A 144,179-nucleotide genomic window follows, 5' to 3' on the forward strand; every position below is an offset into this window, starting at 1 on the left:
GTCATTAGAAAGAAAATCTGAGATAATTCATGCATTTTCTATGTTTGTTTCATGTTTAAAATAATTTCTTCACATTTACATTAGAAAATCACTCTGTATTAGGAAAATGCATTCAAAGATAACAGCAAGAATACAAGTTTAAGTAACTCTAATACTCTTCTGAAATAATATGCAGTAGTCAGGTTTTATCCACTGCCAAAGATGTCATAATGTTGTAGATATCTGTCTTCATGAGGTAAGTAAAAAGTGAACCCTTCATTTTCTTCTTGAAGGAGATTTTATTCTCAAAACTCCCAGATTTAAGGTAGAAAACTAATTTGTTTTTTTTATACTGCATAGATAAAATCCTGATGTCATTGAAATCAGTAGCTGAATTTCCCTTTTCTGATTTTACCCTAAAGATGCAATTCTGTATCAAAATATTTTTCTTTGAAGTTAGTTAATTTTTATTTTATTTATGTTTCAGAAGAATTCCACAACTCCAACAGGCAAAAGCAATACTGGAGAACTGCCAAGGTTATAGGTAAGATGAAATCATGTCTTCTCCTCTCCTCTTCTCTCCTCTCCGAACCTCTCTGAACCTCTCCTCTCCCTTTCTTATTTATTTAATCTGTCTACCCACTTTACTGCATGTGCAGTCAATGAGAATACACTGTATATGAAACAAATGTAATCTAAATAATGCCATCTCAACCAAAGCTTTTTCAGTCTCTAAATGTTTACATTTCACATTACAGTCTATTTAAAGCAGCTAAATTTGACCTCTTTTAGGATTTAATTGCCTAATCTGATATTTTACTGTCTCTCCTAGAAACCTGTAAGTTCGAAGTACTCATATTGCATCTTAGAATGATTGTTATGATATTACCAAAGATACAGGAGATCCTTAGTGTACCATGTAATATTACCATAACACCTTGACCAAAAAATGGAACAACTTCTATGGAGAGCTGAAAGAAAGTCAAACCTCATGAGAAAGATGATACCTATGTGTGAAACTTTCTTTCACTGAAAATCTGAAAATCCTCAATTCTTTTTTCAGGATAGCATAAGGAGAACTTATGTAATGTAACATACCAGTTATTTTCAGTATGAATTTTATGGATTGATAAGATTTTTTTTCTTCAAAGGATTACTTTTATTCAGAAATATTTAATTTAAGTGCTTTACTAGGACAGTGCTTCAGAACACTAAAACTGCAAGAAATTTCTACTGACAGTACCATCTAATCAGAAGAGTATTGTCTCCCGATCAGTATGGGGAAGGCAGTACAGCCCTTTTGTACTCTCCGAAGTGACTGAATGCTTCTGTGCTCTTCCTTGGTAATGGAAATTGACATCAGCTCAGTGATGTTCCAGCAATTCATGTGAATTGGGAAAAATTGCTTGCTTTACAAATGGAGGGAAAAAAAGTTTTCCCCCAAAAAGTTTGAATATCAAAGTAATTTAACTCAGTAACTCAGATTTGTAAGATTTTTGTCTTTATGTGAAAGCTGAAGATGATAACGGTAACTCTATTGGGCACCAGATTCTATCTTGTACGGCTGCTATCATTGCATAATGATTTTTTTATATACTTTGTCACCTTAAAATTTAGTACTTGGACAGTTTTCAATAGCTTAATAATTTTTTCAATGTTTCTTTTTGCACTGGGACTACTTTGCATCATTTTAAATTAAAATGTTTCTTACTGATGCATGTTCCCTATCTGAAAGCATTGATAGATAATACTTATAACTAATGGGAATACACAGACTACATTTATTATTAAACATAACTTCAAGGGTCTTGTCTCTTTAATATGTGCCAAAGCAGTAAATTAATTTTTTTCATAGGATAGAGTTCTTTAGTGTCTTATTTTATCTTCTGTTGCACTGAAACTTGTGCATACTTAGTCTAGCATACTTTCCCCTGGAGAATTATAACTGAGGTAAATAATTATTTACTTTCCTTTTTGTTTCATTGCAAATATAAACCCACACTCTCAGCATGAATATTTAAATTTATCCTATCAGCATAGTAATTTAAAAGTAATTAAACATTGCACGTAATTGACTGGCAAGTTATCTCTGATAACACTTTGAAGATGTATTTTTCTACTTACATAAAAACAGTCCTGATTGTAAAAGACAAGGAAAGTTTTAGCAATTATCTTAATGGAGTCAGAGGTCCTTTGATTTGGTGAAGGTTCTTTCACTCAAGGCTTGATTAAGAACTGTAAAACTTAATGATACTGCAGATCTTCAGTTAGACCTGGAAATTATAAACACGCGTACATGCACCTAGTAAGACTGAGATGTTTCACACAGATAATTTCGGCTCCTGTTTCTGGATACTTTGTTTTCTGCAGGAATAAAGAGTTTCTTCTGAGGTTTTGGTCCCAAAACTAGATTGAGTGTTTCACACATCAGAAAAGAATCTGCAAAAGTCATACATGATATAGGAAAGCAATGAAAGAAAAAGGATTTAAAAAGACTTAAATTTAAACAGTGTCTTTTTAAGATGAGAGATTCCTTTCCCATCTGGGTTGTATGTATGAAAGGGACGTGGTTCCCATATCAGTGGCATGAACCTTACATCCTTTTGTTGTCAAATCATATAAGTGTAGCACTTCCATCAGAAAAAAAAAATTATATGCTCCTTCTATATTGTTTACCACTACAGTTTCACTCCATTTCCCCCCATATGAGTTAGGAAAAATAGAGAAGCCACTGTCCTGTGTTTTCTGGGAATGACTGAATTCCCAGTGCCACAGCTATGCTACTAGACGATGGAAGCCAAAGCCAAACAAAATCAGCTCCTATGTTAAATTTGCACATATGCAGGTTTTAAGTACCCTTTTCTGGCACTTGTTTTCACTCCAAAGATCACAGCCATGTACATATACTTCTGGTTGTAGGCAGCTCACCCCATACAGCACCTCAACAATGCAATTTTCCTTGGATCTTTAACAGAGGCTCAATCCTACAGCAGAAGAGAGAGGAACCTTCAGTTAGTATGCAGCTATTTCTAATCACATGATAATATGTTAAATTTAGATAAGACAACTGTGGATGCCACAGTTGATTTATTTGGTTTTCTTTTCTTTATTTTAACAAAATAACTGATTTTCTACTTTTCGGGGCCAGGGGGGAGAAAAAATCTATCTGTAGATATGTTTGTAAGGTTTATAGTCAATGGATATAATCTCTTTTCTGTACAGCATTCTCCTTCTCTTTCTTTCTCTCAAGTTTCCATGGTAACCCATCAAAACTAATAGAGGCTCACAGAACGTCATGTTCAGGTACAGAACAGCAGTACAACAGATTCAATTTGTAGTTCTAAATGAAAGGCAAATTACAGTATGTTAAAATCATTCTTAAAAGTACGTATTTAAAATCTAAAAGTTTGGGTAGAAAATTTTAATGCTTTATAGATTATATGTACTGACCCAGCCCTTATAGAATCCCCAAATATTTAATATAGAGTGTTTAGGACTGAAACTAGAAATTTGTAGAGTAGAGTAAAGACTTCAGGAGCGCATAAATTGCTGTATATTAAATTACATGTCAAAGTCAACTCTGTTTTCCAAGTGTCAGTTAGGTCAAATGCTTGTGATGTCACAATAAAATAGGGGAAAATCAAAGTAAAAAAATCCCAGAATAAGTGGAAAAAACCTTTAACTTGTAGGTCTTTCTTAGATAGACTACAAATAATAGCACAGGTTATTAATGATGAACATCAATAAAGATAGAGCATCTTTGTAATAACCAAAGTTTTTTGTAATGTGGCAGAGATATATTTTATCACATTATCCCTGTGTCTTACATCATCTAACATTAAACATTTCATATTTTCACTGCAATTTTGAGGAGTCAGTATTCTACAAGGATTTATGAGCACCATTTTTCTTAAAAGTAAACTCAAATAAAAACAGTTTATCTACTTGAAGTTTTGTTAAGACTATTTCTAGCTCGGAATATCAAGCAGGGAAGAATACCATTTTCTTGTTTATTATCACCTCTTGTAAGTAAGAAGGTTTTTGGTGACAGAAAAAAGGGTTCTACTAACATGAGTATTTAAATGAATGACTTTCTGCAATTCCAACTGTAAGGTCTCTGCAGCGTGCTGAAGACTTACTTTATTTGCTATTTTTTAGAAGCCTTTTCATAGAATCATAAAAGTCTAAAAAAGGTAGGCTTGGAAGGGACCTTAAAGACCATCCAGTTCAAATGCCCCTGCCATGAGCAGGAACACCTTCCACTAGAATAGATTGTCCAGGGCACCATCCAACCTAGCCTTGAGCACATCCAGGGATGTGGCATCCACAACTTCCCTGGGCAATGTAGTAGTGCCTCTACACCCTCACAGTAAAGAATGTCTTTCCAATATCTAATTTAAACTCTTCCAGTTTAAAGTCTTTACCCCCGTCCTATATTTTTCATATCTTTCATATCTTCTATATTTCATATCTTCATTTTCTTTTAATCTCTTTAGCTGTAACAGCTGTGTACCAGAACATGAAGAAGGTCCATATGAGTTTGAACCAGGTTATAGATTTAAGGTATGTAAAAAAACAAAAAATAAGGGGACTTTTTTTTTTAATTAATGAGAATCTATTTAACGCAGACTTCTTGAGGGCTGTTTGATCATCAATCTTTCAGAATTAGTCTGCTGTGCTGTAACCTTTGTAAACCAAAAATAAAAATATCTGTTCTGTCTGTTCATTTTCAACAATTATGTGCACAGGAGATAGTGCATGGGTACAGATTTAATAACCTGACTCATCTGATGTCTTCTCAGTTTAGCATACTGGACAGCAAAGTATGAAGTACAAATACTGTCTTGCAAACAATATTATAGTACGGGAAAAAAAGAAATATGTTATTATAAAATCTAACACAGGTTTGGCAAGATACGGGTTTAGTTAATGTGGATTTTGGAAACCATGGATGAAATAGAATGTTTTTTTCTTTTAGGTAATAAAATTAAATCTAGAATTTAGTTCTAACTTTCACAGATTAGAAATTTTAACTGTCCTGAAATACTTTTGCAGAGCCCAGTAATGCTCTTATCCTTCTGACATCAGTTTTAACTTAATTCATAAACATAAGTCATACTTGCCACTCAAAAAAAGGAAAAAAAGAATCCTAGAGTGAAGCTTTTTGTCTAATTTATACTGATTTTAGTTGTTCACTGGAGGAAAGCTCTACCACTAAATGCTGTCCGAACATATCTTACACATCTCATATGGTGTTCTAGGACACTGTCTGGCTATTATACTGTGTATAATGATGCCTTAAAGTCCATCTGGTTTTTTCTTATTTTCCTAATTTTATAAGCTTTATAAGTGATTATAGTAGAAGTAGATTTTAGAAGCAGCAGCCCTTATTCCTCACCCTTTAGCACAGTAGTTTACACATTCCTTAACCCTCTTACCTCATTCTATGTTCCCCATATCAATTCTACCGCTGACTTCCAGTAGAAAATGTTTAGTCTTTTGTCAAGGCAAGGCCTATGCTGTTTAGAGAACACTCATATCTTGGCCTGAACCACAGGACATGGTCAGAAACTAGGTGACCGTGTACCCTTTGTGCTCTGAAGAAGATGGAGACGATGAAGAAAAGCCCCCAGACCCAATTCCCAGGGGGTGGGCCAGGGGGTGGATCAGGGCAAAAGCTACGGGATGGACAAACCTTGGATTGGTCGGGCAGTATTATAAATTGTAACATCTCAAGCACAGAAGGTGTGTGCGTCTTGTAATCTTTATGCCGAGGTATAAATTAAACCCTTTTCTTATCTCATCCTCAGTTAACTGCTCTGGAGTTTTTTTCCTCAGCTCCTATTAGGCATCAATAATAACTGGTATCCATGAACATATTTTTCTTTTTTGGTGAATTTATGGAGTTAATAACCAGTCCTGCTTCAGACAGAAAATAATTGGACTTTTTTTACACAGTGTAGTTGGTATTCACTCAGAGACAGTTGGTTCGGTTTTTTTGTTTTGTTTTGGGTTTTTGTCTTCCCTTATAATGAATCCGCTCTTCAACATGTTTAATTTTCTGATTTCAATTGGAAAATTATTAGTGAAGATATGACTACTGCGTAACAGACCCACAAGTGATAGGTGTGGCAAATAAATAAATGAATATAGTGGTGACACAACTTTCAGCATCGCCCTCTAATGAGAGTGTGAAAATTGGAGTGAAAAATGGAAGTATCTCAAATACTCTTTGCAGACGCTTGTCATTGTTATCTTAGAAATCTACAAAGAAAATGTTACTAACCCAGGGAAGAAATCATTATATAGTGAAATAAAGGGACATTATTTCAAGAGTGATAATAAAAAGGAGACATAAGAATTTTCAGGACAATGAGCAGAATAAGTAATGGAAAGAAATGTATACCATACTGAAAACTTTGAGCAATGAATATTATTATACTGGATATTTAAAAAGGGAGTATATATATGTCTTCTGGAAGATTTGAGGAACCGAACCCACCTGTGAAAATACCTTCTTCATTACGCTAAGTAAGACTGCATGGAAATGCCTTTCACTTTCTCCCATGCAAAACATACGTCATCTGGCAAGGAAAAATCATAGATGATAGGATATCACCCTCAGTTTTGGAGAGTTCACAAGGAATGAGTGAACGTCCTTATTCCTGTATATATCTCTCTAGACTGTTCCTATTTTATATGGTTCTCCCATGAAGATATAGAAAGCCTCCAGAAAATCCATGATTCTCTCAAGAGAAGAAATAATTTATGGAGTCATATTTCATATCTGTTTTCTACTTGACTTATATACTGGGTGCATAGTAATTTTCCAACCCTGTTTTATCCATATAAACTGTACAAACCTGATTTTCTTACCTGGTTATTGTTGCCATTGACCCTGAGATTAGCTCAGTTGGTTAGAGCATAGTGCTAATAACATCAAGGTTGTGGGTTTGATCCCCGATGTGGGTTTGATCCCCTAACTTATGACTTTGACTCGATGGTCCTTGTGGGTCTCTTCCAACTCAGGCTATTCTGTAAAGATAACAGATTTAAAACTACTAATAAATATTCAGTAATTCAAGTTGATATAAAGTTCCAAAGCAACTTCATAACTTCCTCTCCTCTCCTTCACAATGCTTACTAAGAGTCAGTAATATCTAATTATGTGAAACATGTTCTCATTTTTAAGGCAAACACATGAAGAATGGAAAAATCATCAAACATGATAACCTTTAGGAATCATACTGTAAAGAGATCTGTAGTTATCCGGAGGGCATTCTTTGGATTTGTTTGGGTTTGGGTTTTTTTTGTATGGGACAAGGATTTGTGGCTAGGAAGGTTTTCTCTCTGTGTATGCTAACTATTAAGACCTACTCTATAATTTGGTTTTGCATGGTTAAGGTCTTAAATAGCAGTGTGCTACCCCATCACTCTTTCTTTGCAACTAAATGGAGCTATGTTTTCTAAAATGAAAAATATGCTATTTAATTTATATAAATGTGCATGTGCATGTAAAAATATAACTTTTCTGTTCTTTACATCTGTTATGACTGATATTTAGAAGGAAGAAAGTTCTTTGTTTGTCAAGGGTTCCTCAACTTATGCCTCACCGGAAATCGTAATCCTTTTTTTTGTTTGTTTGATGCGATTATCATTTCTATGGCAACTAATTGTAATATCGAAATGGAGCATTTTGCCTTCAATTAGGGAATAAGCAACAGGACATGACTAATTTTAAAAGCACAAGGCTATTCTTAAAACACTCTACAAAAATAGTATTGTCACATTCAATAGTTATTTTTACCCCCATAATTTCTCAATCAAACTAATTCAGTTTACAAGTGAAATGTTTTTCTGACTGCCAGACCTTAAATTAGGCTTGGGATTTGGGAGCTTATTTGTCTTCTATCTGACTCATGGATCACCAATAATAAAGATTTTTACAGGTCAAGTATTGCCTTTGGATTCACTTGTGAAACTCCATTACTTTCAGTCAGGTTGCATAAATGTAACTGAAGGGAAAACAGCAAAAATAGTGGAACTGAAGAATAGTTCTGCAAGTGGAACTTTAATTTAACAAATATACTGATTTAAGTTCAGACCATGAAATTATGCAGTACACTCTCCAAAATCCACATTGTTTCTGTCTGCTTAAAATTAATTTCTGCTTTTAAGACCTCCCTGTTGACAAATTTGACTATGCACTAAGAAAAGGCCCAAAAAACAGATTGTTTTCACGAAGTCAATTTTGAGACTGAACATGAAGTTCTGTTTATGAAGTATACTTTAGTTTTTTTTAAAAAAATGTTTTCCTCCCTGTTTTTTTCTCTCTTTTTAAACAAAAGATTCCTGTTGTCATCTCTGTACTGTCTGTCCAGCTGCATCCTGTTTGAATGGTGTTGCTAGAAACATCAGTGATTTCTTAATTCTCTTTCAGATCTCCATGAAGTTTATGCACTGAGCTTTTTCCTTAGTTTTCAGTTAAAGATGTCCATTATGACTGATATAATTGTAATTAAATTGTTGTGTTGATTTTATTTGGCTTGCCTAAAGCAACCATTGAATTTTTAAGTTCTTCTGATAAAGGTAATGCTAAAATATTTAAGACAGCAGGATAGGAATAAGCCCTATTACAACTGAAAAGCAAGCCTGCACAGCTAAGAACAGTGTTCATTTAAGTGAAAACAGTACTGAGATTGCACTTGGATGGTTAGAAAGTTTATACTTCACTTTTTACTTACAGGCAGGTCTAGTAATCAATGGCATAAGTTTTGCTCTATTTGGATAAAATATTGAAGAACCTGTTTTATGTGTTAGGCCTTCTCAGATGATCTATCAAATGATTTCACATTCTTTAATATTGATAAAAGTTTTCCTGCTATTTTTACTGAGATTAAACCAAGAGAAAATATCTACTTTTCTATGTAGTTTTCAAAAGTACATCTTTAGGATAAGTATTGATCATTTCTTTTAAAGATATAGAGTTCTGCACATTTTTTAAATTTGTTTTTTAAGAAGAAAAATATTTAGAGTAATCTGACCAAGAAAGGATTGAAATAATACTCAGATCTGGATTCAGTGTTCATCCTGACCCCCTGTTAAAGCATGATTATTAGTAAACTACTTGCTTTTCAGAGCTGTCAGGTGTGTAAAATATGTATTAATACAGTGAATTCTAGAATTCTTTGACATATCTATGACCCAATATTACATGTCTAAAGTTAGTTATCCAAGTCAAAGCAAATCATTTTGGTTTTCATATATGTTTAGTAGAAGGAAACAAAAACTTTTAGAGAATGCTTTGTCTTTCCCTTGGACATCTGTTTTAGGATAGCATGAATTATTTGAAGGTGTCTATTGTTCTCCATTAACTATAAAGAAAGCTTAGAATTACTTGTATTTGCCTTAGACAATGAACTATTAAGCCCTTAACATTAAGGCCCATAAATAACAAGGGCTGTCCATTCTCATGAGACCCCACCTGAAGTGCTGCATCCAGCTCTGGCATCCCGAGCACAGGAAGGACATTGACCTGCAAGAGTGAGTCCAGAGGAGGGCCAACAAGATGACTAGAGGGATAGAGAACCTCTCATATGAGGAAAGGCTGACAGAATTAGGATTTTTCAGACTGGACAAGAGAAGGTCTCGGGGTAACCTAAATGTGGCTTTCCAGTACCTGAAGAGAGCCTATGATGAAGACAAAGAGAGACTTTTTACAGGGACATTCAGTGATAGAACAAGGTAGAACGGCTTTAAACTGAAAGAGAGTAGGTTTAGATTGGATATTAGGAAGAAATTCTTTACTGTGAGGGTGGTGAGGCACTGGAACAGGTTGTCCAAAGAAGCTGGGGATGTCCCACCCCTGACAGTGTTTGAGGCTAGATTGGACGAAGCTCTGAATAACTTGGTGTAGTGGAAGGTTCCCCGACCATGGCAGAAGGGTTGAAAGTAGATGATATTGAAGGTCCCTTCCAACCTAAGTTATTCTATGATTCCATGACAATTCCATCTTTCTAATCCAAATTTAGGTGAGATTAATTTGTTTGGAGCTCTCTTGGAAAGTTCACACATTTGCTTAAACACTGCATATTGCTTAAATCTCTTATGACACTACTCATTCTATGCAAATTTTTTTATCTGCTCTGGACTGGAGAAAAAAAGTAGGTTTAAAAGTGAAATCTAAAAATTTTCATCATTAAGTTTACTTCAAGTATTTGAAATATATTATTTATATCATGAATAATCTAAACACTTTAGAACTAAACAGAGAAAGAGCAGGATCTGATAAAAATAGTAAAATTGTCTGATATGTCTGGTATTAGAATTGCTTGCAGAGGCTACTTGCAACTTTCCTTTTGAGTAAAAGACTGTGGCTTGTTGTTTAACAACCTAACAATAAAGTAATCTATGGTTTAGACAAATGATGCCCTGCCACCAGTTGGATAATTTGGTACGTTTTATCCAGTGTGATATCCATAGGTGGTGAATGTTCTTCAGAGCCTTCCTGAACTTAAGACAAAGAGTGAGAGAAAGAAACAATGCTAATAACGAAGTCCTTTCAACGTATCATACTACTCTTTCATCATCAGAGCTGAATTTTTTAAAAATTATTTTATTAAACTCTTCTTCTGATACCATATCCATTTGTCCCCCTAAACTGAACACCAGAGAACTGGCAGTCTTAAAATGACAGAGACTCATCACTTGTGTTAAACGATTTTTATAATAACCAGTATAGGAGATAGAAAACTGCTATATGTTTTAATGTGTGATGAAGGATGTCATAAGCTGCTGGATAAGCTCAATGAATACTGAATTGTCAAGACTCATTTTTTTTCACATTTCTTCTCATGTCAGACAGTCTGAGAAGGCTATATCTCTCATCATACATCACTGCATCTTCTCTTCCTACCTACTGCAATACTTCTCTGGTTAGGTGGCCTGATCCATAAGCCTAAATTAATGAGTTAAGTAGGTCTGGTGCTCAAGTGAAATTCTGTTGTACAATCCTCTAGCATGTTTCAGTGTGAGTATGGTCCTCAGCATGCTTTTGCCCAATGCTAAGCAAGAGTCTCTTAGGCAACGGTCGAGTATGATCAGAGTTTGAGTCAAGAACTTGCCCTCATGGACATTTGTGAGGGGAAGAAAGTTTGACAAACAGCTGCAAGTTGCTATAACTTGGGTTCAGAGAGCAGATTTTAGTCTATTTACCTGTACAAACACAACCATGGGAAAAAAGGCAATGAACTGTGATCATTGATAGGTACTGTGGTATTGAGAAAGACATTTTATTTGTCAAGCCAAAACATTATGTTTTTATTTAAAAAACACTGAGGATATTTTATTTCTGATCATTGTTCATTTTAATCAAAAGAACATCCTTTTGTTTCTGAATTTGTGGACCTGATCTTGGGAATGAGCAGAAGTCTGATCCCTATTTTTAATTGGTGTGTACCTATGAACATTTTACTCTTATGTTTTCAATAGAGAACAGTGAATGAGAACAAAAGAGAGATAAAGATTAAGAATAGGTGGAAATTCTCTGGATTTGAAACAGTTTTATGAGTTCATGTTAAATTCACCTTTCTCCTGTTCTTGAAGGCAGATAAGGAACCAATATCTAAACACTTCTGTACTTTTTCGCTCATCTGTTATTTCTTAAGCATTCAGATTTAGAGTTTACCTGAAATGAAGACCCTTTTCCAAACACTAACATGTAAAATTAAGCATATGAAGAATGTCTTCTTGATACAACCAAATCTATATTTTTCAAAATTAATGAAAACATAAAATTTTTATTTTACTTCTTACTAGGCTGTTCCTTTTTCAAAAATACCTGCCTACAAGTTGTCCCCAAATACTCGTATTCAAACACCACCGTAGCAAAACCAAAAGATATACCAATATAAATTCTTTACTAAAGACATGTATAACATGAGGATTCAAAGTAAAAATGAATGCAAATGAATTATGTTTCTAAAAAAAATTTTATACAGTGCATCAGACACAGCAATAACTAAACCAGCATATTTGAATTTCATATGACATATATACCCTTAAAACAACAGAAACAGAATAAGTTTATGGGACTGTTTAAATCCTAGTGCAAAGTACTTAGCGGTAAAAATTCAAAGAATAACAGAAACTTCATCTGTCCATCACTCTGTTCTCTTACTAAATCTCCAATGTTTTTAGAGTTGGAGACAATTTAGTTAATGTCAATGGAGGAAACTCTAAGACTATATAAATGCATAAATATTAGAATCTCTTATGAGATTCTAATTACTCAATGTTATTCACATTGAAAAGATTTACCAGGTGTTAAAGAAGAATATTGTCTTGAAACCAGTTTGAATGTCAAACTCATGTACTTCAGTAACCTATTATTTCTTCAACTGTTCCACTGTAAAGTAACAGACAAGTCCAGAAAACAGAAAATAACATTATATTTTTTTTGTTAAAATATTGAATTTATTTAAGAAAAAAATTTCCTTTAAACCAAATAAAACCAAAAATTAACTTCATAAAAAATTTTGAGTAGTCCTTCTTGCAGACGTTACAAACAGTTGTCTTTTGGCAGAGCTTTTATCTTCCACTATTTTCTTTCAGTATATATTACTATAAATTATAATTATATACAAATATGTATGGGTCACTACTACTATGGACAGAAATTAGTTTGTGTTTGCACAATTCTAGTACAAGTATTCTTATCCATTCTGTTCTGGAAATAATTAGTAATAATACAAGGGAATAAATAATAAATCAGAAAGAATACTGCATTTTCGAATAGAAAGTGTCTGACTGTAAGTGTAGTTATCAGAGAGGTGGGGGAATTCTTGGAACATGACACATATGCAGACTGAGAACTTAATGCACTGTATGTCAATACTGTGAGGGAGGCAGAGTTTAGACATTGTGAAGAGAAATAAAGAGCTTATATTAACAAAGTATTAAATTTTAACAGCTCAGCCACCCCTAGCATTGCTACAAGCACCAATATTTTGCAGTAAAAAAAATGCCAATTGTGCAAATATGAAATACAATCTTATAAGTAATTTGGCTAAAATTCTCAAAACTCATCAACACTGGATTAACTTTCAGGAGGAGTAGGTAACCATGCTTTAACAGAGCTCTTTTAATGAGAGTAGCACTGTTTACTACCCTTGAATTATTCATGTATCTGCAGGATATTCAAGTAAGAAAACTTGTAATGAATTGTGATTTGTTAAACTTACCTGCTTATGAGCTATGCCAATGTGGTGTTTAGAAATCATCTTCCACAGGAATAACATGAAAGTGTGAAAACTTAATTTAGACTTTCAAAAAAAATTTGAAACCTGCTTCATGTCCCTTGACCTGCAAGTTTATTTAACTGTATAATTTATAAACCTTTGAATCGAGGGTAAATTTTGGCACATGTACCTTTTTGTAGTCAAGTTGTTGCATTAAGACATTTATTAATCTTGTAAAAGTTATCGTATCAATCTGATTAACTGAACTGATTTGTAAACAAAGACTTTGTGCTATCAACAATAACTAATAGTGTATAACTCTGTTAGATACATTCAAGATACAGACACATAAATCTTAAGAAGAAGTTTATAAACAGGGTTGTCACTGTAAATACATTAATGAGACACTTCTCTATGAATATTTAAAGACCAAAATGAGAAGAATGTAGTAGTGCCAGAAATGGTTTCCTTTGTCTCCATCCTCTCATTTCTCAGGCTAAACATATGTATACTCTTAACAAACCTCTTCATTCATATGAGAGACAGTCACACTAGCTTCTAAGATAGCTCTTTAGAGGATCTTGCCACTAAAAAATGACACTTATTGCAGCATCTTTAAGACATGTCACTTACTGAAATAGCAGTTGAAATGGCTCTGTGAGGCTTCTATTTGCTCTTACATTGATAGTGAGGAATAAGAAGGTCCAGATAGCTAAGGCAATAAAGTTTGCTTGTCACATTGAACAGTGAAATGCTGTGGTAGCTTGAGGGACCCGAGTAAGTACACATTGACCAATTTAGTTTCATTCTTTCTGCCCGTGCGTTTTCCTTCTATCATTACTAAAAGGTTTAAAATGGAAAAAAACCACCTTCTCTCATTACTTTCTACAATTGTTTATTGCTGCATCAATTGGATTGTATTGCTTTGCTTCTTGCTCCTCTTGTCTGCTAGATGCAGTGATAACGTGGTTCCTTGAATTTGTCAATATCTGATTTAATTTCATATGAGTTTGGTTTTCTGTCTTTCATTTTTGTTAACCTTATGACACATTTAATCCATCAAGCTGATCTGAATTGTTGTGCTATGCACAAGTCAGACAGACTAACAGTTGTTAATGGAAGCATTGTTTTTATTTTCTCTTTTTTTCTCTTTCATTTTATCACAAGGAAGAAGAATTAGTATAGAGAAAGTGATTGTATATTTTCAAGTTGCTAACACGTGAAAAATATTCTGTTTCTTCTATCAGTGTTACATATTGTGGAAATAATGAAATGAGAAAAAAATAATCACTGGGTGCCTGTAACATGTTACAATGACCTACTATTCGTGCACAGAACTAGTAAATTCCACTCAGGTAAGTTACACCTTGTCTTTGGCTAGCTGCTCTTTCTATTTTCTTTTCTAATTAATTGTCCTGCACTATAAATTCTCCAAATATGTTATTGTCTTCTCCTCCTTTTTACTTTTTCATACAGTGATTACAAAGTGATACAATTCCCCAATATAATGTACCTTGTTAATCAGATACGGGGTGGCAAGCCAATATAGGGGATGGGCAGACTTATCAAAGACTTATTGAAAAAAAAATTGGGTAACTTTCTGTTGATTGCAACGTCCACAGTCACAACTTTTTTTCAGAGAGGTTGTAGAAGAAAATATTTTTAGGAAGATAAGTGAATCGAAATACCCATACAACTAAAGCCTTTCAAACAGTATGACAATGCTAACTTGAGAGGACTTAACATTTTGGTTAGACTGTTTCCAACCTGCCTTACTATTTTCCATTTCTCTGTGCAACAACAGTCCCATTCAGAGTTAGTGATTGCCATCCCATTTATTCGTGCATACATCATTAAACAGAAAGGCTGCCATTTTCCAAGTTCCCCCAGCTGCAGGCAGACAACTAATTCCTTATGGAAGGTAAACAATTCTGGCAATCCACACTCTAATACATATATTAGTGTGACGCAATCGTAATAGCACATAAAACAGTATGTGTCCACAGGCTCTTGCAAATGAAGTCACAGAAGTCCTACAAGCCATAGGAACTAATTTTTAATATTTTTTTCTAGTGAGGAAATGTTTCCTATGAGGAATGAGTACATTTTTATTCTTTTGATTTTATAGCTTATCCTGAAAGCCAAAACTCTAATGATAAAGAAAGGAACGCACTGCAGAAGCTGTGGAATATATGGGTGGTAACTTTTCTTAGCTGTTTTCATTTCATTAGTTGCTCAAGGCTCATTATATGAACATAAACTGTCTTCAGTCTGGAGAGTGTCATGCTAACAGGTTTACCTAACGGATTCTTTTTCTTCGTTTAAATGTTTTGAGTGCTAGACCTGTGGGAGACTGGGGAGATTCAAGAGAAATGCCTGAGTTGTAAAAAAAAAATAGAAAAATGTTATTCAAAAGAAAATTACATGAAAAATATCTAATAGCCATAACCTATATCTGCCAGATTTCTCTACATCTTTTAGAAAGAGGGAGAGGATCATTCGGGGTATATTTAGACCTTTTCCTTACGTGGAAGAAAAGTTACAGAATTTGTTTTGGGCTATGTCCAGAGTTTTCCAAAGTAAAGGTGGAGTAAATGAGTTCAGGAAGGCATCAGGAACAGATGAGGGAAATTGTCAGGACAGAAAAATCTAAAATGAGGTCAGAGAGATCAAGCAAACTGATTTGCTTGTTTCTAAAACAGTACTATTACAAACCACTTCAAACATCCTCCACTTCACCATCACCATTCATGATAGTAGTCATCCAGCACAACTGGAACCATTTTTGTACTTGAGATTGAAGAGTTTAGTCCATATACTAATAATACTGTTTACGACATCTTCACAGAAAGCTTTAGTTCTCTCAACCATAAGACTGCAGTGTGGACTGGATGAAGTGCCAGAACCTGGGTCAGCAGAGGAGAACTTGTCAGGTATTTCCAATACACATGCATCACCATTATTTATAGTCTGCATTTCATTTAATATACTGTTGCCCAGAGTATTATATTCTACTATCAGATTTTGAGCTGCATTTTTTTTTTGTATTTTTTTCTTCTGTAAAATGCAGTGAAAGACAGTAATATTTTGGAATGACAGAAAAAAAAAGTGAGGAAAAATACAGATTATTTGTGTAAGAGAGGATTTCTGCAACCAACAGAAAGCTTTGGTTTCCACTGGTTTTTTATATTCTATTTCACTCTTACTGTGAAATGCATAAGATATCTTTTTCTAGTGTCCTCTAGGTTTTATTGTTTGGAGTTTTTTTCCATTTCCCATTTTCTCATCTCATGCCTTCTGTTAAAAAGAGGGGCAAAGTAATATGTCCAATGGAAGATTTTTGTAGAAGATCTAACAATGTAGAAGTTTCTGGGAAAACACAGTTTATATGAAGTGTCAAAGACAATGGCAAAATGCTTTCAGCATAGTCTGAATGAAAAACAATCTCATGAGAGGTACTTTAACACGATGAATATAATTCTTTCTATCTTGTACTTTATCTACAATAAGAATAAGCTTTTTGATTTTTATCTAGACATCAAGCTGGTAGAGGCTTCTATGTATGTCTAACTATCTGCTTTGACATGACCTAATGACTTTGTATCCTGTAATGTATAATTCTTGTTATTGGGAGTGAAACATTATCATTTTTTCAAGAGTAGAAATGGCTTTGCCATGTTCACCATTCCAGAAGAGAAGTGGATATTACAATCTCTAATCTTAATGGTCGATAAATCAAAATAAATCAAATAAATGTTAAAAGATCACATTAATAAAAACTCTTCCATAAAAAAATGGGTTCAAATACAAGCATATAAGTTAGAAAAGATGCAAGTTTTATAAACTATTCTTAAGTAAAGATATACATTCTTTTCATAGAAAAAGAAATATTTTTAACACATCCGTATTTGTAACACAGTCCAGTCAGACAGTGGCATACAAATAACCACAGGCTCACTAAGAGTCAAAAAAGTCACTGCAATCAACAGACACCTATTCAATACAGTCAATGAAGGAAGGAGAGTCATTTAAATAGGAATCTAGTGGTAAGACTTACGACTAAATGTTGTGATTAGCATTTAGACACCTAGTTCAGATGTGGACAGTAACAGGTAGACAACTGCATGTATGCATAATCTTAATTCTGCAATGGAATATATGTATATAGAGATCATTGTGATGGGAAGCTTCAGAAGACTGAAAAATCAGTGTGGTTTATAAATGTGAAAGAAAACATTTCTAACCTAATTATTGTTAGTTCTTATCTATTATTACTCATCACTGCACCATGTGAAAAACTTACTATTTTTTACAGTTACATTCAGTCAGCTATCAGTATACCATACCCCAGAGCTGATGCCTTTGCACTGATGCAGTCAACACATAGTTAGCTGTGATGGCCTATGGCTCTTAGCCATCGAGTTGATCAGACCTGAGAGCTGTTTAACAAGTGAAACTTGAACAGAGATCAGTTTGTTCTCTTGTTTTTCTAATTTTCCTCTTTTGTGACTGATGATTTTATGCTATAGTCTCCCTCCCACCGGGGGTTATGCTCTTGGTTTTGCTTTTGCCAGTCATCCATTTCATGTGTTCTGTACAATGTCCTGCCTACTTGTGGTGCTTTTTACTTTTGTTTGTCTGTATTTTTTTTTCTTTAAGGTCTCCTACATGCAACCACACATCTTTTCCCCTTTGGAGTTCATGTGGCTTACAAACTCACATAAAATTATAAGAACTTAGAGTAATAGAATCATTTAGGTTGGAAAAGGCCTTTCAGATCATTGAGTCCAACTATAAACATAACATTGCCAAGTCCACCACTAAACCATGTCCTTAAGTGCCACATCTACATGATACTAAATACTTCCAGGGATGGTGACTCCACCACTTCCCTGGGCAGCCTTTTCTAATGTTTTCCAGCCCTTTCAGAGAAGAATTTTTTCCTAATATCCATCCTAAACCTTTCCTGGAGCAACTTGAGCATTTTCTCTTGTTCTTGTTATTTGGGAGAAGAGACTGACATCCACCTTGCTACAACTCTAAGCTTCTTTTTCTCCAGGCTAAATAACCACAGCTCCCTTGTAAGGCTTGCTGTCTAGACATTAGTTCTGTTGCCCTTCTTTGGAGACACTCCAGTGTTATTATCCTCTATTGTGGCACATATGCTTATCCATTTCATATAGTTTGTAATAAATATTTAATTTTAAATCTCTCTATTATTCTTATTTCTCTGTCTAGACCTGGAAAGTTGAAAAGATTATAGTTTGATGAGAAGTTCTGTGTGACAAAAATCCCCACTTATTTTATCAAATAATATAAATTTCTAGCAAATGTGATTATCCAAGAACACAATAACAGTTTGAGTTATCGAGTGAGTTAGGTATGTGAAATTAATAGATACCCTTACCATTCAGGCAGGTTTCTAGTCTGGCAGCAGTACCAATATCACATCCTGAATTCCCAATAATGATAAGCTGAATCAATCAGAAAATTGTTTTATTTCTTATGGTAACTATAATGTGATCACTTCAGAGCACTTCATAGTTTAACTAACTGAGAGAGATATGAAACAAATAGGAGAGTCGAGACATGGTTGTACCTCTGTAGCTGCTGTTTTCCAAATATTACTGAATATCTCAGGCTGTCTAAGGTGTTATATTACCCCATTGTCACAGTGCTGGGAAGCTAATGTTGCCTAATACGTAACTAACATTCTTTATTTCATATGCACCTCAATAAATAGGTGCACTGCAATGTACAATTTTTTTATCAGTATGTTCAGGAGAAAACACCTTATTTTGATTAACTTTTGAAGACATTGACACAGTTCAGGAAGATAAACTCTTTTTTAAATTTGGATGTCTAAATAATGTTTTCTGATGTTGATCTTGTCATTGAAATGGAATTGTGGTTATAATCTGTCATCTGTAAAAAGGAAAGAAACCAGAGGTTTCTTGATTAATAGGAGGAAAAAACACCCACTGACCTGCAAAACGTCTAACAATATTTCAGTAGAAAAGATACTGACCAGAATGAGCACAGTGAATAGATATAAAGTCCACAATTCTATGTATAAGTGTCTTTCAAGGAAACTCAAAGTCTCTGTAAACAGATTCTCCACAGGAAACATGGCAAAATATTATAGGCTAGACCACTTTTATAATGCCCTAATGAAACAAGTGACACTATCTTCTTGTGTAATATACAAATGCTCATACAGGAAGATAGAGAGCAAGGCCCTTGGCCGGTACTTTCCTAAACAAATCTTCCTCAAGATGACTGAGGGCAGGAGAAGGGGGTGTATGTGTGTGTTTATAATGCTCGTATTTGACAGCAATTAGGCAGGCTCCATTCAGAGCTGAAATTAAAGTTAATGGGAATAATGGAAGTACTTTTTTCTGTAATTAATTTGAATCTGAATACAACAAATGGCTTGTAATAAGATAAAAGAAAAAATTAAATATTTTTCAGTGTTGCTGCTAATTAGAATATGATTCCAGATGGAAGCTAAATGCTTGAAAATTTCATTGAGTTTAGTAGAACACAAAAAATTCAACAGTTAAAAATAATGAATTTTAACCATCTTAATGGTATGTACCTGCCACTAGGAGAAAAGGAGAAGGAGAAGGAGAAGGAGAAGGAGAAGGAGAAGGAGAAGGAGAAGGAGAAGGAGAAGGAGAAGGAGAAGGAGAAGGAGAAGGAGAAGGAGAAGGAGAAGGAGAAGGAGAAGGAGAAGGAGAAGGAGAAGGAGAAGGAGAAGGAGAAGGAGAAGGAGAAGGAGAAGGAGAAGGAGAAGGAGAAGGAGAAGGAGAAGGAGAAGGAGAAGGAGAAGGAGAAGGAGAAGGAGAAGGGAAGGAGAAAAAAAAATTGTGATCTATTTCAGTGGGAAAACTTGGTTCCCATACATATGAAACAGTTTTGAAGAGGGTGGTATAACTATAACTCTGAATGATAATTTAAAAAAACCCTAACTGTGATATCATCTCGTGTCTAGAACACACATTATTGAGAAGACATATTGAGTATTGAAGTATTGAGATAACCAAACTAGTTTCAGTTATTCACCAAGGCACTCATAGCAGTAGCTGAACAGAGCTGAGGAGCTCAGTGAACAAATATTCATTACTAGGAAGCATATAAAAGCTGAGGATTTTTCATATTAATGGCTCTTTGTTGTCTTTAATGATTGCCTTGATACATGTCTTGATACTGATTCCCTACATGTAACTTGAACAGTGTATATTACGCATTGATGATTATCTTGAATATTTTGTATAATATTTTTACATTGCATGTATTTATTTGATAGATACTGTTGGTTTTTTCCCTCAGTATATAATCTCATTTCTGGGCCTGAGTTAAGGGCTAGTTATTGAGTAGCTATGATTGTACTGCCTATAAAGTTTCAGATCATATTGTCTTTCCAGTGCAAAATAATAAATTAACAGTTTAAAAAAATCATTGATTGTTAGAGTAAATTTTTTTGTTATCATATGAAAATGAGTTTTATTCAAATTCTATAAATTTTTTAGATGCCAATCAGCACTAGCTGGGACATGGGGATGAAAGGTGGTTCTGTAACTGTTATCCTGATATTGATGTTCTAGATTTTCCATATAGAATACACTAGACTAGACTAGACTAAAATAGTCTAATTGCCTGACCACTTCGGGACTGAAGAAAAATTAAAGCATATTTTTGAGGTACATTTTTATACCTTTTCTTCTAGTGGCATTTTGTTCAATTGCCTCTTCAACATTAGACATGGACCACCTTTCAGAAAGCCTGTTCAAGTGTTTGGCAACCCTTTCTGTTGAAATATTAAGAAAAAATGTTTCTTAATATCCTGATATCTGTTTCCCTTATGCAATTTTGAACCTTTGACATGTCCTGTCATTTTACTTAGACCTACTCTTGCTGTTAACATAATTAAGAAATCCTGTTTCGTTACTGACAAAACTCCAGCTGAACTTTGGCCTTTCATGGCTTCTCTGTACACACGCAAAGAGCAGCTCTTGAAATCTTTCTGTAAAGCTCGACCTTGCTTCCAGAGATCACGGAATTTACTTAGCTGACTTTGATAGAACAGTAAACACTCAAAAGTAGATTCCCAGGAGACACCACTAAGTAGCTTCCTGAATAGCTTAAAGTTTGCTCTCTTGAAACCCAAGCTAGAAACTCTGATGATCCTTTTTGTCATTAAAGCAAAAATTTTAGTCATTTTTTGATAATAGTGGCCAAGACAGCCACCTACCATCACACTTCCCATAAGTCCCTCTCTATTCACAAAGAACAAGTATAGGAGTGCATGTTCCTAATTGTCTCTCTGAGAACCTGTGATGAGAAATTTTCTTCAACTTACTTCAGGAATTTTCTGGACTTGCTTGTCATGGCAATCTGGTATTCCCAACAGATGTTTGGAAAATTTAAATCTCCCATAAGGACAAGGGCTACCAATATAGAGTTTTCTCCTAATTGCCTATAGAATAACTCATCAGTGTCTGGGTGATTGATGGTAGACACAACAATATCTGCTTTGTTTTTCATCCCCCTAGTCCTCATTCAGAGGCTTTCAACCACATTATCCTTAACTGTTAGGTCTATAAAGTCTCCCTTATATAAAGTGCAACTCTTCCACATCACCTGCCCTGCTTACCCCTCCAGAACAGCCATTAGTAGCCTTTTATCTCAGCACTCCAGTGGTGGAACACATTTCATCAAGTGTCACTAGTACCAACATTGCCATAGCTCTGGGAATGGACTAAAAGACTGATGTTCAGATTACAAGAGATAAATCAGAATTATGCTATTTCTCTTACATAAATTTGGGCACTTTTTGTTAAAGCATAACTACCTTCAATCTTGTCCTTCCTTGATCACACAGGAACTGTGGACAGAGAAATTAAGGCTAGAGTAACAGAGCTAGCAACTTTGTGATAAGAAGGGATTCCTGTAACTAGCTCTGCTTTGATGGTGTTTGTCTCCAAGGAAACAGATCAAACTCTATGTGTTTTCATTTCTTCTAGCATTTAGAATAAGTGTCATGATAAAACCTCGGAATGAGGTTTTAAATCTTTTAAATCATTTAATAATATGAATAGAAGAGCTTGATCATGAGGTGTTTGTTGATGACATGTTTTAAATTCAAAATGTTAATGACTTCTTATTAACTTGGAAAGAATGTTTTTTTCTCATCTGAAACAGGTCTTTTTGCAGTTGAAATGGGGTGGTGAGCCACTAGAGATCAAGAGTTCACTTACAACTGCATTTACTCCTGCTGTTTTTCAATGGAGAGTGACTAGTAGAAAGGACTGAGTCATATGGAAAGACATTTGTCACCAGCACATCAGATAATAGATGCCAGCTTGTTTAAGTTGTTACAATTTAATTATGTTAATTTAAATAGTACCATTTCATGATGAAAAAGTAACTGGTCTACATGGCAAATTTATTTAAATGGCTTTCTATTATCACTTAGTCTTGAGCACTAACATCTATATTAAAATTCCATTAATGAGACAGTGAAAATAAGAATTAAGTAAATAACTTGTAATAAGTTTACAATTAGGAGAAGTATGATTCTTTATTTAAATAAATTTCTTCATCAAGAATATCTCTTTTATCTCATCTTTTTTCGTATTATGAGTCATTTCTATCTGAACATCAGACAATCAGAATTTCATCAACATGTACCAAATATTTTTTTTACAAATGTCATAAATATCACTTCTGCTGCTGAAGCCCTTTTTGTTTGCAAGTCAAAAGACAACATATTTTATGTTATATACTTAAGTATTAAAGAACCTCTTTGTTAGACAGACATAATTAATCACAATTTTAGAAACATATGGCAGCTTTGACTCAATAAAACTACCTAAATTATTTCAATCGTGTATGTCTTACCAATGGTGTATACGATTGTATAAATGTATAATGTAGTCAACACCTTTTCCCAATCTTTAGTTCAAAACCGAAGAAATAGATCTTGTACCGTTTTTTATTCACCTAGAATTATGTTTGTCCATAAAATCTTCTGCACTTGCTCATATGAGAAATATCCCTAACAGAAATCCTTATGCTATAACAAGCATTATTTGAAGTTTACAGTGTATGAACTGGTAGTGCAGGACATATTCAACGACAAAAAAAAAAAAGGCAAACAGGGGGTTGGGGAGACTTTTGTTAGAACTTTCAACAATTTTGTCAGCATCACGTGCCTAAATCAAATTGCTCAGATTATACATTGCACACAAGCAATTTATTTGCCTTATCAGAGCTACGACAGATCTTGTAGTAGCTAAGTTTATAACTTAGCTTTACTAAGCAAGAAATAAGTAAACAAAGAATCTACTTTTCATATGGTAATACAATTGGCATGTGTACACTTCGTGGCCAATTTTGCTATTTTCTGGGATTACATGTTTGGCAGAAAACCCAGAAGTCTAAAGCCAAAAGTTGACAGGGTCTATAATTGCTTTTCTGTGGTGTCAATGAAGTTAAAATTCACACTCATTGTTGCTGTCAATTTCTTGATCGACACAAACAAGCAGAAGTATAAGCTGGGTAGTTAGACTCTGGTTGAATATCTGGCCCAAAGTTTAGACAAAAATAAAGAAATTTTTAAAAGTTCTAATTCTCCATTGCAGCTGCAAGTGGTTCTTGTTTAAATACATATATAGAAATACTGAACAAATATTTTAATATTTCAATATTTTTAAATTTAATTATGAAGAAATTAAAAAAATAAGGGAATACTTAATGAAAGTAAATGGTAGAAAATTTTTACCTAATTAAACATTTCTTTTACACAATATGTAACTACACTGTGGATCTCCTCATAACTGAAATTATATTCCTCTGCAGCTCCTGAGCCAAATCAAGAAGGCCCTAACAAAGTTTCTCACACCGTTTTCTAACAACTGTTTGTCTCCAAAGCATCTGGATTCAAGGTTCCACAGCTGCTCTACCTTTGAGCTGACCTTGACTGCAGACAGCCAATTGCTAATGCACCAGTTCATTACAATAAATGGTCATCAGGTATTGGTGTGACTATTTTCTGAGCCTACATCTCACATTTTCAGGATGCAGAATTCAGTTACTAAGCTTTGGATCCATGCCCTTTGTCACATCCATCTGTTGTTTGGTGCTAATCTATAATTGCCCTAAACATTTTGTGTTGGAGAGATCAGTTATTTACAATAACTAGATTTAAGGCTTGAGAATTTTTGTCTTCCTGTCATTTTATTGTCATTTGCTGATGCTTTAATGAATAAGAAAGTACAGTCTGTTAGAAATGTTTTATCTTAACCTCCTTTAGAACTGCTGTGTTTTACTTTTTAGGGTAATCACTTTTTTTGAATGAAATGCCAGGTAGGCTATCTGAAGCATTTGGTGCGTCTGTTCCAATCTATTGTAGAGTTCTGGCCTGTATTAAAGAACTGAGCCTACTACATTTTGTAATTATCTCCTCTTTCAAGTCTGAAGTAGGATATTCATAGACCTAAAGAGAGCTTAAAGACAACATGGTGCTTGTAACAGTAAGTAATTGAATGGTGATGCTGAGCTATAGGATGGAGTGTTGGTGTCCCTTCAGTTCACAATTTTAGACAGGTGGGCTTGTAAAGTGAATCCTGCAGGTAACTGACTAGTGAAAGGAGTAGAGAGCTTTGCCAAGCTGATGGCACCAGACAAGTAGAGTATAAAAAGAATAATCTTTGAAGAAAATGATGTCTTATGTACACCATTGATATGTAAGGAATGATATATAGAAGAAGTAAGGCTCATATAAACTAGAGGTATTAGAAACCATTAGATCATTTATGTTCTTGGGTGCCCAGAATGACTTGTTCACTCCCAAGCACATGAAGCACTTCTATGCTTATTTATTTAATTGCATTTCTTGTTTGGATTTTTTTCCCAGTTGTTTTCGGAATTCTGTTTTCTCATTAACAGTTCATAATGCACCTTAATGTGTACCATGTTCTTTCTCACACTGTTTTTCTGACAATATTTGTGTTTCTATTATGTCTGACTATGCTAAGTCAGTGATTTTTAATTGTCAGCTTGAAGATCCAGCTGGCAACTGTGTCAAAATGGCTTGGTTGGATTTCAGGGTTTCCATTTTCAGCTCTTGTTTACCTTGCCACATATTCACAGCTTACTCCCACTTCAGCTGCAAAAATTTCAGTACATATCCTGGAAATACTGCAGCCTGCTAGATCAAAACATATCTCTCTGTGTCTTCCTGACACCTACCTAATCTCCAAAATAATCTTCTTTCTTGTGGTTTCAATCAGTTCAGTTAGTGCATAATATATTTTCTACTAGTCTTGGCTACTTCTATATTTTTCCTCTTTAATTTCCCCCACCACCTTGGAGCAGTAATATGGCAGGGGAAATGAATCTTTACCATGGAATGTCTCAAAATTGACTGCAGACTTTGGAAATATAACAGTTATAAGCTTCAGCAAATGGTCATATATGTAGATTTCTGTTCTCTTTAAACAAATGCAGAATAAAAACCTTTCAGGTATTCAAATTTCTTTTCAAAAATTCTTTGTTCATGTTATTGACCCCAGTCCTCGTTTTATATAATGGGAAATTGCCTTTTGCTCACTTGTTGTCACTTTCCTTAAATTTTGTGTGGTTTTTGCACAATCCTTATAGCCTGAAGCCTTAACTGTGAAGGACGCAGAACCACTTTCATCCATAAACTCCATGTCTGTCTAGAAAAGACTCCATATAATGTTCTAGTGTAGTTTTAGTGATTGATCTATCATATTTCTTTCAATTATTTTTTTCTAAGTTGATATTAAAATCTTTGGTCTTAAATCATCAAGTAGTGCTTCTTCCTCCTTCTGAAATTCCACTAAAGCAATATGTTATCTAATTGTTTAGAATTATCTTGTTGCTTTAGATATGAAGTGATTTCAAACATTTATGTTTACACTATAAAAATCTAAATATTGTATCAAGGAGGGAGGAAAGGAAAAATAATTGGGACTAGGAATGTTAGACATGAATCACCAGATATTTACCAAATAGTTATTAAAAAAACCACTACATAAAACCAAAGGCTTTATATTTTTCATGTAATTGATACTGAAGAAAAAAGAAACTAACTATGTTTAGTTTTTTCAGGAGAAATACTGATTGAACCAGCTGAATGCTAGCATAAAGAGTTCCCAAGCTCAAGTATATTCCCTACTCAAATTCACTGCATTGAATCAACATGCTGATAGTTCCAACTGCTGAAGAAGTTTCAAGTGACCCTTAGCTATGCAATAGAAGAATGAAATATCTGGTAGATGAAGCTTGAGATGGCTTGAAATGCAATTTTAAATTTTAGATATTGATGTTAAATCTTAGTTAAGGGAAATGAAGGATCCTAATAAATTTAAGTGATTGTTTGAATGGTTTGAATTAATTCTGGTAATCTGACTTTTTGATCCATATACCGTGGTGTTGGATTTAATGGGGCTACGATTAGACAGATGCAGAAGAAACAGGTGAGAAGGAAGAGAAGAAAGAACTGAAGAAGCAGATGAGAGAAGTTACAGTAAGAAAAAAAAATATATTAAGCCATATTTGCATGCATAAATTAAATAGTACAAAGGAACATCCCTGAACACTAGAAGTCACTTTGGTATGATTAAATAGTTGATACTCTCCCTAGCACTGTTTTTGCTTGTGTTGTCCTGCTTTGCTTGGGCTCTGCAAAACAACTTCCAAGTGTAGTTAGCAAATTAAAATAGATCAGGAACGCTTACTTCCCAAGTAGTGGACATATGAATCAATCCATGCCAGATGGATTTGGTGTCACAGATCTCTCCTGAGCAAGTGTTAATTTTCTAGTAACAGGCATAACTGTACTAGGAAGAAATAGCGGAGAGGAAGTACAAGACAATATCCTCTGTCCAAATGTAAATTTGAGTGTAGCAAGATTTCAAAAGACAAGTGAGTGATCTTTAAACAGAAAGACTTTAGGGTTTTGATATCTGCAAAGCAGTTTAAGATGAAGCAGTCTAGGAAGTGCCCCATAAGATACATGCAATTTGTAAAGATCGCAAAGCTGTGCAAAATATCCTTATTCAAATTAAATAAAAGGCTTTCTTTTTGGTTTCTTTTTGGCTACCATTAAACACCTTTAAGTTCAGTTTATGGTGTGGTAATATGTATTTAAAACATAATTTATTTTTTATGTTATCTTAGAACCAAAAATATTAGGATTTTTCAGATGAAGCTAATTTCACTGTGAAGAGCTTGACCAAAATACTGTGCCGATGCGTGGATAAATTAGAATAGGAAATGATGTGTAAAAATCTAATGCACAATAGAAAATATAGAGGGTCTGCTTGGAGAGAAACGATTTACTCATGATAAGGACAGAATGAGTCCTCCATTCTTAACTAGAGATCAGACCACTATGGTTAATAGAGAGTTAATCATACTAGTGCAGTTACAAAATGTTACTTTATGTGCATGTAAACTAATTTGCTTATGGCATGTGAATTTTTATTGGGGATGATAAACTACAGTTATTTATGGAAATCTAGAGTCTCTTGTTTTCTGTTAATGCTTAATTTAAGCACATCAATAAAATGGATACTTGTGTTTATGATTTTGCACATTAGTTTTTGAAAGAAGCATATGTGATCAGCATATCTATACCAAGTAAAACTAATACAGGAAAAAAATGCACTTCATATTTGCTAGCATTCAAAGCCAGAAAATTACTTCATCTTGTAATACTTTAGACATTAAGGTAGACTGGTTGACATGATGAATAGTATGCATGCTGTACTTTGTAACTGTTGTAAACAGTCTATTAATTTTTTTTATTATATATGGGGTGGAGGTATCAGAAATTTTAAACTGGGCTACCACAGGATTATCAGTTATCTGGTGTCTGAGGTTATTTCTAGTACCATTGTGGGTTGACCTTGGCCAAGCTCCAAGTAGCTCCAAGTAGCTAAGCTCCAACACGTCTGCTTGTTCACCCCTACCCAATGTGATGGGGAAGAAAAGGGGAATGGCAAAAGCAAGAAAACTCGTGGGTCAGGGTGAAGAAAACTTAATAAGTGAACCAAAGCAATTTGTGCAAGCAAAGCAAAATAAGGAATTAATTTAATGTTTTCCATCTGCAAACAGATATTTAACCATTTCTAGGAAAGTGGGGGTTTATCATGCATATTAGCTACTTGGAAAAACACACACCATAACCATGAATTTTCCCCTTTCCTCATCCTCTCCCTGAAGTTTAATTCCTGATTGTGATGTCATATAGTATGAAATATCCTTTTGTCCTGTTTGTGTCTCCTTTCAACTTCTTGTCCACCTCCAACCCACTTGCTGGGTAGGCATGTTCCTGGCTTTGCACTTAGATGATTGTGACCTTGCCTTGTTGACTTCTTAATTTGGCCTTGAATCTGCTCTGCTCTTCCTGCTTGGATGCTGTGGAACTTCACCTTTTTCTAGTGATGCAACCTGATTGCCCTCTACAATAAATTAACTATCTGGATGGATGAGGGGAGAGCAATGGATATGGTCTACCTCAACTTCAGCAGGGCTTTTAACACTGTCTCTCACAATATCCTCGTAGACAAACTCGGAGAATGCAAGCTGAATGACTAGACAGGGAGGTGGATTGAGAACTGGCTGAACAGCAGACTCCAGAGGGTCATAATCAATGGCACAGCATCTAGTTAGAGGCCTGTCAGTTGTGTGGAAACACAATGTGAGGAAACATCCTTAGATGAAGGAGCAGAGTACCTCCTCAGCAAGACAACTGATGACACAAAGCTGGGAGCATACTCCAGAGTGCTGTGCAGCTCTTTAGAAAGACCTTGATAGTTTGGAGAGATGGACATGTCTTAATTTCCACACAGGTAGTACCTTCACTGCACCTGGGGAAGAGTAACCCCATGCACCAATACAGGCTGGGGGCCAACCTGCTGGTTGGTTCTTCTATGCAGAGAAGGACTTCAGAGTCTTGCTGGACAACAAGTTGTCCATGAACCAGCAGCGTGCCCCTGTGGCTAAGGGTGAGGTGATCTCAGCCCTAGTGAGGCTACGTCTGCAGTGCTGTGTCCAGTTTTGGGCTCTCTAGTACAAGAGAAACCTGGAGCTCCTGGAGTGGGTCCAGTGGATGGCAACATAGATGATTAAGGGACTGGAGCATTGCTCTTACGAGGAGAGGCTGAGCGAGTTGAGTCTGTTCAATCTTGAGACAAGATGACTGAGAGGGGACCTCATCAGTGTGTAAAAGTATCTGAAGGAAGGGTGTCAAAAGTATGGATCAAGGTTCTTTTCAGTCATGCCAAGCAATGGGAGCAATGGGCAGTAACTGATGCACAGGTAGTTCCATGTGAATATGAAAAAGAACTTCTTTACTGTGCAGGCGACTGTGTGCTGGATTAGATTGCCCGGAAAGGTTGTCAAGATCTGTCTGGATGTAATTCCGGGAAATGTGCTCTAGGATGACCCTGCTTAAGCAGTGAGGTTGGACCAGATGACCCACTGTGATCCCTTGCAAACTTATTCAGTCTGTGATTCTGATCCTGCAATGTCTTTTTTTTATCTTGCTGTCACATGCTTATCTTGGTTCCTAACTGGTCTTTCCTACAGGAGCAAACTATTCTTGCCACTTCCTGAAAATAAGGACCACAAATCATATTTCCAGGTTACATTACAGCAACAAAGACACATGGAATGTCACCTCACACTTCCTCAAACAAAAATTTAGTTGGTCTTTTCTGATATATAGATAGGGTATATATTTTTTTCCAAATTAGTAGCATAGTTTCACACCAAAATGATTCAGTTTTTAAGAAGTTGAAAATCCAGACCTGTGACAGGTCAAGCAACCTATTTTAAAATCAGCTTTCATCCTAAGACACTTATCAAGTTTTAGTATGACCACCTGATGCTCTTATCTCATTCTGACATCCTCAATCTCCTTTTTATTTTTCTTTGCATGATAAATTATTTAAGAAGCCTGTATCTTCCCATAAATGTGTACAGCTCTTACCAGGTTCAGGCCTCTGATAATAAAACAAGTTGTTACTGTGAAGGACAACAAAACTCACCAAATTCTGTGCTTTGTAAATCAAAAGTGAAAAGTTAATAGGATTCTTCTTCCTAATCATAGTTAGCTGAGTTTATGCTCTGAAGTGTAGGAATTCACTGTCCTCATCCTATATTAAGTACAACTTTATTCATAGAAAATGAAAATCTCACAAAAATAAATACAATTTTTTCCCTCCATCTTCTGATAAGGCAGTCTTAGGTAGTCTGTCACTACAAAAGAGGAACAACAAAAAGCCAGTGGCAAATGTAGAAATTTTCTTAGGGAATTGAGTAGCCAATAAAACAGAAACTGACACTGTGTTGTGGATGAACTTCTTATATATGATAAAAGGCATTGAAGTGTTATTCAACTACAATGAAATTCTAATAGTGAATTTGTTTGAAACAATGAGAGGACAGAGATATAGTTTATAATGTCCTGTGAAATCAAAGATGGGTTTAATATCATAAGCTCAGCTCACAGTCCATTTAACAAACTTTGTTAACCTCTTCTCTGGAACAATTACTTTGATGTGAGCTGATACAATTTATGTCTATGTTAGTTTGGTTCTTTCATCCTAAGACATTACCAGATTCCTAATCCTATAAATTAGAAAACAAGACTCAGATAATCTTTGGAAGACTCTGTAAGATCCCAGGCTCACCCCACAAGCTCATCAAAGGGGTTTTATGCCAAAAAGATGTAAGGCCTCAAAATCCACCTGATGGATTTATGAAGGGGCCTTAGGTTCTTTTATAACCTAAGGCAGTGCATGGGAAAAATGCGACAATGCTTCTCAGGAGGTCAAAATAAAACACTTTTACTGGCAAACTTTGGGAAATAAGGGAACTTGGCAAAAGTTTAAAGCATGCATTCAATCAACACAAAGCATTGACCCGGCAAATTCTAACCCATCCAGGTTTAAGTTACCCAAAAATCATGGAAAGGAAACTAGGAGAAAAAATAGAAAGAGAGAGAGGGAGAGAGCGAGAGAGAGAATTATAGCTTCCACCTTTGATCCAGCACAGATCCAGCTAGCACAAGTCCAAGGACAATAGGACCATGAAACTGTGGAGGACTTGTGGTGTTGGTTTTATTTTCTCTGGACTCCTGTGGCCACCCCCCACACCTGGGGCTTCCGATCTGCCAGCCATTCGGGATCTGAGTTAGGGGTTCCAGGAAGTGTGGTGTGAGGTTTCAGATATGCCAATGGCTGATAGCCATTCTGGGCCTGGGTTAGGGGCTGTGGGGAGTGTGGTGTGGGGCAGTGCTCCCAGGGTGCCAGTGACTGACAGCTGCTCTAGAGGCTCCCAAGGAGGCGGGGTATGGGTGCAGAGCACCATTCAACCTTGGCAGAACCTGATCTGCCCCCTCCAGGCCAAACAGGGTTGTTTCAAGCCAGTAACAACTTTTTTCCAGTCTCTCATAGGTCCCTGGAGGATTCCTAATAATAAATGCTAGATTTGTATCTAAAACAAAACCTATTACCCCATGGTTGTGCAATAAATTCACACCAGTTTCCAGTTACTATAATTCTTTTTCTTCTAGCTGCAGAACTTGATCTTTTATTATAGGGATTAGTGATCTCGTTCCAATTCTACTAGAACTGCTGGTCAAAATGTTCATTTCTGGAAGAGGGTCAATAGGATACTCCCATGTTGGGTTTTGAATTCCTGAGCACATATTTATCCTGAATATATGAACCCTCACCTGAGGGCAATATTTTATGATGCATTACTGATAGTTTCTGTAAGTTTCTAAGAAAATACCTGACACCTCATGGAAGAACTCCTTATTAGAAGCTGTAAATGCAGCAGTCTGGATTATCTACCTGCATTGTCTTCTGATTATATGTTCAAATACTTGAAATTTTTTGTTTCTTTGCTCGTTTGCTTTGAGATTGTTGTTGTTTATTTTGTTGTTCACTTCTGAGCTAGGCAACCTTAGACAACTTACATGGTAGAGGGCTTTACACAAGATTTGTAACTGTCATGCCCATAAAACCTATTATCATTACAGGTAAAAGTAATGGTAGACCATAAAAGAGACTCAGAAGAGGAACTTTGGCAACTCTGCAACATTTTAAAACCTCCACTTAAGACTGCCTTCAATTATTTGAGAGTTTCTCCAGCTAAAGGAAATCCGTCCTTTAAACTGTGTTTCTTATTTGTTCACCACATTGTCCCCAAATAAGCCTTAAATAGCTTGGGCTCATTCCAGCTTACTTTAGGCATCTAACCAAAGTGGATTATTTGAGAACATATTTAATTAAAACTCTTTTTACTCTCAGTAGAGACAGGTACCTGAATCATCCTCTGTTTACCAATTGTAAAGGAAAATTCAGAGCAACTTCTGAATCAGTGAATGCCGTTTACTGGCTGAGATAACGGGTTAGTTTGGGCCCTAGAGTGTTAATGGTTTAGCTGAAGATTTGAGAAAGTAGAATTATATTTGTCTTAACAAACACAAAAGTACGATAGGAGCAGATATGTAGATTGAAACATCTGAGTATGCCTGAACTCACCAAGAAAATTTTATTTTGGAGTGTTGCCTGGTCCCCTACTCAGACACTCTGTTGGAGTACTTCTGGAGACCATCTTCCATGCTACCACCTAATGAGGGAAATTCAATGTTCAGACTGAATTTCTACATTACTGGCTGTTACAGTGCAAATATTGATAGACTGGATCCGAATCACAATAAATGTGATTATTACTGTTCTAGGACTGTGCTTCATATAGTGCCTGTTGAAATCAAGTTTACAGCAGTTTCCTGTCTTATGCACATGCACAGAAAGAACTAACTGCAGGACAGAGCTAATGCATCCACATTACATTAATTTATATGATTCTTTTTTATGACTTAAATTTTACCTCCAGCAGGAAGAAAACTGCTTTTAAGAAATTAGAGGTGCACGCACTTTAAGGTACTAAAATTAGAGGTGCACGCACTTTAGGGTGCACACTGTAAGGCACTAAAATGCAAGGCAATTTCCAGTGAAAAATCAACCTAGGCCTTCCCCAAAAGAACATAACTCCCTCTCCCACCCTCAGCCAAACAATGAAGGGGGGAAAACCAATATCTTGTGCACTAAATTTTTACATAGATGTATCCAGAGAAGAGTCTATGATGCAAACCTAAGTGTAGCAGGGATCATCAAGACATCCACTTCAAAAGTTTAGCAGTGATTCAAGTTTAAAGAGTAAGGTACACAGCTTTAAATGAGCAAAAACATCTGCCAGAAGGGTTCCAGGGCAGCTCTTTAGAAACATACAGCAAACAGAAGAAGTGTCAGAAAAAGAAGCTGAAAGAGTAACTTGAGATGGAAATGAAACAGGCCTTTTGTACTTGAAGCATGCTGTAGCACGAAACATCAGCATATTTTGAATTTAGAATTGGGCTAATACTACTCCAGAACCATAATATTTTTCTCACATGAAGGCATACTTACGAGCCTATACAATAGATACTCTATGAAGCTTGGCTCAGATATACAAAGCAGAATAAATATCCTCCTTCAAATCATCTGTAGTGTATCAAGTTGAGCTTATTGGGACTTAAGTTTATTGTACAAATACAAGTCCATGTTGTCACTACATTTTTGGAATTGTAAAACAGGAATTGTAAAAATTGTAAAAATACAATTCAGATTAAGCCAACAAACTGAAAGGAAAATATTCTGAGTTGGAGCTGGTAGCTTGTTGTAGCTGCTAGTAATCAGACTTTGTTGCCTGGGCCACCTTTGTATTTGACTTTGCATATTTTCATTTGAATACCCACTGTTACAAAGCATATAGACTGCCGCAGTAATCTCATATGCCAGATGATATCTTGGAATTATCTGTGCAGGATTCAGACAATGATATAGAGAATATAGGGTATTTTGAACTGCATATCTAGTTTAATAGGCATTTCTGAAGTTTTAAAGTCCAACAATAGTAGAGTTACTACCTTTAATGTTTCCAATGCTTCTTAGGTTAAAAAACTAAACTCAACAAAAAAACTCCAAACACAAACAAACCAAACTAAAAGCCTCAATGAAAGTAAACCAAAAATCAAAAGTAACTAGTAAAAATGAATTTGCCAATGAGGTTTTGAAATCATAGAGTAAACTGTTAACTAAATGTTCTTCCATTTTCATCTTTTTTTGGGAAAGCATCCAAAACATTTCATTAAAATTTGAAAATAAGGGATTTCTGTAAAGATAGGATTTCTGTAAAGAAATCCTTGCTCAAATTCTTTCACCAGAATTCTGGAGAATGGTTAAAAATTTATGTTACAGAAAACATTTCTGATAACTACAGGATTTTTGTTTTCTTTTCATATGATAAGTCTTATTGTTCAGAAATATGGACAACGATAATGTTGTTTTAAGACATGCCTTCTTAAATATTGTATTTAAATGGAAAGTCTGCACTGTACAGCTTTAGTGATATCCAAATGCTAACATCAACTGCTCACAGGATTCACTAATCATCAGCTGAAGTAATTTGATTATCTATATTGCTATTGATGATAATTTAAGACAGGATGCAATACCAGCGTGGGAAATAGGCATTTGGTCTTTCCAACTGAAGATCAACATGGTAGATATATAATTTAAAACTCTACAAGAAAGAAACACTAAAACCATATTGGTCACTAGATAGTCATATCTAATTCTTTTTTTTTTTTAATAAGAAATTTTATTCTTTTTTAATTTTTCCCCTTCCTCTTGCTATCTTTTATATCTTGGTAACACTTTAGGTATGGGAAGGGAATAGCACACCATAAAGTTATAAAAAGGTGTCCCTGCACTGGTTTAAGAAAATATGCATTGTCTTAACATGCATTGTATTTCAACTGTGTTTTCAATAACGGTGCTCAGTGCATTACTAATTAAGCATCTTTTTAACAGAGAATTGCACCTCCAGAGTCCAAAACTAAAGCAGAAGACACAGAAAAAACCAAACGAACAGCTGATCCATTTCATAAGACCTTTTCCCTTTCCTTTCCTAGTCTCATTCCCTTTGATTGATTACTCTTTTTAGGCCTCATTTCTTGGTAAGCTATGAGGCAATCATAATCTTCATATGTCTTTAACACCATCTAAACTAGGAAAGCAGTGAAGAATTTTTTCTGTTCCTTGCTGTCCAATAAAAACAAGTTCAGACAATTCTAATATCTAAAACTACATCAATGTAACAAGCAATAAGCAGGTTTTTAGAAGTAAAAGGCACTTGAAATCAGTTACTGCATAAACAGTACCTTAGCCATACACAACAGTTTTAATTTTAACCCTGATTTTAAAGTTAATAAGACACTTAAATCAAGAATTCAAAGGAGAATTGCATTCATGTATTCCCTTAATGATGCAAAGAGAATATTTCTGGTTTGTGGACAGATGTTTACAACTTGCCAGTTATGTTTTGATATTGATCAATCTAGCATTGACTGCATTTTGGAAAGTTTAACTCAGAATAAAATTTATCCTCTCATTATAATCACATTAGGCATAATTTTTTTTTTTAATATATAGATCTGTCTCTCTCCTATAGAACAACAAAACAATATAAATAATTTAATAGATTATATACTAAAAGGACAATGTGAATGGAAAACAACAGGGGACGTAGCAGAGATAGGTGGTATTTTAAAACACAAACAATGATCAAAAATAATGGTCATCTAAGCCTAACTTGTGACTTCCCATAATTTCACTACTAACCATTTTAGGCTTGCAAATTCTAAAATTCTAACGTTATTATTTAGAGCATATTCTTTAGTCTTGTAACTTTACAGACATCTCTGAATAAGGTCTGTTTTTAACAGAGATTTACGTGCTGAAACAGAGTTGTGAAAAATCAGGAAAGTAAAGAAGGTGGAATGCATTCCCAGAGACCCGATCAGGAACACAGTTCCCTTCCTCCTTTCAAGCTGCGCAATGACAAAATCCACAGCAGGATGAAGGAACTCTGCCAGCAATGAGAGGAGGGAGAGCAACCCCTGGCTTGAGACATCTGAGGAGTACAGATAGGAGTAATCGAATAATGTGTAACACTCCATTTTAATATCTTCAGTTTCTATGGAGCTGAAAAACAACAGCATACTCTAAAGGATCTTGGCTGTAAAAGATCCTGTATTTTAGTAAAATTAATATCAAGTCACAGGCAAGGATACTGGAATTTAAATATTGTTTATATTTTAAATGTTAGAACAATCCTCAGCACATCTTTGGGTCAGGACAAATAGAGTTCTTCCGAGCACATAGAGCAGGTATCCTTCCATACCAATAGTTTTCATGTGGAAACTGTCATGGATGCCAAAGCACTTTTAAATGTAACCCATGGAATATAGTCAGCCTGTGCAGCTATGTTTAGGGCTAGAGGACAGGCTCTGGAATAACTTAGGTATGTCTAGAGCTTTCCTGTGAGAACAGCAATGGAGCAGGAGGTGAGACAGTGAAAGAGCAAGGTACTGCAAGCTCCTCTCTCCCCTCATATCCATTGTTGCCTCTGCATCAAATTTGCTCTGTTCCGTGTTGATGACAAATGCTCCGTGTTAATTTTATACCAATGCTTAGGCACTTGAGACCAGAAACTTTAAAATAAAATAGTACAAACAGAGTACAATAAATCTTATATTGTTTAATGTGTAGTGGTTACGATCCAGATTATTTTTTCTTAAAATATGATAATGGTGTGTGTAGCATCAAGTATTACCAATGTTATACTTGATGATAACCATCACAGGGTTATCTTTAGTAAATCTTTAGTTCGTGCAATTTATTTTCTAGACTATTAAAAAAATATTGATTGATTTGTATCAGGATAAGGCATATGTTTCAAGTTTGATAGATTCTAGCAAAATCAATTTTTATTAAATGTCACATGAGGAGTTATTGTTCTGTATCTAATGAGTCTGCTTGTGTTATGCCTCACAGGAGTGTATCAGATCACTGAGAAACACTGGATAAGAGTTATTGCCATAAGTGGCACATTTTCTATGAAACAAAACCAATTCTTAGTTGAAGACTTCCTAAGTTTAAATAAGCATTCCTTATATACAGGAGTTTTTACTGGTTTGTGCTGGGAAAGTTAATTTTCTTCATAGTAGCTCATATGGGGCTATGTTTTTGACTGGGGATCAAAACAGTGTTCACAATACAGAGATATCTTTGTTATTGCAGAGATGTGTTTACAGAGACTCAAGGCCTTCCAACTGACCAAAGGGGTGTTCTATGCCATATGGTGTCATGCTTGGCATATAAAGTTGGGGGAGGAAGAAGGAGGGACATTCAAATTTATGTCTGTCTTCTCAAGTCACCACTACACCTGATGGAGCTCTGCTTTCATGGGGATGCCTGAACACCTGTCTTCCCATGGGAAGTGGTGAATGAATTCCTTGGTTTGCTTTGGTTTTTTGTACTGCTTTTTCTTTACCTATTAAGTGGTCCTGATCTCAACTCATGAGTTTTCTCACTTGTACACTTTTGATTCTCTCCCCTCTCCTGCTCTGGTGGCAATGAGTGAGCAGTTGTGTGGGACTTAGGGAATTAGCTGCTGTCTGGGGCTAAACCGCAAGAGAGCTGATATATAATCTAAGCATTTAAAAATATAGAAGACATTAAAAGAATAAAATTTTATTTCCAGTGAAAAAAAATATTTTCTCCTTAATCATCTAGCTGTTTAATTATGGAGAAAGAAAAAGGAAGAGAGAAAAAAAATCCTGATAGAATCATACAATATTGGAAATATTTAGACAAGTTTTATTTCAAGGTTTGACATATAATGGTAATATGTCTGTGATATTTTTCCAAGGAGCAGCTGAAGTGAAAGAATTCAATAGCAGCCCTTTCAACAGACTGTTATACTTCTCAATGTTCCTATAATAATTTTGATAATTACTTTCTCTTTATGGTAGTTCCCTTTTATGGGTTGCAACTCTGTCTAATTAGAAAATAGACATCAGGCAACCTCATCAGAATTTAATTTTTTTTTCTTCATTTAGAAAAAGCTATTAGATTATATTCAATTAGCTGTCATAGATGTGTGGACTACATGTATGATACATCATTTTCTAAAGACACATTTTTTTATATTGTATGTAATTATAAACTCCTGGTGTACTATCATTTAATTTTGCTAAAACGAAGACGAAGCGGGAACTTTTGTTTTAACTACATTCAGCTGCATGTGTGCATGAGTTTTTGAAAGAGGGATGTTATAAACACACAACTATTTATCTGCAGTTTTATTAGTTACAGAATAATTTATTAGAGCATAATTAAAATAGTTTTGAGGAACCTGTAGCTGAAGACTTTCATGGTTTAACAGTATTATCACCAATAGTCAAATACTCTTGTGCTCTCCCACTGCCATTGAAGGACCAAGGACAGCATTCATGTTGTTGGAGTAGCTTGTGTTAGAATTCACAACTGGTGTCAAACTTCCTGATCCTGGAATTCATCCACAAGGGATGGGATTCATCTTGCCTCACATTAGATGCCTGTCATTTAGACTTCTAATCCTCTACTCCTAATCTTTTCTTCTAGTGTTCTTTGTCAGTTAAGGGAGAAGGTTTCTGCAGGCATTAAATAATACAAATATTTTTCAGGTGTGCTTTATAATGAGTTGATTTATCCTTTGAGAAGTCTTTTTTCTCCTTGTTGTTAGTTTAAAACACTGACTTTTGTGACTGAGATGAATTGTTGTTTTCCACACAGAGTTCTAGGGGATTTGTGGGACATACGAGGTACATGAGAACAGTGCATGTGAGAGTATGGAAACTGATTCCTGTTTCAATGACCCTGAGATAGACTTATGTAATACAAAACAATTTTTCAGTGAATATTGAAGGCAGAGATAATCAGCTTTTGGTGATGATGAAAAGCCTTATAATGTTTTTTCTGCATACAACTCATAAGCCCACAAATATTTATTACTTAACAGATATGGTAAATAATTGGGACCTGCCAGACTAACAGTTTAAGAATCAATATACTCACTCAACATGATAATGTGTGCTGTCCCATGGTTGTCTGTTATTTGGTAAAGAAGTGTTAACCTCAGTTGCTCCTCTGCAATCATGCAATCATTCTTCATAAAACTGGGACTTTGGTCACAGACAGATGAGCATTATAAAACTGAGCCATAGGTTACAGCTTCACAGACAGTCAGGTTTGCATCTGTGAAAGGCCACTAGCTGACATTGTAGAGCTTTTACTACAGAGCAACAGAAGTGACTCTCCTCATTCCCACCACGGAATTTTTACCTGTTGTTTCCAGAGGATATAATCTACTCTGGTATCTGTCTGCCTGAATTGGTACTGCTGGAGAATGCCATGACTAGCAACACTTCTGTACCTCCACTAGTCAATGGGAGTCACTGGAAGACAAGCTCAGGCTTAATGTGTCTGAGGTCCACATGCTGGTGTAGATACTTGGCTTTCTTCTACTGGTTGTTCTTCTCAGGCATTTCTTCAGCTACAATGGGTAGCACCACTATTCAAGGTCAGTCTACATCTTAGAGATTAAGTAGAAATTGGAACCACAGTTAGTTACAACAGTCTACAGGTAGAGAAGATTTTGTGGGGAACCTTACATATTCACTGACCATTTACATATCAAAGATTAAGATGTTGGAAAAATGGAGGACACCTCCCCATGTTTCCGTATCTACAGTTAAAGAGAAACAATTAAAAACATTCCTGAAATATTTAATAGTGTGGTAGTTTGAACCACATTAAAAATCTAAAATCCATTTTTTTAGACTTCCCCCCACCCCTTCCCACAATTTATTTTAACACCGGAGAGAAACTTTCAGGCCAGAGGCTTCTATAGGGGAAGGGGGAAGTATATACATTTATTTACACAAATAAATAGTATACAAACTAAAAGCAACTATATATATATATATATATATATATTACACTACTATCAGTCAGTCCTTTCAAGTCCCTCCTTTAACTTTAGTCCAGGAGCAGCCTTTAAGGCTGATATGTAACACAGTCTGCTGTGGGAGTGTTCTGGGCTCCTGAACACTCCCTCCTCACCAAGTTCCAGCAGTTGTTTGTCGCAGTCTCTCCTCACGAAGTCCAAGAAGATAGCTTTGAGTCCTTGCTCTTCTGCTGCTGGTGATTTCTCCCTCTCGGTGTCTCACCTCGGTTCGTAAGCTGCTGCAGTGTAGTTTATCAAGCGTCCACATCCTGGAATCTTCGTTCCTCCACATCAGTTCTCGGCTGCCCCTGGTCAGCTTCGGCAGGCAACTCTCGAACTCTTGGCTCGTCTCCAATTTCACCTGGGACTCTTCTCCCGAGCACCAGGCCTACTTCCACGGCCCGTCTCTTGGCTCAGCTTCAATGCTGAGCCTCAAAATCCACCCCCCACCAGCCTAAATGCAGCGTGTGGGGGGAAAAAGCCCCCTAGCCTTGGCCACAGGTAGCTCGGTTCAGCTCTGCACTGTCCCAAGCGTCCTGCAGCTGCAGGGGGGGAAAGCAGGCCTAGTCTCCTCCCTCTTACCTCAGGTGCTGTGAAATTCTTCTTTCACAGCACACACTCCAAATGCTGACTCTGACTCTAGCCAAAGGCTGAGTTGGGGGGTCGCAGGGCTCCCCTCTTCCACCCCGGAGAGAAAGAGAGGGAGCCCAGCCACCCCCTGGCCTTCTCCACCTACACGCAGCAGACACCAACAGCAAAACAACCAAGACTGAACTTACCAACAGGTTCCTGTGCTGTGATATATGATTTTGAGCAGAAGCGAACAACATGAGTGGTGACTGGCTCTCCAGGGAACACTGCCCTGGCACCCAACCACCCCTGAACCCCCCCCAGCCTCTCAGGGGGGCCAATTTCAAACTATGACAAATAGTGACTGAGAATTTTCAATTTACAATTTTACAGAGTGCAGTCTCTCTTGAAATATTTCACTCTTCCTAAAATAACTGAAGATTCTACATGAAGAATATTTGCAAGCTAAAGTTAGTGTAAATATATCTTTTATTCATAAGCAGCTTTGTATTCATGTGCATTCGGTGCTGGTGCAGTCTCATCTTCAACACTGTGTGCAGTTCAGGAGCCCTCAATTTAAGACTGTTCCAGTCTTTGAATGCAACCAGAAGAGGGCAGCAAAGCTGGTGAAAGGCTGAACGGTGTGTCCGAAGTGGAGTGACTGAGGACTTCGGGTTTATCTATTAGGAGAAAAGAGGCCTGGGAGGAGTGACCTCACTGTTCTCTACAGCTTCCTGAGGAGGGGAAGCAGAGAGGGGTGCTGAGTTTTCTTCCTGGTATCCAGTGATAGGAGACGTGGGAACAGTTCAAAACTGTTTCAGAGGAGGTTTAGGCTGCACATTAGAGAGCATTTCTTTACCAAGAGGGTGGTCAAACACCCTGAAAAAGGCGCCCCAAGCCTGTCAGTGTTTCAGACACATTTGGACAACGCCCTTAACAACACAGTCTAACTTTGTTGGCCTCGAATTGGTCAGACAGTTGGATAATTGTTGTAGGTCCCTTTTGACAGAAATATTCTATTCTATTCTATTCCATTCCATTCTATGTAATATGTCTGTATATTCCTATATCTATCTACCCAGAATTAGTAAATGCTAAGCTTTTGCTTAAGAGGTAGACTTAAAAAAAATAATTATCCTGATTATGTGTTGAATCAGTAAGGTGTAAAAGAAGATGTAAATTAATGTAATTTTGCAAAATTAGTGTAGTGAGAATGTCTACCGGTAATCCTTCCCCTAGTAAAGGACATTAGTAGCACTTGTTATATAGTGAGTACAATTGGAAAGGCTGCTGGCATAAATAAGTTTTAAAGGCTGAGAATAGAAGCAAAATTTCAATCTAGTCTGCAAATTGAAATAGTTCTGAGAGACAATTTAAAAATTGATATTCATAAAAACATTTTGTTCTGCTTCTTCTCTGATCCTTGTAGGTTTTGTAAGCATGCTCTGCTGCCTTTACATAGTTACCATGGTATATACTCACATAAATGAGAAGACAGTCAAACCCTTCCCTTGAATTTAAAGTCTTTACACTTCTAGCTATTTGAGTTTCATTTTTCTACACCTACTTCTTCCCTCAGGCTTTTTTCTTGTACCTTGAGTTCTCTTTCTTTCCAAACTTACCATCTACTTTCAAGTTAAATTTATTATTATCTTATCAATCAGAATATGACTGATCACAAGAAAATCACAATAAATATAGAGACTGTGTATTTCAGGGTAATTCAGGAAGTTCTACATTTTAACATATTTACAATATGATGGACTCATATATAAAATAAATGAATAATTGAATAAAGCTGTTTATTACAGCAGAAATTCACAGGTGAACCAATCTTTTATAAAGACAACACCTCAAACTAACTTTGTATTCTCTATATTTGTCAATAGTAAAAAAAGGGGGAAAACGTGACTCTTCAGTGACAGGTTACAGCAATAGTGCATGGTAATCAGAGATGGAGTTAAATGGTGTAGTTTGAACTTCAGTACTGAAATTGCAGCTGTGCAACGTTCAGTGCAGTCAAATTACAGAAGGCAGAGTAAATCATATACATAGTCATCCCTGCATTAAGAAAATTCTGACACTGGTCAAACCACGGCAGTGACAAGGAGGTCTACTCTTTACTGATGAATAATAAAGCTTTTGGAATAATCAATGTGTAATATTGATTCAATTTCCTTCTTAATATATTTAAAAACAATATCTAGGCTCTAAAATAATTGAAAATCCCAGAGTAAAAAAAAGGCAAGTTTGTCACTAGTAGTTTTTCATCCACTGGGAATAAACAATATTTAGATTCCTTGAAAAAACCTCTTATTTAACTTTTCTCCCATTGCCAGATTGAATCCCCATGAGTAAAAAATAAACAAAAACTTCATTGAAAAATGACTACAATTCAAACTCTTTCCTACAATTACTGCTTTTCTAGCCTTTTCTATTCGTGACAAATATGAATCTACAATAGGTACCAAAATGGAAATATAAGATTTCTGAAATGGAAAGTCCGTCTTCTAAATGTGAATTCATCATTTACCACTTGATAAGCATTACAGAAAAAGTAAAGATGTGTCTACATAAAAAATCTTTTATATTTTTCATATACTTCCATGAATTCCCTCTTGCTATATCTGAAAAGAAACATGTCTCATACCCTCCAAAGAATGGTCAGAAAAGAAAATATCAATTATTTTTACTCTTTTATGACATTTTTACATTATTTTACACTTTCACTGCACGCCTTTAGCTAGACAAATGCAAACTATGTCTGCATAAGTATACTGGAAGCCAAATGTTAAAAAGGTCCTTCATATTTGATGAGTTACAGTCTAAACTGAAAAGCCAAAAAAGAAGAGAAATATTTAAAAAATACATAGTCGTGTCCAAATATATAGCTTTTGTGTATTTAATTTGCTCAATTCCACCCCATTTCATAGCTTTGGTCTTCCTAATATTCTGACTTCAACTTAATCTGTAATTACTGTCCAATTACTTTCTACAGCACAACATTATCCTCTCCCTACCTCCAATAATCTACCAAATCTTGTCAAATCTAGGTTTATTATTTCAAATCTAGGTTTATTATTTCAAATAGACAGAGATCCCTAGATTTTGCTGGGTTTCAGCAGCCGGACAGAAAGAAGCCTGGACCCGGGGATTCAGTTCATGGGATTCAGTACCTCTTGTTACACCTTTCACAGAAGTTACCTAAGCAATAGACAAGGAGGTTTAGGAAATGTAAATTCATAACATCAGTAAATAGCTCATTGATAAGAAATATAAAACAATTAGAAAATTTTCTAATATCATATCTTCTTCTGAGAATTGATCACTTTATTCCTGGTAGTAATTTCTTTTCCCTTTTATCTGTGACATAGCATCTTTTGACGCCTTCTGTGAAAATTCTTAACATTTCCTGAAACTGTTTGTGTTTCATGGATACATGAAAATGGTTGCTTACAGTAGAGAAGAAGTGGAGGATGTTTAGGGGTGTCTGCATGTTTGTTTTTTTTAATTTAATCCTCCAGGACATGGTTCTGTGGTAATACAGGAATTTACATATAGTTTCAGCTGCATAAGTAGTTAATATATTTACATTATAGAGTTACAAAAAACTAGCTCAGTATTCCAGATGATTATCCTAGTTTCAGTATATCCCTCCTCTTAGCCTTGACAGATAATGATTCCTTGCACAATATAAAACCAACATTAATCGTAGTTTAACTCTGAAACTATAAACAAGAATTGCATCAAAAGGAGGAGGACAAGTGAACTAATGAAACAAATTGCTTTGCTCTTCTTCTATCAGAGACAGATACATTCTGAACAGAAGTTATTATTTTTTTATTTTCCAACAGAAAATTCTGTGCTGAATATCTCTCTATACATTTGTTCAAAAGAAAACTGCCCTGGATAATTAACGACTCCAGGAATCAAGCAGAAAAAATTTTTGTGCTACACACTACATATCACTTATTGTCTGCAGAATAACATCATTTCCTGAACAGCATAATTTCAGTTGTGATAAATGTGATAAAACTAGTGATAAAACTTGGAAATATAGATTCCTCTAAAGAAAGAGAATCAAAACAAGTGAGTGTAAGGCTGACTACCAAAGCTGAGTTCTTATAACTTCAAAAGACTCCTTTTTATTCCCAAGAGTCAACACTGGATTTGAAAAGTCATGATCTTTTTTCTTCCCATAGCAAGAATATGTCACTGAACAGTTAGGATACAGGTATGCTTACATGACTTTATTGAGTTCAATGGTGTGGGATGGATTGGTTTCTATTTCCTAATTTTCAAAGAAAATAGTGTAACACCCCAGTCCCAAAGCCTCAAGCTTTATTGGGAGTATTACTTATATTTAAGACTCCAAGAGTGCCTACCGAACTTTTCCAGAGCCTTTGGTTCTTAATACCCTGAGGTCACATAAAGGGAATACACTACCTGTGTTTCTCAAGAGATTTCTTTTAATTTAGTGAGAAAATAAGCATTTTGGTAAAAGGTTCACAGTGGTAACATACAACCAAGGAGAAGATTCCACTTCTATTTAATGAGTACTCAGCATTTATGAAAATTATATTACTTCCTTAAGTATCTGAATAAGGATATAAGAGCCTAATTCTGACACTTTCTAAAAAGAATATTGCTGTTTTGTTTAGTCAAATATTTTAATGTAGAGAAGTACCTTTCACAGGAAAATTTTAGAAAGGCACTTCTAGAAAGTTTATTGATTCTTATGAAGTTCAACACTTTGGTCTTTATTCAATCAATATGTTTAACACTCAGAGAAATAGAATGAGAGGCACAGACACAATCAAGGTAAAATTTGGACAGAAGAGTTGCACATCGGGTAGATCTTTTAGGTTTGAGGTTGTAAAGGTCAACCAGAGTTTCAATATTAGAGAAAGCCTTACTCATTAAATATTTATTGTCAAAAATGCAGATCATAGTTTTGCTGCATTATGGGAATAAATATAAGTAAATTGGAATAAGCCCACCTGTATTTCACTTTTATGTACAGTAATATGAAAAAACCACTTGCAACAAACTAGAAGCAATAATACTTTAAAATGTTTCTTTTAGAGTGAACAAAGAGAAAGTACACAAAGTTTACTCCCTTTGATTTTATTGTCCATTAGGACTTAAAAGAATTTCTTATGATAACCCTAAACAACTCCTTCCTGACAGCTGATGAACTGACTTTAAATTGGACTTAGGCAATTAACATAGTTTCCATCATGTAATGCATCATGTATTTCATATCCCTACAGAGACAAACTGTGCCACCAGAAGGTAAGAATGACTTTACTTAATCAAAATGCAACAATAGTCAATTCTCTTTTAAAGTGATAACCACAACTGTGGGAGGTAAGACTGACAGTATTTCAGGATGTTGTTGACTTACTAAAAATGAATGAAAACAAGAACTGTCAGCAATGTGATAATTAGAATCAGGCACAGAGAAATGTTTTGGAGAGGTTTGAAGGATTATACATATACAGAGAGAAAGAAAGATTTGGCAACTTTTAACATTTTTAGTTCCATTACGTACACTCTAGCCTTGCTTCCTTTCTCTGTTCTTATTCTGTTCCCTACACTGACTTTTCTTCTGTCTTGAACCCTTTCAGTATTTTTTTAATTCTTTCTTAAATTTTCTTCTCCTACATCTGCTGTCAGACTTTCATCCTTGAAGTTTTTTCCTCTCACCCAGTGTTGACACACACTTGATTACATCACAGTGATGGATTTTAACTACCTCCTCCGTTCTCCTGCAAACCATGGTCCAAAGATGACTGTTACTTATATTGGAGGTCTTACTTGAGGAGGGCTACCTTGCAAAACAGAGACATTTTCCTTTGTTAGAAACTTACTGTTCATTCCATGATTCCCTGGGCTCATTCGGCTTCCAGAAATGAACTCTAGCTCAACTCAATGGAGAAATTTCTGTTACCTAAACTTGGTTGAATTTCACACCATGAGCTCCAAAAATAAAATTTGTTCTTATGTGTTGGAAACTAAGTAAAAAATAAACCCTGGAAACTGAAATACAACAAAAGTTAATATAACAATTTTTCAGTAGGCTAGGTATCCAAACCTCTCACAGGTTTCATCTCTTGAGAATTCATTTGAGACTCCTGAGAAAAGTTTCTTTCCAAAATACTATCTTTGTGCTTTGCTGTAAGTCAAACAATTGGAAAGAAAAATAACAGAAATTTGTAGTTATAAATGAAGAACAATTAGCAAGTTAAATATGTGGGATTTTTACTTCCTGTGTAGGATGGGATGGGGACCCCCATATTTCACCAGATGAAAGTGGCTGATGGAGACTTAATTTAGGATTAGATTAGTTACATATCTAACTCAGTTAATAGTTTAACAAAATCACACAATCACAGACTATGCTGAGCTGGAAGGGATGCACAAGGATCATCGAGTCAAACTCTTATCCCTGGACAGGACTGTCCCCAAGAATCACACCATGTGCCTGAGAGGATTGTCCAAATGTTTCTTGAACTCTGTCAGTCTTGGTGCTGTGACCAATGCCCTGGGGAGCCTGTGCCAGTACCCAACCACCCTCTGGGTGAAGTACCTTTTTCTAATGTCTAACCTAAACCTCTTCTGACACAACTTCAGGCCTTTCCCTTGGGTCCTGTCACTGATCACCACAGAGAAGAGATCAGTGTCTGATCCTCTTCTTTCCCTCATGAGGAGGTTGTAGACTGCAATGACGTCCCCCCTCACTCTCCTCTTCTCCAGGCTGAACAGACCAAGTGACCTCAGCCGCTCCTCATACGACTTGGAAGAAAAAAGTCTCCAAACAATATTAGTATAGGTAAGGTAGAGAGCAGTTCTTTAATGAAAGCTTTCCTGTGCACGCAGTACATAGGTGCACACCCACACACAGAATTCCCACACCTTTATATCTTTAACTACTTACCATGTCTAATGGCTACATCCAACCCAAAAACCACTTTTGCCCTTGGTACCACCCTCAGAACTGCCCCCATTGCCCCCATGTCCTTGCTAAAATCTCTCTCCTTGAAAATGCTGTTAAACCAAAACTCAGGAATGTGACGCAACTATGAGAAAGCAACTGTCTAAAGTGAAAAAAAATTATACAGCCACACTAAAAATCCATATTTGCTACAAATCTTAAGAATTCTAAGGCATCACCCTCAAGGCCTTTCACCACCTCCATTGCCATCCTTTGGACACTGTCTAAGAGCTTAATGTCTTTCTTATATTGTGGTGCCCCAAACTGCGCTTAATATTGAAGGTGAGGCCACACCAGTGCAGAGCAGAGCAGGAAAACAACCTCCTTTGACCGGTTGTTGATGCTTTGCCTGGTGCCCCTCAGGACACGGTTGGCCCTCCTGGCTGCCAGGGCACTGCTGACTCATATTCAACTTGCCCTAGACCGGGATCCCCAGGTCCCTTTCCATGGCACTGCTTTGCAGCATCTCATTCCCCAATCTGTACGAACATCCAAGGTTACTCCATCCCAGGTGAAAAATACAGCACTTTCCCTTGCTGAACTTCATCTGATTGGTTGCCCAGTCCTCTAATTTGCTGATGTCTTTGTGCAGGGCCTCCCTGCCTTGAAGGGACTCAACAGTTCCTCACAGTTTGTTATCATCTGCAAACTTGCTCAGTATCCTTTCCAGTCCTGGGTCCAAGTCATTTATGAAGATGTTGAAGAGCACAGTGCCTCAGATGGAGCCCTGTGGAACCCCACTAGTGACAGGTCACCAGTCTGATGTTAATCCATTCACTATTACCATGTAAGAGGCCCAAATGACTGAGAAAAAAAAATATTTATTAGAAAAAGATGACATTATGAAGGCACACACTTACAAGGAAAGCTTCCTGATTATGTTAGTTAAAGGTTAGTTCATACTTCAAAGCTTTAAGAATTCATATCTATTAAAAAGAAGGGTGGGGTTTTTGTGGTCTTCACTTTTAAACATCTCAAATCAAAATATCGTATAGGTTTAATTTTCTCCTCCCTGTTATGAATGACTCTGATGTTCTGAATGAATTATATTTTAGAGGGCTTTACATAATTTCTTTACAGAATCATAGAATTATTTAGGTTAGAATAGATGTTTAAGACCATCGAGTCCAACCACTAACCTAGCACTATCACATGTACCACACTTGTCCTATCATTTGTCACTTGGGAGAAGAGACTGCCACCCACCTTTTTACATTATTTAAGGTAGTTATGAGGAGAAACTTCAGCTAGAGTTAGAGTATTTGGCATGGAGAAGTTTCATTCTACTAAATCTCCCTGCAGTTACTGGAACATTAAAAAAAGTAAGCAAAATAATTCTGCTACAGTATTATTTGTTCTTTTATTTGTAATAACTACTATGCAGTGACAGCGATAAGAACATTTGAACAAAAGGGTTTTCTGTCTTTTTATGGTTTTTTTTTGTTTGTTAGTGTTTTCTGAAGATTGCTACCTCTTACTAATTAAAATTCTAACTTTCACTTACTGCATACACATTTATAGAAATGCATAGTTTAAGAAGTCAGATCAGTTCTGAGTTTTTCTGTAAAACAAAAAAGTTCTTCAAAAGCCTTTTAGAAATTAAACAGAAAAATCCATTAATAAGTTAAAGAACAAAAACATATACAGAATTATGCACAAAGCTGGGATAATTATGAATGTAATTACTGCTTCCCAACTACCAGAATTTGTCTTACGCACTGAGGAAAAACAGTTGAAACCATTTGGTATGGTCCTATTGTTTCTCAAAAGAAAGTTGTACTCTCTGAGGTATTCTAAAGCAGAAAAAAAAAGCTTATGTTCTTATTTATACTATATAAGTAGAGGATCAGACCATTTTTGCAAGAGAGCTCCAAAAGAGCCTTACCCTTTCTTGAGAACAGTACTTCAATGTACTCCTTACTTTCTTGCTAGGAAATCAAATTCTCTGCTAGAATGGTATCATTTTGTAAAAGATCACTCTTTGTGGGATCTCAAGGGATGGAACAACTTGTGTGTCTGTCCTGATACTGAAACAAGAGATACATTTGTAGCTGGGTCACTTCCATCCTCATGGTACAACTGTATAATGATATAATCAGCCCTTTAAATATGGACAATTTTATGCTTCAGAAGTCTTTTTATATAATCTTGATTTTCTGACAGATGACTTAGGTAGTTTGAGCCACTGCTCTTCTTACTTTCAAACTGACACTTCACTAAATCCGGTCATCCTGTCCCACACAGCAGGTTAACAATCTACCTTTACTAGATTAGCCGTGATCAAAGAGGAGAAATTTCTGTAAATATGACATATTCAGAACATGGGTTTCTTTCCCCTAAGGTAAACATATGCCTGATTTCTGCAATGAAATCCCAAGGACCGCTTTGTGTGTCAGCTCAATAATCCATTTCAGAGGATTGTTTTGTTTTTAAGTTGCATATGGTTTGATTTATGGTCATTGGAAGGAACATCAAGATATTTTAAGCCATTTCCTCATCATCAGGAAAACACCTTTTTGGAAAGGTCTTTTTTGGATAGTGCATCTTTCTGCGGCACTTTTTGTCATGTTGAGAGAAGAATGTAATTTTTTTTCCCCTCAATTTAGTGTTGATTTTTTCAAAACTAGAAATTCCTGCCATTCATAATTCCACTTTGTTACATCCAAAAAGTGAGTCAAAGTACCCTTGTTAAAGAGCTTCTTCAAAGACTAATGATTTATGTCAAGGATTTGCTGATGTTCAAGAATGATCTGTATGGCTAAAAGATGTAAAGTTTAATGAAGGAGTGGGTATTGCAAGTAAGAGCATCAAACATGAGGGATTAGAGGACAGTGTTTCTTGATTAGTGTATTTTCATCTCTCAAGGTAAAAGGGAAAAAAGGTTAATGCCTTTCATCTTGCTAATAGGTTTTCATTATTAAGTCTATGACCTAAGTTAGTTGTATGGGAAAATCTAGGCAAATTTATTTGGGATATATTAACATGCTAATTTTATTTAGTTTTATTTTTTTCATCCTTTTATACTTTGAATGTATTCTTATACTTTGAATAAGGACAATCCAGACCTCAACTTGTGTTTGTTTATGGCCAATAGGGAAAATAATTCATTCTGAGGTGGCAAAATGCATGTCTTTTCAATTACTGCCAGTATAACATAGTTTTAAAATGCAGGAGAAGATAACTCCACAATCCTTGTATTTTACTTTGATGATCACAGATTTTTTGAGCATTCTTGAACTTCTTTACAGGGTTGACAAGTAGCTTACATCTATAACACAGCTAAGGCATTGCACTTTTTTGTTAGGAAAGCTTTGTATTTCTCTTCAGCTTGAAGGAGTCTCCTTCTTGCTCATTTTGATACACAAGGCAGACACCAAGCAGAGCTTTATTCCTATCAGTAATTGCCTAACACCTGACTTGGCCTATTACTCTTACATCTTCCATTATATCCTGTTATGAGAGAGAATCTCTAACAGCTTTATTGCATGTAAAGTTACTGCCATATTATGTTGGAAATCAAACATGATAAATTCCTGAAATTTGACTCAGTCTATCTTAAATATGTAAGAACCATCTGTTTTTCCGTGCAAAGAAAATTGAATATAGTACAAGAATGCTAGGTATGCCTAAGAGCTGCTGTGAGACACTAGATTATATTAATTATTGGGTCGGAACTAACTCAAGTGTGTGGGGGGAGCATGGTGGAGGAGGGTCAGGTCGAATTTCAGGGAGGGGAAGTAATGGCCTATCCCACATGGCAGCCCCTGCAGCCTCACCCGGTGACCAAGGAGCAGCTGGCAGTCAAAATGAAGTTGGGGAACATGGCCCACATCACACCCCCTGGAACCTCTAACCCAGCCGCTAATTACCTGGTGTAGTGGGAATACTACCCCTCACCCTGCTCCGGAGCCCTGGAATAGCTAGTGGGCTGGAAGTCCTGCCTGGGAGAGGTGGCCACAGAGGGCCAGAGCACATAAAAACAGTACACGTGGCCTCCATCTTTCTCTTGAGCCCTGCCAGGTGGCCATGTGAAAGCTGGACTTCCACAGCAACCTCCAGTGGTAGCTATTATCTTCTTTTAATCTCTTTTCTCGCTCTTTACTCCTTTTTCTTCTCTTAATTTCTTTTCTTAGTATTTTGGGTAATTTAAAACTGGTGGGTTGGATTTTGCTAAGTTGTATGGGTTAGCATGTGCTAAGTCATAGCTTTGTGGAATTCTTTGGTTGTATGTCACCCCTTTAAATTTTTTCCACAATCTCTTATTTTCTCCCTTATTTTTCAGTAAAAGTGTCTCCTGAGAAAACACGTGTGTTGTCTTCTCTTTACACTGTCTCAAGGTATTAAAGAACCGAGGGCTTTTCAAAATATTTAGTGGGTGAATTTTTGGAGCCTTGTTTATTTTTTAAAAGTAAAACTCTTTTTGAGCTCATAGCTCCAGGGCTGGGATGTTACAGCTGCTAGGCATCAAAAAAATCTTTTGATCAATATTCATAGTCACTGACACTGAAAAGTTGTTTCAGAAAACTGTCTCATCACACAATACATTTTAGAATTAACAAGTTCAGCTATTAGTATTGTACTTTTGGAGGAGAATTTCAAGGGCCTGTTAGGCCCTTTAGATTCTGTGTCAAAAATATTAGAAGTATGGACCTTTGAAGAGTATTGTTGTTCATATGTACAATTCAGCCATTTTTACATGGTGTTTTGTAGAGAAAAAGTCACATTCTGTTTGCAGAAAAAATGAAACAAAAATAAAAAAAAAATTACAGTCGAGGAAAACAGACAGAAGAGATAATGAGAAGAAGGGAAATATCACTTGCAGTTTTTTTCCCCAGATATCATGAAGAAAACTGGGGAATATACTTAGATTAGGCTGGACAAACTAATTTAGAGCCTGTAATTGTTAATCATGTTTTATTGTCATGTTTTAAATGTTCATCCTTTTGACTGAACTATGTCTGAAATTTTACCTTAAGTCTTTCTAAATCTTTAAAAATTAGGTTGTTTTAGTGCTTCCATTGAGGGTTTTTTGGATTTTTTTTTTTTGCTATCTATTCTTTTTCTCTTGTAATTTTCATCCCATATGCTTTCCTGACATTGCCTGTTTCTAAGGGAACTAGAGACTAAAAAACGGAACTTTGTCCCCATTGATTATATTAACCTAGAAGTCAAATAATTCAAACTTAAGTTTCAATTATTTTATAAAATTAAAACTCACTTGTTTTCTGTATCTTTAATAATGTATCAGCAGAAACTGTGTACCAAATTTCACAAAATCACAGAATGGGTAATTTTGGAAGGGACTGCTGGAGGTCATCTAGTCCAACCTCCCTGCTCAAGTAGGGTCCCCTAGAGCACATTACTCACGATACATGATAGCAAAAATATTTTTGCGTTATGACAACTTCCTGAAAAAAATTTAATTGCCTGAAGCAGCATTTTTTGGTGAGCTTTAAAAAAAGTAATTCGTTGCAACACAGAACAAAATTAGACATTTGATGTACCCAAGTTAATGTGAATTTCCAAGAGACAGAATGCTGAGCTGTTAAACAAAAATGTTTTGCAAACCTGATTGGCATCTGTCAACTGTTTCTCAAGGGATATTGTCAGCACAATTTAGCAATAGGATGCATCATTTCAGGATTATATTTTTTGTCTTTTGAAAGCCTTAATTATTGAATCAACTAACATCTTTTTTTCTCATGGAGACCTAATTAGTTTCCTTATTTTAAAACTCAAGTATTAAGTTAAAATAAGACACCATTGAAAACCAGAATAGTTTTGATGAAGTCCATCGACGGACGTTGACATAAACATCAAGAGTCATTTAATTAAATAGAAAGCTGAAATCAATAGATTCAAGTTTACAAGAAGCTAAATAAATTATATGAGAAATGCCTCTACTAAAAATTAATCTTTAAAAATAACAAAATATATTTTGAGGTAGAAATAAAGATCACTTGCTCACTGTGAATAAATTTACAATTTTCATACAAGTAGTTAATATTGTGATGACACTCATAAGATTTTTATTGCTCAGAAAATCGTGCATAAGATTTAAATGAATTTGTAATGACTAAATACCAAAGTGTATACAGGATGAAGTTAAGAACAGAACTTGATCCTATCCTTTTATTAATAATCATATACAACTGGAAGCAAGAATCTGTCAAGCTAAAGTAGCTATAACTATAGCCATAATCTTCATAGGTCATTGTCTTTAAAATCCATGGAATGCATGGTCACTGACCTCTGTGCCAGTCCATCAACATTCTAAATTCACCGCTACGATAGATTCTTTGTGGGTTATATGCTTATGTGAGCATATGCATATGCTTTAAATTAAGAAGACAACACTAAGTAAACTGCTGGCACAATTTCAAAATTCAAATTAAAAATAAGTGTGCCCCACCAAAAAAAATAAAGAAAAATAAGGAAAAAAAGGTATGTCTTCTTGGCTCTTAGATATCTAAAACATCTAGCTTCACATGCAGCATTTTGATTACAAAATTTAGTTTAAAAATGGGAATAATAAGTAAAATCCAATTCCCAAATCCAAGCCCCCCTCCCACATCTCAGCCCAGTGTGAGATGGGTTTTCCAGACAACACACAAGACTCAAGGGGGAAGGGATTATATTACAATGGCTGTACAAATAAATGTTATAATACATCATATACAATCTTCACTATCTCTTCTATAATAAAGCAGTATTTACAATGGATCAAATCTCTTCTCCCTCCAAATAAAAGTCCAGGAGGGAAGAAGGAAGAGATCCTTTCCACTCTCAGAGCAGAAGTCTCTCTAGGGCAGCAGGCTCTCTCTCTCTCTCTCCCATGCAGCAGCTGTGGCTGGATCTTTTATCATTACACATGAGGGAGGCCTCCAAGCCCCTCTCGGTACTTTGACTCCAGGCAAGGGTCTTTCTCTTCCGTGGGCTGCGTTCACCAGGACAAAGGTCACTTCACCACGTCATATCAACGAAGTGCAGAAGCCTTCGTGACAGTCCTTATCCTCAGGGGATTCAAACTCCCTTGCAGAGCTCCTGTGTTCTGCTTAACAGCTCTGCTAGTTTAGCAGCAGTGGGGGGGCGAAGTCCTCCTCCGCATTCCATTTGGCCGTCCTGGTCCAGTTCTGGGAAGCCTGAGCTTCTCAGCTCCTCTCTTTTCAGTGCTGTAGCACTCCAAGACTCCTCTCAAGTAAGAGTCCATCTCCTCCTCCTCTCTAGGAGGTCTCAGAGGGGTTCGGGGAATTTGTTTCAGTTCTTACCCAAACTCTCTCTCTCTGTAGAGCTTAGTCCTACTCTGTCTCCATCAGACATTTCTCTGTGTCTCTCCTCCTTGACTGCAATGCCAGCTTTGCTGCTTCTTCAGTTCTTATCTGTTCTGGCTCTCTGCCACAGCTCTCTGGTCAGTGCTGTTTCTGCTGCTGCCCACTCACAATGGAGAAAACTCCTTTAGCTTTCTAGCTACAGATACTTAGCCCAGTCTAACACTGTTCCAAGTCCCTGTAGCCCCCCAGCTGGGGGCTGGGGGGGCCATAGCCCCCCAGCGGGGCTCCTGCCCCTTCTCCTTGTGGCTTTACAACACGACCACTTTCTCCCACTACAACCACAACATCACCTCCTTTTCCAGTCTGCTTGTGATATGTTTATATTTTGCAGAAGCGTTCATTGGCTCAACCCTAAGGGACACCACCCCCTGAGGGGGTTACCATTTTATAACTCTAGGGGGAAAACTGTTTTTTTCCCTCACCACAATGACAGAAAGGGAGACTCCAGTCTTCAGAGTAAGGACTGAATTTAAAAAACAAAAATTGTGGTGTTGTTGAGGTGCTGTTCTGCATAAATGCAACATAAGGACATTAAAAGTGAGTTTTTGGCCAAAGGAAGGATGCCAATCTACAAAAGCTGTGGCCCTTTCAGAGGTTCTTGTTTGGTAGAGTAACGAAAGTACAAAAAGTATTGGTTTTCAACAGCTTCCTCTGTCTGCAAATAGTAGCTGTAAAACCTGTAGCTAAATACTGGTAGAACTCTCTTGAATATGAAGTATTAGCTCCACAGTAATTACTGAACATTTTGAATATACTGATTATTTTGGAATAATATTGCTTCATATCTGAAATAAAATGTCTTTATTGGAAATGGAAAAGTTATTCCAGAAAAATTCCAAACAGTGTATCATAGATAATTTCCCTGGATAGGAGAAAATTATTTCAGAAATATCTATGAGAAGAAATCGTTAAGTAAATATGTGTGATGTCTGTTAGTGGGTCTTTGAGGAGCTCTTTCACTTCCAAGCTGAGACCATAAAATTATGGTAGCTAGAACCTAGGTAATTTGAAAACTCAATTGTTACAATACTTTTACATTTGCATATTTATGTTATGGAGACAGCTTCTGTTTCAATAGATGTCTTCCATTTTCTACACCTCACACAACAGGTTGTCGTAGTTTTGAGTTGGCTTCCCGCCAAGTCCACCAGACTACAGCGAAAACCTCCCTCTTCCCTTCAGGCAGAGAAAAAAAAAAACTATAGAAACTGAAAGACCCGAAATCAACCAAGCTATAACAAAATATATATATTTACACATATCACAGTTATATACAGTTACAATACTATGTACATATAAAAAGAGAACCCCAAACAACCCCCCAAAGGGAGGGAAAGGGAAAAAGGGACAAAAAAAACCCAAAAGAAACATGAAGCAGGTGTGCACAATAACAATCAATAAAGAACTAGAAAAAGAATATCTTACTACTCTCCTTGAGGTAGCAGAATCACACCAACCAACCTCCAGCACCCTCCGCCTCCCAAGGCCTACAAGGCCTCACTAGGCCTCACTCCCCCACATGAGCAACACCGACAGCAGAGAACCTTTGCCTTCAGATCCACCGGAAGGGAAGAGGGCAGAACCTTCTCTTTCCTTCTAATTTATACCTCTGCTTATGCAAAGAATAGCATGGAATACTGGGAACATGGGGTACTTCCCTGGTTACAAGCTGGTCTCCAGGAAGGCCTAGACTAAAACTATCACACAGGTACATGAATAAAATTTAAAGGTTTCAAATACCATTGGGAATACAGTTTTAACATTGTCATTATATGTCTTTGGAACATAGAGAATATAGTATGGTTTATAACACAGTATGAGGAACTGTAAGAGGTCTTTAAGGCAGCTATAATTGAATTTGTTCAGCAACAATACATGCACTGTAACTTTTCAGAAGGCTCAAAACTGTATCAGAGGCAGGAAGTACTTTCTATGGTACAGGCACCTGAGTGTCTGACAGCCTTTTCTCCTATTTTACTTCAGTGTTTTGGATTGGTAATATTATTTTCACTATCTCTAGTATTTAGACAAATAAAAGGAAATATAAAGACCATAATCCCTCTATATTTTCTCTAAATAAAAATATGGAACTATTAATTCCCTTCTTTAACTATTTGTCTTGGTTACTCATTAGATATTTTAAGAATTCTCTGAATGAAAGCCATTCTAGAGAACAGCTTTCCTTGTAAAAGTAAATTCCTGTATGTTTTAACAATTATGTGTATCCTCTGCTGTGAATGTGGAGGAGCTTTTTAACTTTAAATACTTCTTGTGTATTTGCCACTATCAAGTTTTTTGTATATAACAATCTATCTGCCTGAGTTTAAAGTAAAAAAGAAGAGGAGACTCTTTCCAACCCCTACTAGTTTCTTCTGTCTCTCCCAGGAAATAAACAGGTTCAGTTGTTGAGATGTAGACCACTGAAGCTGACAAACTATTAAGGAGAAAAAGGAGAGAGGTGCAGAAGTGCTAATTATGAACATCTATAAACACCTGGGGAAAAAAAAAAAGAAGAAACAAAAACTCACAACATTGGCACAAGATCTAGCGAAGTATCTGAACAAGTTCAATTAACTATTACACTGCATCTACCTTTAGGAAGACTATCTCAGTTTGAAGGGACTGGAATGTTTGTTAAAGAGGATGAGTTATGAGACAGACCAAACTCCTCTCTCGCAGCAATTGTAAATTCAAAAAATTAAGGGGCTTTAATCGAGGAAGTGTGGAAGAAAAGAAGAAATAACAACCTTTATTAAAAGATATATGTGTATTGGCAAGAACAGTAACAGAACATAAAAACAATAGTCCTGTACCCAGAAGTTCCCTTCAAACAAAAGAAAAAGTCTGAATGCTTCTCTGTCTTCTAGTATAGTTCTAATCACGGTTGGCAGGGGCGCTGTTGGATCACTGGAGGTGCAGAGCCTGCAGTTCTCTGTGTTGACCTGCAGGGGGCCCTGTCAGGCTCTGGCGGTCACCGTGCGGGAAGGGGGTCTGGGGGGGGGTCTCGGACCGCAGGAGAAGCCGAAAAGAAAATTGGAACCCTTCCCCCAACGGAAGTAAAAGGGGAAAGGAAAGCAGTTCACCCCCAACGGAACTCACTGTTGTTCCCAGGTGACGGTGTCTCAAGGCTCCTCTTCTCTCTCCTTCAGTGGGCACAGAGCTCTCCGATGAAAACACAGTAGGCTCTGGCTGGAGTCATGAGACAGTGTGCAAAGCCAACCGAGACCAGTGATCTGGCTTCACCAGGGCAAGAAGCCAGAAAACAGGTCTCTAGGCCTTTTCTCCAAATGCACCCACGCAGACCCCCCCCCGTCTCCGTCCCAGAGAGAGAGAGCTCAGCAGTCTGACCTGTCCTGTGTGAAGGTGGTCAGCAACTTCCCCCGTGAGCCGGGTCAGCTACCGAAATCCCAAACTCCTTCCCCCCCACACTCATGCCTTTCAATGGGCCATTACCTAGGAATGTGGCCTTGCTGGTTAGACTTTTTGTAAAGCTAATCAACTCCCTTCCCCCTTCCCTATTCGAACTCCGTTCTTCCCACAGCGGACCAGGGGAAGAAAAATTCCACTTCTGGGATTTATAACCTATAACAAAGACGCACAAGCAATCAGGCTGGCAGTCATTTTAAAATATTTTTATTTTTATTATTTATTATTTATTATTTTATTATGTAAAATATTTCATATTTTATTATTTCTAGCTGTTAAAAGCAAACATATATTTATCATATTTAATCATGAGTCTTCAGTTTCAGCTGAAGGAAATGTTCATTAGCCATTTGCTCCATGTAGAATGATAAAGATTTTTTAATATCTGAATGTTAGGAAAGAAGTTTTTTTTAGAAGTGAAAATAGTAAATTTACCCTCAGACAAAAAGATTTGGAAGTGATCCCAGGGTCAGGACCATTACAGCCTGCTAGAACACTCAGAGCGCTGACATCACCTCAGTTACTGTTCTCATTGTCAAAAGAATGGTCCGATTTGTGTAGCTATGCTTTGTGATGGTTGTATAATGTTCCTTTCTCATTAATTTCTAGTGCAATAGAAAAGTTTATTGTGCATAATCATAATCACAAATAAGAGCTGATCTCCCTTGTCTATTTGGCACATTCCTGTCACACTTATTCCCTGTGTGTTTTAATAGTTTGGCAGTAGAAATATTTCTTCGGGAACGAATAAGCTCGGAATCATCTGGAAATGAAATGTTGAGTATATGCTTATCTCTGCACCCTAAGAACAGAACAAGTATATACCCACTAACCCTTAACTGATTTCATGACTTCAAGTATATCTAAAAGATATGTGTGTCGGAATGTTTTGTTCTGACAAAATGAGGACCAGGACAAGTGAGATGATCTAAACAGGTTAACTGCAGAAACTGTAGGTAAATACAATATTTTTGTTTTGTTGAAAAAGTTTCTTGAGATTTGACCATGTGTATCTCTGACATTGAGAGAATAATAAATAGGTGGATATATACCTGCAGATGGTATAATCCATTGCTTAAAATTAACAGCAAAATCTTTCTTGCAAGATGAGACAATTGATCTACTTCCTGGAATTTAGTGCAAAATGTCAGATGTTTTTATTTTTCCATCAGCATCTGAAGAAATTTGAAACTGATAAAATTTAGCAAGGCAGATTCCTGACACACTAAGTGAGATATTCTCATCCATTTACTGTGCAAAGTATTTTGGGATAAAAAACCCCTGGTGACTGTCATCCTTTACTTTCTCAGTTAGGGCATTTTAAAAACACTAACACATTGTAATTGAAATCTTGAGACTTGCCTGATTCTCAGGTATACCTTAGCATGTTTTAGTTTGTTTTGTTTTTTGTTGGTTTTTTTTATACAGATACATAAAACCATGAGGCCTAATTCTTGTAGAAAGAAATAGATGTTTCTCAAAACATGAAAAGTTACCTAAAGGAGTCTCCTGAATTATAGAACATTTGTACATCCATGGAAACTATCAAGTTGCTGATGACTTTTCATCCCCCTGCTGAGATCAAAGTGATTTTTTCTTTATGAAACACCTCAGCTACTGAGATAGTGAACCCATTCTCTCAGGAATCTTTTCTTGGAAACAGTTTCAATATAGGAATTTCTAAACTTAGCTCTATTACCATATGAACAGCAGTGGTGTCTGGTTCCTTGGTCACACACACAGGGTGTGTGTACAGCTAAATTTTAATGGCCACATTCTGTTCTTTACCACCTAAAACATTTATAGGGCTTGTGCTTTGTTACCCAGGCACCTGGCATCATGATCTGAACCATCACATAGTTATAACAAATTGCCCTGTACTTAGAAATGGTGGCTGTTTTTGAAGCAAATGTGAAAATTGTATTGAATGTTCAGAGCAAGTAAGCCTAATGCTCTCTAGAAGCTTTTTTTTTTTCTTCTGTCTAGAAAATCCATAGACAAACAATGGACTTTCTCATACTTGCATCAGAAACTTCAGAAAATTGAGGTGTAGACCCCAGACACATGATCTACTTTTTACTTTGGTACCACATTGTGGGGGCTTGACTCCAAAAATCCAATCTCCAAGCTCCCCCCACATTTTATTTCAACATCGAAGAGAAGTTTTCAGACAGGCACACCTCAGCATGAGGGCATTATATCAAAATTTATTACTATCACACTAGACACTATAGAAACTAAAGAGCAAATAAATACACAGTATTAATAATAATCTCTACTGATACACAGTCAGACAGGTATGCAGGTTCCAGATTAATGTGATAGGTTTCACAATGCTGATGTGACTAGGATAGGGACTCTTTCTTAGTACAGCAATTACTTCATGGCCAAGTAACTTGACTGTGAAAACATTTTTACCAGAAAGCTATTAAGTAAAAACTTTCTCTGAAATCATTTTATGCTTCACTGGCTATGGTTCAGTCTAGACATAATCAAACCAACTTCAAATGAATTCTCTCAGGCATAAGTAGCAGTCTAATTTCATGAGTAGAGCAAGTTGCACAACCCACTAGAGAAATACAAATGCCTTTGCTGAAATATATGTTACCATCACTAGACTAAACCTACTAACTGAACTAAGCAGTTAAACACACTCATTTAGCCAGAAATGGAGAAGAGCTGATATCCTTGTCAGTGTTCCATATCAGAAAAATAAAATTAATTGCTCATGGGCTGTCATCCCAAATGTGAATGTTGATTAGGTTCTCTAAACTGCTTGAGAATTACTGTAGTTTAAACTCCTACTGAGGAAGCCTAGAAATTACCTGATGAGACACAGAATTTGCTTGAAAAAAAGATGAGAATTAGTGGTCAAGTATCACTCTGACTGATCAGTGTAATGAAGTACAGATTGTGTGGCTGAGGTTCCAAATCTTTACTGCTCAAAAATGCATTTTTTTCTTGAAAGTATAATGTTTAAGGTTCTTGCTGCTAAGCAATTATCTATTCTTGTTTAGTGGTGAATGGGGAAAAGAATTCTGATCCTTTTACTTTCCTGGAAACATTAAAGGTTCAGAAGAAAGGAACTCTTCTATCCACCTTTTGATTAGTAAGAGAAAATATAACTGTATAGACAGTTTCATTTGCATAACTTGAATTGCAAAAGTGGCAGCCTAGGAGTTCCCATGATGATGTGTTCTCAGCTTTAACTGGGTTGTGAAAAAGAAGTTAAAAAGTAGGAAACACTTCCACAGTGTAAATGATGGTACATGAAATCTTTCCTTCAGTGTCTCATGTATTCCTAATTTCCCTTCAGTAGTGAGAGGTCTCTTTGATGAAGCTCCAGAAATGAGCAATATATGTTCTTTGAAGGGATACAGCAAAAGGAATGACCTCAGCTTTTAAATAAATCTTGTAGTGTTATAACACCATTCAGTGGTGAAACTTCTCATCATGACTAGAACTTCCTAGGACATAAACATCATCATGGTGAAATATATATTTCAATAGTTTCCTGCTCAATATTACTGACATTTTCAGAAAATAAAGGCAGAAATTACTGTTTTTCAAATTAATATTGGACTCTTTCTAACTATGACATCAATATATATATTGTCACTATATTCAGACTGTATTTCCATCTGCATTATAACTATATCAAATATACTGGTAATAAATGATAGTACCAGTATCAACTGATGTTTGAAGTTTGATAATATAACGCCAAAATTCTCTAAGGAATGGATTCCCAATTCTTATTTTACTAAATAAAAAGTTTTTTCTTTTGGACGAAGTCTTTGCACTTGTATGAAAGGTGACCATGAATCCATTGAATGGAATGTATGTTACTTTCAGTTTCACAGGATAGTGTACCTTTCATCTCCTTTGCTCTTGGAAGAAAAGAGAAAAAAAGAAAACAAAAAGCGAGCAAAGAAGAGAATGCATGTGAGCGAGATGAATTTGGAATTGAAAATGGCTGTTTTCTGTACTACCTTTAGGAAAAAAAACCCTAATCAGAAATTTTGATATACTGACTTTTATTGCAAAATATTTATTTATATAACTTTTTCTTGTATTAATAAAAAGTATAGTGAGGAAAAATGTTAATTCAAATTATATCTAAACCTGCATAATATAACTGGTGATCAGAAAACTGCACATTGAATTATACATACCAAGACAATCATCTTTCCCTACTGAACAGGACACGAACTTATTAACAAGAAGTACTACCCAAAGGGCCAAAATTCATCCTCTAAGTCTTTTTTTAGATCCATTACCAAGAAACAGTGCTGTTGTCAGTAAGGTGTGGCCTACTCCACTGTCTCCTACTTACAGTACCACCAGCAACAGCTTAACCCTTATAGGGCACATCAGAGACAGTTACAGCTCCTGTGAGCAGAGGGTTTAGAGCAGATCTAATTCAAACCTCTCCTATAATCAGGACCATGCCAAGTGAACATTTTGGCTGGAACCAAATCACCTCTCTTTTCAAAGGGAGAGAAGAGAGTGGAAATGAATTATCTCTGCCTAAACTGTTTCAATTTTTCCTAGGGGGTATAAGTTCATACTGTCATTTTCTTCTATCACATAGATTTCATGCACAATTTTCCCTATCATAATTTTATTTTTTTCTGTTGAAAGACATTATGGCAGGAAATTTCCAACCAGTTCCACCTGCAGTACACTACTTAGTGTAGTAGTGATTGATTTTTACTCTGTTCTGCTTGGGAAGTCTGACTAGCTTAAGACTAAAAAATCCTGAGCAGAATATTTGAGTGATAATGGCAGCACAACATTTACTGACTGCTGCTGCTGCTGTTGCTGCTGGCACCTGTACTAGCGGAGGTTACTCCTGTATAGAAACAGAATTCTGCAAAGGAACATGTAGCTGAAGCATGCCCTTCTCCTTCAAAGAGGAAGGTACTGACTAGGATGAAATTATACAACAACAGGTTTAGTACTTGCTATTCAAAGCATGTTACTGCATCAATAGTCTTGTTCCTATCACTGTTGGCATGCATATACACATATAAATATACAGCTATGATATGGCAGCTGTGTGCCATTACTAAAAGGTAAGTAGAATCTTCTTTTTTGTTTGATTTTTTTTTTTTTAAATACAATAGCTATTTTATATCTAATTTTTCATTGATTTGTTTCATCCATCTACTTCTGTTTGACCTGAGAAAACATTATACTACCAAATTTTTTGAAGAACCTTTTCCTGTTTTGTATCACTCACGTCAATCCCATACAAGACACACTGGCTTTGACTGTCAGGATGATTTTTTTCTTCATAATTTGATCATTCTCTGTACATCTATTTTGATAGAAAATTGATCATGAACTATAGCCCCAAGTACCAAAATTAGATTTATACAATCAACATATTGAAACATATTATTTTAGATGTCTCCTCTGAAATCTCAAGAGTTGCTCAGGTCTTTCACTGCTCAGCTGACAATATCTACACAAAGCACTGATTCCCCTAGTGATGTATTTTTCCACTTTTTTGAACACTGAAGCTATTTTGTTTTACTTAAGCTATTCTGCTGTCTCCCATCAATATCAACCATCAAAATTCCAATCAAATAAAATGATCCAGTTTATTCACACCTCTGACCTAAAATACTGTTGTCTCTGGTCACATTAGCTTAAGCAATACATAAGTAGCTTTTAGCACCATCTAGCTAACTCCTAATGTAACATACTTCACCAAAGTTTTGTAATTTCTTTAGGAAATATTTTGAGTCCATTTCCACAAACCTCACACATTGTTGATTTTAGCCCTCTGTATGAAATTAATCTCATGCATACAGGCAGAAAACTCTCTGATGTAGGCATAGGCTCATTTTACATCTGATAAATAAATAAATAGCAGAAGCTGTCTGAAAGGGCATTAATAAGAAGATCACACAGATTTTGTTCTGTGGTGGGTGCTGCAATGCAGCCCATCAAGCACTGGCTGTGTAGACTGACACTTCTCTTTTCAGTTGATACCAATGAGACAGTCACTTTAATGAAATGGATTTTCAGTTTCATCCTGATAGTTATGTAGCATGATAAATTTTTCAATGAAAGTCATGGGAACTTAAAAAGATGTGGAAACAAAGCTGAAAATATTTTATTATTAATTTTGCATGTTGTTTCCACCTCTGATATGTCAATGAAATTATATTAAAAGTGTTTTCTACACCCCATAGCAAAAGAGCACAAGTAATAATAAAGCAGTTCTTCTTTTTTTAAGCAGTGAGTAGACAAGCGTGTTTTCTTCAAGTATAGCTTAATTTTCCCTTCCCTTCTCTTCCTTTGCCTTCTCTTCAACTCAAATGTTATCTTTACTGAGCCTTAAATTTCCTAAAAGATTCTACTTTGACCCTCTATATCAGAGATTTGCAACAGTTTCCTGCTTCTAAGGTAATAAACCACTGTGTTTGCTGAAACTGCCTCTTTTGGTCTCCTCGTCATGCTTTCATTTTGTGCACCTGTACCATCAAGCAATATCCTACTGGAGCTCCTGAATAGCAGCTTAAAAAGCTAGAGAAAAATGCTTGTGGTAAAATGAATGCTGTTAGCTAGCAGTAACGATTAGATTTAATACTTACTGTGAGTTGATGTAATATTTGTAATTTTTCCAGTAATCCTGTTAGTACTGCCTTAGTAAAGGAATGCTGTGAACTTACCTTTCTGTTGCAGTAAATGAATAAATACATTAAGTAGTAGAAGAAAATAAACAGACAATACTATACTAACATAACCAGATATTTTTCTTCTGTTCACCAGAGTTACACAGCAAAGTGCAATTCTGAAAAAGGACAAAACTTAAAATATAAGGCAGTTCCAAAAGTTAACAAATTTTTCCCCAAAAAATTATTTATATACTCAAGAAGGTAGGATTTTTTCAGTTAATTAAAGTAGGTTTTAATGTATTTAGTAGTGCCTAAAACATTTCAAATTGCTTCTCTTGGAAAAAGCAAAAAATCAAAATTAAGTTAGTTTTAAGTCATACAGTTGCTCACTTTGATGAGGATCTCAATTTTCAATAGTGTGGATAAACAGCTAGGTTTAATGGAACTAATATGTGTACTTTTATTCCATTATTGTGATATATAAATTGGCTTGGCTTTTTTATAGTGTTAAGTTACCCTAAATGGAGTTGGATAAGGTTTGTTTGTTTGTGTGTTTGTTTTTAATATATATTTCTTTCTCTATTTCACTTAGGTTCTGAAACCCACGTGTCCACAATTACTGATTAATATACCTGAAAAGCTGAATTAAGCCTGACAATAATTTCCACAAATCAAGAATTTGTCCCCATTTAATAATTTTAGGGTTCTGACTTCCCCTAGAATTTTCAGGCTTCACCTGCTAGACATTGGATGCCATCACAGAGTACATGATGCATTTGTAGTATTCTAGTTGCTTTGGATTGGTCAACCTAATATGGAGAAAAAGCAATCTGCTGTTTAATTTTTTTTCCATATCCACTTTTCCCATTACAGGGATCATTTTCTCCCACTGGGGGAGATGCATTTCATAATTCAATTCATTAAGATGCATTAACTAATTGTCTCCATTCTCTTGCAGTTAATTAAACTAAATTAAGTCAATTACTTTTCTATCTTTGTCTTTTCTTTTGCCTAATCTGAGTTGGAGAAAGTGAATTTATCTGGAAAATAAAAAGGAGAAAGCATTCTTATAGGAAAAGTTGAAACCCAAATATCACAGTGAGAAGACAGTTTAAAGATAAAGTAATATAAAAGAATTTTAGCTTTATTCACCTATTATAAAGAATGATTAGCTATCGTTTGTTGTGAGGATCCTTTTTGTTTAGTTGGTTGTATGGTTTTTTTCTTCAGAACACAGTGACGTTGTTCCAAGAAATGGACATTGATATACACTCCATTTAAGAATTTTAATATAAGACAGCCATGGTATAAAGATGTGGTGACATAGCACTCATTTTAGCAGATAAAATTTATAAATAAAATAATCATTGGATTCCTGTTGAAATGGGAAACAAACAAACAAGTTTTTCATAAACTTCTCTTCTTGAAGAATGTTCTATCTAAAATTTTCAGATTTGATTATCTACTGGGAAATAATAAAATTAATCCTCTGAGGTAATCATATTCTCCCACTACCACCTTTTTTTTTATTATTTACACCTTATTCTTCTTTTGCTTGAGTTATTCCTCTGCAACTACACTGCGGTCAGAAAAATAAATTTGGGAAGATGTTCATGACAATAAAATGGAATATTTCCAGAAGTAACACCCACCTCTTCCCATCTCCAGTCTCTCCAGCTAAAAACAAAGGAATGTTTCTGACTTGTTGATGCTGTTGAGGTTGACACTGGTAAGTAAAAAACTTTAACTTAGTTCCTTTCCTCTTTGTTAACTATAGTTATTGACACAAACATTTAAAATAAGCAACACTAGGTTTACTTCAGGTTAATCTAATTGGTGATCACAGATGACCTGTGAATTCTCTCTGTATTTATTCTCTCTTGGAACCAATTCAGCAAAAGAAGACCAAAGGTCTAGGAGTATGATGATAAGAAACACTTTCCGTTAATCATTTGACTAAAATGCTCTCGTTTCCAGCCCAGAGCAATTTGCAGTCTGTAGCATTTAATCTGGTCATGACACAGTTTCAGGATTTCACAGAGATTTGAAATTTTCTGCTTTATAATCACTCTGCCACTTCTTCATTCCCTGCAAAATGGAAACTCAGCCATCTCTCTCTGTCTTGAAGCTGTATGTTTTGGGTGAGGTATAATAGCCACCAAATGAGGCATTTCTCATCCGTTTCACCCTCTGCAATTGGAATCAGCTGTAAGAATATACTTGTAAAAAAGGTCACTTTTTTACAAGTGAAGAGGTGATATGGGTAAGGGAATCTGGGATGCTGATTTAGACAGGTGTCTCTCCTTTTTCACATTTTTATGTTGCTTCAGTTTTAATTTTTGTCCTAACATACAACTCTTTTCCTTATAAGGCCGATACTTGATTTTGGTTCTTCTAAAGGTGACTTGTCACAAAAGCTATGACTTTATCAAATATATATATATCCTCAACCTCTGAGGATCTGTAGCTCCCTGTCATTCTTCATTGATTGTTTTCTGTACATCAATTCTGTTTTGATCCTTATCCTGTTTCTTTCAACTAACACTTCAAACCGTACATCAATATCCAAAACTTGTGGGGTAACTGAGAAAGAATGAACTTGTCTTCATAGTAGGACAAATAATGTACTTCACTTCTGTCAGTCAGATTTTACTACATTAAACAGTAATAAAAGATTTCTACTTCTTAATTTAAGAAACTGAGATTTGTCTACTACTGTATATAATCAGAAAAGGTCTACCTACCAACATTTTCAAGTTTCCTTTGGGCTTATAAGAACATGGGCCATGAATTAGAATATATCTCCAAGAGGGAATAAAGGTCTTTTTGGTTTATTCCCGTATCTTCTCTCTTCACACACTCCATTAGTCTTCTGTTAACAAGCTACCCTGCCATGAAACACTCCAGAATTTGTCCTGCACTTCTCAGGTATTCCTGACTGGCCACTCTCATTATTGATTGTAACACAGATGTCCTTATGCTGGAAAGAGTGAACTAAAATCAAAGGATGATGAGATCAACTTACAGATATCAAAGTACACAGTATCTTACAGTAGCTAGTAGCAGGGTTACTAGCAGATGTGTCAAGATAAGGTTATTCATTGGCATAATTCATTGGCTGCTCTGATCTTAAAAGATTGGTTTGAATAAGAAATGTAGCATTTTTCATTCAGTGATAGCATGCATTGAAACCTTCTGAAAGGCAGTAACAGTGTGTGAAAAAACGAAAGCTCAAAGCTGTGTTTGCTTCTGCATCTGGAACGCTTTCTGACTGTAATTTTAATTTTACTTTACATCAGAGGGCTGGAACAACCTCACATTCAGGCAGAACGTCCCTCTGGAGGTGCAGTTTCTTCTACAGTACTCCAAAAGATATGTTCTGTTTATAAAATACATCTTTTCTTAAAGAGCACACAAGCTTACCAGGGGTGTTGTTTTTAAAAGCAAGCAGCAAACAATTTACAGTTCCCAAAGATACCCAATTCCTTATAGATCTCAATATTTTTCCTCCTCCTTAAACAAGTACAGATGCAAAAGTTCATATTGTCTTTAAATGGTGCTTTCAAACCTCAAGTGTCTTATTTTCTGTAAGATGGTTCTACTCTCTCCTCAGAGAAAAGAAATGTGACTTAAAAGATGGGGAAAATCTGAAATTTAATCTTGATTCTAGCCAGTACTAAATTACAATTTCATAGATATTATGGTGTTTGAGGTAAACAAAAATTGGAGAGCATATAGATGAATGAACAGTAGTAATTGTTTGTTGACCTTGCTATACTAATAATATAGACTACCAGAAACCTCATAAATAACAGTTTTAGCAATGACATGGATATAAAATTCTCTTTAACAATTAACAATCTTGAATACTATACAAAAGAAAAACAAAGATCTAGCTTTTGTGCTGTATTTTCTGAGTATTTCACCTCTCATTATCTATCTATTTTTTAATACAAACCCAACAAATCGCTTTCCTTGAGTAATATTTGAGGTAGAATGTAGCATCTTACAAAAAAGTATCTTTGGGGTATGACTGCTCAGTAGAAGCCATTCTTGAATTTTTCATTCTGTGGCAAAATTCTTGAGGCTCATTCTTCTTCCGTGAATCTGTAATCCTCTTTCCAAAACTCATATAATTAAAACTATATGTGTGCAGTGAACCTAAGACAAGAAAATTGTATGACTAACGTCCTTCTCTTCCTAATTTATATAATCAAGGCCCTTTTATAGTCAGCTGAAGGACTGCTTGCAGAGTGAGGGCACATCTATGAATTTACTGAATGAAATTAATGTATTTTTTTCTATTTTCCTTTTTTCCTGTTCCTTTTCCTGGTTTGTGTGTAGGGGGGCTATTTTCTTTTTTCTTTCTTTTTTCTTTTCCCTTTTATCTTTTTTTTTTCTCCTTCTTTCTATTTTCTTTCATTTTTAACTAAAAGAACAATAGAAAACAAATCCAGATGTCTTTCTGGTAATCAGGCAGAGAAATAAGTGATAGATTGAAATTTTAGTGGACTGCCTTCTTTAGTCAAACTTATTTCTCAGACATCATGATCTAAGATGTAATCATTCCACTGATTTCACACTTTGAGGGTTTCCATGTAATCCAGAATGGGTGCGGGGGAATAGCAGCTTCATATTTAGCTAAAATAAATAAATAAAAATAATGAGAAGATAGACTAAAAAAAGAAAAAAAGGTCTCTGCTAGACACAAAATTATATAAATAAAGTAAATAAAAAAGGCAGTGGTTTCAATGATGTAAAGATATAAATGTAAGTTGAAGTAGCCCGGTTTCAGAAGGAAATTTCATTTAATCATCCTGATTTTCAGTGTTGTTCTCTTGGAGTTTTTTGCAATTTTTTTTTTCCCTGGAGAAGGGGACAGTTCACTTGTGACTGAAGGGTAGACTTGACTGAAAAATGAGACTACAAGTATTAAGAAAAAAACTAAAATAACAACAAACCACAAATTTTACTTGCATATCTACAAAATATGGAACATTTTTATGTCATTAGTACAACAAAAAAACCCTGAAATTACTGAAACATGAATTATTTTTCTAAATGCCATGTACCTGGAAAGAAAATTAGCAGTGAAATCAGGTAGTACTGTGTCATCCATCATTCTTGATTTCATGGCTGAAAGGTCCTCAGAAAGGAATACACAGACTTTTTGATCATTATGATGTTTTCATACTGCTCTATGACCAAATCATATAATGAACTGCACTCACTTCTGCAATAATATTTGGTGAGAGATCTTGGATGAAGACACTGTCAGAGGAACCATGTGTGGGAAGGAAAGTACTGTGCTCTGGTTCCTGGTTTTGTTACTATAGGAAGACCAGAAGGAGCTTTCTGAATTTTGTAAGTACCTTGAAATCTGCACTGCTTACTGAAGCCAATGACTATCTAAACATAGAACCAGCTAGCTCATGGGAACCCCAGTGACAGACTATTTCTTTCAAACATTAGGTTTCTGAGAACTGAAATCTCCTGGATCAAGTCAGCCTATATCTAATTAATGTGCCGCACGATAGGCTTGCTATCATAAGAAGACTGCAAAAAAATACCATTAGAATTAATTTACATTAATTTCGCAAGTTAATGACTTTGAAATAGCCCCAAATCAGAAACAAAGAACACTTAGAAACATTGCTAAATTAGGGTTTTTTTTGGTAACTGTTAAAAAAAAAAAAAGAAATTGAGGGTGTTGGTGCAGAACATACAGAAAACAGAAGAGTAGATTAATCAGTAGCACTACAGGCTTTTTAATCATCTTTCTTGTTAAGGACATTTAAAAAAAGGGAACTCTGCTACTGTAAAAGTAGAAATATGAATAATTACAGAAATTAAAGTAACTGTAATTGTCTGTCGCTGCTTGGCACCTCCATTGTGGGTGACAGTGGTTATTTCAGAGTTTTGACCACTGCCTGAGTAAAGTTAGCAGTCACACAAGTTAGAAAAAATATAATACTTATGCTAAATCTAAAAAGACATATGGTAATGATATTAGTAATATAGGGATAAATATTAGTGCCCTTACCAATAGGGCACAGGTAAAATACTGTGAACCTGAAAATCTGAGGTGTTTAGAACATTTAATTATGTTGATGGGAAAAGAGTGTGTTTTATTTTTGAGAAAATTTATGCAAATTTAACTTATGTAATTATCCTGCTGGTGCAAATTCCCTTCCATTTCAGGGAAATTAACTTTCTGTGCCAGTATCCTTAAATGTCAGAAAGGAATGTATGCTTTCTTAAAGGACATAAGGGAAACAGACAGAGAGAAACTTTACTTGGGTGTACGTGCTCAGATTTATTAACGCTTCTGAACTGAAAAGTAACTAAGATCAGCAAATTATTCCCCAGGAAAGTCACCGACATTAGGAAATCTCAAGCAAACACAGAAAAAACTTGCTTTGGCAGGGGGTGGTCTAAACCTTTAATTCTCAATAGTATTAATTAATAGCCTCCATACTTTAATAGACTGTAAAGAGTCATAGAGTGGCTTGGGTTGGAAGGGACCTCAAGTATTATCTAGTTGCAACCCTACTGCCATGGGCAGGGACACCTTTCACTGGACCTGGTTGTTCAGCACCTCAACACTTCAAGAGATGAAAATAAATTCTCACATAAATTCTGTGAGCAGCCCCTGTTCACTGCCTCACCACCCTCATAGTAAAGAATTTCTTCCTAATATCTCATCTAAATCTTTCAGTTTAAAGCCACTACCCTGGTTCCATCACAACACTCCCTGATAAATGGTCCCTTCCCACCTTTCCTGTTGTCCCCTTTTAAGTTCTGGAACTTCACAATGATGTCTCCTCAGTGCCTTCTGTTCTCCAGGCTGAACAACACAACTATCTCAGCCTATCTTCATTGTAGAGGTGCTCCAGCTCTCCAATCTTCTTCATAGCCCTCTTCCAAGGTCCCTCAAGGAGATCCACATCTTTCTTATGCTGAGGCCTCCAGATCTTAAAACAGTGCTCCAGGTAGGGTCCTCAGAGGAAAGGATACAGGAGGAGAAGCATGTCCTTCAACCTGCTGGTGACACTTCTAACGCTAATCTAACACCAGAAGATATAATTAATTTTGTATCATACTACGTGTTAGTTTTGGATGGAGTAGAGTTAATTTTCTTCACAGTAGCTGTTATGGGGCTGATAACATTAGGATGTTTTCACTATTGCTGAGCAGTTCTTACAAAGTCAAGGCCTTTACTGCTTCTCATCCCATCCCACCAATTGAGGGGGATGGGGATGCACAAGGAGTTTGGAGGGGACACAGCTGGGACAGGTGACCCCAACTGACCCAACAGATATCCCACACCATATGACATCACGTTCAGCATATAAAGCTGGGGAAGAAGAAGGAAAGGGGGAGACCTTCAGAGTGATGATATTTTTTCACCCCAAGTGACCGTTACATGAGATGGCTGAACACCTACCTGTGAATGGCAAAGGGAGAATGAATTCTTTGTTTTGCTTTGCTTCCATGTGTGGCTTTTGCTTTACCTGTTAAACTGTCTCTATCAGGTCTCTATCTCAACCTGCAAGATTTCTCACTTCTACATTCCCCATTCTCACTCCCATCCCACCAGGTGGGCAGTGAGCAAGTGGCTGTGTGGGGCTGAGCCCTATTTTATTCCAGCCTACTTCTTCTGTATGCAAGCTGTAGATGTTCAAAACAAGTATCAAGCACTCAAATAATGCTTTAAAGAGTGATGTTTTCATTCTTACATAGCTGCAAATTTATGAACAGGTAAATGGAATTTCTCTAAATTTGAGCATGTAAATTTGCCTTTAGGCAATGAGTATAAGAAATTTAGTCTCATACAGTTAGTTTTTCCACAATATCACATGTCGGAACATAGGAGCTTGTCACAGAAGTGCCTTCTCAGTCATATGTACAGATTTAACAATGTGATTCTACAATAAATAGAAATTACTGGATTGTATTTGAATTAAGATGGTGATATGGAGTTGTATAGCATTTGAATTAGACCTGGGAATATTTAGAAAAGCCTTCTTGGAAAAAGGGTTATCCTCCTAATGTCAGTAGTAATTTAATCCCTAAAGTACCTCTAAAATTGGGCAATGGCCTAAAGTATCAGGAGAAAAGGTTGGAGCAATGCAACTAAAACACAACTCCACAATTTCCACTTGCTGTTCTTTGAGATTCTGTGCTATCACTCAGCTTGTTCTGTGGCTAGGTGAAAAGCAAATGGGGTTACAGTAAAAACATTGTGTATGCACCTCTGTACTGTAGACTATATTGTGCATAATATCATGTAACTTGTACAAGTATGATTATGTGTGTCATAATACCTATAGTATAGATTTTTGTCCTTCCTGCAACAGGTATGTTCCCAAGTTTACCTTTTTCATTGCTGTATAAAGACACCCCCATTCAGCCTCTGCTAGGGTACAGTCATGACAGCCTAGAACTCAAAATGTGCTGTTTCATCCTACTTCCCAGGTAATTTACTGAGACAACCAGCCTTGTTTAAATTGCTCAGGCTTCCATACCAGTGAACAGATGGTGTAAATCCACTGTAAGACACAGAATCTGCACCACCCCACTTTCTGAGACAGCTTATCACATATTAGTTTGTATTGAAGGAGAACATATAGCTAAGGACACACTGTGCTAGGCACTGTGCAAGCATAACAAATTGAGAGGTTTTGTCCAGGGAGCTTAAATTTAAGTTTGAAATGAGAGACAGCAGGTGGATAAGACAGATGGAGAGGAAACAGAAAAGTAGCAGTAAGACAGCTGTAACCAGCGCAATAAGCAGTGGTCACACCAGCTGTCTAATCATTGACAAGTGGTTTCTATCATTGCCACAAAGACAAGCTTGAAGGAAGGATTTAAAGTGGAAGTGAGGATTTTTTAGAGTTATTTCGACACAGAGGTGGGAACATGAAAAAATTACATTGTTTGTGTGAAAAATGCAACAAACAGGCAATCAGAAGCCAGGATTTCAACCAGCACGGCAGTGGGAATCTTCATCCTCGATGTATATGTGCAACTGCAGATGAGGTGGGAATAAATGTTGAAGGTTTTAAACATGAAGTTGCTTAAAATGAGAGCTCCACTAAGGAGGTTTTGTGTTAGCTTTTTGAGGCAATGAACACCGTGATGACTTGCACCAATCCACCTAGAAATATTGTATATTGGTTTAAAAGAGACAAGTTTAAATATGAATAAGAAAGAGGAGGTAAGTTTCCTTGCTTAAAGGGATACATAAAGAACTCACCAGCACTGGTTTCAATAGCAGAGGTTAGGAGGTTGAGTGGGACTTAGAAATGGATGTTTTTGGCGATTGGCATCTCTACATTTTCACCTCAAAAAATAAAAGTCAAAAGGTTTTTTACTGTTACAGAACATGGACCTCTGTGGTCTTATGATGTTCACCATACACAGGGTGTGTCCTGATATCTGATGTGATGCAGAGATGGATGGCTATGTCACTAGGGAAACTTCACTCTCTATCAGCATCCAAAAAGTGTCTACAGTTAAGAACTCGTTTGGAGCAGGTCTGCTATTTAAGAACATAGCTTTTCAGTTTGGGTACTTTATGCTGGTCTCCAAAGCTTGTCTCTCTATCTCTCTGTATCTCTCTTCTCTTCACAGATGGTTTCAACAGCTTGAGCTCGCCTCTTTGCAGATGATGCCAGATGCTCCCGCTCTAACAGACAGTTTTAGTTCTCTTTCACCCACATACACAGAAACAGGTGATACTAGATGCCCCCTCAACTCCAGGTCTCACCAAACTGAGTGCAAACACACACCAAAGCAGTACAGTAGATCTTCATATACTAAACAAATTAAGCCAGGTATGTTTTCATGAGTTACGATTTGCTGGTAGAACTTCATCTTTCAGAGGCTCCTCCAATGTCTAATCAATATTTGCTCTTATCTTTGCAACTATTTCTTCCTCTTCCTAAATCAACTGTAAATCGATTACAATTTAACACTTGAGACTTAAAAGGGTAGTATAAGGTAGTTTGGTTTCTACATAGGTCACAGATTTACAATAAGATCATTTATAGGGTGAACATATATCCCATTTGTTTCGGCATCTCTTAAATATGCTTATTCAACAGTTATTGGAAAACTGATAAAACCATCTTTTTTTCTGATGAAACAAATTACATATATACAGCATTTCCCATAGGAATATATATATATTACCCCCAAAAGCTGTCAAAAAATTATATTCTACATCAGGAATACTACGAATTAAAAAAATTATTTCTAACTGACATTTAGTGACCACTAAAGAGTATCTACATCATCTATCTACTATTATTGTGAAAAAATGTATAACTGTAAGTGAAGAGTGTTAAGGAAAGACAATTTTGTCTTGCTGCTAAATTGTTTATTTTATATCCTTTCAACATTTTGCAGACATCAGTCAAACCCTTGATACCAGTTCTCAAACTTGTAGGCAGAGACAAAAAATACTCTGAAACATATTAAATGACAGTATTGGTTATCTTGTCATCTTGTTCCATTTTGTTCTGCAGGTGGTCCTACTTCTCCTCAGGTTTTTCTATACAAAAAAATCCAAAGAGCTAGATGTAGTGACTAGGAGAAGCCTATTAGGTTCTGCACAGCTGTAAGGGTCCAAGCATGAACTTAAGATTGCAGGACTGAGGGATTTATATTCTGGTACTAAAAGCTTCTGTCATTACCAAATGTACCATTATGGTGCTTACCACAGGACTGGGATTGCTGCTTAAATGACTCAGCTGACACTCACTAAATACACAGAATTCTAGGGGTCTGTAGGAGAATATCTTGAAGTTTTTGAGTTTCTGCACTGTTTTAAGACAACCCCTGAAAATAAGTCTTGAGATGGTCTATAACGAGTAATTAACTCTGTATTAGTATTCTAGAAAATATAAATCGGTCAAATAAAAACAGATAGATGTTTTACCAGGTACTTGTGGTGGTTTGAAAAAAAAATTCTCAAAAGCTAACTTCAAAAGTTTTTTTACAATTTTTTTTAATGCGTGTAGAGAAGTTTTCAGACAGGCACAACTCAGTATGGGGGAAGGGAATTATATTACAATTTATTACTTACACAATAAATACTATAATACATATATACACATATATATAACAATTTTAACTATCTCTTCTATGGTGAAACAATATATATACATGGACCATCTCTCCTTTCCTTCAAAAAAAGTCCAGAAAGAAAGAAGAAAAATTCTTCTTTTCACTTTCAGGCCACAGCTCTTCCAAATTAATTTCTGCAGCACTTGGAAGTGTCTCTTATCTTTAAGGAAGCAGTTTTGATTTGTCATAGCTAGAATTCTTCTTTCTTCTAAGGGGTGTTGGGGGTCTGCACCCACTTCTCGCTCCTTGGCCACCTCGTCCGAGGGTGTTACCAGGGGGTTCAGGTGAACACCCGTGTCACCACGTCTGTAGCACAAAGTGCAAGGGGTTAAAGTTTAAAGTCATTATCCCCTGTTCTTGCTCCGTGAAGGTTCCGGCCCCCAGGGAAAGGCTCTCGGGAGACTTCTTTGGGGATTTTCACCCCTCCTTCCCAGGGTCAAAGACTTCTAAGGGCTTTTAGTTTAGTCCATACCCTAGAGCTGATTCCAACTGACTCTCTCCCTCTTTCCGTCGGACATCCGTGCATCTCTCGGTCTGGTCCCTGCCGTATTTGCTGCTCGTCTGCTATTTTCTCTTGCTCCTGGAATTCCTTTGCACAGTCTTTTGATCAAAAGCCCATCTTGGCTCACAGCCACAGCTCTCTGTTGTGCTGCTTTTGCCGCTGCTTTTCTCTCCTCCCCCACTGCGAGTGCGGGAAGAAGATGCAACCCAGGGTGTCTTCCCAATCTTTTGGGGTCCCCCTCTGTCACCAGCTTCAGGGGAGGGGCTTTACTCAGTGGCTGTGCTGCTCCTGGCCCCCCCAGCCAGGAGCAAAGGCCCCCAGCCCCCCTCTAAATGTGGCATTTCAAGGCATGGCTGCTTCTGCTTTTAGCTACACAATTAAAATTAACCTGTTCTCTTCCAATTCTCTATGTAATTTCCTCAGGGCGCACCAAATTTTTAATTGGCCCAGTATCAAAACGCTATCCGTGGGGCAGACTATCACCAGCCCCAGGGGGAAAAGGTTTTTTTTCAAATCACCACAGTACTACCAAAAATTAGGTAATGTTCTATGAAACTTCTTGCAGATAATACTATAATTCAATATAGAGAGATACGAACAAGATGTTTTATAATCTCTGGCTTTGTCCAGAAAATATTGTTTTTAGTCTTTCCAACATTCTGGACAAACTATAACATAATGGGAGGGTTAGTCTTAGAACAGCATTATGTATTTCTAATAGTCAGTCTGAGTAAACTGTTCAGCACCACTGTGGTAGGTTGACCTCGTTTGGACACCAGATGCCCACTCAAGCTTCCTCAGATGGACAGGGGAGATAAAATAGAATGAAAGGCTTGTGAGTCAAGATAAGGGTAGGAAGACATAGTTCAGCAATTACCATCATGGGCAAAACAGCCTCAACTTGGGGAAATAATTTAATTTCTTACCAATCAAATAAGAGTAGGGTGATGAGAAATAAAAACAAATCTAAAAAACACTTCCCCCCACCCCACTTTTTCTTTCCATCTCAACTTTACTACTAAATTCTCTACCTCTTCCATCCCAGTGGCACAGGGGGACAGGAAATGGGGGCTGCAGTCTGTTTATCACCTGTTGTCTCTGCTGCTCCTTCCTCCTCAGGAGGGACACTCCTCACAATATTCCCATGCTCCAACATGGGGTCCCTCCAACAGGAGACAATCCTTCATGAACTTCTGCAGCATGAATCATTACCATAGGCTGTAGTTCTTTACAAATTGCTCCAGTGTGGGTCCCTTCTATGGGGTGTAGTCCTTCAGGAACTGACTGCTCCAGCATGGGTCACCCATGAAGTCACAAGTCTTGCCAGGAGCCTGTTCCACTTCTGGGCTCCTTCTTCCATTGGTCCAGGAGAGTGCTCCAGCATAGGCTTCCCACAGGGGTACAGTCCTCTTTGGGCATCCAATTGCTCTGGTTTGGGGTCCTCCACAGACTGTAGATGGGTATCTGCTCCACCATGGACCTCCATAGGCTGCCGGGGAACAACCAGCCTTACCATGGTCTTCACCACAGGCTGCAGGGCACCTGGATCACCTCCTCCACCTCCTTCTTCCTTGTTTTTGGTGTCTGCAGAGCTGTTTCTCTCACATATTCTCACTTCTCTCTTTTCTGGTTGCAACTGCTGTTTTCCCCTTCTTAAATCTGTTATCACAGAGGTGCTACCACTTGTTGGTGGGCTCAGCCTTGGCCAGCGATGAATCTGTCTTGGAGCTGGCTGGCATTGGCTTGATCAGATATGGGGGAAGCTTTAGCAACTTCTCACAGAAGCCGCCCTTGTAGATCTTACACTACCAAAACCTTTCCGTGTAAACTCAATACAATCAGTAGAAGTTTCTAGTAAGAAGTGCCTTCGAAATACAAAAAGTAATACTGAAGGAGAAGAAATAAAATGAGAGAGAAAGAAAGAGTATTATAGTGCCAAGGAATAGATATAAACTTAGGGGTGATTCAAATCAAAATAGTACATTCTTAATATGACTGCCCAAATGATTGGTGGTTTTCAATCTGTTCCTTCTTGCTCTATGATGACAGTCATTCTGACTTATTTTTCATTATTTTATACCTGTGCATATGGAGTGGAAGCAAAATATCCAATGCAAGAAAGCAGTATTCTCAGATGTCTTTGCTTTGACTTACTGCATACGGGTATATTCTAGGCATACTTTTACCATACCATGAAAAGAGCCATCTGGAACACATCTAATTGGTACTCGTGAACCTAGATAAAAAGATATCTAAAAGTTATACACTATTTGAATTAGTTCTTCCACTTTCAGAGAAACATATTAACTTAAGAAAGTGTCCTACAGCCTTCTTGAAAGCATTGGAGGGTTCAAGCACCCAGCTGATTAGGCATATCATCAGACACTTTATACTATATGTAATATACATATATTTTAAACAAATAGAGAATGTTTATTTTTATGTTTGATGTGCTTTTGCAGACCACCTGAAGATATGCAACAGTTACATCGTATCAGACCTTAAACATACAGTTTATGAGACACCTTTCAAAGCAGAGCTTATTGATCTAGTTATTTTGGTCTATACAGTAAGGTTGCAATGAGGACAGAAACACTGCAAGTGACTACCTTAGCACTGGGATATTCCAAACAGAATATCTTCCTGATGGAGATTATAGACTCAACTGAGACTTTTTTCCACAAAAAATCATTCTCAATTGGAAACTCTTACTTGTCTCTAAATACTTCTCATTAGGTTCCAGGACCAAAGAATTAAGATTACAGTTTAAATGTCTGAATTCTTCTTTAATCTGTTCCATACACATCAAATTCAAAACCGTTATACAGAATTATCTTTTCTTGGATGAGTCAAACCTGTCAGTGTTGTTGCCATTAAATTTTGAAAATAGCAATTTCGCTGCCCAATAACATGAAAGTGTCCACAAATGATCCAAAAGGTAATCATCAACTTCCCATCAAAAATAAAGACCCTCAATCACTGGGGATATTTTAGAGCAGGCTGGATAGCTGACTTACATTCTTGTTCCAAAAAAGCTTAGATCTCGGTTTAGTAAATTCATCTCTCCAACAAGTGAATATGCTTCTCAAAATGCTAACACAGTATTGTGGGACTCAGTAAAGTTTTGTTACTGTTGATGAAGCTTTTATTTGTAAATCATCAACGTGAGGGTATTGTAGCTCAATAAAGATAGAAACTTTTTTTTCCCAGTTTGATGTATTTTCAATGACATGGTAGTGGTTTATCATAACTAGTCTCTATACTCACTGTTGAGGAATACATTCAGTGCAGGTACTCATTTTGCAAGCTGCAGGTTGAGCTCTGGCAAGAGGCCGGGAACTGCACAGTCTTTGCACAACAAAGGGCCCGGGGATCTACGTCACCAGCCAGTCAATGGGGCACTCAAAGACACAGCAGGAGCTGACCACCCCTAGACTTTCCCACTGAGACTGTGAGAGTATAAAAGTCCAGGGTTTCCTTTGTTCAGGGCCCCTCCTCGGAAGCACCCAGCTCGAGCTGTTATTTTGTTATTTAGAAATTGCACCAAGATTAAATTATTTTAAGGATCTGCATGTCTGGGACTCTGCTATGGGAAAGCTGGGGTTGAAGTAAGGAAACCTGGTCTGACTGTGTGAGTGGGAGGGGTGTAGCTGGGAAGGGGCCTCGGTCCGAGTGTAGGTGGTGTAAGAGTAACTGGCAGAGTGGATCCTGGATGATCAGACAGTGAAGTTTCCTTAATCCTCACCAGATGTGACACATTTTGGATTTTTTTAAAAAAATATGCAAGACGTGAATCTTCTTGGAAACAATAAGTATATAAAAACTTGCTTTTTGTTACTCATGTGAGATAAATATCTTTAACTAGCAGTAAATCCAAGCAATGTTAATAGCACAGATGTTGGTCATTGCATAAAAACTGTAGGCAAGTGTTCAAAAAAGACTCATAATCACCATCCTGTAATGACTATATAAAACCTGGAAGCAAGAATATGTGGAAGAAAAAGGAGACAATGGGAAGTAATGACAATAATCTATGAGAAAACAGCAAATGGAGAAAGGCTACAAATGTGGGCTGCTGTTCACAGAAAGGATATAGATAAATTTAAGTGGATAAATAATGATGTTGTGAAAGGGACATGGGGTGAGAAAGAGAGAACTGTATCTAAATCCCCTGGAGCTAATGATTCAGTGTAAATTTTCACAGTCTGAAATATTTGAACAGAGATGGCTTTGCTGTCCTTACTGAGATACAGTGTATACAAATATAGAAAAAGTGTGATGTTTCTCAGTGACTTTTATACTGATCTCCAGCGTTTTCTTTGTTTGATACTCAGTCTATTTTGAAGTAGTTTGCCTCAGCTTTTAGTCCTTTGTAGACCTGTAGGAAAGAGTCAGATCCTGTCTAGAGAGGGAAATCAATAAAGTACTTAAAACAATGACAGCGTCTAGAATCTCTTTGTAATGAGTATGACCATGCAACTTCCTTTAGCTTATGCTCTTCTTGATCAACATGTGACTAAAAGGTTCTAAATTGCACTATTTGCTTCTTGAAAATGAAGAGACTGACTCTAAGGTTTGTGTCAAAAGGTAACACTGCAAAAGAAAGCTCAGTCCTTTGTACAACTTTTTCAAGCCTATTTTCTTAGGAACTCTAGCTGAAAACTTGATGAAATGTCAAGTCTTTGCAGGTTTGCCCTTAATGAGCAAAGCTTCAATTACTCTTCAAAGCATTCTACTTCTTTGAGGCTTTTTTTTTTTTACCTTGAAACTCTCAGTCTCCAGCCGTTAAAATGTTTCTGAGACCTGGGAGGTATTATGGATTTTCCTTTGCCCAAAAAAACCAAAAATCACTAACTTTAGGCAGGTGTGAATCCTAGATGGCTGCATTTTTTGCTTTCAACTTTTAATTCTTTTATATCTTAAATCTAGGTGACTTTTGCTAATGTGTTTTCACTACAAATATTGAAAAATTATAGATCCTACCTTTGTTCCAGTGTCATAGTTACATATCACAAATAGCAGTAATGCAGTTGAGGGAAAGAAAAAGAGAGCAATTCACTGATTGTATAGATTTAAATGTCTGTTTTATATTTTCTCTCAAACAAACTAATTTCCTGAGGACAATAATTAGGTAAATAAAAATTATTATTTTATGCAACATAATACAGCATTATTTTTACCTCCTCACTACGTCACAGCATAACCTTTAGCTCCAGAAGTTCATACAGCATTTTAAAAGGTTGGGATTATTTTCAATTTCAAATTTTAAAGTATCTGTATTATATATACACAGGGAAAAATCAAGCAGATATTCAATAGGGTTTAGAATTTAGAAAAAATTGCAATAACTTTTCTTTCCACATTAACTATATCTGTTCCTAATTAAGGAGCTTTAACTGGCTTGTCAAAGTATTTCAAACTATTATCCAGCATCTGGAGAAATGCACAGAAACACTGACATTTGATCTTGCAGCATTACAATGACTGCAAATTTCAAGTGTTAGAAGGGATCTGAATTAAAGTCAAATCAGTTTTCTATACTAGAAGGTTGGAAAATATAATCTGGTAAACATGTTTCTCACAAAAGCTATGTCGTGAAGAAATGCAAAGGAAGTCACAACACAGCACTAAATCTGTAAAGATTGGTCAAGATTTAGTTGCATAACACAGAGTATGTAACGCCCACCAGTAAAAGGAGTAAAGGATTCAAAACAGATATAATTCCAAACATCTTTTCCGTCCGTGTTAACTGGTGCCATATTTCATTATTAGTCAAGTATCTCAATATCACTGTATTTACTGTATCAAATGTACCATTTATTTACTGGTATCTGTGATTATATAAGCTATATTTCTAATATACCAGATAAATTGAGTGAAAGACTATGCTTGTCCTCCAGATAAGGAATATATAAATAGTCCATCCTCTTAGTGGTTGCAGTGTGACATGAAGTTTACAAAGTCTTTTTGCTCTAACTGGATTTATAGACTTAGAGAAAAGCAAAACAATTAGAAAATTGCACTCAAGATTATTGCAACTTTAGAAGATGATAGGTGTAAAGAAATGGGATTTTTTATGGGCTTTATAGGGACAGTATGGTGATTTATATAATTCTTCCCTTTCTGCAGACATTCTATAGAAATATTAATTTATGCATTCCAGAAAGATGTTGAAAGAACAAAACAAGGGGACAGTAATTGTCCACAGCATGGACAATTCTAAGTTCAGCTCTAAATGTAACAAGCCATTGTCCAGTACAACAGCTGTACTTGCACAGGTAACAACCTCATCTAGAGACCACTTCCACCACTAAGTAAATTTAAACCTCTCAACTGAAGGAATTTAAATGACAACACATCCCACTTATGATGTTGACTTTGATTTAAAAACTCATTAAGAATTTTTAAAATGGTTGACCTTTCTTAAAAAAGAAGAAAAAAGAAAACCATCCAGCCGTTTCTTGATAGATAGAATATTGATTTGCTCTTTGTAAATATTTGTTATAAACATATGAAAGGCACTTTTAATCATTCTTATCTAGATTTATATGTCTGAAATTTACAGTAGTTCTATCAATGTTACATTGCTCAAGTTGTTTTCAGATTAGCATTTATGTCCCTTACCAAACTTTACATATAAAGAATTTTTCAATTTTTAAACTTGCGAATCTCTTGTCCGACTGTTATGTCCTCTCATCAAACTGTTACTATGAAGAAGACAAGTCTCACTATTAAAGTACAGTAGACTAGACATGAAATTCAGGCACAGGTTAGTCATTTATCATTTCAATAATAAGCTTACCCTGTCAATCAGTCTAATGCAAACAAGGTAGTTGTAAATTTATTGTCAATGTTATGTATGTAAGGCTTTTTAAGTTAAGAGGCATTAACTGCAGACATTAAAAAAACCCAAAAAAATTTCCAGTGCTCTAGAAAACTAGAGGAACTTCTTTAAGGTCTCAATAAGCTTTTATTTTCTTACAGTGGTATACAGGCAATGGTACACAAGGTATGATTTTCTAGGATTTTCTTTCTTCCAGGTGTCATGGAAATATTCCTGTACTCTGGTAGAAACTGTTACATGTTTTTCTCTTTAGAATATTATCTCATTTATTCAGGTATTGCTCTATGTATTTTAACATTTATCTTTCCATATATTATAAGAAAAAAAGAATATGTAAAATAGAATAAAATACAAAGAGAAATAGGATTCCACAGAGTGGATGAGTTGTTATGATGAGAACTGAAGAAGCTTCTACTCCAAAACATTACAAACCTTTGGTTATCAGGGTTCGCAAATGAGACATTCCCAAAAAGTGAAACCAAAAATCTCATTAGAAGAAAAAGGAACCAAAAGTTGCGAGACCATAGGAAGATGCAAGATTGTTTAACTTGAGTGCAAATTTTTTAGGTAGAATACCTCTAAAAGCCTACCCTTCTACAAGGTTTGGTTGAAGTAGATCAAAGGTAATAATTTTTTGGGGAAGTGTGGAGGCAAGAAGATCTGTCTTCTTTTGTGTCTTCCAAAACTCCTGTCAGGCAAAATCCTTGACTTCAGTTGCAACTGTGAAAACTTTGCTGTAAACAAATATTTGCTGGCACAAAGGTTCTTTGTTTGTTTGTTTTTTTCTGATAAAACAATCAGAAATAATAAGTAGACACAAATGATTATATTCGAAGACATTTTTCCCATGAAAATATCAGTCATACAGTGGGATCATCTGCCCAGAGATGTTGTGCATTTCCCTTTATTAGGAAAATCCCTTTATTTGCTTTATTATCTGACTAGATAAAGCCATGGGTAACCATGAAGCTGAGTCAGGGAAGGTGTAGGCTAGGTATGAAGTAAAGGTTTTTCATCCAAACGGTGATTCAGCTCTGGAAGAGGCTCCCCGGGAAGTGGTCATAGCACAAAGCCTGACTAAGTGCAAGAAGTTTATGGACAACGCTTTCAGGCACTTGGTGTGATTCTTGGGGTGTCCTGTGCATGGCCAGGAGTTGGACTCTATGATCCTGATGGGTCCCTTCCAACCCAGCATATTCAATGATTCTATAATAACTGACTTTGCTTTGTGCAGAGGCATGGAACAGGGACCTCCTGAGGTCACTTCCAGCTTGAATTATCCTTGTTCTTTGGTTCTTTAAAATTCATCTACAACCTCCAGTGTGTCTGCATCTTTTTCATATCAGAGAACACAGCTATGCCTGATTCTTGCATACTCAACCCAATACGTCAATATCTGTCCTTTTTTTTCCTTCAAATATCTTAAAGATAACATTGTGGATTACTTCCTGAGTATTACATTAAATTCTCTCTCTTGTTCCTGAGTGTAAAGCCACTATATTTTATTGCAAGGCATTACATTGCCTTGTAAAATATTGAAAGTGAATAAAGTTTGCAAAATTGCCACATTTTGAACTCATCACATTAATAACGATCAACAGGTGACATTGTCTAAACAGTCTATTGAAACACCAAAAAAGAGGAGAGAAACAGGGGATTTGGAAGGTTTGGAGTCTGGGGTTTTGTTTTTTGGGGGGTTTTGTTTGTTTGTTTTGATTGGGGTTTTTTTTGTAGTTTTTGTTGAGTTTTTTTGGGGGGGTTATTTATTTTATTTTATTTGAGCTTAATAAACACATATACAACATTCAACTTCTGTAATTAAAGCAGTTGGGAGGTAATTGCAAAGACAAAGCCCTAGGAATAATTCATCATATTTATGTCTGATTTGTTTATTAAATTCCCAGAAAATCATCTGTAAAAATGAAACCTCACTGATTGCAGGTTTTAATTTTTTGGTGACTGTTCAAATAATTAAAACCAGCTGTAAATGTAAATTAAGCATTAGGTTAGCATTAATATAAATTTCTCAGTCATATTTTAAGTTAATTGATATTCAGCTAATAATGAGTTATAGCAACTTTGGTGCCAATTATTGTAAGGAATTAGCACAGTGGATTACTCCTACAAAAGAGGTAATTTTTTATGACTTCTGTTGAGTAGAAGCAAAGATGTGTTTTAATATCTTCATTAATTATCCAGGAAAAAACCCAGAAAGAGCATATTAATTAAACTTATGTACATGCTTAAGCCTATTGATAACATTTAGAAGAAAATGAAGGAAATAAAAAGAGAGACAAAATTAAAAAGTACTTTTTTGTATAAAATGATTTCTAATGCTAAAATTCTTTTAAAATAATATAGAGTATTAGTCAAAATTCAACAGTTAATGTAGAAGTGCAAACAGACCGGGACATAAAAAAGACCTGTCTTTATAAGATAATTTGGGGAGAAAGGGACTTCAGAACATACCTAGTCCATCTCCCTGCGCAAATTAGGGCTAATTCTCAAACCAGACTGGTCAGAGTTGCATCCAGTCAAACTTGCTAACCAACAAGGGTAGAGACTGTACAGCCTCTCTAGGAAAGCCGTTCCCGTGTTTGTCTCTCCTCATGATAAAAATATTTTTCCTTAATTCCAGATTGAAACCCTTATTTTCATAGTTACTCGCAGAGTCTTTTGTGGTTAACCTCTCTACTGTTGAGTTTCAAGTCTCTTGTTAAATAAGCTTTGGTAGTGTTCGTCAATTGTAAAGTGAGGAAATGGGAAAGTTTTCCTTGTATTAATTAACATATACATAAATATTTGAAGTACACTTTCTAATAGGGATTAAAGTGAAGTGAGAATAGAAAGATAGAAGAGGAAGCCAAAATCTTTTAAGCTTTCTTAAAATAATTGTTTTCAACTTAGTTCCTAAAATAAAAGATTTTTGGGGGTGCAAGTGGACCATTTTGAAAAAGTTAAGGAAGACCTAAGAAGTTAAGAAAGGACCTCCCTTGCCCAGATGTGAACAATAGCATTTCTTTTGCTTCTGACAGTTCTTAGGGCTCTGTGAAGCCCTGATCCTCCTAGAGAGGTGCCTTCTTACAACAGAGGTAAGAAGAATGAGACATTTCAAGATCCCTCCTACACACAGCTCCCAATACACTTTCTTATGCAAGGACCTACAAAGGAAACTTGGGCTTACTATTTTGTTTTTATGGGATCTGGAAGGGCAGCTTCAAACACATCTGTGCCCTGCCCACACAGATATACTAGAAACCTGCAGCATGTACAAAAAATCTGGGATTCATGTTCCAGTCAAGCTAAAATGTGCTTAATTTTTTTAAAGGAGAAAGTACGCCTGAGTCAAGAAGGGAAAAGCTCTCTGAAGAGCTAATATCTGTCCGAAAGCTCACAGTAAAATTATGTAATATCCTGGAGCTAGTTTAAAAACTTACTTTCATGTTGCCCAGTATAGAATTAAATATGCTTTTCTTAAAATTGAATAGAAAGTTAATATGTGATAGTCAAGTTAAGGAAATATATGTACAAGGAGACAGAATAAAGAAAAACTGTTTTCATAAGAAATAATTTGCTCTCTTTAGAATTCTGCTTTTGCCAAATAAGGAATGATCTCTTCATTCAGTACTATCAGTCATTTGTTCCAATATGAAATGACTTTCCTGAAAACATGTTTATAGTTAGGAGTCTTTTACTGGCACATGATTATTGCAATATCTGATTTTTCAGCTCACTGAAGAAAAGTACGTGTTCAGAGAGATTTTTGGATAGACATCTTCTAGATCACTTTGGATAAAGAAAATTCATTTCACTTTAAATAAAACCAAAGTTCTGTATTTAGAAGAGAATTCAAATCCATCTTGTTGTCATCCACAACAAGAGAATGAATGGTCTTTCCTAATTCCCCTCACTTGCTTGAAATCATAGACAACTCAGTTGAAATTCCTTTATTTTTTTGCCTTCTTCTCTTTTTAGCAGATTTATTCAAAACAAGTTTATTAGTCATTCAATATCATAAATGCACAGGTAGCTTGCAAGGCTTGTAAAGCTTGAATTAAAAGACAATTCAGTGAGGCTGTTTCAAATAATTTACTGTGCCTGAGTCACAGGGACCTCTGTACTCACTGGAAAGGAAGAGTAACAAAGTTAGAAGTGTCACCTACTGTCTTTGTTTCTACCTCTTCTTTTTTTTTGTAGTCACAGGAGGTGGATGATGGCTCTGAGAGACACCATCTTGTGATAGGAGGTAGACTTAGGTCAAGAGTGAAAGTTTTTCAGCCCGTGCTCTTGCCAGCAATGGTAGTGGCTGAACTTCTACATCTCTCTCTGAGAATTTGTTCCATTTGCAGGGCACTGCTGCTTCACTTCTGCCTTCTGTGGTGTCAGAGCAGAGAGCAGTGAATCTAATTTGCTTCAAGCATGTAGTATCTCGTTATGCAGGCGAGTATAACATTTCTTAGAACTCTGGTATACTTGTGAGCACTAGATTGTGGACCACAAGTTAGTCAAAGTCTTCATGCTCCTTAAACTGCTCATTTAGCTGACCAAGCACTCATTTAGCTCAATGAAGGTAGGCTGCTTGGCAGCCACATCTACCAGCTTCTGCAATGAAGCAGAAAAGAGAACACTTTGAACTGTTTCTCATCATTGGCATACACTAAGCTGAAAGTTCAGGGTTCATGCATAAAAGAGTAGCTCCAGTGAAAGAAATCACTTGTGTGCAGTCAACAGTGCACCCTAACTCCCTCCAAAACAGAACAGCAAGACAAGAAGTGACCATTCAATCAGGATTATTTATGTACAAATATTACATGTTTTATTCTCTTTTGGCAGAAATTTTTCACTAATTCAGCCCAAGTTAAATAAGCTTCAAAGCACCTTCAGAACCCTCTTTTTTCAGTAAGTACTGTATTCATTTTCCCCCCTTTAATACTTTTAATTTATATTTAAAAAAATAATAATTCCAGAACCATACAGTTGAACCATACTGATAGGTGTGTCAACTGTGAGTGTTGCTCATGCTCTCCTACTTATTAGATGTCATTCTTTCTCTACATGTGAAAAAAGTAATTCTGGTACAATGTTACTAACAGAAGTATATCTACTTTCAGTGGTTCTGTTGGAGTATGTACATACCTGGGTAGACTGCAAAATGCCAGTAGAAGTTTTGTGGAATTTAAGTGGAAGTCAGTGAAAGTGATGCAAACTTTAGCCTAGAAGGTAGTGCAAGCCGTTTCACACACAAGATAAATGAACAATAAATAAAACAAGTGACTTACTCGTCTGCTTTACTAGTGGATTACAAATAACACAAGACATTCAAATTTGACCACTGTAAGGTGAGCACTGGTAAAATGGAAGGAAATGATTACAAGCTTAAGGAAAGGTGTTCACTTTAAGAGATACACCAAATGTGTGAACAGTCAGGTATAAAGATTACAGAGGGCAGAAACAAGTATCTAATATGTATTATTATTTTAAAAGAGATGATCTGTAAAGTATTTTTGAGAAGTAATACTGCTATAAAACTGAATATGAGGAAGGTCAATACAATATGAATAGTTTTCTGCAACTTAAACCAGTTAAAGCTGCTTTGGCATAGGGATGGATTGGATATGGTTTGTCCAGCTTTCTGTCTCAAATGTCTAATGTATGTGCCAATCAGTTTTGCCTAAATAAGGGTGTCATGACAGTAACCATAGATATCATATATTGACCAAACTATTCAAACTACCTTGTTTTCTGAAATTTCCTTGAGAAAATTAAATAACCATCAAAAGAATAGCATCACTTCCATCAATGCCTTTCTGATCCTTCAGAGTACTGAAATTGGGTTATTCCAATGTCATTTCAATTCTTCTTTCTTTGTAAGACAACTATCCCAAACAATTTGCCTAGAAAGTGGAATCTTCTTATTGCATTAAATTGTCTTTCCACATTATGTTGCTGTCAAAAACTGATGATACATATAAGTCATCAAACATGGCAAATTTGTTTTCATTAGGAAGCTTTTCAATTGTGTCTGTGTGTTGTTTCGTAATCTTCTTATATGTAACCTCTAGGAATTGCAGGGACATGAGAGGCACACAGATTGCCTGCTTGCTTTTTATTTCTTCTCCTGAGATTTCACTACTGCTTCCAGCAAGCTTAACATAATCTTTGCACAAACAAATCTTCTGTTTTGTCTTACTAAGCCTTATCTATCAAGCCCATTTCAAGAGTTAGGATACGAACAATATAACGATGTGCATTTTAAGATGTTATAAGCTATATGCAGGACAAGAATACTAATGAGTCTTATAGAGCAGAAGCATATAGAAAACCAGTGCCATATTGATAGCTCATATTCCAATTACAAGATTGTTTATTGATTTTTGCTAAACTCATGCACAGAATGTATTTTAACCATTACATTATAACCACAAATATGAATAAGCTAGTTTTTAGGTTCAGAATTAGAAAACAGTATAAGAAGGAAATAAGCAAGTAGAAAGTTAAAATGACTTAATGTTAAAAAAATGCATCATGGATATTTTAACATTTTCAGTGTTATTGTTTTAATAATATACTAATGCTTATCTGTGATCAGATAAATACTTTAATTTATACAGTGATCAGAATAATAGCTGTATTTTATGAATAAAAAAAGGGTTGAAACATTTAAGAAAAAATCTAAATTGTTAAATATGAAAATAATAAAGATAGCTTTTCTTTAAAATAGTGAGGGGTTTTTGTGAAAAATTGGAGCAAAAAAAATGATATGAATATGAAAGTTCTTAATCTATCCAGTTCTGAAATCTCACTGAATTTGTATTCATTTAAAACAAGATATTTTTCTTCTCTTATATACTTTTTAATATTATTTTTTATTAGCAGATAATCTTAAAAAACATACCCCTGGGGGTGGTAAAGTAAATTTACCCTTTACTTTATGATGAAGATCCTCAAGAGTACTTCAAATATTTTCAGAACCAGCAGACTGTATTTCAGAAACCTTAGAAAATCGTTTACGTTCATATTTATGTCTGTCTTTTTTTTTTTCCCCCCAAAGGACCTTGTATGTATTCTAGCTACCTTCTACTCAACTCTTGGTGGGTTCTGCTTTAAAAGTATGCTACAAAGAAGCACATGTATATTCATAAGGAATAAACTGAATTTGGGATAGGGAAAATATTTTTATTGCATTTATATTTCCTTGTAGGTTTGGGGGATTTTATTGTTAATGAAAATGAGAGATTTACAGCACAAGCTGGTTCAAGGCACAGTGCTGACAGGTGCTGTGCATTAACATCTCTATACATCTCCGCAAAAGGCACTCTACTCCTGACTTACAACACTTCTGCTGCTCTAATACAGGTTGTGTACATTTTCCCTGTGCCAAGGCTGTCAGATTTGTGTTGAGTTGTGTGGTGGGTTTTGAACTAGCGAGCCTTCCGCTGAGGACTACAATAAGATCACCAAAATAAATTCACGCTTCCTGTAACCTGGAAGCAAAAGTAACCCAAACCAAATATATTAGTCCTTTTTCTATTTCAGTGACCCTAACACTTACACCCTTTTAGAAAATAAAGATGAATACTGTATTTTCACACCTTCCTGAGTGTCAGTCAAACCTCTTCTGAACAAATCCCCTAAAGTTGCAGTAAATGATGGAGGACTTTGGAGCTTTTCTACTTTCTGTAATAAAATGGGTGAGTACATGGGAAAGCTGGGATTCCATGGAGACCTCATTCTCTATTTTATTATGCCTAGAAAAAGCTTGACTGTTGAACTACAGTGAGATATCCTCACTGCTTAAGGGTGGTATAAATGCTGTGAAAAGCCTTTGACAATAAAGTTATCTGGAGTTGAAGGTGTGGGTATCATGGTTTGACTCAGGCCCAATTTTTCAAACCTCCACAAATCTGCTAAAAGAGTGAGAGAAGTTTCACACAGGCAGAACAGACTCAGCATGGGGAAAAAATTTATTACTAACAGAATAGAAACTAAAAAGTAATATATACAGCAATCCTAACTAATTATCCTATGATGACAAATCTGTGTATTTACAAAAAATCACCCCTTCTCCCCATATCAGTCTAGGAGGAGAAAGAAATCTCTCCTTCACTCTCAGGATTACAGCTTCGATTTGCCATACCTGGAAAAATTTCTATCAATAACGCAGAGGCGTTATTGTAGCTTTTGATTGGCACAGCTCCAGGAAATGCCACCCCTGGAATTAACCATTTTCAGCCCCAGGGGAAGGGCTGGTCAAACCACGACAGTGGGGCAAGAGGAACTGAGAGAGTTTGGCACTTACAGGCTCATGAAAGCCTTTGACACTGAAACTTAATTATAATCATTGTTTCTCTATATCTCCATGTGTCAAAGACAAGTTTCACAACAGGTTAATAGACAATCAGTTTCCATGTCCTATTGTCTCACTTCAGCTTATGCTGAAAACATTTGAGGAAAATTTAACTCTTCTTTTCTTTTGTAGTTATCGTTTGAGAATCTGAGTTCTGATCCTACTTGATCCTACTTGAACCACATAAACTAAAATGGCAGCCAGCATTTGACTACTCCAGATGGGAGGCTTTGTTAATTAGAGCAGTACAACTTTTTCAGAATTTATAAACCATTCATATGCAGATTAGAAAATTCCTTCTCCTCAAAACTTCCTAGAGTTTACCTAATGTCCTCACTGTATACATAATTCCAGTGATACACACTGAGAAGACCCTGGGATAGGTGGGAAAAAAACCTAAATGTGAATGTTTTTTCCAGATCTGCAACCTTTTGATTTCTAAAGGAAAAAACTGGAAAAGAGGCATGTATCCATACAGTACACTCAGCATAATGGAATTCTAGCCTCCCTTTCCAGTGTTAAATATGCAGGTTAAAACTTTGTGTATGAGTTGATGTTCTCACAATGTTTCTTTATATTCTTTGTATTTATCTGCTCACCAAGACACTATTTGATAACCTGTTTTGAGAATGAGGTTACATTTCCTGATTCCTCTTATTTTGGAAGAGTCTAAAGTAGCCAATTGCAGAGCTCTGACTCAAACTCTGTTCAAGTTATGTAGAACAGTTTCTTTCTAGACATAAATATAAAGATTTTTCTGACACCTTTAATTGCACCCAGTATCATTCTCTCAAAAAACCTTAATTTTTCAATTGGTTCATCAGAAAAGTTTTGTTCATTTTACTCTGCTGTATCATAACTCTTTTGTTCCTCTAAGATTCAGCTTTACAGTAGGGGAGAGGGGAGGGAGAAATCCATTCCAGATTGTTGGGAGAGAATATCTCTTCACTCACATTTGTTGGATAGCCAAGGTTCAAAGCTAAAAAATTCTTCTCTTCAGGGCTCTGTTCAGAGAGTTTCCTGACACCAACTTGAGATCTGACATTTTGCTGGCACTCTGAGCTGCACACCAAGGCTGTCTGTTTGAGAGTTCCTGGCACTTCACTGTATGGATCAGTTCCTGTGCAATCTAACAGCATGGTGCAATCTTTTTGGAAACATTTCTGGTAGAGAAAAGGATTAATTTACATCAGTAAATGCATTTTCCCCACTTTTTCTCTCCTGTAGGGTCTGAATGTCAAAGGAACTAAGAACAGTGTCATGGATATTAAGAATATCTTAATATGGATGAACTAGAGTGTCCTTAATGCCTTCTTTTTTCATCTGTGTAGTAATGACTGCACATTTTAATGTAAATTGCCTTTTGAAATCATAATACATACTTTAGAATCATAAAATAAGATTGTTAAAAATAAATATATAACTTTTCACTAGTAAGTAGTGAAAAATAAAATATATAATGGCATAAGAAATTTTAGATGCACAAGTTTATTGAAAAGTATTTGTTCAAGCACATGGATTTCTAAAACACAGAAGATATCCTCCTGCATTTAAGAAAATGGGTGAACTATACATTCTCAGTTGTTGTTCTATTTGAGAGTTCCAGAATTAGGTGGATCCAATTAAGTGCCAGAAAACAGATTTCTTTGATTGCAAGGCAACTCTTGACACCATGTAAACTATGAAAAGCTTTTCAGGATAAAATATGTAACAGACAGATAACATAGAAATGCCAAAAAATTATGTTTCGCCATTGTTTCTCCCTGTCAAAAACTTTCTACCAAAAATTCTGTGTCAGTTTTCTGCCAGAAGTTCTCACCAAAGTTTCCTGCTGAAGTTTTCCTGCCAAAAGATCCTGTGATTGTTAGGAGTTATCATATCTCTTCAAACATCTGAATAGGGCTATGTGCCAAGAAACTATGTGCAACCTCCTTTGAACACTATAAAAGTTGAGAACAAATTTGGGAAAAGTAGGGAGAGAGGAGTGGGAAAGAGAATTGGCTACTACAGTTGAGAGTCTCTTCCCCCACCTCGCCCTCACCTTTCTTCTGCCGCCGTATGCTGCCTGCCTGCCATTGCAGGACTGGAACTCTGCTGACCCGTAGAGGACTGAGGCTCATCGTGCCACCTGTGTGAGTTGTATCTTATCCTTCTACCCTGACCATATTTCTGAGGGCTGAAAGGTACAGCTGGACCCGGACCTCTGCATAGCCTGGGACATCAGTTTCAAATGTTATAATAGCTCAGAAGGAGGTAGATCTGCAAGAACAGAAGCACAAGCGTAATGCACTGTGTTGATGCCATTGCTACTTGAAAGGACAACCTCCTATTAGGAAAAAATAGGAGGTCATTCAGTTCTTTTAAAAATATTTAAATAGGATTGTCTTGCATAGCTGTTTTTCAGTAAACATACTGACTGCATAATTTTTAAATTAACTGAAAAATAGAAAAAATGGCATAAACCACTCTCATAAATATATGCTTTTTTTCCTATGGATTATAGAAATTAATTAATTAAAATTTATATTTTCCTTTTTTATTATGTGTAAGATAATTCTCTGTTTTATTAATTATATAGTTTAGTTTCTGTAAAGAGTCTGAAGGACTCTGTGCATACTTTAGAAATACTCCAAATAGCAATCATATTAGCATTAATTTATCCATTCAATATCCAGATATTTCTCATCTTAACCTCTTCCCAACACACTAAGACAGACAACTTATTTTAATGATCCAAGCAGCACATTATTGGATATCTAACCTGAGACACAGTGGCTATATATGTAAGATCATATTAAACAGTTCTTATTTGCTGGTATATGACCGTAAACACTGTAAAAACAGAATTTAATTTACTAGCACAGACCTAAACAAATTCTTCAAAAAAATCAAGATGCTGTGCAAATCTATTCTTGCATTATTCTGTTTCTAAGATATTTTGTGTTTGAGAAAAGCCCTCAGATTGATGACCCTGTGAGTCTTTTCATTTTACAAGGATCTGTGCTGGAGGTGGGAGAAGATGATCTGCAGAAGTCCCTTCCAACCCTAACTATTCTGTGATTCTGATTCTGTAGTTCTGTGGAAATCATGTAGTCCTCAGAGCTGCCAAGAGCCTCTTTAAACATTTAAATGGTGATCCCTTCTAAAAGACTTCTGGTAAGATTCAGCTATGTGTTCAGCTAACCAACTAGCTATCTATAACATAAATGTCTAAAATAAGATAGATGTCTAAGCTTCTACTACACTCAATAAAGATTTAGCAGATATCATTGGTGGAGCCTACAAAACAGTTTTGCTTTCCTTAAATTAGATAATTAGTGTAAGTATCGGTTTTGAATACACAGGACTGAAGTGCCATTTGAACTACCCTAAGCTGTCCGTCGGCTACTATGACAAAAGATAAACAGGAGATCATTGCTTTGTGAATTGACAGTTAGAGGCCAAACTTAGAGGCACTCAGTGCTCAGGACGCTGAATCCCTCTACTGAGAAATTCAGATTTGTGAAAATAGGCGTTTGGTGTTATTTGTATTGACATAATCGCTTCAATCTCCTACTGGAGCAAGTTTCAAATGTCTCTCGTGTTTGATATCTGTAATCCCTTTATATATGACCTTGGTTTCTTAGGCAGGCTAGATTTCCATGTGTAGGCAAGTAATTGCATTAGCTGAGTCAATCTCTAGATTTTTTTAAATGCATACTTAAAGTCTACTGCCTATAAAGGGAGTGTAAGTATTTAGAAAATATTCAGACACACTGATATCAAAATATAGGTGTCTGTCTCAGTTTAAACCCTCAACCCTACACCATACACATCTAGATGTGATAAATAAATCTCAATGTACCTGCGTCTGGAGCAGAGTGCTCCTATCTTCCACCCGTCTCTCACACAAGTACCCTCCTATGGATAGCTTTGGAAAGATGTTTATCTGACGATGTTAAAATGACTCCACTAAGCCGTGTGTGCTGTAGAACACACATTTGCTACGTAGAAGTCTTAAGAGAAAAATAAGATTCATTCATACATTTTTAAGAATGCAAAAGAAATTACATGCCTTTCATTGAATCATCATTTTCATTTGTAGCAATCCAAGAAACCTTGAAGGTTCACAAACAATAAAAATTCAAGGCTTAATCTTGTAGGGATAGAATTTGAACTCTTTGACATAGGGTTTTCCATTTAAACAAAAAATAATATTTTCTCAGTAAGTTCTTTCTGTGACTCATACTACAGCTCTGCAACTTTTGTGGTAATATATGTACGAATCAAGAAATAAAAGTAATCCAAAACATCAACATCAACAAAAAAAAATCTTAACTTTAGAGTTATTTAATTTTCGTGAAGAAGCTTTCTAATTTAAAAATGTAAATGAGTATTATCTTCATTATTCATTATTCCTAAAGCAACAATAGTTAACAATCATTAAAGATACAGGCCTAGACGTGAAATGCTCTTGGTGTTTTAACTAATATGTGTTATATGAAGAATATACATTGCTGAATCCACAGTGTTTTCCGCCAACACTCTGGGAAAATAAATAAACAAGTAAAAATGAAACACAGTAAAAGAAAAAAAGAAGAATCCCCTGTCATCTGCATTAGTTTTTTTCTTGTCTACTAGTTATTACTTTACAGGAATATGATTATCAAATGAAACAACATTCACTAGTGAAATAAACAAGAGCATTCACAACTTGAAGGAAATTGCATATTACATTCATACATAGTTTAAACTTTTTCATCCTGCTGTAATGACTTCAAATAGAGTCCTAATCTGTAGTTCCTGGGAATTATGAATATTTTATGCAGGTGGAAAGCAAGATAACAAATATTCAGACAAGTACCAAATTTTTTTATTTTTTATTTGTTTTATTTTTTTCTTTATTTCAACAGCAACATAGAATTATGACTTTTTTTATGCTTCCCATTCTTCTTTTATAGTTGCCGCTTTGGTCCATTTGTGGTTTTGGAAGAATTTTTTTTCCCAGGGGAATGTTCAAAATGCTGCCCTAAATTCACTGATTATCACAACTACTCTGAAACAAAACAAACCCAAAAACAAAACCAACCAACCAAACAAAAAACCCCATCAAAACCATAATGATCATAGAATCATAGAATCATAGAATCATAGAATCATAGAATCATAGAATCAGCTGGGTTGGAATGGACCTCCAAGACCATCAAGTCCAACCCTTGATCCACTACTGCTGCAGTTACTGGACCATGGCACTAAGTGCCACATCCAGTCTCTTTTTAAAAATCTCCAGGGACGGAGAATCCACTGCTTCCCTGGGCAGCCCATTCCAATGTCTGACCACCCTCTCTGTAAAGAAATTCTTTCTAATATCTAACCTAAACCTCCCCTGGCACAACTTGAGACCATGCCTTCTTGTCAGACCATGCCCTCTTGGTACTTTACTTCATAACCATCCAAAATGACTTGGTTCCAAAATGACCTTTTGCTTGCTTTTCATATAATGAGGCATGTAGCAATTTCCATCTGAATTTCAGGCTGTTGCAAACACATCACAGACACATCTAGCTTCATTCAGAGGTTCTAAGCCGATTTCTGTATGAGAGCAGAGACAGGCAAGACTCTCTCTATGTTCAGGTGAGAACAGGATTATCCACTAGGGGTTAGGAATCCTCTACCCTCATGAAGTAAAGATCTTACAATCATGTTTGCTTACTGTAATTAATTAAATAAATAAACGTGGATAGGGGTGTGTTTATGCTTCTTGTGAGGTGATTTTGTAAAGTTTATTGCATCGACTTGAAAAGATGGCACCCAGTAGTGCCTCAATAGTGAATAAAGTAAACAGAAACTCAGCTGTGCAGGAGACTTCCAAATAAACATATTTCCCTTAATTTATGCAGCATACAAGATGAATTTTTAAGAGTTTTGTCAATTTAACTAACTGTTGTGTATTACTTTCTTCTTTAAATTACTTATTTTCATTTTAGGTTGGTTGGGGGTTTTGGTTGGGGGTTTTTTTGGTTGTTTTTTTTTGTTTATGTTTTTGGTTGGTTGGTTGGTTTGGTTTGGTGTGGTTTCTATTATTTGGTTGTTTTCTACTTTTCCCCCCAAAATTTGAGCAATGTGTTAACAATAATCTGGAATGTAAGATACCAGTGTGTGGCAAAATTTCACTGTGGTCTTAATTAAAATTTTCTAAATTATGGATAAAGCTTCCACACTCCTGGAGCCTCTTATTTGTGTTAATCAGCTTCTTAATGCCTACCTGTGTTTGTCTCCTGTCAAAGATTAGATGTGTAAACAATTCTTTAAGTTTTATTTAAAGCTGTACAAGGTCATTCTGCATACATCTGAAGATGTGTTTTTTAACTGATCCACAATTCAGTGTGTCAGCTTCCTGTGGTGCAAGAAAATCTTGATACATGTTGCAGAGCCTTAAAAAGAGGATAGTTAATTGGACTGAGTTTCTCCAACTGATTCCTCCTTTTAATGTTTCCAATTAATATATGATTTTGTTTCTCTTTGCAGAATAAATGAAGTAGAGGGAGCAGGAAAGATCTAATCTAAATTTATCTAAGACACACGGGCCAGATAGCGAGTTGCTACCAACAACCATCCTTGCAGTGAACTCTGCTGCATTTCTGGTTCAGACCAACGCAGGTTTTCATCCTTATGCGCTTCTGTAAACTGTTATCCATGTTTCTGCATGGTGCAGTGTAAAGCCACAAAGATTTTGCCATCCAGCCTGTAAATGGAAATAAATGTCTCTTATGATCAAATACATCCTTCTCAGAAGAATTTGGAAGCACTTGGTAATTAAACCCATGAAAATGCAGTATATGTAAAAAACCCCCAAATAATTAAGAACCTTGATTATTAATATCAAATACTAAGTCCTTAGATCCTTCCAATTAATTAACACAGCTAATAAGCACAGATCATAACCAAATAGACAGATAAGGTAGGTCCTTTTTTTTCTCAGTATGGACGCCCATGTAGTGAAGAGAGACTTAGGACCTACAGCTTTAAATCTTCAATTCCCTTTGTTCTCTGCTCCCCTGCTGCAAAACTGGCATCATATCCATTTCTGGCACCTCACCACAGTTTTTCTGTTGTTTTCCAAAATTATAGTGAGTGTTACTGAGGAGTGTTAGAGAATCCATAGATGCACTGCCTAAGAAAATGAGTGATTTCAGTGACATGCCAAGGAATTAAGAGATAAAGATCAACACATGATAGCTCTGATAAATCTGTCCTGTACAGGACTAAACTGTTGTAAGAGTACAACAAAACACAACTTATTTTTTATTCTTACTAATTCTTCTATTAATAGGTGAATATCTAAATTTTGCAGTGCCAGCAGAGCACAAGCTACATTTTTTCAGTTGCTTGGGAAGGCAAATACCACAACCACAAACATTGCCCCTCCCTCCTCTACCTCCCCCTGAGTTTTCACTGCAGAACACAATCTTGCATGTCAAGGAACTTTGGTAAGTTAGGGCCAGCTGTCCATGTTGTGTCCCCTCCAAAAGTCTCAGCCCCTGCCTACTTGCTTTTGGGCAGAAAGGGAATAAAAAGAACTGCAAGAACAGTTCAGCAAAATCCGAAACATGGATATATTATTGACACCAATCTAGCCACAAATACAAAGCACAGCACCGTATGGGCTGCTATGAAGGAAGGCATCTTAATATCAGTCAATCCCAGTACATTTATGAAATTAGAGTTTTAACAAATCCACATAATGACAAATGCTATGATTTTTTTTTTTTTTTGCAAATTTTTAACTATCACAAACATACCTGGGAAAATATATCCTTATAGGTTCTTGCACAAATGGAAATCTTAATTGTAGCACTGAGAAGAAAAAAGTATTGTTTTACCCATTTTAGAAAGAAGATATATTAAATGTTTGCATTTACAATTTAGTATTATCTACTGCATCATCTTGCAGAAAACTTCTATGGGTTATTCCTTGATTTCTGGATGTAAATATTTTTCAGGAACAAAGTAGACCATGTTGAATAATTGCCAAGCACTTTTAAATTTTATGAAAATTTCTTAGAATCAGACAAATGAGGAAATCAGAAAAAAATATACACAGCTTTAATGAATGTAAAGATTATGTTTTGTTTATAGAAATATTAATTAAATAATAAAAATTAATTAAATATATTAAATGCTTCATTACACAAATGACCTTGAACTTGGTCCATGATGAATACTGTAGTTAATTAAACTGTATGTTTAAGCTAATATATTTTATTGTGTATGGAAGCATATACAATAAAATAATGAAAAGCTGGGAAATGGATTGTGTAATAGGTAACGTAGTTCAGTTTTTGAAAGTACAATAATGAAAAGGACTCATTGAGATAGATGAGGTAACTGTGCAGAGTTTAGCATTTATATACATACCAGTGCAAATCTCGAGGTGGGTTTTTGTTTTGGTTTTTTTTCAGTGACTTGGGTGGTATTACTCAGAGAGCATGTGGCTATATTTTTATAAAAAATTTTCAGAGGAAACTGTTTGAGTCTACACAATTTGTAATTAATTTTAAAGTCTGTAATTAAAAAACCCATGAAAAAATAATAAACAATCCTTATATATTAAATCACCTTTTTTTCTATTTACTTCAGTCTCCACTTTCAACACATTACAGTCTCACCTACTGTTTTGATTTGTTTTCTCACTTTTATATTTTTCTTTTCAGTTAGTATTTCATTTCAGAATCCTTAATTTTTGAGAGCTGTTTTCTTAAAATATTATGTATATCATAAGCTGAAGTTTCTTAATACCATTTAGCAGATACATGAAAAATACTAGTGTTAGGTACTCTTCTTTGAGAACAAATGAATTGGTAAATAATTATATATATATATTTATATATATTGCTGAAAACAGAATTCCTAAAGGACTAGAGACATGAATATTGACTGTTCTTTAGTTATACTGACAATATGAGTTGACTTAAGTCAAGATAAAAGTAATATCAAGATGGAAAAAGAGGTTCATTTCAAAGTACTGATCTGTATCATCTTACTTTTGTTCAATGACTTCTGAAGGAAGCTTTTAAGATGAAGATAAATTACAATGTATGACAAGACAAGCACCTAAAAGTTCTCACACTTCTGGTCCACTGCTAGTCATCAGCCATTGAAGATATTGATTACAAAGGAGAATGATGCATATTGCTAGCAAACCTGACAGCAGCATGTGAACACATCATTCAGTATTGAATAGCACAGAGTTACTTGTCAAAGCAGAAAATGCCTCATCTATGTTTCTGTCCACAAGGTCTTGCCAATTATTATCCTCTTCATTAATTTTAAGGATAGTGAATACCTTAAAGCTCTGTCAGAAATACTATGGTGATACAAATCACATTTAAAGGATGCCAAGTATTTCTGACCACAGCAGCTTTCAGACAGTGTTAAGGATCGATTAAAGAAAATTTTCCATCTTCATTATGGCATATTAATTTGTCTTTTATAAATCAATATAAAGAAATTAATTAGAAGTTACCTTATTTAACGTCCAATGGGTGTTTTATCTAATTACTGTTAGTCCCTGTTCTTTTCATAATGAAATGAGTTTTGTTTTCAATATAAGCAATAGCTTATTTCTTTGGAAGACTTTTTGTTATCAATTTCTTAATTGTCATTTACTCTTGTTATTGTTGTATTATCAGGAGATTTAAATAAAACAAACTGCTCTCCACATTGTTTCACTATCAGGCAAAAAAGAAAATATTCAAGACACAGAATGTGGCACTCGGAGCACTGTAGGACTACTTGACAGTGTTTATTATCTTAACATTATTTCAGATACCGTTAAAATCAGGCTAAGGTTAGCAGGTTAACAGTGTATTGCCATTACTTCAGTTTTCAGTGAACAGAAAAATACTTTCCAACATCTAATGGAGTTCTTTCTTTTCTATTTCCAAAACATATGAAATTCGTGATAACTTTGACCATTGACTTATTTACCGCATAAAAAAAGGTGAAACTAACCTCTTAGCATCCTGATGGTTTTTCAAAACCTTTTTAAGGGAGAGAAGAGGAAAGAGCTTTATTTCTATTTCTATGATAACCTGCATCACTTTTTAAAAAAAAATTAGTCTTGTATCAAACACATTCTCATGAAACCCCTAAAGCAGGTAAGTCTTCGCCTAATGCTTTACAAAACGGAGATGAGGGGAGAGAGAAAAATGTTATTTGTTGAACATACTTTTTGGATTTTGTGATGAAAATTTCTCCACTAGCAAGGTACTCACCTCAAGTCAATAGCTTGTTGCATTAGACCAGAGTACACAATGACAACTTCACAAAGTAATAGTCAGTCATCAATCTATTGGTTAATCATATCAGTACCACAAAAATTATTTCTTTTTCTCCCCTTTTGCTCATCATGCAACCACAGTTTCAGCGCAAAGCATGTGAAAAACAACATTAAAACAATCTAGTACGTAGGTGGTCTACTCCTAATAATATAGACATTTAATTTTCTGGGACAATGAAGAACCAACCACCTACTCAAAAATGTTTTTTTTTTAGTGAGTCACACATGATAGGTACCTTGGAGAAATGAATTAGGAATCATAAGTTCAAAATACCATGTGACATTGTTATAGCAAGCCTGTATTTTCTTTCTTACTTCAAGAACTTTATGGAAAGATCTATGGTGGTGTCTCTTCAGAATAAAAGACCCAGTGAAAAGACAATGTTATTCCTCATAATAGTGTATTCTAGCTCCCAAATGCTTTTAAGGTATTGACTATAACCTCTTAAAGAGATAAGTAGGAAAAAGCCAATGGAAACCATGAAACAGATCTACCGTACTATGAAGGGTTATTACTTTACCGTTATTATGAAGTTTGTTCTTTTAATAGTGAAATTGGTGTAATTTCTTTACTGGACTTTATTTGTGTGATGTGAACACTGGGTGCAAACAGAATAAGAACTCTTGGTGTAGTTTATTTAGCCTCAGAAAAAAACAAAGTGTTCTGTTCAAAAGTTAAAATTAACTTCTTTTAATAATATTTTATGTTTTTCCCTAAGGCTAACAGTGCTATTAACCTTATTTAAAGTTCGAAATCAGTCTTTATTAGCCACAAAATGGACAAAGTGCTCCTGAAATTTTAAGAATAAAAGATGTTATTTACATGATGAGAGCTTTGCTTGTTATTACATTAAACAGTAAGGGAGGTGATAAGAGCAGAGTAGGCATGGATAGATTCTTTATATTCTATGTTTTTGTCTTCTGATGTATCATTATCATAAGAAAAATAATAGTATAAATTATCTACCAAGATGTATTAATACATAGATAGCCAATTTAAAAAAAGCTATTTAATTCAAGAATTAAATTATAGAAAGGAATTTGTTTCACTTAAAAGTAAACTCATGAATAACACCTATTAATGCAATGGAATGCATTATTCAATTTAATGGTGTGGATGGAAAAAAACTAATCATGGAAAAAAAAGTCAATTTGAAGCAGTAAGAATTGTTACATATTTGAAATTTTGGTAGGAAAAGTAGTTAGATAGCATAGCATAATGTTCTTACATTAGCCATACTGATGGTTCGAGACAGAGAAGGTTACTGTTTTATTATATATGTTATATATATGTGAGGGTTTTTCAGTCATTGAAGACTACAAATGGTAGTCAATGAAAGCAATACCTATATGATCTATATGTCTTCTAAAAGATTTAGTGATGATGTTAGAAATATTTATTTTAGCTTTGATTTGTTAAGTTGCCTACAGCACTGGTGTCTATTTATTCATCATTATCTTATTATTAGTGCTCTTATTTATATACGTGTTATGCTTTGTATTATTAGTTCATAATAAAATAGGTATAGTCAAAGGATGCAGAGCAAATACATAGCAAAACAAGATTAAATAATTTAAACAAAATAACTCAGTGAATGAAAATCTCTGAAGAGCCCGACACCTGTGTGAGCTGGTGTTTTCTGAGCTGTGTAGATCTGTATGACAAACCATGCAGAGCTGCATGATGTCACGATATCGCAATGTCTAAAAGACTTTAATATTTCTCCATTAAATCAATAAAATCATGCAGTACATGACTAAACATTTCTTAAATGCTTGCTATGTTTCTGGGAGCCATAATATCAATGGATGGAATTGCCTTTTAAGCAGATTAGTGTTTTCAATAAAAACATTCTTTTTTTGCTGCCTTAGGTTTTAATCAGCAAGACCTGTCAGGCCTTTACCTGGGCTCTCCTTTAGCTAATTACAGAAGCAGACAAAAACTCACATAGGCAATATCCACGGCAGCTCTCTCTGTGCTCAGAGAAGTATAAATATATCAGTAGCTGGCTCACCTGAAGACACGACCATATCCTATGCATGTATAACAATTGAAGCCTTCCAGTGGTACAGAAAGGAGAACGTACTTCATTTATTGAGTTTGCAGGGCAAAGTTTTGGTAGAGGAGGAACTACAGGGGTGGTTTCTGTAAGAAGCTGCCAGAAGCTTCCCCCATATGCAACAGAAGCAATGAGAGCCAGCTCCAAGATCAACCCACCACTGGCCAAGACTGCACCCATCAGTACCCCTGGGACAACAGATTCAAGAACAAGTTGCAGCTGGAGATAAGAGGGAAAACATGTGAGAGAAATAGCCCTGCAGATGCCAAGATCAGTGGTGGAGGGAGAGGAGGTGTTCCAGGTGCCAGAGCAGAAATTCCCCTGCAGCCTGTGGTGAAGACCATGGTGAGGCCAGTTATTCCTGTGCAGCTATGGAAATCCATAGGGCAACAGAGATTTACCTGCAGCCCATGGAGGACCTCACACCAGAGCAAGTGGATGCTCAAAGGAGGCTGTGATCCCAGGGGAAACCATGTTAGGCCAGGCTCCAAGTAGGACCTGTGGACCTGTGGAGGGAGTAGTGCATGTTGGACCAGGTTTACTGGCAGGACTTGTGACCCCACAGGAGGCACGCACTGGAACAGACTGTTCCTGAAGGACTGCACCCCTTAGAAGAGACCCACACCAGAGCAGTTAGCGAAGAGCTGCAGCCCATGGGAAGGAGCCATGTTGGAAAAGCTCATATGTCTCCAATGCAAGGGACCCCACACTGAAGCAGGGGAAGAGTGTGAGGAGTCCTCCTTCTGAGGAGGGAGGAGTGGCAAAGGCAGCGTGGGATTTTAGGGTCCTGGTGGGGATGGGCTACACCGTCCCTAAAGACCTTGTGAAATGAAAGTGTAATATGGAAAGCAGAATGAGTGACAGATTGTGATAATCAAGATTTACTCGCTTCACAAGATTTTATTTGGAGAAAAATTGTTTATATGTGATCATGTGTATATTTTATTTTTGAACTTTGAATAAAGAAACATTACTGGAATTCTATGTAGAGTTATTGTGATAGGCATGATTCATTGCAATGCATGCTGTTCCCAACCCCCAAGAACATTTAGAAACTTCATGTAATCATGTGAAGTTATGTTGCATATGTTGTCATGACAATCATCAAGGCCATGAAAGATGTGTCTTACAAAATTTTACGAAGTAGGAAAACATTTTGGTTTTTTCTCATTTTTGTGCTCACTTATCCATAACCCTGCTCTCACTCTATAAAAAGAAACTGAAGCTCTAATGTACTTATTCGATTAGAGAGGTAACAGCTTTTAATGAAAATAACTAACATCTCAGGATTGGATATAATTTTGATAAAACATGACAAGAAAATAACACAAGGTAGAAAAAGTAACAATGGGGCAATATTTTATTTATTATTTAGAAAGTTAGTATGTTTTGAAATTTTCTATCTTAATATTTAACTATCTGTATTGGGTCTCACTGAGCTGGAGTTCATTTCTCCACAGTAGCCCTCACAGTGCTGTGCTTTGCATTGATAGCTAGAAGGGTTTTGATAACACACTGGTGTTTTGGCTACTGCTGAACACAGCATCAGCGCTGTAACATTCCTTCCTCAATCGAGGGCAAGATCCTGGGAGGGAACTCAAGTAGGCCAGCTGACCCAAACTTACCAAAGGGATATTCCATATGTCAGCTCAGATATAAAAGCTAAGGCAAGGAGCAGGAAAGCAGGCATTCATTGTCTCCAATGCCTACCTGCTGAGGAACATGCTGCCTGCACATGCTGAAGCCCTGCTTCTCAGAAGTGGCCGACCATTGCTGCTCATGGGAAGTGGAGAATAAACCTTGTTATCTTTTACTTTGCTTTTGCGTGCAAGCTTTTGCTTTCCTTCTACCTTATCCCAACCCACGGGTTGTTTTCCATCTTACTCTCTCAGCTGCCTGGCTGGAAAGGGGAGTGATAGAGTAGCTGGGCGGGCACCTGGCATCTAGCCAGGGTCAACCCACCACACTATCTCAACAGGAAGTCATGTTATTATTTTACGTGTCGGTTAATACTGCATAGTAAATATTAACCAAACTGGTGGAGGAAGAATTATACTCAAGGACATTACACAGTGTCAATTGATTGTAATTTCTTTGGAAATAGAGCTGAAAATCATGATGTTTGGAGAGATTTTTGAAGGATGAAATATGACCTTCTGATTAATTTTACCATTTTAGACATGCAGTAGTGCTCAAAAAGTGCTTTTTTTAAAAAACTGTGTTAAGGGCAAATAAAACTAAGCAAAAATAAATTGTGCTCATTTCTTTCTTCTGGTTCTCAGGGTAGATATTTGACATTATGTAATGAGGTCTGTATCCAGTTTAGGTATGAGAACCGTTGGACCTTTATAGACTTAAAAAAGAAAAGGAAGCCCAGAGGCCCACACCTTTAATCTTAACAGGAATTTCAGTTAGTAGAGTTAAAAGGAGACTGAAGTTAAGAAAGAGACAGATCATTCTCTTCGGAAGTGACACAACTGAACAATCACAGCCAACACTTGAATGAAATTCCTGTAGGCAAAAAAATGAAGCTATAGAAGACCAATGCTTCTCAATTACGCTTCTGCAAAGGCTATCTGGTAGAAATGGATTGCAGAATAATACAGAGTGCACCTGCTAACTGGAAATATTTCAGATTTTTTTGTATGGTGCAATATCAGTTTTTAGAACTAATAGTTACTTACCTAAAAATAAGATATATCTTCTTATTTTTGCACAACACATTTGTTCCTTTGGATGCTAATTTCATGTAGTGAAGGGGAAATTCTTGGTTTAAACTGTGTATCTATTCATAGTCAATAATTCAAAACCTTTTAATAACTCAAATCCAAGTGTTTTTCCATTGGATTTAGAAAATAAACCATTTTCACACTTCAATTTAGAAAGAAGATAGAGTCATCTTCTCCCAGAGGTGTCTTTTTCAAATTACAAACCCATGAAGCAAGAACATGACAGGGAGTGCTTGGCTGGTTATGTTTACCTGTGCAAATTCAGTGATTAATAATAGATTGGAATGCTTTGACTTTATTACTTTTGCTGTCTCAAATGAAATTAGACCTACAGCATAAAGAAGTGTCTTTTAACTTCAGCACACATTGTTTGCAGACGTTGTTCATAAAATAATCAGACAAAATAAAACCAAATTTAGATGAAGAACAGATAAATTAATAGAAGCCCCAGAATTTTTCTATATTTTGCTGAAACATCTGCATGAGCCTCAGGAAGAATATATCCCTCCTGTTCCTGTGAATGCTACCTGGCATAGCACAAAACCTTCTGAGCTCCACAGCCTTGTACTTCAGTTCCTAAGGAGTGGCCGTGTGATCCCTCTGCAAAAGCCAGAGCTGTATGAATTTTGCACTAGCTGAGCCAATGCCTGAGCTTATTTAAGCTCTGAGATTGTTGTGAGAACAACCAGCAAAGCCTGCAGATACCATGGCTACCAGCAGATAGTCAGCAGATGTAATTGGCTACTCTGAATTGTAGAGGCTTATCTGTTACTTCATGTCGGCACATTATAGAATAAGCCCTAGGACTCTAGCTGTATTCAGTGCAGGGGGAAGGAAAATGCTAGTTGCTTCTAGATAATACAGTAGACCCTTCTCACCCTTACAGGTGAAATAGTACATGCTAAATTATTAGGTCCTTTTCACTTAAATGACATTTAAATGAGGGAGGCCATATTTATTATGAGCTGAGAAAGCAGGGCCTAAAACACAACCACCAGCACTCTCTGGAAAATATTATCCCTGTCATCTCAGTCATGTTTTAAAATAGAAAATACTGAAAATAATTCTCTGAAGTTTTTCTTTTCAGTTCTGTTATATATATTTCTTTCAATTTCAAACCACAGTTCAAACTTTCCTTCACCCCCCTCCAAAAAAAATCAAGCTGATTCACAATTGCTTTTCTTTACTGACCAGCTCAAATCTCTTAGAGAGAAAAATATGTTCTCATATGCCAAAACATGTGGCTGGGCAAAGGTAGCAACAAATTACCCATCACATAGGGAAGATGGTTCCACCTGTTGATCACTTTTCAGAGTTGAGGGCAAAAATATGTTACCCTAGAACTGTATCTCTTCTCATACATAGAAAAATGGTAGATAAAACCCTCATGAAACACCCTGCCGCAGGTGGCTTCTATGTGTGATATCTTCTAGAATTAATATTTTCTTTTTGATGGTTACCACCCTTCTATATTCAGTGATTGTATTAGAATGGAAATTAGCAACGTTTCTTCCATTTCAGAGTTTATTTGTACATAAAACAATTTCTAAAGATTATCATAAAAGTTTATCAACAGGTTGACATAAAAAGCCCTTATGGGTCAGCTGGAAATTTAGAGATATTTTCTTCAGCTATTAAAATACTTATATTATGTAGTTCTCTTGCGTTAAAAAATAATTTTTAATAGCTAATAATCAAAAATCACCCCTGTTATATTTTTATATATTCCAACTTGCCAGGTTTTTGTGAAAATGGTAAATCTTCTCTATCTCTAAGTACAACCTTTCCCAGAGGGGTTTGGAAGGGACCCACAAGGATCATCTAGTCTAACTCCTGGTCCTGCACAGTACCATCCCCAAGAGTCGCATCATGTGCCTGAGAGCATCATCCAAACACTTCTAAAATTCTATCAGGCTTGGTGCTGTGAACGCTTCCGTGGGGAACCTATTCCAGTGTCCGACCACCTCTGGGTGAAGAACCTTTTTCTAATTATACCTCCCTCTGCACAAAAACTCATGGTAAATATTAGAAAAACAAACCGATAGTTAAGTTCAGGTGCTTAAAAATCCTTTCTACATTTGTCTTATAACCAGAACCTCAGCTTTATTCCTTGTCACAACTCTGGAGAGTATTGGTCTGTTTACACCAGTAGACACATATTCTTAGCAACCTCCTCCTATGGGTTTGTCAGTCTCATATTCAGTGTTTTAGAAGAAGGAGGTTTTCATTTACTATAAAGCTCTGGATAGTATAGGATATTTCAGTTTGCAATAAAAATGCAGTGAATTCAAACACATTAGAATATTGCATCACCTAGAAAGCCTGTAATTGTATTCTAGGAAGTTCTAACACCTCTAAATAGTATTACAATGCAACCATTGAAGTAGTTCTTTGCAATCCAGGTGATATTCTTACTTCATCTCCCCTGTGCATTTTGTTTTGATTAGTCATTACTGCTATAAGGAAATAATTCAAAGAGCAGACAATGAAAACAAACATTACCTGTGTAAGACTGTACAGCACAGCTGTAATTTGCGGATTGTACATCTTCTATCTTGCTTCAAGACAACAACTATTATTCTAAAAGATAAGGCTTCAAAAGACAAAGTAATTGAAATTTTAAGCATCTTATAACATTTTCCACTGCTGAGTCATTTCCAAGGTGACTGGAAAATGGGGAAACATTGTGCCCATCTTTAAAAAGGTCAGAAAGGAGGACCCTGGGAACTACAGACCTGTCAGTCTCACCTCTGTGACTGGGAAGATCATGGAACAGATTCTCCTAGTAGCTATGCTAAGGCACATGAAGGACAGGGAGGTCATTCAAGACAACCATAACAGCTTCACTGACATTGAATCCTTCCTGACCAACCTAGTACCCTTCTATGATGGAATGACTTACAACAGTGGGCAAAGGAAGGGCTGCAGATGTCATTTATCTGGACTTCTGTAAAGCCCCCCACCACATCATTCTCTCTAAATTGGCGAGAGGTGTTTTTGATGAGTGGACTATTAGATAATAAGAAAGTGGTTGGACAGTTGCATCTAGGGTGTAGTGGTCAATGGCTCAAAGTCCTGATGGACATCAGTGAAAAGTGGTGTCCCTAGGGGGTCCATATTGGGACCAATGTTATTAAATATCTTCATTAATGACATAGATGATGGGATTGAGCTCACCTTCAGTAAATTTGCTGATGACACTGAGCTGAGTGGTGCAGTTGACACACTTGAAGGACAGGATGCCATCTTGGGGGACTGGGCGAGCTCAAGAAGTGGGCCAATGGGAATCTCATGAGGTTTAATGAGACCAAGTGCAAGGTGCTGCACTTGAGTCGGGACAACTCCTGGTATCAGTATAGGCTGGGAGATGAACAGATCAAGAGCAGCCCTGCTGAGAAGAACTTGGGGGTGCTGGTGGATGAGAAGCTGGACATGAGTTGGCAATGTGTGCTTGCAGTCCAGAAAACCAATTGTGTTCTTGGTTGCATCAAAAGGAGTGTGGCCAGCAGATCAAAGAGGGTGACTCTGCCCCTCTATTGTGCTCTGATGAGATCCCACCTGCAGTGCTGCATCCATCTCTGGGGTCCCCAGCACAAGAAAAACATGGACTTGTTGGAGTGAGTCCTGAAGAGGGCCCCCAAGATGATTTCCTCTCGTATTAGGAAAGGCTGAGAGAATAGGTTTTGTTCAGCCTGGAAAAGAGAAGACCTTAAGGTGACCTAATGGTAGCCTTCCAGTACCTGAGGGGAGCCTACAAGAAAGACTTAGAGGTACTTTTTACATAAGTATGTCCCCACAGGACAAGGGGAAATGGATTCAACTTAAAAGAAAGTAGGTTTAGATTAGGAGGAAATTCTTTACTGTGAGGGTGGTGAGGCAGTGAATCAGGTTGCCTAGAGGCAACCCATGTGGATGTGTGTGGTGGATGTCTCACCCCTGGAGGTTTTAAAGGCCAGGTTGGATAGAGCTCTGAGCAACCTGGTCTAGTGAATGGTGTCTGTGCTCATGTCAGGAGAGTTGGAACTAGATGATCTTTAAGGTCTCTTGCAATGTAAACCATTCTGTGTTTCTGTGATTCTATGACTAATACATTGCTGCAATATTTTCAGGCATACACAGATTATCTTTAAAATATAATTTGACTGGTGGTTATGCTACAGCTAATACTAGTATTCTGAGGAAAAAATTATCTAAATTTTTCATTTTACTATTTCTTATCTGTTCAGTATTACTCATTCTACATATTTTCTTCCTCTATTATATTAGGTTTTTTGAAGGTGTAATTTATCTGTGAATATAGATGGTCTACAGCAATTCAGATAGATGTGACTGAATGCTCAGATCACTGCTTACAAATCCGGTCAAGAACGGGTTATGGTTTTGGGTGCTTTTCCTTCTACAGCTACTTTACTACATCAGCATACAAATTACAGTTTACCTTCAGGCTATCGATTTGGTATTGTTTTATGGCATATGTTTATCTAGAAACATGGGCAATGTATACCAAATGGTACAGCAAAACAACCTGCCAAGTCTAGTCAATTTGCACTGGATAATGCTTCCCATTTTGTACTGGTTTTAAATATTAGAAGGAAAAACCACCTCAAGCCATCTCAAACTGTCCCCTTTTGATAGTGGAAGAAAAAAATAATAGGAGAGATTATAAACTGGAATCACAATTTACTGAAGAAATTGCAATAAACACAACAATAATAGTAAAAGATTGTACAAAGTTTGAATGGTTTAACCAACAAAACCAGATATCACCTGTGCCCCCTAGAACAAAATCAAGATGGTGGCCATTCCTGCACTGTACTCCACATAGTTTCCCTCAGACAAAGAGAAAATGGTGCCCATTCCTGCACTGCACGTCATATGGTACCCCAGGAACAAAGGTTTCCCTTCCTTCTCCCCTTCCTGGGAGCAATGGAAAAACAAGCAGGGACTCCAGTGATGGTAGCGCAGGTGTAGGAGTTCTCACTCTCCACGGAGCTGCATCAGCAAATGGCAGTGAACTGCAGCGTGGCAGCAGGAAGGTTCTCTCTGCTGCAGCAGTGGTGGAAAGTGGCAGCAGTAGCAGGAAGAGTGGTGCTGGCAGGATCTCTCCCAGCAGTGGTGGGCAGCTCTGCTGTGCTTTTTTTTTGGCTTGGCTTGGCTGGACTGGGTGTTACACTGGCCATTCCATTCCTCACGGAGACCTCCAGCACTGGAGCTGTTTCTTCAGCACTGTGGCTCAAAAGCAATGGGTTGGGGACCAGTGCTGGTGACAGGAACCAGGTCCACAGGGTAGCTGACCCTGCACCTTTCTGCTACAGAGAGGGAGGCAAAAATGTTGACTTCTGGGTTCTGGTGTTTGGTTTTTTCCTGCTGAAAACCACGGCTCCAGCTAGGACCTGGATGATATTGAATATTCAAGGCCAAAGCTCCACTCCCTTGCTTTGTAGGCATAACACTGTTTTTATTATGGTTCTTCTACAGGCTTTGTGTTAAGAGATGTTGTAAAGCACAGGAACCATCATAGTGAGGTGACTCCTGCGGAGTACTTCCATCCCATTCTCAAATATTATGTTATTGTACACATAAACATTTATCTGTAGGATCTGAACAGTAAAAATGAAATATTCAAGTGAATATTTCTTCTTATGCATTGGAACTACCTATTTTCCTTATATTTTACTTTTTTTGATTGTCACTTTTCTTACTGACCGCTCTTCCAACGTGATTTTCTACTAACATGGTTGTTCCCTGAAAATAATAGTCCTTTCAACCTCTGCATTATTGTCATGAGGATTAAATAAAATCACTAAAAATGTTTAAGTTTGTAAATTCTTGCTTAAGTGCTCTGACGTGAGCATTTTATTAACTAAACCCCCTGAGCAATTTTTATATTTACTTCATGTACTGTTACTGATGGAAGAGTAACTTTGTATACATTTAATATAAGATAAAAGACCATTGCCACAAGGAATTCATCATTTAAATTCAACAGACTGTATGGAAAAATGCAGGATATTTTTCTGGCTTTGGTCAGTGACTTCACTGCCATTAAAGTTTCACCATGGCAAGATAAACTTATCTGCAATATACCTTATGATACCACACATCTATTTTAAATCTCTGTCTTAAAATTGGGAATACTAATAATAGCAGAAGGACAGAGGAAAGCTTGAACTATTAAGCAAACCAGAGCTAGTATTTTAAACCACAAAATTATTGATGTTTTAAATTGTACTCAAAGAAAGCCTAGACAAAGGCAATATGTGTACTAATCTCTTAAAACTATCTATAATAGGAAATTTCCTGACTCTGTATTCTAATCAGAGAAGAACCAAAATCAACAATAGAGAAGGAGGTTTAGTTCTTGTAAGGAAAATTTCTGACTGTTTATGCTCGTGAGAAAGTGTCTCAAATGAAAGTTCCATTCTACTTACAGTGAAAACTGGAACAGAATTAAACTTGATTTTAATAGCCTTAAACCCATACATTTCATTAAAAGTTCTATGCTTATTATTAACTTAGCTTACTCTCCCCAGCTCCCTCTTTGTTCACAGGCTGGTAAAGGCAGCAGACATCCCCTACTGCAGACCAAGAATCACAAGCTCCATCTGACTAGAAGGGTTAGAATGTATGGAGCTCGCAGTCGGTAATGGTACAGTTGAGAGGCTCTGGGTAAGAATCAAGGGGCAAAAAAAATTATATGGATGTCATCATGGGAGTCTGCTATAGACTTCTCATCCAGCATGATGATGCCTACAAATCTATGGAGTTGAAACTGGTCAGAAATGTGGGGGACAATAAAAAGAGTTTTTTCAAATATAATAATGGCAATAGGCAGTATAGCCTGCTACAGGATGAGGATGGTCACCTCACAAACAGTAAGAGAGACAAAGTGTTTAATGCATTTTGCCTTCATCAGGGATGATGGACCAAGGGGGTCTCAGTGCCCTGAGCTGGAGGACCACTACTGTGAGAATGATCAATTCTCAGTCAAACCTGAAATTGTATGGGATCTCCTGCTCCAGCTGGATCCCTGCAAATCTATGGGGCCTGATGGGATTCATCCAAGAATCCCTGAAGGGTGGGCTGATGTCATTGCAAAATATCTCTCTATGATTTTTGAGCTGTCTTGGGAATCCAGAGAGGAAATTGGTGAGTGGAAATTGGTGAATGTTGTCCTGATTTTCAAGAGGGGCAAGAATTAGGACCTCAGAAACTACAGACCTGTCAGTCTCACTTCAGTGCCTGGTAAATTTAAGGGGAAGATTGTTCTGGGAAATATTGAAAAACCACCTGAAAGACAACACTGTCATTGGTGACAGTCAGCATAACTTCATGAGAGGAAAGTTCTGCTTATCAAACCTGAATTCCTTTTATGACAAGGTAACCCAACTAGCTGATCAAGGAAAGCCAGTTGATGTCATCTTTTTGCATTTCAGTAAAGCTTTTGATACTGTCTTTCACTTGACCCTTCTGAACAAAATGTCCAGCACACAGCTGGGTAAATATATCCTGTGATGGTGAGCAATTGGCTCATGAATTGAGCAGAGGGTGTGAATGGGGTAACATCAGACTGGTGACCTGTCACTGGTGGGGTTCCACAGGGCTCTATCTGAGGCCCTGTGCTCTTCAACATCTTCATAAATTACTTGGACACCAGATTGAAAAGGATACTAAGCAAGTTTGCAGATGACACAAAACTGGGAGGAGCTGTTGACTCCCTCAAAGGCAGGGAGGCCCTGCAGAGAGACCTCAACAACTTAAAGGACTGGGCAATCACAAACGAGATGAAGTTCAACAAGAGAAAGTGCAAGATTTTGCACCTGGTTTGGGGTAATCCTGGATATAGAGACTGGGGAATGAGATGCTGGAAAGCAGTGCCACAGAAAAGGACCTGGAGGTCCTGGTCGACGGCAAGCTGAATATGAGTCAGCAGTGCCCTGGCAGCCAGGAGGGCCAACTCTGTCCAGAGGGGCATCAGACAAAGCATCACCAGCCAGGCAAGGAAAGTAATTTTCACATTCTGCTCTACACTGGTACAGCCTCACCTTGAATATTGTGTGTTCTGGGCACCACAACATAAGAAAGATATTAAGCTCTTAGAGAGTGTCCAAAGGAGGGCAACGAAGGTGGTGAAGAGCCTTGACAGAAAGTAGCATTCTACCACTTTATATTATTTTCTTAAATTAGTTTTGATCCAATTCAGTTCTGTTTTATTCCTTTCTCATATCAGAAATAGTGTTAATAATTCTAGCATACATGGTTAACCCATGCCTTTTCTTTCTTTATTGTGTTTTTCAATAGCTCACGATTTTGCTACACTGCCATGATTCTGTTATCTCAAAAAATTATCCATTTTCTTGCTTTTAGTGTGCAACTTCATAGTTATTCCTAAGTGAATTCACACATTTTATCATTAAACTAAACAAAACTTGTTAATTAAATTCTTCATGTGTTTTTTTTTCCTTGCTGTCATCTCTGTCTAACTGCTCTGATGTCTTTTCTCTCTTTTTTTTATAAGGAAGAAGATTTGTTCCTCCATGAAACTTTTTAGACTGAGACACAAAGCTTTTATTTTGTAAATATCATACAGTTTCTGTAAGGTGCAAAAATAAAGTAAAATACAGACCTGAAGTAACAGAAATTACATAATTCAAAACACATAGGAGAACAAAAATAGATTCTCTTATTCCAGGTGAGTTAAATGTCTTGTTCTCAAAAAAAAAAATCTCATAAAGACTGCTCTGCTTATATATTTCTGATCCCTAGATGTGTACTTTCAGGTACTTCTTGCTTAATTATGTGCTTGAGTAAGCCCCAGAACACTTTAAATAAAACTAACTGTCCCATTATTATTAAAATAAAGTAATCTGCATGAAGAAAATACTGAAAGTCAGGCTTCTTTAACCTTCTTATTCTAAGCATTGAACTAGCTTAAATACTTCTAAAACTGCTATTTAAAATGGTTGAATATATGTAAGTTGAACAGGACTGTGCTCTGACTATAAAACAGAAGACATCTGAAATCATTACACTATCATGTGCTTTCCTGCAATATTTCAAAAAGCATTTGGTTTTTAAGTTTTGTTGGTGCTTTTTAATTTGTTTTCACTTCACACATTATTCATCTTATTCCAGATTGCTACAGAAACATTTCTCTGTTAAAGTTGTAAAATATTTTGATTCATATTTACAGCAAGTTTTGTTAGTAATTAAAATACAGCACTTACAAAACTTGTTTCTTATTGCACAGTTTATGGTATTCTATTAAGAGATTCTATACATAGTAAAGGGACAGTCCTCATAGCAAAATTATTTTCAGTTGTTTTCATCTTGATAAAATACAGTAACTTTGGCTGAAATGCTCCTAGAGAATCTAAACACTCAGAAATGTAAACTTCACTTGTTGCTTCAGATTCAGTGAATTAGTTGCTTCCAAGAATGACAAATCTAGGGAATGTATTGCTTGGTTCTCACTGAAAATAACCAATTATTTTTGTATCTGTGGAATTTATCTCACCTCACTGCTTTAGATTACCTTAATTTATTCAGTGATTACCTCATGACTGACATCATTTCAGTGAAAATCTGCAAGGGCTTCCCTAAGTTATAGTCCTTTGCAACATCTGAATTTGAAGACATCAGTAGAGACCTGCCTTGTACCTAAAATACTTGACAATTAATGTGCTGAAAAAAAAATTTCTTCTCTCCACCTTAGATTATTTTCTCTTCAATTTTTGTGTTCAGTGTTCTTCTGGACACAAAATACAATAGAAAGAATAAGAAGTTAGTTCTGTTGATGCTAATGTTTGGTCTTAGAAGTGCAGAGTAAACCTATCAAAAGAAGATAAGAGGTTGGAAAGCTTAATTTGGAGACTAGAGGGAGGACATAAGATTGGTATAAAAAGGAGACAGGCACTAAAATCCAACCATTCACACCAGAACTGCCAAAAATATGGAATTTACTGTAAACCAAATGTGTGAAGGAGTTAAAGACAAAAAATTGTAGCAGAATTAGGCCAGGGAAAATGTGGTTGTGACTACGGATGGAACAAATGAAATATTGTTTTGGAGAGTGATCAGTATGTATTTCTAAAGAACCTGAGATATACTGGGAAGTCTGGATGGCTAACTTTTTTCTCCTTTCTTGGATATCCATGAAACTAATTGATAAACTTGTTTCAAGTATGACATAAAGAGAATAAATCTGTTTAATATCATGTTAATTATTATATGAAAAGTTCCAGCAGCTTCTCATACCTGGATTCCAAAGTCAGAGATAGAAGGGTTTGAAGTATAGAATTAAAAGAGAGCAGAAACTGCACTGAATGTGGGCTAGAAAAATGAGAAATTTTTGGCCTTGATCCTGAGGTAGTCTGCATAAAATTTCTTTTTCAAGGAATAGTCAGTTGCTTTCTTCTCAGCTCAGAGATGAAATACTTCTAAAATACTACCAACATGGTGCGTAATGTTCTGCTTTCCACTCTGTTTCATACCAGTGATGCATTACCTTCTGGAAACACAAGAAATGTCATAATTTCCTTATATGAGTGACTTTCCCTCATCTTTTGCTGCACCAGTTAATATCTGTCACTGAGTGAACAGAGTAATTAATATTTTCAGAGCAAGAGGTTAATGCATTAGTTCGATTACAAGATCAAAGAAAGACTAAACAAAAAAAATTTCAAGCTGCGATGTTATTTCAGGTTACCACTGAAGGTACAAATATTTTAGCTCTGTGAAAAATCTTTGTAAATTATATTTCAATTAGTAATCTTGCAAAAACAGATTTGGGTTTAAAGTACTGGAGTATGTAGACCACTGAATTCCATACTTAGTCCACAAAAACTTTTCAAGCAGCTCACAAGGAGGTTCTTCATCATACAATGTCCTTTCTGAAGGAGATGTGAAAAGGAATTTAGTGAACAGTGGTTTTGCTTTAAGAAGAGACTTATTACATTAAAAGGGACTAAGATTCCATGAAGCACATCTGCTATGTCTGCAAGGAATTGCCACCTTTCACATAACAAAGAGAACCAACCACCACAAAGAGAACAGGGACTCCAGGCTCCTGGCTGCTCCTCGTCAAGTGCATAGGAAGGACAAAGGGACCAGAGCAGTAGTAATACAATCTATCAGAGGGCCTGGGCCTGTAGCGTAAAACCTGTGGCATCGTTCTTGCACAAATCAGAGGGAAGAAAAGTGGGGAACAGAGAATAGCAGCCACTAGTTGTAATGTTCAGTGAAGTGATTCCAATGTCTATACTCTGTTCTTTAGATAACTTAGTCCAGAAAGTCTGGTTACTCTCAGAGAAAACTCTTAACTTTGATATCTCTGATTTCTCAGACTTTAGAAGTTACCCTTGAGCCATTTTCCATGTCTCAAAATCTGACAACTCCTATGGAAAAAAGAACTCATAAGCCCATCTGCTTCTTTATAATCACTCTGAAAAAGACTTTCTGTAGGGAGGCAAAGAGCTGCTCTGCAAATAGCAAGAAACAGTTATTCTCCCTTTCAGAGCCAATGGTAACTCCTCCAATCAGAACAAGGGAAAACAGAAAATAATAAAAACTTATAAAAGTCTATTTCTGCTACCATCATGTCAGATTGATGTAGGAGTTTTCATTAAAAAGAAATTCACTCAAAAAGATTTTCACCTCCTGAAATCATTACAATTCTCTGCCTTTTGAACAACTGAGTTATCTAATTTTCTTCAATAAGTTCCCTATTGTCATATATCTATATATATGGATATATATACTATACTGAGAAGTGAGCATCAGGAAGGCATCTCGTTGGTGCATTTTTGATGGACTAGGAGAAGGTGGAAAAAGGTATACAGCACACAGCTGGAATTAGCAAGAGAAGTGCTGTGTGCAACCTCTCTGTGTTGCCAGTTAACTGGATGGCAAATCTAATCAAGAGTATAATAAAAAAGGATGAATACTCACAGATCTCATAGGTCTCACAAGGTCTTATCATTTCTTCAGTACACATCCCATGCAAAATCTGGTTTTTAGCACAGAACAGATGGAAAAGTATATTACTGTTTTCTTTGGTATCAGGAAAATAAAATACAAGTACACAAACCTTCTTGCATGATACATTTAATTTTTTATTCCAGTGTGACCTCAGAAATTAATATTAGGATAACAATATTATACTGTACCAGATATCGGACACTTCTGAGTACTCTTGAAGTAGAAACAGGGCTAGGCTAATGAACTATTCTCAAAAGAATAATTCTGCAACTTCTTTACAAGCAAGTAAACCGTGCTATTGGCCTTCCAGCATTAGCATGAATGGCAATCAGATCAAGTGATTGACTCATGTGACAAATGATCTTATTTCACATTAACATACTAAATTAAACACAGTAATTCAGCAAGTATATGGACTCTGACTGTTCAACGTGAATAAATCACTTGTGTCTGAGTGTCAGGGAGCAGCCAAACTGCCTTGTGAGTTGCATAAACCATGAGCTGAGGGGGACCCCAGAGCAGACCGTGCTCTCATGGGCTGATGGTCCCATAGAATCTAACAACCATGGGCAGAACTAGGGGCTGGCAAAGGTGCACATCAACAGCATTAGACAAGGTAGAAGAGCAAACCAGGTCCAAAGTCCATTTTGTCCAAGGAGGATGGTGAAAGCAGAAGTAAAAGGAGACAGAACTTCTGTCCAGATGGAGTACAGGTCTATTCAGAAACAAGAACTGTGGAACAGCACCACTACAAAATAACCCTAGATAGGACTGAAAGCTTCCAGATTATCTTAAATGGGGCCATGAAAGGAAGAGGGAAGTCCCCAAGTCAGGCTGGTTAGGGACATTAAGTGACTCAGGACCCTGACACTTGGACCCTTTGGTTCACAATCAGATCAAAATTGAAAGGTCCAGGGTACATAATTATCACTGTCATTTGTCGGGAATTATATCTCAATGTTTAAGTCTTTTTGAGAAGCATGAAAAATATTTCACTTTCCAATATTTGCAAAATTTAATGTTTTTCTTGAAAGGTTGTTCAGGAAATAGAAAAAAACCAAAAATTAAGTTGAGTAAACGAGTAAATTTATGAAACATGTCTCGTCAATTAATACCCAAGTCAAGATGATGATATTGTTTAACTACTCATGCTATATTATGATTAAAAATGTAATGAAAAACCACTAAGATGTTACAAGGAAACTGTATATCCGTGTCTACAATCTGAAAGATCAAAGTTCAGGAATTTTCAATCAACCATGAGGTCTTTATATTCATGTTTCAATTTGCCTGATGAAGTGTGTTATTGCTTTCTTGAGTGGGAGAAAAACAATTTCTATTTTTATAGCATCTCCTTTATAGCAGCAATTTTGACACAATACTTGTAAGTGCAATGATAAAATGAACCTATCAGACACATTAGAGAGGTCAGGTCTGTCTACTTCAAGTTGGTAGCACACTTCGTTTCAGGAATATGTTAGCGATACCTACAAGCAATTGTAGGAGAAACGTAAGTATTCTTATCCAAGGTAAAAATATTGATCAGATTACCTACTGAGACTTCTTTCTAGGGAATAATTTTTATGCTCCATATTACTTTTTTCTTAGTCCTTGTTCAAGCACTAAGGTACTTATGGTGTCTTCTCAAAATTGTATGTAAAAAGCGAAATCATCATGAGAGCTGCAGGTGACTCATGGTATTGTGGTCTCAGACACAAGTTACTAGATAAACTTGGATAGTGTGGGGATTCTGCTGAGATATTGACAAGACAAAAAAGCAAGGAAATAAGAATGGGGAGAGAACAGGTCCTCTCTCCAATTTTTGAATTTTTTTCTGGCATGTTAAGGATATACTTCTTACTGTAACAGTCTGGTGCTTCTGTGGTAGCATGTGTTCCAATAGATTTAAAAAAAATTCTTAAAGCCCTGTGAGAAGTCTGGGGGAGGGAATTATCTGACATTACCTTGCCTGAAAACATAAACTGGAGTTGTTGGAAAGACTGTAATCACAAGTCATCTCTCTAGATTTCTTAGTGAGATTAGGTACATGAAGTTTCTAGAGCTATCTCAAATATAAGACAGAGACAACTGTGCAGAAATTTGATCTTTGGGACCATGTACAGAGTTTTATTCAAGGGTAGTATACTTACTGTGAAACCAATGTTTACATTCCTGTTGAAAGTGAGTAGATTATAATTTCGATGTTTCCTCACCTGTAGAGAACACACCTTAATATGCCCTTATTTCTGGACTTGGTATTCTATGTGCATGCATTTGGATGAACAAAGGCTTGATAAAAGAAGAACGAGGGATGATACCTAGTGTGAGAATGTAGATTATGGGCCTCTACACTGCTGAGTTACACTGCAGCATTGAGGAATATTTAAGAGACGGGGTACAGATCATAAAGCCTTCTCTTCATTGAAAAAGATTTGATGTCATCCAGATTTAGCACTGTATTTGATTGACAGAAGTGGAATGGTAGCTTTGAAAATTGTTATTAGTACAAAACTGTGAATCTAGGTGCTTGAAGAGATAGTCTAGTGAGTTGACCCTGGCCAGATACCAGGTACCCACTAAAGCCTCTCTCTCACTCTCCCTCTGCCACTGGACAGAGGAAAGAGAAATAAAACAGCTAAGGATTCATGAGTAGAGGTAAGAGCTGGGAGAGGTCACTTACTGATTACCTTCACAGGCAAAACAGACTCAAAGTGGGGATAGTACTTATATTTATTACAAACAGGATAAGAGCCAAAGAGTGAGAAAACAATCTTAAAAACACCTTCCCTCACCCCTCCTTTCATGTTCTCCCTCCTCCCCCCCAGCGGTGCAGGGGGATGAGAATGGGGATTGTGGTCAGTTGTTATTTCTACTGCTGCTCAGAGAGAGGAGTCCTTCCCCTGCTCCTGTGGGGTCCCTCCCATGGAAAACAGTCCTTGATGGACCTCTCTGGAGTAAGTCCATCCCTCAAGCAGCAGTTCTTCCCAAACTGCTGTCCCGTGGGTCACTCCTCCATAGGGTGCAGCCCCTCACGAATGAGCTGTACCAATGTGGGTCCCCCACAGGGGCCACAAGTCCTACCTGGGAAAAACCTCGTCTAGAGTGGGTTTTCCTCTCCATGGGCTGCAGGTCTCTGGCAGGACCCTGCTCCATCCTGGGCCTCTCACAGGGTCACAGCCTCCTTCATGCACCCACCTGCTCCAGCATGGGTTCCTTCATGGGCTGCAGGTGGGTCTCTGCACCCCAATGGTCCTCCATTGGCTGCAGGGGCACAGCTGCTCCACCATAATCTGCACCATGGGCCTCAGGGGCCTCAGCTCCGGTGCCTGGAGCACCTCCTGCCCCTCCTTCTGCACTGACCTTGGTGTCTACCTTGTTATTCCCATGTTCTCACTCCGCTCTTCCCTGGCTGGAATTTTCTTCTGTGCAACAATTTCTGTTCTTAAATATGTTATCACAGAGGTGTTACTATTACTCCTAATTGTTTTGGCCTTGGCCAGCAACAGGAAGTCCTTCCTGGAGCCAGCTGGCATTGGCTCCACAGGACGGGGAAGGCTTCTAGCAGCTTCTAACAGAAACCACTCCTGTAGCCCCCCTGCTACCAAAACCCAGCCACAGAAACCCACTACAGACAGGTCATCTGACATGTCTGTGAGTGCAAAACTTACTGGGCAAAAGTCCAAAGAGGTTTATTCTGAAGATTTAAGACTGCTCTGATCAATTTATTTAATCTTTAAGGAATATCTGTTTTGTCAGCTTCTATAATCAGAACTTGCTTTTACATCTTAGTCTGAAGAAGATTCATCAGTAGGATGAATGTGTTTTGTTTAGACACTGATGAGATGGTTTTCCTACCAGGCTGGGAAGAAAAGGGCGTAATGAATTAATGTATTCTTCATAAATATTTTTACAATCTTAATTAATCTAATTTGGTCTATATTTATCCTTTCCAACACACTCAATTACTGTTTAAAAAATTCCTGGTTCTGATTATGATTATATACAAAAATGTTAAATCTTTTTAGAATCAAGAAAAATTCTATTTTTCGATTGTACACTATACAATTACTTGCAAAAACTAACTATTCATAATGTAAACCAATATTTTCTTTGCTATTAGAGAATATAGAAGGGTAGTTTTTCTTGTGCACTAAAGTAGAATAAGTGAATGTTTCTCTTCTACTCCTATACAAAACATAATGCAGAGTTAGAGACCTTAAAAGAAAATGCTATAAATGATGATATTTTCACAATCCAAATCTCTGAAGAAAGCTATTAAATGTCAACAATAACTCAACTGAGCTTTATCTTCAGTTTTGGTTGGTGCATTCATAACTGAATTTTTAAAAATTATATTTAGATAAATTAACGACTTCTTATTTTGGCTTAAACTAATTGAACAAAGTAGAAGAAGGCATTCTCAATATGGGACTAAAAATAAAGTAAAAAACCCAACAATCCATAGCTTCGACATGAATGAATTTTGAAATACCTGGTGAAGGATGATATATTAAATGTGTTGCTTGATTTATCAGGGGCCCAATGTGCTAGTGAAAAGGTTATAATTAGGCAATGGAGTCTAAGGAATATATGTACAAGACTTAATAGATTCTGAACAAGTTATTTCACCTCTTGTGTTTCAATTACTTTCTCTGCAAAATAGAGTATGAAGATAATCATCTCATTTGTAAGCAGTGTGAGATCTGCAAGTAAAGAATGTTACTCTCAACATCAATGGAAATTAGATTTTTATCTCAGAAATGTAAATCAGGGGTAGCCCTACTGATTTGAATGGAACTATACTAGTTTGTAGTTATCTGCACTTAGAAAAGACTGACTAAGAAACTGTGGAGATTGAAATGCACAAAGAAATAGGATCACTATTAAATACAAACAAGCAAGTGCTTCACAGATTACCTGGAACTCTCATGCTGGAGTGTCATTTAATAGCATCTCTCTCAGTCTTTCTCCCTGTAAAATGTGCTAGATCTAGAAGTACAAGGGAAAAAGTTGAAGTTATGTTATCTGGTAAGTAGATGTTATTTTGATTCCTAGTAAAATTAAGAGAACATAAAAATCACAAGAGAAATTCTCAGTGGAAAGAAACAGGAATTGAAAAGACCTTGAAGACTGAAATCTTTTTCTAGATGTTCCTTTAGCTCAGTTTTGAGCTTCATTGATTTACATAATATGTGAAGTAAGTTGGGGTTTTTTGCCACAATATTACTACACTCTACTATGTTTGGGTTTTTTTGTTTGTTTGGTTGGATTTTTTATGAAGTATGACTGAAAAACTAAAATCTTATAAGACTGATTTGCTATCAACATTATTCTGGAAATAGCAGTGCAAATTCACTTTCTGGAATTTCAAAGTTTTGGGGTTTTTTTTGAGGATACATTTAAGTTAGTTCAATTACAAAAGTTCACATATAGTTGTCTTACTTCTAACATGAGCCTTACTATAACATAAGCCAGAAATAAGATACAACGGTTGTTCCTCTAAAGTCTTTCTTTAGATCTGAGATCATCACAGACAGATGGTCAGGAAGCTCTCTAGTATATGGCTCAGTCACAAAAATTTTTTTATTCAGGGGTAAAAAGTTTTGTTGTTGTGTCTAGGTTTTCTAACAGACTTTGAGCAAGTTTTGAGTAACTTTTTTAACTTGATAAACTCAGTTGAACAAAGCCATGACTCAGCTGACATTAGATCTGTACACTGAAACAAAGGAGTCTTCAATATAACACCAAGGAGAAAACAGTATATTCATAAGAATTTGTAGTTAACCTTTCAAAGAGATCTTGCTTGGTGCTGCTGGTGTTCACAAGTGATAGTGATCTTGTGATGTCATGCCTTTAAACAGATCACTTGCAAACTTCCAACTACAGAAAGTATTAAAGTCAGCAATGCAGCTGAAAAATTTTGAAACATCTCAGATGGGTAACTACTGACCTCAGTCCAGTGGTTAGTTCATATCATGATTATACACATACACACAGAGAGAATTATGATCCTACAGAAAAAATATTTTTACAAGAGCTATATGAAAACTCAGGAATGTGCTCATAATTCTCACCAAGAATACTTCAATTGCAAGTAATTTAGGGCACAATTTTTCATTACTGCAATGGATAACCATTTTACCATTTAGTTCTGTAAACAGCAATTCAGATCTATCTAATTATACATATTGTTATCTATAACATACAATGTGCCACAGAGCTTTATTACAAGACTTTTAGGCTGTGAATTTGTAGAATAAATTACTTAATATTTTCCCTTTTTGATATTTAAGCATTTCCTTTGGAATGAACATGAAGACTATTGAGATGCAGAATGTTTTTTGGTTTGTATTAGGTAAGGAAAAATTTGCTGATTTTCTTTTCTCAAGAGTTTTTTTTTAAGCACAACAAAACAAGCCAAAATAGGTTTAGATGCTTATGTAGGGCTTAAATGAGTTTTAATAAAATTATTCTAAAATACCTTTTGGCTCTTTTTTCCTATAATGTTGAGATCTACTGATTTTCATAATTTCTATTAAGTTCTCCAAATAGCCAGAATGGGATATTTGCTGTCATCTACTGTGTTTTTAAAACAAGATTTATGACAGTTTCACTATGAAAAAAGCCCTTTTTGCAAACCAAAAAAAAAAAAAAATCCGTTATAGTAATTAGTTGTGGTCAATTCAAGCAAATTGCTAATTTCAAATGGAATTGTACAAATACTTAATTAAAACAGAATCATAAGGTTTTCTTCTCTTAATTTGCAATTCTTGTTTCAGGTAATAAAGTGCTGTAAAGAGAATTCTGCAACATTCTAAAAAATTCTGATGGTATGTATACAATAGTACAATCCTTGGGATAAATTTTAAAATGTATCTGGCCCTTTCATGGAATAATTCCTTATTTTTAAGATAATTATAAAAAAAGCCCTTCTTCTGACTTATTCGGAATACCAGTGACATTGCATCTGCTTATGACTACAGACTAAATTGCTCAAGGAGCTAGAGTAGGCAGAAACAGAATAGTTTTGGTAGAAAGTGACCTCTGGTGATCATCCAGTCCAACTTCCCCTGATGAAAGCAAGGTCACCCTGTTGCTCAGGGCCACACCCTCTTGAATTAGTAATATCTCCAATGGTGGAGACCTTACAATCTCTTTGTGTACCCTCTTCCAGTCTGTGACCACCCTCATGGTAAAAAGTGTTTTCTTATGTGTAAATCTAATTGTGCCCTTTGTCTCTTGTTCTCTCACTAGGAACCACCGAGTCTGTCTGTTCTACTGGATTTACTCTGGACCATCAGGTATTCATATGTGTTTCTCAGATGACCCTGAGTCTGCTCTTCTCCAAGCTGAACAATCCCAGTTCTCTCAGCATTTCCTTGTATGCCAGATGCTCCAGTCCCTTTATTATTTTTGTGGCTCTTTGCTGGACTTGCTCCAGTAAGTGTCCGTCTATTAGTACTGAGGAGGCCAAAACAGGACTCAGCACTCTAGATATATGACTCACCAGGACTGAGCAGAAAGGAAGGATCACCCCTCCACCTGCTGACAATTCTCTGCCTAATGTAGCCAGATTTCTGTTGTTTTACATTGTCACAAGAGGCATTTTGCTGGCTCCTGTTCAACTTCTTGTTCATCAGAGCAAAGAAGCAAATCTGTTTCAGTGGGTTCCCAGTACGTACTGGTGCATGTTATTCATCCCTAGGGAAAACACTTCTCATTTTGTGCTGAAAAACTTCATGACGTTCCTGTTGGTCCATTTCTGCAGCTTGTTGAGGTCCTTCTGACAGGCATCTCAACCATATTGTCTATGAACCACTCCTCTAGGTTTTATATTACCTGTAGATTAAGGATGTACTTCTGTCACATTGCTCAGGTCATTCCTGATTGCCTTAAGCAGCATTGGACCCAGTATCGGCCTCTTAGAGCACCACTACTGACTGGCCACCAGCTGGACTTCATGCCACCCACTGCAGCAATTTAGGCAGTTGTTGCCCAATTTTTTAATCCATATTTAATCAGTTTTCCTATAAAGATGATACAAGAGATAGTGCTGAACGCCTTACTAAAGCCTGAATAAACAGCATTCACTACTCTTTCCTCATCCCCAAACCAGACATTTTTTTACAGAATGCCATCAGGTTGGTCAGGTTTGATTTCCCCTTCACGAAACCATTCTGACTATTGCCTACTACCTTCTAGTTCTTAATATGTTTCCAGGTTTAAATGGTTTTTAGGATTATTTGCTCCATTACCTTCCCAGAGACTGAAGCAAGGTTGACCAGACTATACTTCCCTGAGTAGCCTAAATAAGAGTTACCAAAAAAAGCCACTTAAACAAGGCATGAAAACCAAGTCTTTAGTGGTTGTCCAGAAGCAGTTCATCACATCACGTCACATCAGCTGCTGTGCTGAATTAGACTGGAAGATGATCAAGAAATTAAATGTGTTAACAGTTTTAACAGCATTAAACTACGCTGCTCAATGCCAAACACTATTCATATTTAATCATTTATCATTTTGTTATAGGTTAGAAATTCAGGAGAATTTTTCTTTCCCCTGCCTCCCCCACTGTAAGAAAGATGGAGTTTGAATGGAAAGGGGGAAGGGAGTTAACTAGCCTTACAAAAGAACTAGCTAGCCAGGCCACATTCCTCGCTGATGGCCCATCAGAGGCTGGGGGAAGAGGGGAGGAGTTTTGGGAGGAGGTGGCTGGCTCTGCTCGGAGGGGAGAGAGGCAAACTGCTGTGTTCTCTTTCGGGGACGGAAACACGGTCTGTATTCAGTGCATTTGGAGAGAAGGCCTGGAAGCCTGTCTTTCCGGCTGCCCGTCCTGGTCAGCCCTGACTGCTGGCCTCAACTTGCCTGCGAGCTGTCTTTTGTCTCCAGCTCAGATCTGCTGTGTTTTCATCGGAGAGTCTCTGTGCTCGCTGGGAGAAAAGGAGGAGCTTTTGGGGCACCATCAACTGAGAACAACAGTGAGTCCTGTTGGGGGGTGAACTGCTTTCCTTTCCCCTTCCTTCCATTGGGGGAAGGGTCCCCCATCTTCTTTTTGGCTTCTCCCGCAACCCGAGACCACCCCCCAGACCCCTCTCCCCGCGTGGTGACCTCCAGTGATCCAACAGTGCTCCCTGCAGGCCACGACAGAGAACTGCAGGTTCTGCACCTCCAGAGCCCAACAGCGCCCCCTGCAGGCCAACACAGAGAACTGCAGGCCCTGCACCTCCAGTGATCCAACAGCGCCCCCTGCCGACCGTGATTAGAACTGCGCTAAAGACAGAGAAGTATTCAGACTTTTTTTTTTCTTTTGTTTGAAGGGAACTTCTGGGTACAGGACTATTGTCTAGCTGTTTTTATGTTCTGTTACTGTTCTTGCCAATACACATATATCTTTTAATAAAGGGTTCTTATTTCTTCTTTCCTTCCACACTTCCTTGATTAAAGCCCCTTAATTTTTTGAATTTACAATTGCTGAGAGAGAGGAGTTTGGTCTGTCTCATAGCTCATCCTCATTAACAAACATTCCAGTCTCTTCAAACTGAGACACATTTAAATGTGAATAGTTTGCTTGGTTGGAATGTGTTCAATATCAAGCATCACTATTGCCATTCTTTTGAGCTAATGTCTTGCACAATTTAATGCTGAAATACTTGAATGTTATAAATCGATGAAATACTGGTATCTAGTTTGGAAAAAGTACATTATGAAAGCCATTAAAAAGTAAATTATGAAAGCCATTAACATATTTGGGTTTCATTACATTAATCACAATACTGCTTTTGTAATTGGCTTATATTTTCAAATTTGCTAAAGCTTTTCTAGGTATTTACTGAAAGATTTGGTCTTCAGAAGACATGAATTCCAGTTGTTTGTGTACCTATCATTTACAATAAATATAATTTTACACCGAATGTTTTATTTTTGAAGTAGGATGGAATGAATGGAATTTGTAACACAAGTTTCTCTTAAAAAGTCTTTTGTCTTGTATAGCATAGTAAGAAAAATAAATTGTTTTTTAAGATGAAGAACAGCATAATCTATATTTTACAAGAAACAAAAAGATGTTTGTTTGTTTGTTTGTTTTGATAGCAATTTCTTACTTGGTCTTGTAATTATCATGAATAGAAAAATAAAAGAAAACAAAAGAAAAGCAAAAAACCAAAACCCTCCAGAAGACAACTGTTGCCAAAGCTCAGGAAACCTTATACTATTGAGTTGCAGTTTCCCACAATTTCAGTTGGATTTTAGATGAACCAGTAAGAATTTTCTCCATGCTAAGTAGACCTTTTTATAAGTAATGAACTGCATACCTACTTTGACATAATTGACTCTACCTGAATATATGATACTCTAGAGCCATGCAGTTTTTCATCCTGGTGGCACATACTAAAAACCAAAAAATATATAGGCAGCAATAACAACACCATCCCTAACAGTGCTTTATTGCCAGGAAGATCTGAGTTCAGCAACTGCCTTCCAAATCTCCTTACTGTCATGATTTATGTTCTTCATAACTTTCAACTAACTTGGCTCAGATCTCTATGTTCAGGATATGACTACCTGCTGAGGAGGAATAAGGCAAAGACCATTCTTACTCTTAGGTCTCTACTGTACTTTGGTTTAATTACAATAAATCACAAATGTTGGATTCAATGAGAACATAATTTTCACAAATTTCCCTATCCTAGGTCTTTGTGAAGTGGGAACAGAAATACATAGTCACAAACTTTGAAATCGATCTGATTAAAAAGTGAAACTTTTGAACTTCTTTTCCTCTTGGTTAAGACTCAGTCAAATGTCATTTTGATAAAAAGCTGTAAAATACACACTTCTGTGAAAACTGAAGATTTTAGATAACCACATGACAAGATTATCTGAGTTCTTCAGTGCATGAGATATCTATGCAATGCATAGGATACATACACGCGTCTTAAAGAAGAGAGAAAGAAACAAACAAACAAACCCCTTACTTGACAGTAATCTCTGCCAGAAAGACAAGTTTAATTTTTCTGTGCAGGTAGAGCTGGTAAGATTCACAAAAAATTACCTTTCATACAAAGTGGAAAAATATGAATTATAATCAATAAATGTGTTCTAAATTCTATCTGCATTTATTGAGAGATATTTGGGTGTTTGGTAGTGTAATAATGTTGAGTAAATAATCTGAAAGGCATAAAATAGTACAATTTTGTATCCAGTACCTAAAGGGTATCTACAGGAATGATGGGTAGGGACACTTTATAAAGGAGTATAGAGATAACACACATTTTTCAATTCAGTATGCCTTTCTCCAGCTCTTCTTTCTCATAACAGTATCTTTGAGGATGGACAAATTGTATTCAGAGTAAGGGGGTTTTAAGGGCTCCCCTTTCTCCCCATCAGATTGAGCTACAACTTTTTATAGCATTCCATTGCTCCTGCCTGATAACTCTGTTCACATCATGAAATCACAGACTTCTGCCTGATGATTTTATTGCCAAAGAAATATTTCTCATGTCTCATACAACCCTGATACTTTCTTTTCACCCTTCTTTTTTTATGGGAGCAAGTTTGTTGAGTACAGGATGCTCTCTGTTGAATAACTCTCTGTGTTAGGGTTGTATTGCTGTTCTGTTAGATTCACAATTACATTGAAATTGAAAAGACACCTGAGAAGAAAAAGTATTTTACATATAGATACAGACAATCTCCCTAAAATGGCCCAGCAAAATTTCACATACAAATCAGCTTTCCTTTCATGGAATTTGAGTTTCTTCCTTAATTAAAAGGCTGATATAAAGTCTTGTGTGATCCTCACACGCAAGACTTTCTATACATTTTACTGACAAAATATATGATTCTTAAACCTTCATAAAAGCCAGGCTTAAAAGCTGAAAAAAAATACAGAAATTTAAGTAAGAATCAGATTTGGTATGTTTTAACTGTTGCAAATTCTAAAAAAATTATATATTTTTCCCAATAAATGGTACTCTTTGTCTTTTTTTCTATTCATGTTATTTAACATTAATATTGATTTTATGTCTTTTTCCACTACAAATAAGCTATAGTGCACTACAAATAAGGTGCCTAGTAAGTAAATCCAGAAAAATTTTGCATGAAAATATTAAAAAAAAGAAAGTGGTTTGGCTTAGTACATTGGAAAGTGATATAGGTTCAAGTACCTTTCAGCTCTTTAGAGCTATAACTTAGTTCTATATTTTTAATAGTGACAGCATGCTCATTTCATTGAATGATGACATCCTTTTGAGAAAGTGATAGGAAGAGTCATAGAACATTTAAGTAAGCACTGCTGATTTGTGGTTGCAGCCCTTGATGCTTGCAGTGTAACTGCCAAGCAGAATTACTGTATCTGCTGTTTATTACACTCCAAATGATTGACCTATGTGAATCCTCTTTACCTTGAGCACAACAAACTGCTGACTTAGTTCTATCTTCAAGTAAGTAAAACAGTGACTTTGGAGGCAGCTCAACGTTGTTAGTCAAACTTGCATCAAATACATTCCCTGCTTCCATTAGGACTGTCGCTTGAAAGTAACTGACTGGAACATAAAATAATTGTCTTTTCTTGCTCTCTCTGCAAAATGTCCAATCACTTTTTTTCCCTACAGTAGAGCGATGACAGGGTAAATTTGCACACACTGATTCCAAAGCTATTTAAGAACATTGAACAAAATATATTTTTGTCAGAGGAACATTAATAAATAACATTGAAGATTTTACTATTAATTTAAAATGGATTTTGAAATGACTGACGACTAATTAGAGCATATTATAGGTTTTTTTCATCTGCAAAGACATCAATGTTTTCACTTCATGTAACTCATAAAAAGTTCTAATAGGGAAGAAAGAGCTGGACAGAAGAAAACAAGAAAAAGAAAAAAAGATTAAGAAAATAAAGCTTTTTAAAAATATCTGAATATCCTTGTATGACTGAGATCCATGCTGGGAATTTCAGAAGACCTGTTAAACTTTGCTGGATCTGTTATCATTTGCATACAATATATAGTGATTGTATATGGAACAATGTAAGATTTGGAAAATTTTTAATGGGAAAACTGCACTAACTTACCCTGAATTATTAGTAAAAAAGGATCTTCAGAATAAATTTCCTTAGAACTAACAGAAGATTTGCAAGGTCACTGATGGATATAAATTAGATGGACATAGGACTGCTGTCCTTCTTTTAGAAAGGTGAAGCAAGAGACTGACGAAGTGATCTTCCATGCTCCCATCCCCCCAGAATAATTTGATGATCTGCTCTGCCATTTGGTTGATGGGAGAGATAAAGAGACATGAGTCTGACATTTTGAAGGATTTTTTTGTGAAAAAGAAATTGGATGGAAACACTTAGAAATTTAAGTTAATAATGTGAAAGAAAAAGACAGCAAGAGCCAAAGCATTTTAGTGTTCAGATCATTTTAGTGATCATATCTTACTTCTTGTGATGTATTTTTATTAATTACCAAATAATTATTATCTCAGAAACTTTTCTTAGCATTAAAGTGATTATTTATAAATTTCACCAAATTCTTGAAAAAACCCAACACATTACCTAGAGCTCCACATAGCTGTCTAAGATCTCAAATAACAGTGTCCTGAAAGGGTAAGCTTCTTCTTCCTTACACAAGGTGACTGATACAGTTATGACTGTCAAATCATCTAGGAGAAGAAAAGTTCAAATATAATATATTGCAAATCCACCCACACTCTCTTTCTATTTGGGACAACTGCTTTTAACTCTGCAAATTAGTCTTGTGGGAAGCTGGGATAAAAGCAGGCTGTTTCAGTGTATGCTGCATTTTAATCTGATCTGCATTGTCTTTTATTTCCTTGTAGTATTATTTATTTGTTTAATGGTGCTTATCATTTGTAGTTTGGATATATGTAAGAAGAATTCATATTTTAGAAAGATTTTTGAGGTAAATTTTTGGGAATCGAACCTTGTGGTAGTATTCTAAACATTTCTCATTTACATGGAATTTGCTACATTTACTTGAAATGTATTGTGACAGAAATAAATATAGAAAGGTTAATAAAAACATTCATTAAGTTATGCTAGGTGAGAAAAATTAAGATGGGGTAGAGATCATTGTTATTGATAAGTAAATGCATGGTAGTTTAGGATTGCTATTGGTTTTACATAGAAGGCTTTCAATTGCTACAGTGATGGGGCAGAAAAAAACCCTGAGTGGTATCAAGAAAAAGGTGAGAATGATAACTGGAAAAGAATGAGGTTGGTTAAGACAACTGGTGTTAAAAATAGAAAGAGTTTTGGGGGAATTTGAAAGGGCAAAAGTGAGCAATGAAATATAGAAGGGAAGGTACCCAGAAAAGAAAGCCAGAAGTAAAGATTATTTCACTAATCAGCATGACATTCTTCTTCCTTTGAAGTATATAAGTAATACAGCCTAATATAACAATAGGACACTATAAATGCATGTACAGAGAATACTATTGAAGATATTTCCTTCCTAGGGTAGAGTTTTGTTTGTTAGTTATTTTTCAGTAGTAAGAGGGAAGTAGTTGAAAAGTTTAATCCCAGATTACGTTATTTGGTTAATTGAAACACAATTTGACCAGTTCACAAAAGATCAAAGAACTTGATGTGTTTGTGTAATAAAAAGAAATATACTACCTTTTAATTTAATATAGTTTGAAATTTCATTATCTAAGTTTAAGTATACAGTGCAAAGTTTATTTATAAAAATGTCTAAAACTGCTCAAGTGAAGGTACTTAAATTAACCAATTATTGTTTTTAAAATGAATAGCTTTATGTCAGTAAAGTAGGGTAGTACTCAACAGTTTACTACATTGACATTACAAAGACTGATGTAAAACTTGAGATCCCCTACAGGAATCTGCAGTTATGAACTGAATTTAAGAACTACAGCTGAAAACCTTGCAGATTCCACTTGTTCCTATAAGATGTTTATAAGAGGATACTTCAAGATTTTTGTGGCAATAATTTTTCTATAACAGAAATAGAATTACATTTTGTTTTCTGTTCATGCACTATATCATAAAACAAGCAAAGCAAATAATATGAAATATATATGTATATCCACAGAGTTAAATGCACTTCTAGTAAAACATGACCAAAAAGTTGTATAAGAGCAGTCCTCCTAGCTCAGCATCCTTCTTCTATAGTAGGTAGCAGTGGAAGGGAATGCTTCTTTTGCTGCTTTTGGTTGCCTAAGTGGGATAGTGACTGTCACCCCCTACCTCTTTCCTAACAGATGAGAAAACATCATTAGTCCAGTGTTATGTTTTCCCTCAGCCCCCCTATACATATTATGTCTTGCTCTGTTATTGTTCCTTAAGTTGTAGCCACAAGTGGTATTTAATTTCCTTTACTTTTCTTGAATACTTGCTTCCTTTTCTCACTGATAGGAGTCTCTTTTTCCTCCATTTTCATACTAAATACCTTCCTCTCTGTGTTAAGTTTTTCTACTCGAATGGTCAAGAAAACAAACAAATAAAAACCAGTCACACCCAAACAAAAGTTTTTAAAATGGAAATCTCTTTGAAATTCCTGGAGCACTGAGTCTTTTTCCAAGATCAACAAGGTCACAGTCTGCCAAGCCACCTACAGCATCACTCAGTCTGTGGAGATGACCTGATGAACATTAGTACAGATGCTGCCTGGAGTAGACTGAGAGAAAATCTGTTGAACATGAATTTCTGATGGACATTTGGTGAAACTTTCACTTTGATGTGCCACTCTACTACAACTGTGTGGAAATGAACCGCTGAAACCACTTTCAGGTTTTTACTTTAATACCTTCTGGAACTGCTTCATGTATAATTTTGACATCTTTCAGAAATAATTCTGCCTTGATGCCCTGATGAACATGGGGTGGTTTTCTTTAAGTGTGTTTTATGATATCCAGGCGCATTTGCTGTTATTTTGAGCATCTACTATGAGACCAGTGATCTATCTTGCTAAACTTGGCAGTTCTGGGTTAAGGTTTGGACTCAAGAAAGAACAACTCTGAACATGCTTTCTAGTATAATCAATGTTTCATCATTTGACTACTCTGTGCTCTAGTCTTTGCAGATAACTCATTTTCTTCCTCAATACTCTACAGATTCCTACAGTGCCAGTCATTTTCCCTGTGAAGCAATATTTATAATAGTTTTTTCCAAAATGACTAACAAATTTTATACTTTTTTTTTACATATGAAAAAGACTTTCTATATCAATAAGTTAATGTTTGTGGAATTAAACATTTCTTGGATGTTAGGTTGCAAATTGCTCTGCAGTTTCTGTCTGAAAAACAAAACACAACAAATCAGAAAACCCCATGATTTTGCTCTGCTCTTGAAAGAATGATAGGCAGGGAAACAGAGCCAAGCATAAAAAAAAACCTCAAAAACCTACTGTCACAAGAAACTATGTAGAATGATATCACAAGAAGTGTGCCACAGTCATTTGCAGAATTTATTCTGAGTCCATGTTGAATTTTACAGGGAGGAAAGTAGTGGTCCCTATCTGGATTTGCCTCACACTCTCAAACTTTTTAACAACCTAGTCGATAAAACCCACTGCTAACCTTGCATTAGCTTCCCAAACTTTTATTTTCTTTGTGATCACAGCTTTTCCTTTGAAACAGTTTTCACCCCTAATAATGTCACCTGACTTTACTAGTGTGCATAGTAGCAGAATAACTATATGACAGAATTCTGAAACATCACTGTAGGTCATTTTTTTTTTAATAATTGGTGGGGTTTTTTTGATATATACAATCATAAATAAGGTAATTGAATTTCAGGATAATGTAACACTAATTCATGATGTTTTGGTCCGCTAAGACGAGAAAAAAAAAGTGTCTGTCTGGAGTTTATAAAGTGTAACTGGAAACTTGGCATTTAAATTCCAACTTACCTAGACAAAGCCCACATACATACAGAGAAACATTCCACGTCACTCTACTTAGTAAGGTGGCCTTGCAAAGAAAATCTGGTCAGCACTGTTCACACATTCATTTCTGTTTCTGACTCATTCAATTACATTAAGTGTTAGATTTCCTGATTTTGAAGAAAAGAAACAATGAAAAGCATTGTTTTCCTACTTTTTAATTATACTGGCAATATCAAAGTGCACAGTGTTCACTGTAAGGACAAAATGTTATTACGGATGATAGGTCAATTCAAACAGATCCTAATGGGAACCATTTATACTCACAGTTTAAAGCTGATCACAGTGGATGGATTGCTTCTGTAGTTATACCAGTAAGACAAAAAGAAAATACATATTAAAATTAAGAAGGAAATAAATAAATAAATAAATAAATAGAAAAATCATTCTACTAACCCACAGAACTAAATGCTTCTGAATTCCTTCCCAACGAAGCGCAAAACTATTGCCATGAACAAACGAGCCATGAGACATCAACATTAATACAAAGATAAAATAAAACATTCAAGTTTTGATAAAAAGAGGGGAGAAAATTTTCTTTTATAATGTGTGCTTGAATTAGAAATATGCCAGAGATAAGGAAAGTGAGCAGTTAGATTCTCCCTTGAATTATCAAAACATACCTCCTACTCATTACAATGGGAACTTACGCAGTTTTTATATAATCAAAGCACCATGGGAAGATTTAATTTGTGAAAATTGTTAAAAAACTGTTTGAAATTCTTAAAACATTCTCAAAAGACAAGAGAGAATAATACAACAGAAAACTTGGAGAGTAGAAGAGATAAGTGCTTTTTTTTCTGACACGCTATCTAGGGTTTATGATCTGTAAATATTATTATATGGGAACTAAAATATTTGATCAAAATCCATATTTCCAGAAACAAAGAGTTTTCATATTTGGGGTAATTACCAGCCACACTGGACTTTCTAAGTTCCCTGTTTTTTCTGCTGTGCTATCTGTTACATTGGACTCTCAGAATGAAAGCCTGCTGTGCCTGTTATATGCTCCAACCAGTCACTGGGGGGGAAGTGGGTACCTTAACTGCAGTAGGTTTTAATGGCTCCTAGTTTCATAGTACTATTTATTCTCCATCTAATGTTTTCACAATTGCTTTCATGGCCAAATAGATAAGATCTTAATATAAATTTTTCAACTGTAAGCTTGTAAAAGCTGTTCTTCAAGGAATGATAAGAAGTTTTCAGGAAATCAATGTATAATCCACAGGTCATAATTCTTCTAAACTTAATTTGTCACCTTTCAATACTGGATTGGGAACAAAGCAATAACAGCAGCTTAATCTAAAAGAGGCAAGTGGAGTGGCAGACATTTAGAATTATAAGTGATTCACCACAAATAGCAAGAGAGACAGGAGGGATAGAAGGGAGGGAAGAAGGAAGGAAGGAGGGAAAGAAAGAGGTACAGAAGGGAGGAAAGAAGGGAGGGAAAAAGGGAGAGAGGAATGCAAATTTCAATTAATTAGTACAAGACTTTAAGGAGTCTGACATATTTGAAAGAAATGTCCTGAAATATCATGCTTGGCTTGCTCATATGAGTCATAGAGCTGGCACTCAACCAAAAATCGATGCTTATGGAGCTGGACTGAACTTTTTGTCAAGGTACAAGCAAATTAAAGCTGCTCTTACATAATTTTTTTTTTCTAAAATTGAAACTTCATTGCTTCCCCAAACTCACTGAATTGCATTATAAGATTTTATGTAAAATGTGCTGATATTAAAAAAAATATGGATTGTTCTCGCACAGTAATAAAGACACCTTCATTAGTATTCGGATGAGTTTTATAATTAAAGTCAATATCTTTCTGTGAATGTCCAAATGATAAGTGCAATTATAAAGATTGCATTAGTTTTATGAACATCTGTGCAAAATTCATAAAATCATGCCAATCCTGATGTTTTGCCAGCTTCTTGCTTTTGAGAGTGATTAAAGGATAAAAGCATGAAAAGACTTTCTTTTTTTGGTAAATATATGTGTCTTTTAAAATACACCAAAGGGTTCTCAGTGTAGCTCAGTTCGGAAATGTGTAAACTGATGCAGATCTGAAAGTACTGAAATTGATCCCTTGAACTGTACTTTGTTCTACAGAGTACCATAATAATTCATTATAGGAGATTATTGCTCTGTACAAGACAGACAAACATGGTAGACTGCACAAGTTAATTTACGCTCCTGGAATGAATCCTGCTTTCTTTAGATAGGTACTGTACTAGCTTTTGAGAATGTTGAAAGGACTGACACTTACCACAGCCTGGAAATAGGGAAAAAGCTGTAATATATTTAGTCCATAGTTACCCGGTCTTGCAAATTTGGCCTGGATAAACTGGAATATTGTTGATTTATACAGCAACTCTTAACTTCTGTCTCCATATATGAAGAATTTTTCTTGCAGCTGTCATTAGGAGTGTTTGCTTTTTTGTGAATGCCCAGGTGCTTGCTGCTATTTCATAGGCTCCGATACATGAAGAGACCCTGCATGATACTGGAAGATATGGCATGGGATGTAGAAGAGAAGCCCATCCTGCTGTAGCAGGCAGAAACCAGATGGGATTTTTGAGAGAATCTCAGGTTAAATTAATCATCTATTTCTACATCATTAAATTCTCTGATTTGTTACATGGAGTCAAAATTTTGTCCTTTAACTCCAACATGGCAGCTTAGATTGTTAGAAGTATCTTAACATGGATCTGCCTTACATTACAAAAAGACAAGGTTGTAGACCCTGTAATTTATGTATATGAAGGGTCCAGAGATTATCAGCAAGAGTTGACTATAAAGTCCTTAAAGCAAGTGGATTGGTACTAAGTGTGCTTTTATTTATTTTGTTGTCTGCTTAAGTAAGCCCACAACAAAACATAATGTTAAAATCAAAATGTGTATTTCCTGACAGCATGATTCTGTCACTAATAGGGCTCAGAAGGAGCTCAAAACAAACATTAATAGAAAAGGTATGAGAGGTCTTTCTTAGAAATATTCTCCTAAAGGTACTTTTTGTGAAGTCACTTCTCTGCTTTCCCAAGAATATGCTTCAGCAATGCTATCCCTCAAGCGAATTTACAGCAGCAATGATTTTAATCACAGTGATAAAGAACTGAATCTAAATTATTATTTGAATTTAATTCCTAATTCAAATGACACAGTCATTGTCGTGTATTATATAATATTATACTAAATGTATTGTAACATTTTTAATGACTTTGTTACATGTTAATACCTTTTTTTAATTTAACATATTTTCTTTCATTTCTCTCTCTCAAGTAATAACATTGACAGAATAGAGCATATGAGAGCTCTATCTTTCATGAAACCTGTTAATGCACAGATTGTAAACTTGAAGACAGTAATGGATCCTCTGAAGCTTTATAGTGTCAGAAAGATTGCTGCATGTGCACATTAAATTCATGTGCTGAAAGGCCTTGTGATTTTATGTTGAATAATATCCCCATTCATACGCAGTAGCTGTTTCTCTTAACAAGATAGCTTTTATACTTTTCCTGCTAAAGACTCATATTTTAAATGCCATCTATGAGTTATAAGGGTACAGAAGATAATTTGAAACTGGTAATTTCTAATTTTGTTTCTGTTTAAACAGCTTCCCAACCAGTAACTGCAATGGCTTTAAATTCCTAAAAGACTATACTTATTTTACATTTAAAAAATTATTCAAGCTATGTCCAAATTAAAATAGGGTTTAATGCAGCATAACAAAAATATGTGAGCTGTGCAGTTTACAGTGGTTTTTTTCAGATGTTCTCTTCCTCATTCTTGCTGTAATGCAGAGGTTTAATGTTTAAAAAAAACAGATAGGTACAAAACAAAATCCTGTACTTCTGACTGCAATACATCCAACCATCTGGTGGAATACATCAAACATTTAAGCATGCATAGCAGTATCACATGATGTGACAGAAGAGAAAAAAAAAGGGTATGAGAATGTCATTCCTTCAAAAATACCTTGGTATAATTAGTATTATTCAGCTGTTACTGAAGGCTATGATAAAGCCAGTATTGGATTTTATAGGACCTAAGTTTCTCATATAGCAGAATTTTCTTGACAATGTCACTTGTAGAAATGAAGTGTCAAGAGAAAATATTTCTGTTATTGATATGCTTGCAACTGTGTAAATCATTGTAAACACAGAGGACAAAAATACCTCTCTATGTAGCTAAACAATAGTGATCTTTTAAATTCAAAGAAACATTGTTGCTCATCACACTAATTTTCTTAAGACATTCCTAGCATATGCCTGTTCTTTCACGAACATAAGGACAATCCTGGAAAGTATCTCCAGCATCACATTACCCAGTAGTGACAAGGGACTTAGATATCAATACTTACATATTAGCACCATTTCCCATCATATTCTGTTCCATTATGAAATTAGAGGAGTTTTCACAAAAGATAATTTTCATTCAGGATAACCTATCTTCTTACACTTATTTTATAGTCTATAGAGAAAAAATTTACAAATAATTATTATATTTATATATACAAAACTGTGAATATTAACAGATTATTAATTATTTTTTTAAAAATATATTATAAATAGATATGCCCAGTTTTCTGACAGTTTTTTGTTTTGGTTGATTGGTTGTTTTTTTTACACTGAAAACTACTAATTTATGCTGTTATTCCAAAATCTGTTCCTGAACAGAGAATCATCAGGAAGAAATTGGCATGTAATCTTCTCTTTCCCCACTAAAAAGACATGTTATTTTATTAATTTAGAAAACAGAGAGGAAATTCATGACACTAGAGGAATTCCACTTCTGTGAAACTCCAGGTTGATGGTTATGATAGCTTTAAGTCATGAAGGTATCAACAGGGATGTATAAAGAGGAGATTAGAACTTCATATTAAGGATAAAAATTGGACAGGTGAAAACACTGCAAATCCTGATGCTGGAAGGGAATGCAGTCTTTAAAGATAGTAGGAGTGATGTAACCACATGGCCTCAACCCCACTGAGTGATGTAAGAATGCACAAACTTGCTGAAGTTAATGGGGAGCAGGATAGACCTTTCATAACCCTCCTGAGTACAGACGTGTTTGACTACACTTATTAGGAAAAAATGTAAGAACAAAATCTTGGCACTGGTAAAGCTGTCATTGAGTAGGTTGTGGAAACTGAAACACATGCTTCTTGCTTAAGCAGAAGGCATAACAACTTCTCCAAAAAATTGTGTTGCAACTTCAGGCAGCAGTAGTAGAGCTTTTGAGAAGTATCAGGATAAACCAAAACAGAGCCTTGGATTCACAGTTCAGATATTGCTGAATTGAAATAATAGAGTTCAAATGGGGTCTTTAATGTCTGTTGCTCTGTCTCAGTTTCCTATTTCTCAAGGATGTCTTGAAAAAAAATAAGACTTTTTTTAATGAGTCTGATATGGGTGATAAAAACATACTCAGAAAATATAACTAGAACCTAGATAACACTGTAATGTCTAGAAAGATAATGAGATTGTTTTGGTGTCCTTCCAGCACTGGAACAGGTCTTATAAAAACAAGGGAGAGTGACTTTTTACACAGGCAGATAGTGATAGGAAAAGAGGGAATGATTTTAAACTAGAAGAGATTTAAATTAGATATTAGGAAGTTCTTTACTCAGAGGGTGGTGAGTTACTGGAACAGGATCCAAAGGATGTTTTTTCAAGATTCTGAAGGGAAAAACACAAGCATACTTTTTTCCACTTTTGTACATTTTACAATAGATTGGTACTGTTTTCACTGTGTGATTTCCTTCTTTTAGAATGTACAAGTTACTACAGCCAAAAATAAAGTAGAAGCTTAAAGTCATATTTCAAAACTGGAGTAAGATTCTATGCTTGTAATATTTACACTTCTAAAGTGAATGCTTTGAAATCTCATACTGTCAAAATAGAGCCAGTGCTTCATCAATTTTATATATAATCTAGAAAGAGAAGTAACATATGATCATAGCTTCAAGGAGTATGACACTTTCAGCCCAGCAATAACAATATTCACAACAAATTTTACACAGATAATCCATAAAGAAAAAAATACTTCACATCCATATACATATATAAGACTTTTGTAAAAGATTAATTAAAGCTGCTCCTGCAACAAAGGTCATATAAGAGTCTTTTGAATGCACTCAAGATGTTTAAGAGGTGTTTCACATGTTTTACATTACACCAATAACAATAAATTACACATATGTGGTGGACAGCTGGATTACCAAAACTAAGCAAAAATAGTGATGCAAGCAAAGCAATGACTCAAATAGTCTCGGCTGATTCAGCTCAAGATGACACTAGAAGGATTCTTGCAATACACCTTCACCACCAAGTGGATACTGGCTTTCCTTTCAGTAAGATTTAAATCCCTGCCTATACCAAGATCCCAATATTTCCCCTCACCTTTAACAAATATTTTATTTGAGTGTTTTCAGTGAAATTTATGATCTTAGAAGTGATAATTCCCATCTTTAATCATGGACTATGATAATTTGCCCAATGTGCTTTGGTACTGTATCTGCACCATATAATGATGTTTGATTGTGGTGATTTGAAAGAACTGTATGCGTTCTCATAGAATTTTGGTGCTTTTCCTGAGGTTGCAAGGGACCTGCAGAGGTCATACAACCCTCTCTGATCATGACTTGTTTTCTTACATTCAGAATAATAAAATATAAAGGAGGAACATTTACCATGTTACCTCACATCTTTCTCTTTTGTAAGGCTCTGCTGAACAATGAAGATAAGGAAGGCAGAGAGTTCATATGTACTTCTGACTGCCAGTGAGATAGATTTATTACACAAAGCTCCTGAGAGACCAATTAACATCACCAGGGTTGTCAAAATAATATGTATACCATGAAAAATACAGGCAGCCCATCAATGCACTGTGAAGGTAAGGTCATTGAACACAAGAACACTAGGGGACAAATTTAGTCAGAATGGAGTAAAAACTGACACTAATTAAGTGACTTGTGAAACACTCACAAAGGCCAAATACTGCCTAGTCTAGAGCTCCATTTTCTAAAAGATGCACTGTTTTTGTTAAAGAAGTACCACAGATAAACACTGAAAAGTCAGGATTAAATATTGTCTTGACAAAGCTTGATGCTTCCTATCTGTGAGACAGGTCACAGTTGAGAAATGAAGATGATAATTTTTAACTTAGACAATTCAAGTGAGACTTCATTGTTTTATATTACAAAAGAAGATATTGTCAAATGTGGATGTCTCCAACATTTAATTGTGAACCCTGGAGTTCTCTGTTTTTCTGGCAACACTGTTCAACTATGAATCACTGTCCTAGTATAAACTAGGTGAGATTTGAGGTTGAGGGAGGATAAAAGATTGCTTGGTATAATCAGTAGGATGGAGGACAAGAAAATCTCACTGGAAAAATTGTATGTATTATATCATCTAGAAGACTTGGATGGTAGAAGTACTAACACAAAATGCATAATCATGTATGATTTTGCCTTTGATCTTGCCTAAGTTATTTCTGAAGCAAAAGCTTTGAAGCAGTGTCTACACTGTGTTTAAGAGCTTGAAACAGGAGATGGTAAAGTTAACTGTGTTCTCTGACTTACCTTCACAAACCCATGATAACACCTGTAGGATATCTGTGAATTGGGTAGTGTGCTGTATGAGGACAGATGAACTGAAGCTGCATACAGACTCCAATTGACCAGGCATCAGGGTAAGATATTTCTACCAGGGAGTCCTAGACCATCTAACTGAAAATGGCATGTACATATCCAATCATATATTACAAGGATGAGCACAAGCTCATAATTTGATGTTTGCTTACCAATCACTCTTGGGAGAAAACAATTAAAAAAATGTTTTAAATAAGTGTGCACACACAGAGTATCTTTCATGACAAACATAAATCCAACCATAAAACTGGCCAAGATAGCTGGCATCTGGGAATGAAAAAACCTTTTCAAACTGTTTGTATGGTTTAAGAGTTTGACAAAAGTTTAAGTTTCTACTTCTTGTGCTGTAGCTGTCATTTGTCTGTCATTCAATTTATAATAGAAATCTTTAACACATTGGAATGTCATGAGAACAAAGACATTAATTATTGGTTTTTATTTTTTTTATATTTTATTTTATTTTATTTTATTTTGGTAGCATTGGGTATATAAATACCTAACTAAGTGGAAGTCTTCATGAGGCAATATGGTTTTT

General features: G+C 36.1%; 1 long non-coding RNA gene across 1 annotated transcript; it reads right to left on the bottom strand.

Annotated features, from left to right (window-relative positions):
• Positions 1–6,487: 6,487 nt before the first annotated feature.
• Positions 6,488–56,611, bottom strand: LOC127473157 (uncharacterized). Its single transcript, XR_007905297.1, has 4 exons — positions 56,526–56,611; positions 32,810–32,897; positions 6,856–7,014; positions 6,488–6,563 (listed from the first exon to the last, which is right to left on the bottom strand). It is a non-coding gene; the product is annotated as an uncharacterized LOC127473157 (long non-coding RNA).
• Positions 56,612–144,179: the final 87,568 nt, after the last annotated feature.

The sequence above is a fragment of the Manacus candei genome, unplaced genomic scaffold (assembly GCF_025592945.1).
Source record: "Manacus candei isolate 608988 ecotype Guabito, Panama unplaced genomic scaffold, ASM2559294v1 h1tg000034l, whole genome shotgun sequence".
NCBI lineage: Eukaryota > Metazoa > Chordata > Aves > Passeriformes > Pipridae > Manacus > Manacus candei.